The 109,853-nt window shown below is 43.9% G+C and overlaps 1 protein-coding gene across 4 annotated transcripts; it reads left to right on the forward strand.

Annotated features, from left to right (window-relative positions):
- Window positions 1-1,725: 1,725 nt before the first annotated feature.
- CFAP74 (cilia and flagella associated protein 74) lies at window positions 1,726-82,370 on the forward strand. 4 transcript variants are annotated; one of them, XM_082229737.1, is made up of 39 exons: window positions 1,726-1,873; window positions 4,913-5,076; window positions 7,620-7,728; window positions 8,680-8,835; window positions 10,984-11,082; window positions 17,688-17,792; window positions 19,995-20,168; window positions 21,517-21,627; window positions 21,727-21,829; window positions 22,751-22,908; window positions 24,744-24,951; window positions 26,602-26,793; window positions 28,851-29,024; window positions 30,668-30,786; window positions 33,428-33,494; window positions 35,438-35,527; window positions 41,072-41,263; window positions 43,476-43,620; window positions 47,148-47,269; window positions 48,055-48,177; window positions 50,169-50,290; window positions 52,854-52,982; window positions 59,419-59,506; window positions 60,709-60,882; window positions 61,719-61,852; window positions 63,424-63,700; window positions 64,733-64,867; window positions 66,204-66,331; window positions 67,196-67,330; window positions 70,317-70,426; window positions 72,005-72,060; window positions 74,131-74,250; window positions 75,591-75,746; window positions 76,686-76,812; window positions 77,936-78,090; window positions 78,953-79,088; window positions 79,490-79,617; window positions 80,387-80,521; window positions 81,398-82,370. In XM_082229737.1, exons 2-39 carry the CDS (start codon window positions 4,938-4,940, stop codon window positions 81,494-81,496), a joined length of 5,130 nt encoding a protein of 1,709 aa, XP_082085863.1. In that variant the 5' UTR covers window positions 1,726-1,873; window positions 4,913-4,937; the 3' UTR covers window positions 81,497-82,370. The 4 variants fall into 4 exon arrangements, with proteins under 4 accessions (XP_082085863.1, XP_082085862.1, XP_082085865.1 ...); XM_082229736.1 differs by lacking the exon at window positions 1,726-1,873 and adding an exon at window positions 1,898-2,019; XM_082229738.1 differs by lacking the exon at window positions 1,726-1,873 and adding an exon at window positions 2,851-2,868.
- Window positions 82,371-109,853: the final 27,483 nt, after the last annotated feature.

Raw genomic sequence — 109,853 nt, forward strand, 5'->3', positions numbered from 1 at the left:
TATTTTTGAAATCAATTGTTTTTCCTGTCAGTTGGCAGACAGTTTTTTATTCACAGCCAGTTGGCAAACTCAGTCACTGAGCAGTGTCAGTTTAGTTCAGGAAAACGTATCCGGAGATTAAGTGGTGATCTGGAAGGGACCTGCCACATTGAACATATTTTGCCAGGTTTAAAATATCTCCAGTGGCTTCCAGTTTGTCTTTGGGTGCAATTCAAAGTTATGGTTCTGATCTTGCAAGCAGCCTGGTATTGACTACTAGTGTAGGTGAATAGCTGTCATCTTGCAGGCCTAGGGTCCAAATGTGGCCCTTCAGATCTCACTAACTGGCCCTCAGGACTCTCTATAGGCTACACCCCTCACTGGCCCTGCTCTACAATCCCCTTGAGTGTCTTTGCTTGACTAGAATATTTCCTGGACCTCTGATCATGCTTCCTTGTACAGAAAGGTATGTGAGAGAGTGTGTAGAAACTACCCTACTACACATGAGGTGAAAAAATCATTGTTGTTGCTCTGCCCCCTGTCCACCGCAGAGGTGGCCCAGCAGAGAATGTGGTCCTTGGGCAAAAAATGGTTTGCATCACTAGTGTAGTGGTTAATTAACCAATTAATTAATCAATCTGGGAGAAACAGGTTCAAATCCTCATGAAGAATCTCAGTAGATGTCCTCAGGCCAGGCACACCCTCACAGCCTAACTCTGGACCAGCTTCCTGGTAAAAAAGAATTTCTCTTCACTGCCCAGTAAGGACACTAATGGAGCCCAGTTAGTTTTGCCACAGCCTGATGGTTTGTGGGAACACGTAGTGGAACTTTTCCCCCACGGGTGGCACCAGTGTTCATAGAATCATAGCATTAGAAGGGACTCTGAGAGTAACCTAGTGACTAGTCCAACCCTCCTGCAATGCAGGAATCTCAACAAGGTCCTACATGACAGATGGCCATCCAACCTATGCTTATAAACCTCCAAGGAAGTAGAGACTCTTGTGGGAGTCTGTTCTCCCTCTGAAAAATAAAGCATTCATACAATTCATAGAATTGTAGAGTTGCAGGGGACCCCCTAGGATCATCTAGTCCAACCCCTGGAAAGCTGGAATCTTTTTGCACAGCGGGGCTTGGACCCATGACCCTGAGATTACAAGTCTCATGCTCTACAACTGACTGAGCTGTTCCTTTGACCTGAACTTGTAATATTATTAACTATTATTATTATTATTATTATTATTATTATTATTATTATTATTATTATTAAAAAGATGTTTAACTTGTTAGGCTTGATTGTAATGCTATCAATGTTTTCACTGGGCGCTACATTTCGTTTCCCATTTTGCCAGTATTGAGGCAGCTGAGGTAATAAGTGTTTGTGCGCGCGCGCGTTTGGCTTCGGCGAGTATACGTTTGTAATTCGTGTTTTCCCAAGAAACATAATGTCTAGAAAGCGAAGTGGAAAGAATTAGGCTCCTGGGTTTTTAAGATTTAAAACAGAAGTATGGGGGGGCGGGGGGCACCATTAGGTCAGACGCCACTTCTCCTGCTGTCCCCTCAACAGCTTTTTTTAAAAAACTGCCCTTCTGCGCAAGCTTTAAAAGGTGACAGAGCTCACCTAGGCAGCCTAGGCGCTGTTGGGATGTACCATCCCCTCAACTTGAGGCAGGGGAACATCTACGCCCACCCGCCTTTGCCTCAGTTCTTTACCAATGGCCAAAAAAAAAGAAAAGTATTTTCCGTTAGAGAACGTGCGGGAAAGCGCCATATTTCTCCCCTTTTAATAATAATAAAAAAGCAAAACGATGATCTCCCACCCCCTTTTTTATAACTTGGTTCGCTCCGTTGCCTTAGAAGCCACCTCAAACTTGACGAGTGGTAAGCGCTCCGGAGGTAAGGCGGTCGTGTTCTCTTTTGCGTCCTTCCTTTGGGGCAAGTTCATTTAAAACTCGAGGCGGTTGGGCGATACCAATAGCGGGAAGGGGAGAGATTGAAGGGTGGGGGAAGTTTCCATGGCGGCGCTGTAAAAGACGTCCAAAGTTAGTAGAGATTGGTTTGCTACACTTATCTGTCAATCTTAAGTCACTTGCGCTGATAACAATTTTACTCAACAGCGATAAATCCAACAGGGGGTGAAGGAAAGTTGATATTCTGCAGTTGCTACAGGTGTACACAATTAAAACTGTTGGAAGGTTGTACCCAGTGCTCGTCCTGCTCAGAGTAGACCCCTTGAAATGAATGGTGACGACTAACTTAGAGACATGGGGGTTGTAGCGAACAAAAGGTCCTACTCAAGAGTAGACTCATTGCTCCTAGTGGACATAAATTGGCCATGCTCATTAATGTCACTGTGTCTACTCTGAGTAGGACTAGCGTTTGATACAGCCCACGTATTTCAGTGAGTCTACTCTGAATAAAACTTAGTTGGCTGCAACCTTGGGTTGTTTTTAAGCACCCCAGATTTATTTCAGCAGCTTTGAGCATTTTAATAGGAAGGCAGGCTATGCTAAAACGTTTTTTTAAGTATATACTCTTGCGTCAACCTCTAATATACAACTGTTATGTTTTTATTTATTACATGGCAGACCCCAAAGATTATGGATCTCCAGAAGAGTAGACAGCTTTTGTGCTAGGTTTCGCCTCTGGGTCTAGTTAAAACAGCTGGCCTTTGTTTCCAGATCAAGCCCACCAGTACTAGAATTTTTGTTTTCCTAGAGTTGGGCTGGAATAGGCTATAGGTTTACCTCATTATCTTTTTCTTTATGAAAAAAAGAAAAAGAAATTTACATTTCTAGGGTGAAGAGTACACACAATATGATGAGTGGGTCTTTCCCTTCATCTCCTGTACTTGTTTTTGTGGTGATCTTGCTCCAAATGCACATTTGAAGGTATCTTTAAGTACTCGTGTCTGAGTTGACTTTCCCCCATGCTCCCTTTTCCTTGTGTGTCCTGCCTTTTAGACTGTAAGCCATGAACCAGGGGCTGTCTTCCTACTGTTTTTTTGTAAATGGTTCTGGGAAGTTTTCTCAGCTGTGAAAAGCAGGGTATAAAATTGTTTAAATAAAGAAATGACAGATTTGAGGGGTGACATTTAGCAGGAAAATGGCCTGGATGGGATGGCCATTGTCCCAGTCTGGACTGAGCCTCCCTTCCCTCCCAGCCCTGGTCTTCAGTTTCTCTGCTTTTGAAATCAAGCCCAAGAAAGATTTGTTGTGCTAGGGTGGCAGGTCGCTATAATCCACTTGCACACCCTTATGTTTTTGGTATGAGTGTGAATCCCTCCTGCAAAATACAGTCCGAAAGTGACCTACATATACCTGTTTGCTGGAAAGAAGGGGAAGTTTATGCTTTGAGAGCAAGCACTCCATGTGAAGCTTCCAAGAATGTTTTTTCATGAGCTACTGACTCCAGGTTTAGATAATGATTTTTACATAATAAAAGCTTTGATTCAGATTAATTTCTTTTCTTCAGTCATAAGCCAATACAAAAAATAACGAGCATAAAAACGAAGAAGAAAGGACGAATGGTACAAAATGTTCAGCACATTGAAAAGCGACAGGTGTTCTCATGCTTGTCCAATAATAATAATAATAATAATAAAATATACAGAGTTTTTACTAGAATTTTTAAAAATTCTCCTAAATTTGTTAGGGAGTAGACTTCTTCTCAAGAATTGCCAGATAAGACCTGCATTGTTTCAGCTTACAGTCAAATAAAGGGCTAAGAACAAATTAATTTTGACTGGTTTGTTTTTTTAAAAAAACACACCACTTTTCATATAATTTCTAAGGAAAACATCAAGGGTTGTATCCAATGCTAATCCTACCATTGGATGAGTAGGTGAAGGGCCATAGCCCATTGGTAAGGCATCTGCTTTGCATTCAGAAGGACCTGGATTCAATCCTTTGCATCTACAGGTAGGTAGGTAAAGGTAAAGGACCCCTGGATGGTTAAGTCCAGTCAAAGGTGACTATGGGATGTTGCGCTCATCTCAATTTTCAGGCTGAGGGAGCCAGTGTTTGTCTGCAGACAGCTTTCCAGGTCATGTGGCCAGCAGGACTAAACTGCTACTGGTGCACAGAAGACCATGACAAGTGCTAGAGCGCACATAAATGCCATTTGCCTTCCGGCCACAGCAGTATCTATTTATCTACTTGCACCAGTTTGCTTTTGAACTGCTAGGTTGGCAGAAGCTGGGACAGAGCAATGAGAATTCACCCCGTTGCACGGATTCAAACTGCTGACCTTCCGATCAGCAAGCCATGTTCAAATATATAAAAGGATGTCATATAGAGGAGGGAGAAAGGTTGTTTTCTGCTGCTCCAGAGAAGCGGACACGGAGCAATGGATCCAAACTACAAGAAAGAAGATTCCACCTAAACATTAGGAAGAACTTCCTGACAGTAAGAGCTGTTCGACAGTGGGATTTGCTGCCAAGGAGTGTGGTGGAGTCTCCTTCTTTGGAGGTCTTTAAGCAGAGGCTTGACAACCATATGTCAGGAGTGCTCTGATGGTGTTTCCTGCTTGGCAGGGGGTTGGACTTGATGGCCCTTGTGGTCTATTTCAACTCTATGATTCTATTCTAAGCCAAGCAGCTCAGTGCTTTAGACCCATGTCCTTTTAGGCATCTCAAAATAGGGCTGGGGTAGAACTCTGTCAAAAGCTATAGAGAGTCACTGCCAATCAGAGCCAGGTAGACCAATGGTCTATCACAGTTTCCTATGTACTCAAAGTAGACACACAGAAGTTAAATAGTATGACCAGCTTAGGCCTAGAGTAACTTAGTTGGATATAATCTTTTAAAATATTGGACCTATAGTATTTTGGTCGCAGAACAGGAAGATATTTATTTAGTACTATTTGTTTTAAATTACATGCTTTGTTTTGGTTGAAAACAGTTTTTGTGCTAACATTTATTGTTTTCTTTGGCAGCTAAGCTCTGTTTGAAAGGAAAAAGATGGACCAAATAAATGACATGGAATCCACTGGCATTTCAGAAGAGAACCTCAGGCCTGAAGAGAATGAAGAGAACGAAGATAATGAAGAAGATGAGATGATATCTGACCAACTTGTGCAAGAGGAGGAAAGCTGGAAAGGTTCATATATAAAATGATGGTGTATATTTTATTGCACTTGTGAGGCTTCTGACACCAATTGGTCAAGCTGAGTGTGAGGACATGGAATATTTGTGAACATTCCAATTGCTCAGGGAAGGACACTGCAAGAATACTTGAAGTCCAGATTCAGTGGGGGAAGGGAGCCGCCAGTTTGGTCAGAAATTTAGAGTTGAGCTGGAAGTGGGAGGGTAGGAATTAGTTTCAGGAAAACATTGTGTCTCCTTAGAAGTACAATTTTCACCATGTCCGTGCATGTGCATTGCAGTGACCCAGAAATGGCTGGAAAAGGGGACAGAATGGAGTCAGAGCAGGCTTTTGCATGGTCTGCTGTTGCATGTGATGACCCGGAAAGCAACCCCCAAGCAAATCAGGGGGAGTCTGTACTCACTTTTCTGGAGAATAGGGACAAATTGTGTCTCTGGTGCTAAGAAACCCAGGATTGCACAGCTCAGTTGCCTTGGCAGTAAGGAAATTTCCTCACCCCTTGCTAATTTAAACCACGGGTGTGATGCTGTGGCATTGGCAGATTCCTTATATGATCCCTGAATGGTCAGGATCACTTGGGAAAGAAGAAGCCTAGGCAAAAAAAAAGGCAAATGCTAGAGAAAAGTGTGTTTTTCATGCTCTTCCCATAGCTCCCCTTTTTGTATTTAAATAAACAAAAGGAAACCTTTAGCACATTGCTAATTAAAAAATGCACACAGGTCATAGGGGCAGGATTAGCTTTGTGGCACAGAGTGGTGAGGAAGCCAAGTATCATGAAGCCCACAAGCAAAGCAGCTGAAGGAAGCACGAAACACATAGGCAATGAGCTGAGGAAGAGGAACATCAGGGAATGGTAGATATATAACAAAGCGGTGGTCTGCCCCTACCTTAGAGACGTCAGTGTCCTCATAAGAGCAAACCTTCTACTCTGTCTATGAGCTATACTCTGGGTCATCAGAGCTTTGCAACTACAGCAGCTCTGATTTGAAAGGAAGATAATTTTATTCAGGTTAATAACAGTACAGGCTCAACAGGAAGCATGGAGTTCTGAATGGTAGCATTGAAGTTGTCCCAACAGTTGCTGAATCTTAAAAACAAATTATCCTAGGTAAGGTCTGCCCATCAGAGAGGCAATGTTGCAGCTGTCTGAAAATAGAGATTATATGTGACTTTCCCCGTCAACACCCTGGGCTGCTGCATTCTGCACTAGGTGCGAATTCTGTATTTCCTTCAAGGTCAGCCCCACATAAAGTGTGTTACTGTAGTCTTTCCTGGTGGTTACTAAAGTGTGGATAACTGTAGCCAGCCAGTGGCGTAGCGTGGGGGGTGCCAGGGGTGCCGGCCGCACCGGGCGCAACATTTTGGGGGGCGCGTTTGGCCGGCCCTCCTCGAGGAAGCAGGAACCCCACTGTCCTCGGACCTCCTCCGAAGCCTGGCGGTGGGGCGGAGAGACCTTCTCCCCGCACCAGCCTTCGGATGGCTGTCCTGAAGACTTGTGGTGGGAGCAGTGGCATAGCGTGGGGGGTGCAGGGGGCGCAACATCTGGGGGCGCGCGGAAGAGACTCGAGTGCTAAAATCCACGGGTTAGGGGGCGCAAATTACTTGCCTTGCCCCGGGTGCTGAGAACCCACGCTACGCCACTGTAGCCAGCTATCCCTGTGCAGAAAAGGCTCTAGTTAATACATCACCTGACACTGGGCATAAACACCTGGGCTTCAAGTGACAGTGATAGTTCCAGGAGTACTCCCAAACTACCTACCAGGCAGCAATGCTTCTGAATACCAGTTGCTGGAAACTGCAAGAGGAGAGAGTCCTCTTGTGTTCTTGTGGTTTTCCTACAGGCATCTAGTTGGCCATTGTTTGAACAGGATGTTGGACTAGATGGGTTATTGGCCTAATCCAGCAATCTCTTATGTCCTCATGTCCTTCAAGGTGGGCTACCACCCTGTCCAGAACAGTCTGTCCCAGCCAATCTTGGACCTGGGAAGCACAGAAGCTTCACATTGTCTGGATTCAGCTTCAATTTATGGGTCCATATTTATAGGTTCAATTTATTTCCTGCCATTCCTCGTGAAAGGAGCCCAGGGTAGCAACCCCGTCCATTACCACCTCCAGGCACTGACTCAGGACCTTCACTGCTTCTCCTGATAGCAATGGAGCATAGATGTGGAGCTTATGGAAATGGTGGAGACGTATGAACAGAATGCTCAAACAAATGCGTCTTCCTCTGCTGTCTGCTACAGTCTGTCATTGAACTGTAAATTCCATTTTCCCATTTGGCTATTACAGAGTTCCTTTGTGCAGCACTTAGGAAAGATGGCTTGTGACAGCTCTGTCGCCAAGGTGGAGTGCATTTGCCTGCGTTAAGTCCCTGAGTGTAAAATTGTCTTTGTATATATTTTGTGACAAGATCCCCCCCATTATACACAGTAGTAAAGCTTTTAGCTTGTCATCTGTGCAGCCTCTTGTCTTGTGTCGACTTGTCAAGGAAGGGTATCGAAGTCGCAAAGAGCAAAAGTTTCCTTCCTTTCCATCAGGACCTGAACTTGAAGACGATTATAAGGAGGAGGCCCGCACAGACAGTAACGATGCTTTGGAAGGAGGTGAAGAGGAAGGAGAGAAAGGAGAGGATTTGGTTTCTATTGGGTGAGTGCTTTGGCATGAGAAGATACTCTTTTCACTTCAGAATTCAGATAGAGTACCCATAAGAACATAATGTTCTTGCTTGGGGAACGGCCATAGCTCAGTGGTGGAGCATCTGCTTTGCATGCAGAAGGTCCCTGGTTCAATCCTTGGTATCGCCAGGTAGAACAGAGGATGCTCCCTGCCTGAAACCATGGAAAGCCACTGCCAGTCGGGGTGGACAGTACACAGCTAGATGCACCATTGGTTTGACTTGATATAAGGCAGCATCTTGTGTCCCTTGGTTAGATGAAGGTCTCTTCTAGGAATGGGGAACCACTGACCCTCCAGATCTGGTTGAACTCCAACCCCCATGAGCACCAGCATGTTGGAAGTTCTAATCCAACAGCTCTACAGTGGGAGTTGGGGATTTTTTTCTCGCCAAAGGGCCACATTTCCTCATGGGCAACCTTCCATAGGCCACATGCCAGTGGTGGGTGTGAGAGATATGGGTACAGATAGACACACACCACTCTCCCATTCTCCAGTAAGTATTTTCACACTTATGTTCCAGCCAGGTAAATAAATCAGAGCCACTGAGGGGAGTGACTTGGGCAGAATGCTGAGGGCCAGATGGAGATACAGGGAGGGATGCCGTCAGCCCCCACCCTTGATCAAGGGAGGGGCACAGGAAATTTCATGAAGCATCCCTGTCTTCATTGCTGGGTGACACTATACCAGACAGAAAGCCCTCAAGAAAAGCAGAAACATGACAACTTTCTTCTTGTTGCTTGTCTCCATCTTTGACACCTTGTAGGGGCAAAGAGGTGGAACAGAAATAATTCTAAGATGTTAATTAAATATATAAGTAAACCAAGTAAATTTATAAGGCCTATAAGGCCTCTGTTGTTTTTTTTATGGCTTTTTGATCTTAAGATCTATGGAAATAGAAATCTGTTCTCTCCCCACGCCCAGCCAAGCAAGCAGGGAAGGCTCAGAACAACCGAAGACACAGAGAATTAAAAAAACAATGAACTATGCAGACAAAGTTCGTGTTCTCAACTTGCGCAGGAACCTGAACCAACTTGACAATCTAGCCAAGGAAAAGGAGATGATTATTAGGAAAACCAGGTCAGTTCTCCATCCACCCTCCCCACTACACACACATAAGCATTTTCCGCTGTTTCCACAATGTATGGAGTAAAAGTTGTTTTTAGGGTTTAGCCTGTGCTTAAAGACTTGATTTCTCATTATGCTGAAAGGGTCTGTCTGCTGCCATTATTTAAAAGAAAATGTTCTTGCTTAAAATACCCTTGGGTTCCTGGAAGTAGGAGTAAGCAGGCAGGGGAGGAAATGGAGGAACTGAGTAGCATAATATAGTGTCAAGCGACTGAGGGCTGAGCTAGGCAATGGTTAGCTATGTGTCAGTGCCCTTAAGTGCAGGGGTGTGCTTTATATGCAGATTGCTAGCATTCTGGGATCCTAGCATGGTGGGTAAGGGGTCTTTAATGCTTCTCCTATGGGCATAAAAAGGCAGTAATTTCTGCTCTGATCTGTATTCTCATAATCAGTGCTGTTTCTGTTTCACTGCAGTTCACTTTCTGCCAAATATTTCAAGACTTGTCTCACTGTTAACTGTTTAACATAGATTATGGAGCTATTTACGTAACTTACATTCATTTCAATGTAAAGGAAATGTCAAAACAACGTTTTAAAAAATAGTCATTGATTATGGATCATTTGAGGACTTAAAAAATCAAGAAGGGCGTGAACAAATATGTGAATCACATGACTGCAAACATGTGAATTGCAGCAATTTCCACCTCATTTTTTTTATTTTCACCAGAATTCTCTGACAATCCTATTGCCTGCCCCCTGCTATGGTCTTGATTGGGATCATGGACACAAACCTGCAATTTGCATGGAGGGCTGGGGGAAAGAGCTCCCCTTGAATTAGAGGTTGTTTTGCAGCACAAATTGCACACTGTCCAAAAGGGTTTACGCCTCCCTACCCCTCATGCTAGAGCCCTAACACAGATTGCTGCTGTCTCCCTCTTCAGAAATTTATGACATTTCATGTGGATAAGGGCACAGGTAAGCTCTTGGCTACAAATTCCGTTCAAATCTCTCGCTTCCCACGAACTCACTCAGCTGCTCTAAGCAAGCACCCACCTCCCCAACCCTCAACATCTGTATCATTGATTTTAAATAAATGCATATAAATTTCTCAACCATTGATGCTTGCTTTTGATGAACCTGCTTCTGTAATTGTGATGTTTTTACTGTTTCACTGTTGTTGTTTATTTGTTTGTTTTGTTTATTTATTTATTCAGTTCATATCCTGATCATCCTTTCAAAGAAGCCTATAAATATAAATTAATATTTTATTATTATTTTTGTCACTATATTATTTTTATATACTGCTTCAGGATTTATTTATAAATGAAAAGTGGTTTAGAAATTCTTTTCGTAAAAAATAAATACGAAGGATGGTATTAGCTAAATTTTACTCATAGCAGACCCATTAAAATTACTGGACCTAACTTAGGGCTTGTCCACACTTCTGCTAGTTCTGTGCCTAGAAAGCAAGTGTCCAAGTGGTTTTCCACTTCACCCACACTTTCTAGGCACTGGCCTGAGTGGTTTCCCCCCTGCCCTGTTCCTTTCCCAGGGAAAACTGCTTTTTAGTTTGTTTAGTGCTAAATCTTTAGTGCTAAATTGGAGCAAATCTCAGTTCGGAGAAAACATTAATGCCATTTGCTCTGGCTGAGTACTAAAGAGTGGTTTTCCCCAGGTGAAAGCAGCGGGACAAGAGGAAGTGCGGATAAGCCTTCAGTCATCTTCATTAATTCTTGAGGTTCTGCTCAGAATAAGTTGAACACTACTCTAAGTATTGCTATGGATTGTAGCCAACTAAGTCTTACTCAGAGTAGAGCCACTGGAATTGATGAACATCTGTTGTAAACAATTAAGTCCTATTTGAAGTGCACCTATTAAAATTAATAGATTGAAGCTAGTCAATTAATTTCAGTGGACCCACTTTGAGTAGGGCTAACATTGGATATAACTTGGCATTCTTGGGGGGGGTTAATTACAGTATTAAAATATACAGTATTTATAATCTTATAATCATTAATTTGTACACAGATGAATTTTTGACTGTTAATTCTGTGCTGAAATCTGCAGCTTAGTTGCCAGAAATGTCAAAGAAAGAGAAGGGTCTTGAGATTTAGGAAGACCCCCTCCCTTCCCCAGTGATTTGTGCCTGCTTTTTTTCAGGGAGGAACTGGATGCCTGTCATTCCCATATTGACAGCCTAACAAACCAACAAAGGGTTGTAGAGAGCGAAATTGAGAGAGAGAAGGAGGCTGGGAACAGGTACGTAGCTGTACCTGCATGTCATAGATTGCTACCCTTTTCAGTGTTCACATGGCTCATTCTGAACTTTGATTACTCTCTCTGGTCTCTTGCTGTTGCTGGAAGTGCTTGATAGTCCCCATCCACCACCTCTCCTGATTCTCTTTGTTGAATGGTTCTTAATGAGTCAGTGATTAAAATGTTTGATAAACACAAATGCAGTTATCTCTGAGGACCACAGTGTGCGGTAGGAAACATTAACCTTTTGTTGTGTGCTAGGAAGCAGATGGAGCACTTTGCCTCCTCCTTGCTGATGCCATCTCTCTGTATGTCACACACTGTTCATACCCAGTGGGTGCCTACTAGTCAGCAGAGTTAGGTGCATGTAGCAGCTTTGGAAATGCTTGATCTTTTTCTTCTCCACATTCAAGGAGGAGGTAAGATTACAGTCGGGCAATTGTTCACACATGCAAGGCGCCTAATAGCAGATTACTGAACTTTCTTTGTGGCTGAACCATGCAGTGAAGAAAGAAAACGATCAAAGATCATTTGATCTTAGCACACAAGACGAGGTGATTGTGGGAGGGGGGATGCACAGGGGAATCAGGCTCAAGTTAAGCCTTCTGTCTCCTCATAATGGAAATGCTTCGTTTCTCATGAATTGATATAGCATAGAGCAGGCTTCCTCAAACGGCCCTCCAGATGTTTTTGAGACTACAATTCCCATCATCCCTGACCACTGGTCCTGCTGGCTAGGGATCATGGGAATTGTAGGCCAAAAAAACATCTGGAGGGCTGAGTTTGAGGAAGCCTGGCATAGAGGGTAAGGCTGCACATACACATACATTTAAAGCACTTCGCTTCCACCAAAGAATCCTGGAAACTGTAGTTTGTTAAAGATGCTGGGAATTGTAGCTATGTGAGGGGTAAAACGACAGCTCGCACGATTCCTTGTGGTTGTTGTTGTAGACCTCTTTTCATCTGAAGATCACAGGGTGGTTCACAACATAAAAATACAAAATGAGAACCCAAAATGCATAATAGAAACAAACCAATAGCCCTTCCTTTTGTGTGTGTGTGTCTGTGGGCTGGGTTTTTAATGTGACTTAAATGTACGATGTGTATGACATTTCGGCAATAAATCAGGAGGTCTCCAGTTTTATTCTGGATCTGTAGAACTTTTTCTGCCCTGAACTTACTTGAGGGCTTTAAGCAAGGCTCCCTCAGCCCCCCCCATCTGCAAAATAGAACTGACTTAACCTTACAGCAGAGTTGGGGAGCATGTTAGACCCAAAGTCCCCTCAGCCCCAGCCTGTGTGGCCAGTGGTTAGGATGATGGGTATTGTAGTCCAACAGCATTTGGATGATCACAGGTTTCCCATCCCTGCCTTGCAGGGTTGCTGTCAGAACTGCCACTAGATAACGTATTTGAAGCTCTCAGAACACTAGAAGTGCTATGCAAATCTTAAGTATTATTGTTAGGGGCAAGCTAGGTGAAATACATAAAAGTTTGTAAGACCTTATTTTAGAGAGTTTTGGTTGTAGTTCCACTCAGAGTAGACCTATTGAAGTCAGTGGAACGAAGTTAGTCATGCTCAATAACTTCAGTTGGTCTACTGTGCATTAAAGACAACCACTAGGTACAAAGGTGAAATGAAATCAAGCAAAATGTTCCCTTTTCATGGTTTCATACCATCATTATATCAGATTGTTAAGGAGAATAGGGCAAGATGGCACTGTACTGCTACCAACCCTTTGCTCATGGGACTAATTTAAATTTGACAGTAATTTCTAATGGCTTTGTTCACTGAGGAGAAAGCAATAATAAGGCACACAAATGTGTTTAGCAGAAGGATGGGCTTCTGATTCATTAACCAAATGCAAAGTTATGATCATAATTTTGTTCTGAGATAGAATAGTATAATCCTGAAGGAATTCCAATTATTTCTTGAAACTTATGGCTCCCCCTCCTATTCTAAGCAGCACCGTGGTTATGTGAAGTCCTTGTTTGTTTTGTTCTCCTTAACCTTTTGATGACACTCTTCTTCTGTTAAAATTATGAACTGCACTTGACTTCATGTTCTGTCCATCTACTAAATTCTACAGTTAAGGATTCTAAGAAGTTGCTACAGAGCAGGGACTGGAGAAACCTGTGGCTCTCTAGATGTTGATGGATTCCAGCTCCCATCAGCCTCAGTCATCAGGGATAACAGGCTCCTATCTATGCTGTAGAGTTAGTACAGAAGCCCGATAACTGGAGTAGTCCACACATGATCTCTGCAAATGTTTTCAGATCAGAAAAAAATGCACATTTGGAGGATTCTTCATCATAAAAGCAGACATCAAATCAGAGTTTCCAAATGGTTATTTCAATGCTAGCCAAAGCACAAAAGGCTGACTTGCTTGTTGTTCGGCTCATACTTGTCAATTCTTTCTAGTTGGTCTCAGTCCTTCACACACTGATACTTTCTGATCTGTGGTACTTGTTTTAAGAAACTAGGTGTTCAAGAATGACCCAAGTGTACTCTCTCCACTTTCACTTTCCAGCAACAGGCATTCAAAGGCACACTACCTCCAATTGTGGAGACCAGGGGTCAGCAAACTTTTTCAGCAGGGGGTCTGTCCACTGTCCCTCAGACCTTGTGGGGGGCCAGACTATATTTTTTTTGGGGGGGGAAATGAAGGAATTCCTATGCCCCACAAATAACCCAGAGATGCATTTTAAATAAAAGCGCACATTCTACTCATGTAAAAACACCAGGCAGGCCCCACAAATAACCCAGAGGTGCATTTTAAATAAAAGGACACATTCTACTCATGTAAAAACACACTGATTCCAGGACCTTCCATGAGCCGGATTTAGAAGGTGATTGAGCCGGATCTGGCCCCTGGGCCTTAGTTTGCCGACCCTTGGTGGAGGCAGAACATAGCTATTATGGCTAAAAGCAATTGGTAGTCTTGACCTCCATGAATTTGTTTATTCCTCTTTTGAAGCCATTCACAACTAGACTGTAAACTAGAAGTTTGCAGGTACATGGGGAGGAGTATGTGACTCATCACCAGTGATGAGTCGGCTAGCTGGAGTGAAGTCAGGAGATGTATGTGCTTAAATTTCTCTGCCATGCCCAATTGGTCCTTCAGCATCGTCTGACATCCCACATGAGGGGGAATCATGGGCTGCAATGGCAAACACCCAGCTGGGATGGCCTGTAAATGACTCCTCCAACCAACAGCTCAAGTCTCCTTGTAGACCTGGTTGGCACCATTTTTCAGAGGACGAGGCAGGCAGATGTAACCATTCTCCCTTGCTCCTCTTTCTGCCAGCTTACTCAGAGAGGGCAGATGAAAGGCAGAAGTAGCAAGAAGGAAGAACACCAGGAGCAGGGGAAAATAGCGGGGAAACAGGGGCCTCTTCAGGTACCCAGTGATGTCTGCTACTGGTGCGAGTCCTGGACAGTTAATGTGGCCTTGCACCATGGTGCAAAGATCTCTTTGTTTTTTTAAAAAAATGATATTTATTAAGCATTTTAAAATTAAACAAAAAACAAAGAGACAAAGAAGGAAAAAAAACAAGGGAAAAACAAACAGCAAACAATACAAATCGATAAAAATCAAAAGCAAAAAGCAAAAGCAAAACACATAACACATCAAAATCAAAAAAACAAAAATAAACCACAAAAATTTAAAAACAGATCCAATATTCTCAAATTCTTAACTGTCATTACCTTATTTCATCGACCTCCTCACACCTCCCTTTTTTGTATTCTAGTTATTAATTATCACAGCAAATCCTTCCCATTTTTCATAATATTCTGTCATTAAATTACCTTAATCTATTTTAACCTTATCTTACAATAAAAAACCCTAAAACTTAAAACTTAAATCTTATTTATATCAATTTCTCATAACCATAACATATTCTTGCATAGTTCTTTTTTAGATTTCTGCTAAAGCCAAATAATTTCGTTCCAACATTTTTCTAATACTCATTTATTTTACAAAACAATCCTAAGTAAAAAAATTTTAAAACTTTCTTCCAATCTTCATCCAACATCTCTTCCTCCTGGTCCCGGGTTTTGTCAGTCCTTTCTATCCCATCCATCTAGTTCATTAACCTGGTAATCTTATGTCCGAGGCCCTTAAGTCTCTTCCATGTCCCTTCCGCAGATCCTCTTTATATTTATACCTGTACTTTACTTTGTCTCCTGGTCCTTTCACTCGTGGAAACTCCAACTTACCAGTATTTTTGTCCCTTCTCGACAGATTCAGCCCCTTTTCCATAGTCCACACTGAACTCCATGTGGTATTTAAAAGCGTGTTTCAAGGTCCTTCCAGAGTTGAGGACCCCCACAACCCCAAACTCCTCACGGCCCATTGCCAGACCTGAAAAGTCAAGACATCCCTGCATAGGGGAGTCTATCCAGCCCCCCATCTCCAAGCCAAACAAAACTCTATCTCTCCAAATCTGGCTTTTTCCAAGTTCATTTGTCAGATCCAACAACTCATGTTCCTGCTGGGCCACAGCTCCCTCCATCTCTGCCACCCGAGGTCCAGCAACAACCTCCTCCCTCATCTGATCTGTCAGAGCACACTCCTGAGTTGATTCCTGGGTGGGCTCTATATAGATACCCACTACCTGTCCAAAATTTCTAATTGCAACAGTCATCAAATCCGTCTTCTCATGTAACTGTTCCAATAAAGCACTTGTCTTGCAGAAAGCATGCACCAGAGCCTCTGAATACATTGTTATGCAAGGTCAGAAGTCTGTTCCCATGATCTTAATCTGTTTGCAGCTGCGAAGCTCCCCAGTTCAAATTTAATAACAGTTTCACAAGCTCCCTCTAGGGGAAGAACTTCTATTTGTATCAATCTTTTTTCTTTTTTTTTTAACAGCAGATCTAACATCAAAGTTTCCCTTTTCAGATATTTTGTCAATATTTTTTCCTTTAAAATGCGAAAGAGAACAGTGGAATCACTATGTTTCTCTTCTTTTAACTGTCTGTCAAAAACATTTGTCTATAGTCAATGAACTTCCCAAAAACATCTGTCCTGATACCCCGCTCCCAGGTTCAAGACGGTGGAAAATTTCTTTTCTTTACACTCTCTTCTGCAGGTTTAAACAATCCAGAAAAAATCCCCCCTCTTCTCCTGCTTCTGAAGGGGGTTCAGTAGTTTTAGATGATGAAAGTTGATCCTTTACAAACGATTTTCTAAACTCTAGTTTGCCATGTTTTTGCTTTAATCTATCTACAAGAAACGGAAGGCTGACTTCCTGTTTAGACCTTCCCGCTTCAGTGCCAAATTAAGAGGAATTTCTTAATCCAATTTTCCGTTCTACTCACAGATCGTTGTTTAAAGTCCAGTTGTCCAAATTTGATCTGCTCACGGGTAGTTGTTTTTGTAGCCAAATTGTCCCAGGAAAAAGGTAGTGCTCTCCGGCAACAGCTGTGCGACTTCGCTCCATGGAAGAAGCAATTGACTCTCAGCACTGCGCCACTAGCCCCTCTTTGTCCAGAGCCCGTAATTGGGTTCCTTTACGAATTGGGGGGGTGGCGTGAAAGGTGCCCGCCGAGTCCCATGGTCACAGGCTTCATCCGCCTGTGATTTTTTTAAGGGTCCCCGCTTCGCCGTAGCGGAACAGACCCGTTTTCTGTGGAGCCAGTCCCTCCGGATCAGAGGGAATCCGCCATTACCGATGGCGCCACCCCGGAAGTCCATGGTTCAAATATCTCTTTGGCACCCCCAGTTTCTCAGAGTTGTCGACCTTTTTTAAGGGGGGGTCTGATTGCAGCCCAGATGGCCTCCCACGCCCTCCTGCGAAGCCTCTAAGCGCCCTGGGCCCCTTACCTGCCCCCGTCTGGGGAAGTCCATGCAACAGGAGGGCCAGCAAGCAGATCAGGTGACTCGCCGGCTGTCCCATCCTTGCTCGGCGCTGGGATTGCACAGGGTGCTTCCCTGCTCCTCCAGCGATGTGGCCAGAGAGGGGCGGGAGAGACACCCCCCTGCCCCCCCCCTCTGATTGCACCCACCAGGCGCCCCGGCAGGAGGGGACAAAAAGGTGCTTCCCTGAGCTGAACGCAGTATGCTCCAATGGGCGGCTGAGAGGAGACGAGCGGGCTGCCCCAGAGCGGGGAAGGGAGCGTGCCCTGACACTCCTTCCCGGACACTCAGCCTGTGGCGCCCTCCAAAATCTGGCGCCCCGGCACCCCACACCACTAACGTCTATGGGTAAGATGCCCCTGGCCTTGTTCACACCTGATAAACCAATCTCCTGTGTTTTAAAATATATTAGTTACAAAATGTTGTAATATGTTTTCTGTTCCTTTTTCTTTTTTTACTCGCAAACCAGTTTAAAATGGACTGTAAGGTCTGCAAAAATGCTGTCCATGGTTATTGTCATTCAAATTGTGTAGATGTTTTTAAGGAGATTGCACGGGGAATGGACACTTTAGGGACGTAATTGAAAGACATTCTGTTAATATAAACTGGCAGAATTCTGAAAACATAAGCCTTTACCCCTCAAGGCACCATAATTGTTTCTCTTTTTTATGTACCAGGTTTTAACATTCATTATTTCCATTTTTCTTCTTTTCTCTTTCTCTCTCTTTTCCCCTTTAATGTAATAGTGCCGCCGTGTTCCGCCTACAGGCAATGCATCGACGTGTGTGTGTTGAACTGGGAAATGAAAAGGACCTTGAGTCAAAAATTACTGCAATACTGAACGAAAGCCTGTAAGTTTAAAGAGCACAAAAGAGACAGAGGCAGGATTGATCATTATGGTTTTCTATTAATGCAACCTAGCAATTTAGCCCTGAGTCCAGAAAAACCTACTTAATGTTTTTTGGGTTTTTTTAAAGTGGAGGAATTAATCAATAAGTATGCAAATGTGTTAAGGCCTAACGCTTGGATGGAAGAAAAATGTGAAAAGACAACCACCCTCTTAAAGAAAGTTTGAATTGCATTGTGGAAACAGTTTTATTTGTTTGTTTGTTTGTTTATTTGTTTGGTCTTGTGGCATCATGGGTAAAACTGAGATGCCTAGAAATATATCATGTTGATTCTTTCCAACTGTCAGGCACTGGGTAAATCTTCTGGTCCTTCCTTCCTGCCCCCCTCTGCAGCAAGAATGTGAGGGGGGGTGGAAGCAGAGAGTGCCCCGTCTCCTGAACCTTACGTTGTCGTTTGTGTCCTCAATGCAATCCAGAATAAACTTGCAAAAAGAAATCATGTATTTTTAAAATGCAGCTTTGATATAGGTTGCTAAATGATTCTTTGGATAATTTAAGTGTTCAACTAGTTATTTTCTCTTGCACCCATACAATTAACTGCTTTGTAAATGAAACTGTGATATACAAGCTGAACCAAATGAAAGCAACTGCTAGTATTAAAGACATTTGGAGCAGGAAGGGAGCTTAATGGGGTCATCCCATGCCCCGAAAGAGGACCATTTCTATCTAAACGATTCCCAACAGATGTTTGTCTAACCTACTTCTTCCTCAAACTTTCTATGATGTTTTGATGGAGCTCTGCCAGGCTGCACTGGTTTGGCCTGCTTCTCCTTTTGCAACAGAGGGAGGAAAGTCAATCCTTCCTTTTCACACTTGAGATAGAAATTGCCTGAAAGGGGAGAAGAGGCAGTGTGGTATTCTGGTTAAGAGTGTTGGACTAGGATGAGAGAGGAGTGTTTGGGGGGCTGAATTGTCAAAATAATGGCTAGTTCAGCAATTTATGTTTGAGCTGGCATAACAGTCAACACTGTATGCTCTTAACTGATGCCTTGCATGTTCGAAATCATGCTTTACAGAAATACAAGGTATTTGTCTTTTGAGGGGAGAAAAACCCAATCCTTTTTATTTTTGTCTCGGAGGTCACACCACTGCTGCAGCCACATCAAAGCGAGTCCAGAATGAAGGGCTTATGGCAGAGCTTGAGCAGCTGATTAACCAGAGAGCAGCCTGACTCCTGCAGCTGAATTATATAAAAAGCTTAAGAAATGGGGGGGGGGGGGAAACCTTCCTTGGCACTTTTTTTAGTAGTGTGATGAGTGGCATTTGCATTTTTTAAAAATATTTTTTTAAAAACGGCTGTCAAAAGTGGCCTCAGCTGGCCTAAGCTAATTCAAAGGAGTGGATGAAATTGAGGGTTTTAGTATTTGGTATGCAAAGGACCACATGTGATCATTTTTTAGGTGTTGCCTTTCAGTTATATTTAGCCAATGGTAGTCCTACTTAGAGTAGACCTAATGACGCTAGGAAACATAACCAACTGCAATCTATTAGTTTCAGTAGGTCTACTCATAATAGGACTTGGTTAGATAGAACCCACTAAGTCTCTAGAGACTTACTCTTGGGTAAGTGTGTATAGAATTGTAGCATAAAACATTTCTCACATGATGAAACCAAAATAACCTAAGTTTTGTAATGATGAGAAACAAGGGGTAACTATGAAAAAATGTTGCTGTATCAAGTGCTCCTATTCAGGGTTCAAAGTAGTTAGTCATGCCTGGTCTACGGATACTCCATTCCGTACTCCTGCCCACTTGATGTTTGGTTTTTAAGCCCTGAATAGCTAGTAAACATTCTGTTCTCATTGAGCATGATGCATCCTTATTGGGTTCTTGTGTGTGTGTTTGGGAGGGAAAATTCTGGCTAATGAGTTTCTCTGTTCAGTAGCTGAAAAGTGAGTTTTACTTTCATGGTGTTTCTATAGTGTAATGTTCCATTTTATTTTCCACCGTCAAATATTTTTAATCTGTGACTTGGCAAGCTTTCACTTGATTTGGTGTGTTACTGTAAGCTGTGGTCAGTTTGGGGGGGAAATGCAGCATGGTTCCCATCCACAAAGTAATGTTAACGTGCTAGCAAATTGCTCAGCAATCAAGTCAGCAGAAGTCCTTAATTATTGCTTGTTCTTCCTTTGTCTGTTTTTATAAGACTCGAGATGTGGAAGATTGAAATTGAGCAGGGCAATTTTTCCGAGCTCCGTAACCAGATCAAACAGGACGAGGAATATTTGGACCAGCAGAACCAAATGCAAGCAGCAGAACGCCTCCAGAACCAGAAGAGCCGAACTTTGCAGCTAAACCAGAGGTGGCTGGCCATGGAGAGGTAAGTGAGATGTGTGCTGCAGTCTTCCTCAACTTAAGGCCAGCCCCTCCAGATGCTGCTAGACTAAACTTGGAGTGGGAACCTCGGACCTAGGGGGCAAATATGTCCCTACTTGTTCTTTATCAAACTCAGCAACTCTCCCCAAAGCCATATCCCTTCTTCTCAGACCACACCCCACAGTGGCCATGCTTTATATCCCCCTTGAGTGCTTTTGCCTGGCTGGAATGTGCCCTTAAACTCTGATAGCACCGCTTGCTTGCTTGCTTGCTTGGAAGGAGGATAGAGAGAGGTGTGTATAGAAACATGCCTACTGTATAGAGGTAAATTTTACAGTCATTGCTCCACTGGCATGTGGTCCTCGGAAGGTTGCCCAGAAGGAAATGTGGCCTTCAACCTGAAAAGGTTCCCTACCCCAGGACTAAACCCTTAACCGTTGGTCATGCTGGTTGGAACTGATGGAGGTTTTATTCCCAACAATATCTGGAAGGTACCAGTGCAGGGGCCACTCTGGGGTTGTTTCCCGAAGTCTCCCCATCCGTATTTCTCCCTGGATTTTGGAGTTCTAAATTACCAGTCCTAGTTCTCAAGTTGCAACCAATGCAATAGGAACCTTCTGTTGGTTTTTCTTTCCTAGTGTTCTTGCCTCAGTATACTGCAATGTAGCTGTCCATTTCTCCAGCTCCTTCATATCTCTTCCCCTTAATGATGCATACCTGTGTACTGATAAATCATTATAAAATATGAGATCATCCTTGAAATATGTGATGATGGAGCAAAGTTTGTTTCTTGTTGTTCCAGAAGGCAGGACCCAAACTAATGCCTGCCCCTTCTTCACTTTCACATACCCGCTTTATGCAGCCCACCTTTTTCCTGCTTGGACTGCCCACCTGAATGGGACCTGCTTGCTTCCAGATCACCAGCCTGACAGCAAACTCAGTTAACTTCTGAAGTTCCTGTCACTGCTGGATCCAGCTTTTTTGTGTGGTGGTTCTTGGGTAACATGTTTTTAGTGGGCGCCAGCTCCTTACTGCTGTTGATGCTGCTGCCATCCATTAACATGCCTCTTCCTCTGAGTTTCAGTAGCAGCAGCATCCAGGGAGGGAAGGCAAAGGTTAGTGCTCCTACTTGCTCCTCTCTCTGCTTGTAGAGGGCAAGTAAACAGACAGCAGCAGCAATCAAGAGGAGTAGCAGGGCTAGGATTAGTAAAAGGCCCCTTCTGGATTGTGGACCTTGGCAGGTGCCCACATAAACCAACCCCTAACACCAGCCGTGGTCCTACTAACTCAAGAATATAAGCCAGGCATACAATGTTATTTTGTTTTTAAATCTGTGTTTTGCTTCTCTGTAGAAAAATACAGAAAGCCAGGGATGATTATGAGCACCGTCTTTCCAAAGCATTGGAAGATGCTCAGAGGAACCATGAAAAAGCAGTCAAGTTTCTGAAGAAAAGTTTGGGAAGGTTTGCCATTTGTGCTTCATTAAAATTTTAACTTTTCAATAACAACACTGGGAATGATAGATGCAGCCATGAACTTGACTGGATTTGCTCCTCCAATAGGATCCGTGACAAAGAAGCAAGCGAGGAACAGAAAAACCAGGAATATATGCAAAAGAGGATGGAAACTGTGTTGTCCCTGAAGAACAACATCTCTTCCAATCGGGTATTAGCTTTATTTTGAAGTTCTTTGATTTTTCTAAGCATGCCTTGGAGTCCTTGGGTAGACCAGCTTTCCCAACTGAGGAGTCTCTTTTAGCACCCTCTTGACAGGACTACACAGTGGTTAAAGTGTTGGGCTAGGATTCAGATCAACCATGAAGCTCAGTTGATGACTTGGGGCCAGCTGCTGTGTCTTAGCCTAACCTACCTTACACGTGTGTGCAGATTATGTGTATTGCTTCAATTGTGAAGGAAAGGAAGGATATATATGTAATAAGAGTTTGGATTTGATATCCCACTTATTACTACCTAAGGAGTCTCAAAGCGGCTAACAATCTCCTTTCCCTTCCTCCCCCACAACAAACACTCTGTGAGGTGAGTGGGGCTGAGAGACTTCAAAGAAGTGTGACTGGCCCAAGGTCACCCAGCAGCTGCATGTGGAGGAGCGGAGACGCGAACCCGGTTCCCCAGATTACGTGACTACCGCTCTTAACCACTACACCACACTGGCTCTAATTACAATCTCCCTTCTAACGACCACCAGTGTTGCTATTATATGGAAGGTGGAGAGCATTTGAAAAGCTGGAATGCTTGCAACCTGTTTCAAGTCCAGTGGAAGCTCACTGGCATCTTGGTTAGGTTGGAAATGGATTGCCCTTTTTGAAACCAGTTTTAACTCTGTGTTGAAATCAATGTGTCTTCAGTTGGTTTCGACAGGCAGGGTGCCTCCTTGATAACAGGGGCCAGCAGGGCAAACTTCAACCCTATGGCAAAGGCCCTCTTGTCCCAAGGGTCTTCAGTTGTAGGTTGATGTCCCTCTGTCTGGCATGTTTAAATATGTAGTGCTCTGCAAATTTATCTTAAGTTTCTTTCTTGTGGAACTGTGAACAAATTAATCTAACCCCTCCCCTGCACCAATATGTAGGAAAAGCTCCGAACTCACCAGGCTCAGAACAAAGCCAACTTTCTTGATGGTCAAGAGCAAGAGCAGAAGATGAAGGAAACCATCGAGGCCCAAGGACACAATGTCACCCGGGAGGCTTTTCTCTATAAAAGACAGGTGGAGTTTGAGAAGCGGAAGAAGTGAGCTGCCACTTTTTTTTGCGGGGGTGGGGTGGGGGGATGGTAGTACTTTTAAAAAAGGAACAGGAAACTGTGTCTCTTGCAATGAAGATATGAAGTCTCAAACTTAGAGGAAACTACCAAGTGAACACTGGTTTATATAATATCTAACTCTGGAAAGGTGTGGGAGGCATTGCATCACTAAAGACAAAGATTAGATGAAGGTTTTTATGCTTTGCTTGCTGGGTCTATCGAAAAAAAGAAAGGAAGGCATTGGCATTGTGCATTAAGTCATTTATATTATTAGGTGCTGACTTTCTAGGGATTCTCTGAGAGTCATCTTAGGCTGCATAAAGCTACCTGTAAAAACACATAAGATTGTCACCCCAAAATTTGTTTAGCCTGACTCTCCTCTAATGAGTCCAACGTGACATACAGTATGTGATTCTTGTCCCTACTCTCATAACTTGGCTACACATGCTAGACCACAGCCTAACCCCAGCTGCTGATAGTAAAGGAGTTCCAGGGATTGCTTACGCACAACCAGACGCCATACTCATGAGGTGTGTGATGACTTTGGGTCTGTAGACACATGTTTCGTTGTTACTCTGCAGCCTGGGCTCAAGGACAGAGCGGTGGCTTCATGGGTCCTTCAGCACATGTCAACCCACAGGGCTCCTCAACAGGATCCTTGGCACTGACTGAAGGAGACCTGGCTTGACCCTCAAGGTCCTCAACTGTTTCGTCCTCTGAGGACTCAGTGTCTGGTACCAGGGAAGAGCAAGTCACAACAGTGGAGTTTATCAAGCTGAAGTTAAATAGGCATCTGTTGGAGCTGATCTAACTATGGGCTTGATGTATTGGGCAGGGAGTTGGACTAGATGCTCTACAGCATGGGTAGGCAAACTCAGGACCGGGGGCTGGATCCGGCCCAGTCGCCTTCTAAGTCCAGCCCACGGACGGTCTGGGAATCAGTGTGTTCTTACATGAGTAGAATGTGCCCTTTTATTTAAAATGCATCTCTGGGTTATTTGTGGGGCATAGGAATTCATTCATCCCCCCAAAAAAATCCTGCTTGCAGGTTACCCAACGTCATCGGTTGGCCGCTGTGGCAACAGGATGTTGGATCAGATGGGCCTTTGGTCTGATCCAGCAGGCTTTTCTTATCATAGAAACAGAAAATTGTTGATTTGAAAGGGACCCTGAGGTTCATCTAGTCCAACCCCCACAATGCAGGAATCTCAGCTAAAGCATCCATGACAGATGGCCATCCGTTATGTTTTTAACCTTCTCCTGGATTATGTCTAATATATCTTCTAAATTAGAAATGCTTATTTTTATGGGGAAACTTTCTCTGTGTATTTTTTTAACATCATAACTAAGTAGAGGCATATAATCAATGCTCCTACAGCAGCATAGAGACTCTAAAGTGGGAGCAGGCAGGTAGCCAGATGTAAAGCTACTGCGTCTTCCACCCACAAGCCACCCCAGTAGCAAATCCTTGAAGACTTCCCTGACACCTTCTTGCTAACCATCTGGAGCTTCTGTCTCTTTCACTGGCTAGATGCAAACTGCAGAATAGTTTTTGAGCAGGTGGGGCAATGACACAAATTCTAGTAGCTAACAGGTACTAGATAACACAGGTTTACTTAGCTGGCACAAACTATACAAAAGCCTTGAAAGGGAATACCTTGCCTATGCAAAGAGAATGCTTGCAGCACTGTATGCCCATTCTTTTTTTCTATTCTATATTCTTTTTTTCAAATTATAATAACATTCCAGCTGTTTAGGTGAAGATGAAGCTATCTGACGGTTCATTAGGTCTCTTAGTTTGCTCATCTTTGCTTTCAATACAGGGAATTTGTGGAACAGCAGAAAGCAAGGAAAATTGAGATTGTCAGTCAGATTTTGAAAGAAGATGCTCAGATGGAGAAAGTGAAGAAGCAGTCGTGCCCACAGACCCTGAAGGGCCAGGATAAGCTTTCTGACGCTGTAAAATGGCGCATGAAAACATGGCAGTACATCAAGAAAGCATGTGATGATGCAGTGCCCACTATTCCACAGGTAAACAGAAGTGCAGCTAGCCTTTGAAACTAAGGTGGGGAAGTTTTTTCAATGCAAGGGCCACATTCACTTTCTGAGGGCCAGATGCCAGTGGTGGGCAAGGTTAGAGGTAAAGGGGGGTGGAGCAACAAATGCATTTTTTTACCTTTATACATTAATCCAGTTTCTACAGAAAAAATCACTTCTTTATCCTCCTTTCAGCCAGGCAAACATTTGAGGTGCTCAACAAGGGCCAATGAGGGCTGTGGTCTGTGGAGAGTTCTGAGGGTCAGACAGACAAACCTGGAGGGCGGCATTCACTCCCCACACCAGGCCTAAGGTTTCCCACTTCTGTCTTTAAGGGCTGATAAATCAGTGGTATGGCTGTCCTAGCTTGAAATGCCTGGAGTTCCTTCCTTTGTCAGGATAGGCGTAGGTAAATAGTACCAGACCTGTAGGGCTCCTGGTTCAGTGTTATTGCCACCTTGGACTCCTTTGGGAGGAAGAGCTCAATAGAAAGTTAGTTAATAAATAAGAATCCATGTAGGAATTCACTGACGTAAGGTGTGTTGCTGATGGCCACTAGTTTAGCTCCAGATTATAAAGAATGCAGGATCTGTTTTAATTCTAGAAACAGCAGCTATGTCTTGGTAGGGAAGAACAGACCTTATAGATTGGGACTGTGACCTCCACTGTTTCCACCCTAAAAATCAACTCTTCAGAACTACCGTTTGCCCCTTAAATTTCTATTTGTTGCAATGACACCTTTGGAGATAAATGATAGGAGGAGGGGGAAGGATCATCCTCCTTCTTATACACCACAATCCCAATCCAAGATCCCTCCCATCACTCACTATTTCTAGAAGAAAAACAAACCCTAGGGAATGCATAATCTAGCCTGGGTCTTGGCACCTAACTACATGTGATGTTAACAGTGTGATTAGGAACATCAGATGCTGCTTTATCAAGTCAGACTCATTGGTCTGCCTAGCTCAGTATTGTCTACACTGACTGGAAGCAGCACTCCAGGATTTCAAGCAGAATCTCTCCCTGCCCAAAGTTGTTGGTTGAGCTTTATTTGCAAAATCTATTTTAAAAAATGAAGTTTTTGAGCTATTTTTAATAAAACACGCCAAAATCAAGACTACCGGCATTGGTTGCAATACGTCTGGATTTTCCTGGACATTTCAGCGATTTCCTCCTGGACACTGCTTCTGACTGCATTATTCTGGCTATGTCCAAGAAATTCTGAACGCATGGCAACCATAGTCAAATTAGACAAGTTAATAAAAGGTGTATAAATGGCTGGCTATTGGAATTAATAGCTAAGGAGAACGTCCTGGTTTGGTGATACTATTTCACCAAATGCAATTTGATGCAGGGGTGCTATTGCCTTAGTGCCCATAGTCTGAGTTTCCTGGAAGCTTCTAATTGGTCACTGTGGAAAGCTAGACTCCTGGACTAGTTTGGGCTGCTCTTGCTTAGAAATGCATGATATGTTGTTTTGTAATATTGTCAAGACTTCTAGATCATTTGTCAACGTAAAAAATAAAATATATCTCCAGCATTTTCCCCCTATGTAATTTTAGTCAGTAAAAGTTTCAAGGTGGTTTAGTCTGTTTCACCAGGGTAGCCAGTCAGTCACTCACTCGTGTTTTTGTATTGCAATAGAAACATTGGCGTTCTCCTTCACCTTGCACCTCACTTGATGACAGAAACCTCCTTATGGGAACATCTCAAGAGATGATTGCAGAAACCAAATACCGAGAGGAGGAGGAGGAAGAAGATGGGAACACCCGGGATGAGACACTAGCAAAGCCAGAGTTTACGGGAATTTGGGACCAAGAGTGCAGCGTGCCCCAGGTTCATCATGCTTTACTTACTTTTTTGTTTATTTATTTGGTAGGACCACACTAGATCTCCTTCAGCAGAAGAGGTTCTGCTAAGATAGGTTACTCCTTTGACCTGGGTGGGTGTGGGTGCCCTATCAGTCCTTGAGTCTTACCCTGTTGTGGTGAGAGACCCCACCCACTGCTAGAGATGGGACAATTTGTCAATTTTGGTTTCTCTCAGATTCGCATTTTTACTTTCAGTTCTCCACACTTCCATATCAGTTTGCATTTTTTAAAGTTTTCATAAGAATTTATCAGCATTTTTGTGTGCATTTCCCTAACTAAGTTCTACTCAGAGTAAACCCATTGAAATTAGCAAACTTTAATCAGTTGTGTCTATTAACTTTAATAGGTCTATTCTGAGCAGGACTGGCATTGGCTATAACCCACACCTCAATTTTGCCGAATGTACTGATTTTTGCAAAACAGTTTCCCCTAATATAATGCATTTTTGTATGCTATTTTGTATGCACAATATATCCTAGTATAAGCATTTTTCTGCTTATTGCTTTGCTGGAGAACTGCATTGCAAAATTCAGAGAACTGTGAATCTCAAAGAATGATTGTGTTTCAGTTTGCTTATTGCTTCAGGAAGTAGAGATTAGATAGCTTTTTTAAGCGTATGGTGCGGATATGACCCTAGTTTGCATGTTGCATTAAACCATAGTTTAATTGGATGGAACAGGACAGAAATGGTGTCTCTTTACATCTCTGTGAAACTGGCACTCCCAAAGGACCAGTATATCAATGGTTTTCAGCTTCCTGATATTATTGGATTGATGCTTCTCTCAAGCCATTTTCAAACTGGCTCCCCTTTGCCTCAGTTCTGCTTGGAGAAGCATTTGGGTTGCCGAAACTCTTGTTAGGAGGCTCTGTTTTAAAGGAGCTGAAGTCTGGGACTATTTTCAAAAGCGTTTCTTCTTCTAACTGGGGGGGGGGGGCGAGATATCTGGCTTAGTCTTGCCTCAGAGATTTGTGAAGACACATATCACTTCATGTTTGCTGGCTTGTTTGACTGTTGCGACTGAACATGACATTCTGTTGAGTTGGTGATGGAGATGATTTCATGTGGAAAAAAGAAATCCCTTTTCACCCTGCACTTGAAACAACAGAGCGACTCTTTAGAGCACTGCAGCAGTGTTAAAGGCATGGAAGACAAATGAATAATGTACATTCACAAAGTGGAAACCTCTGTTTTACTCTGTTGCCAAGAACCTTTGTGTTCTGTTCTCCAGTGGCTTTTGGGAGACAACTGTGGGCCAAACTCTGGCCCAGTTTGCATACTGTGGTAAACCATAGTTATAGTGGTTTACAATGATAGGGCCTTTTGAAAATGTGTCTTCTCAGTAGTGTATGGATGGAACATAGCACAATCCCTGACTTAGGACGGGATTTAGCTAATGAGTACTATCAGCAGAAGCTCATGCAACGGCTTTTGCTTGTGCAACAGGGATCCCCCCTGTGCCCCCCTCCATGATGGAGGGGTTGTAGTAACCCCAAAAAGGCTACAGGGGAGGAGGGGAATTGTTCCTCTTCATGGTTTCATTGATGGATCAATCAGAAGGGTACACTGTTGAATTCTGCCCCTAGTGGTATGTCTGAACCAGGGATTGTAGTTTTCTTTCTATGCTGTACTCTGGTGTGCAAACAAGGCCATTATGTGATCCAGAAGATCAGCCAGGAAGATTTATCACATTTAATTAAAAATAATAATAATGACAGAAATTCTTCTCACAATTTGAATTCCTAATGCTTTCCACATCATTTTCTCAGTTTACAGTCATGGTATTTGAAGCTGGAGTGGGTGAGAGGGTAGGCTCCTGTATGTTTCACCCAATGGGACAATTAGCAACTTTAGGGAATGAGTTTAACCTTCTCTTCTCAGTGCTGTGGGCCTCTCTGCAACTGTTAACTAAAGTCCTGCAAATAATGAATAGCCTTAGAAAAAAAGAAAAAAAACCATTCCCCATCTTTGAAATAACCTAATCATATATCTCCTCCTCCCCGCTATGATTTCACACTGCTCAGGTGCCAGATGTTGGTTTAGACTCCAAACCTGTTGGTGCATCTAAACTGGAAAAGGAGATATTTTCTCAAAACTTGGATAAGCTGCATAGTGGAATTATTCGCAAACATAAAGTCTGTGGACTTGAATTTAAGGGGTGTCCTTTCTATAGCAAGCCAAGCCTCATTCACTTTAAGGTTAGTATGGGGTTTCCGTGGGGGTGGGGGATAGATCAGGGCCTGGGAGTTTTTTTGGTTTTTTTTTTTTTAAAATAAACAACTTTGAGTTTACAGCTCTGGAAAGAATAGAAATGGCTCAATGACTTCTGGTGGCTTTAATTCATACTGTTACAATATGCACAAAACAGGATTTCCTACTCTGGCAAAGTTCAAGTTTCATAAAATGATGATGATTATGTTTCCATCCCACCATTCCTCCATTGATCTCAGAGCAGTGTACACGGTCCATTTTATCCCTGCAACAACCCTTTGAGGTAGGTGAGACTGAAGGCAGGGGGAGAGACAGTGAGACACTGACCCATGGTCAAACAAGAAGCATCATGGTTCAGTGGGTGATTTAGTCCAGCACTGCAACAACTAGACTGTACTTACTCTCCAATTCTTCATCTATTCATCTAAGAAATCATAGCTGATTAATCAATATCACATAGGAATTGCTTTCCATGCTGCATGCATATTTCTTTATTTGTGTGGAGGAATGTCTATATATATAGATATATATAGATGTTTGCTTTCGTAGATTTTCACGGGTACAGGAATGCAGGTTTTGGTGTCTTCGGGTGTCTTCCCGTGTACACACACACACACACACACACACACACACAGCATCGTACTTAAAGAAAGGGGAAACATAAGGCTCTGATATTTCAAAAGGTATGCAACAGATTGACTCAAAGATATTTAAGACACTTACAACATATTGAAACATATTGTGCATTCTTTTTTAGGTTCATTCCAGAGATAGGGAGCATATGCCTCGCCAGATGTTGCTGGACTACATATCCCATGATCCCTGCGTATTGGCCATGCTGGTGGGAATTGCAATCCAACAACACCTGGAAAGTCATAGGTTCCTCCACCCTGACCTATGGCTGTTCATGTATTTAAAAATAAATTTTAAATAGATCTTGAGCCTAACTGATCTTTTTTAGCCAATCAGGTTGCTTGTAATTGAGCTATTTCATGGATTAATCAATTGCAGAATGACCCTGTTTAATGGAACTATGAATTACGGCTGCAATTCCATACCTGGGAGTAAGCACCACTGATTACTATGGGACTTTATTTAAATAAATATTCACAGGTTTGCACTATAACACAAGGATGGTGAACCTGTGGCCTTCTAGGTATTGTTGAACCACCACTTCTATCATCCGTGACCATTGGCTATGCTGGCTAGAGCTGATGGCAGTTAGAGTCTAACAGCACCTGGAGGGCCACAAGTTAGCCACCATTGTAGGCAGTCTTAGAAGGGGTGTTCCCTTGTGTGTGAAAGAAGGGGAATGCTTCTTCTAAGATGGTGCATGCTACCTCCCGTTAGTTAGCTTTTGTATTACAGTTGTTTTTAAAAATAAAAGTACACTGCCAAAGTAATCCCTGTTGGAATCAAAAGAACAATTTATAATCAACAATACAATCCTTTACATGCCTACTCAGAAGTAAGTTCAATAGAACTCAACCAATGGCAACAAGAAAGCCTTTTGATTGCCCTGACTCTTGTGTGATATGAGGGCAGCTCAGCCAATCACAGTCAATGACATTTCTATCCACCACAAAATCTCTTAGTGTGTTAGAATACCACATGTTTTAATTCTTTCCAGGACTTTGACATTGGTAAAACCTATAAAAAGAAGATGATTTTGACCAATGCTTTCTATAGCATTAACTACTGCAAGCTGGTGGGAGTCAGTGAACACCTCAAGGATTTTTTCACAGTTCAGTAAGTACATTTGGTTGGATTTTTGCTTCTTCTGGGACTGGGGGTGCAGGGGAGGTGGAAAAGAAAATGAGCAGCGGCACTTGTTAGACCTTACAGCTTCCCAGTTGGATGCTTCAGCCACTGCTAACTTTTCTGAAGGCCAGCAATGCAGCAAATGACCATAGTAGTAAAGAAACAGGATTTTCCACTACTGCAGAAGTGGGGAACCTTTGGTCCTCCAAGTGTTGCTGAACTACATCTCTCATCAGCATGGCCAGTAGTCAAGGCTAATGGGATTCAGGAGTGGTAGGCCAACACCATATGGTTGGTCAACGGTTCTCACAGTCTGTGGGTTCCCTGGGTCCTAGCCAAGGTTCCCTGGGTCCTAGCTTCCCCTTGTCATCTCCTGTGACAGAGATGGAAGAAATTTTGGCCCTTCCTCCCCAAGATGTTATTGGACCCAACTCCCATCAGCCTTAGTAGTCCAGTGGCCAGATATGCTGGGAGCTAGAGTCCAGCAACACCTTTAGAACCACAAGTCCCTGATCATTGTATGTGAGGAACCTTCGGTCCCCAGATGTTGCTGAACTGCAATTTCAGCAGGCATGGCCAGTGGCCAGGGATGGTGAGTCCAGCCACACCTGGAGAGCCACAGGGCCCCCCTGCATTGTTCTATGGAAGAAGCCCAGAATTTACCTCTGAACAAACATGTTTAGGATTGTATTTTAATCAGGGATGCGGAACCCGCAACCCTCCAGAAGTGGTTGGATTATAACTACCATCAATTTCAGCCAGCATGGCCAATGAACAGGAATGATGGGCATTCTAGTGCAACTACAATGGAGTGCATGTTGCCAATCCCTGTTTTACAGGGTACCATTCATGAAGCTTGATTTATTTCCTTTGGTACCTGATACTTAAGAACATAATGTTGATTAGCAAATTCACATGGTGAAAGCACAACTTTATTCCTGTGTCGGCACATATTAAGCAAGCACGTGGGTAGCATTTTCGACTCTACATCCTCTTCTCGACAAAGATTACATGCTGCCGCAGATTTGCTGCTAGGGGTGGCTCTTGGAAAGAAAAGATCTGTGTGGATTGAACTCGGGCTCTCTAATACTCTCATCTCAAGTTGAAAGCTGTAAATTAGCAGCTTATTACAGTGACCGGTTTTAGCCAAGTATTCAGAAATTATGCTGTAAATCAAATGGCAACTTGACATCTTACTTTCATGTCATCCTTTTAAGAGTCCCAATCAGGGATTGGCTTGCCAGGCTGGATTATTCCCCCCCACCCTGGAAGCAGGAAACTCTACCTTTGCATGCTTAAAAATAGTTACAGTGGTTATGTGTCATGTGACAGAGCTCTCTCTTCTTATGTTAATGGTGCACAGCACTGTTACACTGGTGTGTCAATGATCAAATATCAAATTCAGGACAATAATAATGATAAATACTTGAAATGTATAGAAAACTTTCAAGAGACCAATGTATGTTGCATACCACCACTGCGTGTGACCCATAGTTAATGGTGTATAAGCTAGTTTTGCCCACTTTGTATCCCCGTCTCAAAAAATCCCAGGAAAAAGTAAAAAAAGAACCCTGGTTTAGCGTTATGCTTGAATCAGGGACTATGGTTTGTTTTGTTCCAAAGAAATCATAATTTGTAGCCATGGTTTGTACTTGGCTTACCGCTTTTGGTTTGCTTATTTGTTTATTTAAATTTAACAAGTAAAAAAGAAAAAAGATGAAATAAAATTAAAGAAGGAGAAGAGAAAAAAATCATAATAATGATACATAAAAATACTATCAAGAATACTACTAATAATGGACCACCATCAGTTCACATCATGAATAACAGCGATCATCTCATCTGTTCATGAATCTTAAATTAAGCATATAGATTCATATAAGACTTCCAGATGGCCAGATAGGCATCTATATGAGATTGATACTGATAAGAAAAATATCGGAATGTAGCCAGGATTTTATTGAGAACAACCACCCATGATGTGAAGTAAAACACGTACATCTTTTGAAAATTGCAGAGCAGTTCTTCAGCCCAGTGATGTTTGTAGAAAGGCACATACCAGGGTAAAGTGTGCATAAAATGTATATATTAGGGAAAATAACATGCAAAATGCATTCTATTAGGAAAAGTTGTTTTGAAAAAATGTTTTTATTAGGAGAAATTTACTGATAATTTTAATGAGAATTTTAAAAATAAATGCAAACAGGTGTTGAAATATGGGGAACTGAATTTGAGATTGGAAAAATGAGAAACTGAAATGGACAGATTCACCTGTCCCTAGCTTATTTTTAATACTATTTCTCTTTTATTTTAATAAGGATTGTAAAAAAAACAGCAACATTAAATCTGTTGTTCCCTTTGAACAGTGAATAATACTCTCTCAAAGAGCAAATGTATTAAAGTAGGTCTCGGAAAGGCCTCTGTACTGAAGTTTCAGTAATTTTCAAAATATATGCGAATTTTAAAGACCTGTCAGTTAATTTGGAAAATGACAGCTGATTCATTTCAAAAAAAACCTTGATTGATTAAAATGATTTTAGTCACATATTTTGCTTGCTGCTGTTACAAGAACAGCACAAATAAGTCATTCAAATGGTCATCTAATTCTGTCTTTCATTTCCCACTGCAGCTTTGATCCTCCGGGCCCAATGTCTTCTGGAATGTCTTGCAAAGTAGGGGTGACCTTTAAACCTATGGTAGGCGTGCCATGCAGTCATCCTGATTAAATGGCATTTGCAAATTTCATGATAGCAAAAGGATTAAGTGAAGAGTCACACAAGGTTGATCTGCTTTTTGCTAACCGTGAAATTCCATCATTCTGTTTTATAACTGTACAAGTCATAGAGAGCTGACATTTTGAAATGCTTCCTTCTTGAACTGAGGAAAAATTAGGAGTGTAGAAAGCTGTTTTCCCCCCAGGGCAGAGTATTTTTCTGCCCCAGTGTTGGCCACTCTGAATGACTGTAGCCCTTCAGGATTCCAGGTACTGCAAGGTCAATCAATGGAATGTTGCTTTATCATTGGTGTGCAGCATTTCTTTAGGTTTAAAATGGAGATTGAGGCAACAAAAGTTTATGTTTGGGGCATACTGGACTCCACAGCACCTCCACAGGAAGGAATTCAGATAGTTGAGACAGGTGTTGCTGATGGAGCACTGAAATTGCTGCAGAGTTTTATTTCTGATCAGAAATTACTGCTCACATCAATGTTGTCTTGGATAAATCCTTGACATTTGTGAATGTTCACAAGCTCTTAAATGATATTCTTGTGGAGTGGGGACTAACAGATGGACAACAGTTCTGAGAATCCTGTAAGGTTGGAAGGAGAAACACCCACCAGTGATTTGAAGATCTCACTGACCATTCTACATTTGATTGTGTGGTTCGTAATCATCTGTTTCATTCAGATACTTTTAAGGGCAACCTATATTCATTTATTTAGATCAGGATTGATGGAATATTGTTACTAATGTCAGCTGGCAATGGAGTTTATGATATTTTTAAAAAGGGGGGGGGGCAAAAGACTGAACCTGAAACTTACTGCATGCAAAGCAGCCCCTGTACCACTGAAGTGCAGTCCCTCCCATAAATGCATCTAAAGAGGGACCATGGACTTGCTGAAATGCTTTCTGGCTGGTGACAGTCTACAAGAGCAAATGCTTCCCTCCTGTTCGCTTTAATAGACACCTAAGGCAGGGGTGGCTAGACTTTCAGCCATAGCCAACCAGCAGTGGCAGTGTCCTTTCACAATGTTACATGCCCTATTTTCCCATGCACGCCTATTGGATGTAACCACAATACTACACAGATTAGCAGATGTAGGAGTCTTGTTTGGGATTAGAACCCTCACATAGAAGTTGGGGGGCTTTAACCCTTTTGTTTTATGCAGATGTTCCAACGTGGGTGGGACAGGGGAGGCATGCCTACAATTTGCATTAGAAGAAAAAATTCCATTGGCTGGAAAAGGTTCCATTGGTGTAATGCGAACAGCAAGGATTCACTCAGGGCTACTGTGGGGTGATAAGAGTTTAAATGTGAGTCTAGTTTGACCTTCAGTGTTTTTATTTAAAACGAAGCAAGGAGCAAAGACATGTACCAGCCAGGCATAAACACTAGGGGGCATGAAGCAGGGCCAGAGAGGGGGTGTTGCCCGGGGAAAGGGTGTGTGGCTAGGTGAGACTTTTGAGGGCCAGTTAGGGAGGCTTGAAGGACCACATTCTGCCTCCAGGCCTGAAGTTCTTCACCGTGGCTGTATACCCCTAATTCAGCTTTCAGGTTGACTTGCATAATAGATATAAAACAGTATGAAGTAATAGCAATTTTAAAAAACAGCCCAATTAAACAGTGTGTAAGTAAACAATAGCACAGTTGCCAATAAGAAGTGCTGGTGGACAGTTGAGACTAATTATGGTTAAAAGCTTATGCAAATAGGACTGATTTAAAAAAAAATATCACAGTAATAGTGCTGGGTGAATCTGCCTTAATTCCAGAGCTAGGTCTATATATGGAAAGACTGTAATACTTGCTGTAATCCTGCAAAATGTACACTTTTTATTAACCCCTTAAATAGTCTAAAGCAATGCTTAATTTACTGACAGGTATAACTAGATTCTGAAGAGCAATTTTTGTTTCCTTTTTAGATAAACCAAGATCTTGAAGGAGAAGTCACATTTTTATCTAAGATTGGCTCCTTCTCAATCCCACTCAAGTGTTCAACCAAGAAATGTGTGGTGAGTCCAATACCTATCCTTGAATCTTTGGATGAGACAGCCCTGTTTCAGTAAATAGGAATGAAAGTAAAGATATTAGCAAGCAGAGGGAGGGAAACTGGTTGCATTCTCTCTCCTTTTTAATCCAGCAAATCCAGACACCATTTATTCTGGAGTAAACACAATTTCTGCATATGTTTTGGTGACTTGTCTGTGGCACTGCAACCGAAGTCACTTGTGACTTGCCTGTTGTGCACAGTTATAAAATGCTGAAGTAGTAAAAGCAATGCTTAACATGTTGTATAGCACTTTACAGGTGTTCCAAGTACCTTAAATTCATTATCCAGTTGCAGCAAAGGTTGGTAGCTACTGGTACTGTTATTGCAGAAGACAGCCAACAGTAGGCAGAGCCAGAGTGAAGACTGGCAGAGCCACTTCATTCATTGGCAGCTTCCTCCGAGGAGCTGAATGTCCCCTCACAGGACCCCGTCCTGAGGTGCAGGAAGCACAACAAGCAAGAGGCTTTGGGACAGAGGAGGGGTGCCCATCTTCCAACCAGAGGGCTGGCCCACTAAGAACCTCAAGTTATCCACAAAGTGGGGGGCAGAGCCCAGGAAAGGTAGTGTGGGGGCATCATCTTAAAAAGGTTCAATCTGCTGTTAAGCTTTATCGGAGCAAGTTGTTTCCTTGGTGCAAGATTTCATCTAACTTAAGTAGGGAGGAGATATATCTGGCCTTAAGAAGAGTTAGACCAGTCCCAAGCCCTGGCTGTGGCTGAGCTGGTGGTGACCACAGGGTTGTAGAGCACCACCGTCGCTCAGCTTCAGGAGGGGATGAAGTGGCCACTGGAACACTTGGGCTGCTCTGTCCGGGGGGTGCTCTGCCCACCAGTTGCCCACCGTCTCCTGGTGTGATTTCTTGAAGTCTGAGGCATACGTTCCAGTATGCTTGGCTCCACCCCCCACCCCTTATTAGCTTCCTTTAAGTAAGCTGCTGCCTTGTAACTCTAATCAGGTCAGCATAGCAGCACTCCAAAGCGGGAACAGCTGTTGTCTCCATAGCTACAATGAGAGGAGCCTTGGCACTCCTACACACACCAGTCTGTTGGTATGGAGAGTGTTCCAAGTGGGAGACCATGGAGTAACAGAGAAGTGCCCATTTTCAGCTGATAGGTTTGGCTCTTTAAGAGTCTCTTGTTCTCCAACAAAGAGGGTGGCGCATAGGAGAGGTGGACAGGAGACAGAAGCTCAGAAGGCCTCAGTTCACCACCGCCTCTGTTGAAGCAAGTGTTGGTGGCAAGGGGAAAAAAAGCATAAAAGGAGAATTTCCTCGATGCCAGGATCCAGGTTTGGGGCAAGTACTCACACACACATAAATTTTATTGCATTAGCCTTGTGGCCATAGCATGATATACATTAAAATAACAACATAAAATGGGGGTGGGGAGGTAAAGGTAGATATCGTCCTGGGCAAATACTTAAAGAGAAAAAAAAACACACAAAAAAACCTGCTGAGGCTGGAGGAGGACCGTTAAAGGGTCCTTCAGCTCCTCAGATTTGTCCTAACTCCATTGTCCTTGTACAATAAGGCTACTTGGAACTTCGTTCGATTGTGCGGCGTATCGACTGCAGCTGTGGTGTTAAGGAAGAAGTTAGTGCCGCTTTCCTCTTCATCACACTAAGCAGGAAATTAGCTGTCATCTTGGTAATCCAACAATCAGAATCCTGCAAAAAAAAGGGACACTATCCAAGGCTGGATTGGGAGATGAAGTTTGTTCACGAGAGGGGTCAAAAACCGAGATCTTTCATCTGTCCAATTAGGACAGAAGAGCATTACATGTTCCATAGTCTCCAGGGCCATGTCATTACAGGTGCATGTTCTATTTGCGATGGGAACTCTGGAATAACGACCCGACAGAACTGCTGTAGGAAAACAGTTGAGACGGGCACAAGTAAAGGCCCTTCGCTTAGCCTCCGAAGAAATTGTGAAGCAATATAGAGGGATCCCTTCAGGGGGTGGAATAGCTAGGGCTAGGCCTGAACACGGCCCTCTTGCATAGGAAGCTGTATTAGAGAAGTCAAGTTGCTGTAGTTTCTTTTTAATTGGAGGTAGGGGGGGCAAGTACTCTTTGGTGATAAAACCCCAGCAGATATTTAAAATCACAAAATATGAAACATAGGAAAGCATGGAAATGTAGGCTGTTAGACCTTTAAAATATGCTCTTCTCAGTTCCTACCAAAGTTCCCCTCTTCCACTAGCATAGGAAAAGGTCACACGCTTTAAAAATGTTCTACTTATGAACTCTTCAAAGGTCAGATTCATGTGCTTTTTCCATACAGCAATCAGAAAAAGTTGCACAGGCATTAAAACCTAGCTTAGTTACAGTGGTGAAAGTTCTTAAATTATTGGTATAGGAACTCAAGAAAGGCTTGTTAGAGCCATATTGTCAGAGCTTGGAGCAACCAGCTCATACCTCTACGAGCTTCTCACGTAGACAGAGGCCTGGCAGGACAGCTTACTCTATGGCATTAACCCCTCACTAATCAGACTTAACTGCTCAAGAACCTTGCCCAAGAAGGGGAGACTGGCAACTGGCTGGTAATTACCGTATTTTCCCGTCTATAAGATGCCCCATGTATAAGATGCCCCCTGTTTTGGGGACCCAGATTTAAGAAAATGAGGGGAGATGGCCCCGTGTATAAGACGCTCCCTAATTTTTGACATTTTAAAGGGGAAAAACCTAGTCTTATACACAGAAAAATATGGTACTTAGGTTTTCTGAATCCAGGGAGGGTTTCCTGAGGAGCGCTTTTACCACTGCCTCCTTCAAGCAGACAGGTATCACCCGCTCTTGCTAGAAGGCATTAATCACCTCCCTCATCCATCTGGCTGTCCCTTCCCTGCTAGTTTTATCAACCAAGAGGGGCAATGGTCCAGAGCGCAAGTGGTTGCTCTGACCAATCCAAGCACCTTGTCCGCATCCTCAAGCCATATTGTTTAACTTCATCCAACATGACTAGACTATCTGCTTTAAGAGTGGAGTCAAGGTCCAAGCAGATGCAATTGATTTTATCCTCAAAATGCTTAGCAAACAAGTCACAGCAAACTACTGTTGGTTTTGTCACCTCCTTTGGGCCAGACTTTAAAAGGACCCGCACTACCTGGAAAAGCTGAACAGCACAGTGAGGATGCAATGGAGGCAGCAGAGTATGCCTTCTTTTCTGCCTTCACTGCCACTAGGTTGGCTCGATGATGAGTTCTCACCAGTGTTTGACTTCATTCGACTGGAGTTTTCCTCTACTCACATTCAAGCCGTCTCCCTTGAAAAGGGCCTGAAAAGAATTGACTTTAAAGCCTTCAGAGCAGGGGAAACCACTCTTGACCTGGCAGTGAAAGGAGTATGTTGTAAAACCTGACATTCCACACAATTGGTGCTATTACTGAAAGGGACCTGCTTTGCATAGCACCACTTGGAGGAAAGCCTCAGAAAAACTGCAGAGAACAGGGTGGTCCCAAACACACAGAAGTTCTCTGTTTTAAATTTTAAATAATATGTATTGCTATAGTGTTTTTTTCTTTTTAAGACTACAGGTGCTAGTGCTGCAAAAACACATGTAGGTGGTTCCATTTAAAAGTGCACTTGAGTATAATGCTCAAAGACAACAACTTCAGAGAATTTGTTCCTAAAATTAGCTGTGCAGTGGAAAACAACAGCATCTTGAAATCTAACCAACAGCTTGCAATAAAAGTTTATGAACCTTTTGTTTGTTTATTTATTTATTGCTGATACATTGTTGGGAGCCTTTCGAGAATTTTATCAAGCAGCTATTCGAGGGGAAAAGACGTCAACGCATTATTTTTAGGCATCGGACGCACAGTTCCATCAAGGACAGTTGCTCTTATTAAACATAGATGCTTAAACAAGCTCCTTGTACAACCAAGGACATGATTAGTTCCACAACATGTGCTTGCTATCAAGGCATTGCAAGGTAGCAGCATTTTAATTCTTCAAAGGCAAATTATGGGAAACCAGCAAAGGGGCAAGGAGCTCAAAGTGGTGCACATGTTTCTACTCCACCCCATTTTAATCTTTGTAACAATGCTGTGAGGTAGGTTAGGCTGAGTCTATGTAGTGCATTGCTGCTTGTTCCTTCCGCAGACACGCCTCAATTCTGAGCCTTCCTACTAGTTTTGCTGGGTGGACCTCTGTCCCAAAGACAAGCCTGTTAGTGCATCACTGCACCCAAGGCCTCAAGTTGATAGGATCAGTCTGATGTGTATTCCAGTGTAAATGTGTTCTGTGCTACTTTCTGACCACAGAAGGAGCTCAGGACTATTCAATAGTTTGCAGTTAGACAGCCATCTCGGAGGACAATGTTAGCAAATGGCCACTGTGAGAAAAGGGTTGTCCTAATCCAGCAGGGCTCTCCTTATGCATTTAGGATTTTGTGGTGTGTGTGTGTGTGTGTGTTTCCCTTATCAGGGATGTTTCATAAATAATTTCTTTCCCATCAAATAAACCATGACAAGTATTCAACGCTTGGGCGAGAATCACTTCTTGCTGGCTCTCCATGGCAATCCGCATTGCCAAGTTTAGAAATGTGCCCCCTGACTTAGCAGCAAATTGGCAGGAAATGAATTGCTTAATAAATCAGTTAGCTGGATCTCTTATTTGTCACTAAATGTCAAAACTGAGCAGCACAACAAACATGCCTAAATACTAAAATAGCTGAATTATGAATATAGTTAATGCCCCATCCCAGAAGGCGTATCACTGAGGCAGCAGCTTGGAATATGAAGTATTGGGGACAAGTAGCAGACCTGATATCCAAATACAAAGTTGATAAAAAAAGCATTATATTTACTGTACCATGGAAGGTGCTGTAATATTCTGTCCTATGCTCACCAAATGGATAGAAACGTTTGTATGAATGTACAGTTGTGGAATGTAGACGTAATTAGTGCAGGATGGGTTCATCATACTAGAGGGGTCCTGTAACCTCAGTGGGTGACAGAGTGTTAATATTCGATAAATGATTCAGTGAGTTGTTCATTTACATAAAAAAGGTTCCTCTAACTTGATGTACCTAGTAGAAGCATTGTTTTAATTTAGAGATTAAACTTGGACCTGTGCTTTTATCAAGATTTAGTATTAACCCAATTGTATATGAGAGATGTTGGGTTGTATCCTAGTACCGGTAAGTCCTTCTCAGAGTAGACTCACTGAATTTAATGGGCCTTAATCCTGGCTCTGAGTAGGATGAAAACTTAGTGCAATCTGTAGTATTTAGATAGGTGTTTTTTTTTAATGGTTTACATTCTTTATAATTTGATTTCATTTTTCTTTTTGTAAAAAAATAATATAAAAATCATTGCTTTATAAATCTGCTGCAGCTTCCATGCAACAGTCAAGGGGAAAAGATCCCACTGTGACATTGCCTTTTGAAGCGGCAATAAGGATTTTAAGGTCTTGTGCTTGAAATGGTAGCCGTTCATTTAACTGACATTACTGCCTATCTAGGACAGTAGTAATTATGTTTCCTCCCTCTCTCCCTCTCTTTTCAGCTGGCACTAGATAAAGAGCTCATTGACTTTGGCACTCATGTGGTGGGAGAGACAATTTCACGGACCATCACCTTGACGAACTGTGGCGCCTTGGGAACAAGATTCCAGCTCCGCAAAGCAGCTGACACTACACACACTGCAATGGTGCAACATACTGTGACTGCACCACCTTCCATCGACAAAGCAGTCTTTGTAAGCCTTCCTCAGCTGAGAGCTCTAAGCGACATAGATCGGCATATCTCAAACTAGTCATTGATAGGTGCTCCTTTCCCAGAGAGATCTGATTGTCATTTCCCTTAAGCCTACTTGGAAGCAGGAATCCTTTCCTGATGAGTTTGCAATTCAGAGTTTCTTCTCTATTCCTTTTGCTCTGGATTGGCTTCCAAATAGGATCCAAGAGTCTAGCCCAGTGATGTTATTTCTCCCCAGCCTAAAGTTGCTACTAGAAAGATGAAAACTTAAAGCAAAATTAATGATTGCTTTTCAGGCAAGACTATTAAGGAAAGAAAGAAAGCATTCTGATAAGATTTCTTGTGGGATGGGGTGGGGTACAGACTAAATATAGGGATAGAGGAGAAACATATTTTGTTTTCATTTTAATAGAAACATACCAAACTTCCTGTACCATTCATCAAAGTGAAATGCAGTTATCGCTTGAAAATTTGCACTGCTTTCAATTTTTGGTGCATCTGCCCAACCAAAAAATGTTTACAAAAAAGCACAAAAATGCTCAGATTATGGGAAATGATGTACAAAACCACATTATATTGAGGGAATTGGTCTGCAAAAATTGCTTGTATGTAGCAAATGCATACAAACTTTGTGCGAACTTTAATTTTTTTTAGCAAACTCGGGAAATGGGGGCAGCTGAACTGAATTGCAAAAATGAGAAACTGAAATGAACAAATTTCTCTGTCCCAAACTGCACATGCCTTGTTTGTTACTGTTTTATCGAATCAAGGTGTGTGTTTGTCCCAGGAACCTATTTTGGGATAAGCCAGTGAACACTTTGATGACTAACTTAAATGGAGCAGAGAGCAGGCAGTTACCACAACCATAAACATCAAGCCCCTTGATCATTATGAGCACTATGAGCCCTCTTTCATTTTGGAACAAATGAAAAATTTCTCTAAACTGAGACTCCTACGTTCCCCATTTGTGCCATTCAGAGATTAGGGCAGTTTACTTTACTCTAGTATGGCAGCAACACTGAGGTCAGTGGCTGCTTCTGCTCGTTGACCATATATTCCTCCTGAGTTTCCTGGCTATTATGTTGTTCAAGAGTATTTGTTTCCCCCCTCCCCTCCAAAAAATACCCTGGTATTATGCAATATATGGTGCAGTGTTTGAGGGGAAATGGCCCTGGAACTGATGATACAGAAGGCAAGGTTTTATATAGCACTGACATTTCCTTTCATATTCTCTGTGGAGGCTGCCCTACCAAGCTCAGTCTCCGTCAGCCAGTCCCCACCTGCCTGCCTCTTTACATACCTTCCTCTTATCTCTTATATCTCTTATCTTCTATCATAAATAGCTTACATACCTCTTATCTCTCATCTCTCTTATATATTCTTATCTCTTATCTTTTATATTATCATTTTCCTTGCTTATCTGTTATCTATCTCTTGTCTATATTATCTCTTAACTTATCTCTTATCTATTTTTCTATCTCTTATCATGATGACTATGTTTCACCCCCCTCTGTTATAGAGGCAGCCTGTCTCTGGGAATCGCAAGTGAGGAAAGTGCTGCTGTGCTCAAGTCCTGCTTGCATATTTTCCGTAAGACAGGCACGTCCAACAGGTAACATCATTGGAAGTCAGTGGTAGATCAAAAAGGGGGTAGATCACTGCCAGTCTTCAACTGTGAGTAGATTGCAGTCTCTTGGGAGTTGGCCACTCCTGCCATAAGACGTCTGCTTGGCCAGTGTGAGAACAGGATGTTGGACTAGATGAGTCACTGGCCACTGGCCTGATCAAGCAGGTTTTTTTGGTGTTCTTATGTGGATGGTCCTGTTCTGTGGCTACTGATAGTTTTTTCCCTTCAGAATCAAAAGGCTGAATAGCTGTCCAGGAAATAGCCCTATATGGAGGCCAGACTGATCAGATACTTTGTTGGGAGTCAGTGTGGTGTAATGGTTAGAGAATCAGACTAGAAGCTGGTGCGACCAGGGTTCAAATCCCTACTCAACCATAAAGCTTACTGATCATTTCGTCATTATTTTTATTTGATTTATGCTGTATTTGTGATGTTCTATTATGTTACTGTTATTTATTGTTTGTAAGCGGCTTTGAGATTCATCTGAATGAAAAGCAGGATAGAAATATGATAAATCAAATCTTAGTCCATCTGAAAATAATTGGAATTCGTAAACCTGAGAACTTTTTGTATATCTCCCAATTAGGTTTGTGCCCCTGTGGTCGAAACAACAACTGGGAATAAGAAAGACAGCAACTTTAGTATGGGGCGCTTCACTGGCGACAAGGAAACGGTTTCTCTTAACCGCTCTGAAGAGGTTATTCACCACACCCCTCTGCCTGACAATTTTGGTAAGGTTTCTGGTTTAAGGGATTTAAGGTAAATTCCAAGAGCATAAGTAAAAGTAGAAGTAGAAAAAAATCTCTTGCAGATACTATTTGTGCTTGATTTGTTTTTGTTTTAAAAAAGCTTCCTTCAAAACTTGGCTTGTTCAAGAGTTCTGAAGAAATCAAAATCATGCTCGCCATTTTGTGACATTTGGGTTAGCTGCCTAATAACATTATTACCCTACTATGGATTTTGAATTCCCCCCCTCCCCCCGTCTGCATGGACTTGCAAGGAGAGAGAATGATAGCTTGGAAAAGGTGCTAAAACAGTAGTGGGGAATCCTTTTCACCCCAAGGACAGCATTCCCAACCTTCTGGGGTCACCTGGTCCTCTAATGACAAAGAATTATCCAGGAGCACCTCAGGGTGCGTATTCCTGCAACCCTGTCCTGAGCAGGCAATGGCAGTTTCCCCTCAAGTATAAAACCTCCAAGGATTTCTTCCCACGGATACAGAATCCTTATCATTGTTCTCCTTGAAATTATCTGAAACACCCACCTCTCAAAAAGCGAGAACCATGTGACAAGTTTATTTTTACAACCTGCAATTTTATGAACAAAGTGACACAACGATAAATTGCGTAAGTTTCTCTCCCCAGCTTTTAAATGTTTCAAAAGCGTCATCAAGTTTATTTATTTTGGAGAAAATAAAGCCATTCAGTTTGGAAATATTTGCTCCCCCATTTTTTGTCCTTATCAAATGCTGCCTGTGCCACAATTGCCCTGCTGTGCTGCTTTTCAACAAAACTCTAGCCTGTGGGCTTTGAACTGTACAGCTAAAACAAGTTGCCAGTGCAATACAGCAGTGGCGGCTGGTGCCTGTTGGGACTCGTTAGGGCAGAAGGCAGGGAGACCCAACAGTAGGCAGAGCCCAATCCATTCACAGACACAGCAAAAACCAATGACAGGCAGAGCCAAGTAATAATTCCAATTGTGTCCTTGGCTTCCTCCCAGCTGAATTCCCTAGGGGAAAACTGTGAGACTAAGAGGAAGGAAGGTGATGGACAATGCCACTCCCATGGACTGGCTTTAAGAAGGCAGGCACGTGGGGCCTGGCTGAGGACAGACTGCGATTGGCAGGGCAGTGCCCCATTCACCCTAATGACTCAGTCTCCAGCAACCATCAGGGTCCTGGACTCAGCTGTATTAGAATGCCCAATTCTGACTAGAATCATCTTGTTATGTACTGAGTTGAATAGGATCCAAAAGGCAGCAGACTGATTGGTCCTGGAACAATAGGATTCAGAATGTAGCAGTCTGATTGGTCCACAGGAGCCACCCAATGCAGCTCCAGGTGGAAGTGAATCCGCAACCTGATTGGCCTACAGGTGAATCCCAGAATTAGCCAATCACGTGGGGCTCATTGTGTAAATAATGTATATAAAGCAGACATTCTGGGGGAACTTCCATTCCTCCTCCTCACTACTATGAGCTGAATAAAGAGCATGAAATCCACTCTCGACTCCGAATATACTTCACATCTGCTGCTACAGTTTCTTGCCACCCTTACCTCCCCTGCTTTCACCCTTTGGGCCCAATCCATTTGCAGGCCTGGAGAGGACAAGCAGTACTTTCACACCTTTATAATATATTTTTCATTTGCTCACTATCTCTCATAACTCTTGCGTTGGTGAAAGCAATGTGGGGGGCAACAGTAACTGCCACCTATCCCAATAGCTCACTCTTATTTATTGTTCATGAATGCTAGAATGTTAACTGAGACATTCTGCAAACACCATGTAACACCTCTACTGAGAGGGCTTCACTGGTGGCCAATATGCTACCAAAGACAGCGCAGCGTTTTGATGTCAGCCCTACATGACTTGGGACAGGTTGCCAAAGGGACCTCCTTGCCCCATAGATTGCTGCAACTATGCTTTTTGTACACACTAGGAACTGGGCTTTTGGTGTTACAGCACCAGCCCTTTGGAAGCAGTCTCTAGAAATCAGAAAGGAACAGCTGGAGTTTTCTATGATTGCCAAGAGAAATCACTCATCCCATCAACTTCCTCTACAAAACACCAAGAAGGAGCAAACATGCTTTAGATAATTTTGCAGAGCTCAGGAGGCTGTTGGTTTAGTATCATTGTCTGAAGAGTCATGTTTCGTTTTATAGCAGTGGTGAGGAACCTGTGGCCCACCAGATGTTCGACTCCAGCTCCCACCAGCTCCTGCCACAAATGACTAATAGGGATGGTGGGAGTTTTAGTCTAGCAGTATCTGGGGGACCACACATGCTATATAAGAGGCATGCAGAACCCCAACCCCGACCAGGAACATAGGGATGATGGGAGTTGTAGTCCAACAGCATCAAGAAAACCACAGGTTCTCCAACTCTGAACCAACCCTGACACTGCTTTTGTCATCTAAGGCCATTCTCGTTTACCCCTTTTCAGTGGTTGCTCCTGTTAGTGGAATTTTCCCTCTAGGGAGGCACAGCTGGCACCATCTGTTTTAGGCAGCAGGCAAAAGCACTCTTTTTCTCCCAGGCATTTGGATCTTCACTTTCTGCTATTCTTTTAGTGAGTTGGGGTTGAGTTGGATCTGCATATTATATAATGTTATTGGTGAACAGTTCAGGGTTTTTGTTTCCCCCCTTGTTTTTCCAATTGTTTTCAATGTCTGATTTTAACAAGCCACTTTGAGTTCGATTTTAGAGGCAGGAGGTGGAGACAAATAAATAAATATGGTTAATAATATTACAGGGTGTCAGGGTTACTTCCAGATCCTGGCTCACAGAGGATCACGCTAGCCAGCGGTTGTTGATTAAAAGTCTTTATTGAGTTACAGTCTCCATTCTTGAGCTGCTGCGTGCAACCCTACGCCTTATGCTTAGGTCGGCGAAGCTCCTTCTGAGTCTCCGCCCCTTGCGCACCAACTTAATATCCTAGCCCTGCTCCACCTTTTCCGCCTGACAGTTCTCCTCTGGGTCCCTCTGCCCCCCTGGGTCTCTCCCTTCCGGGATTCTTCTGACGCTGACCCCCCTGACTCCCCTGTCTCCTTGCGCCGGGCTTTAGGACCTGGCTCTCTTTCCGGGCTGCCTACTGCGCCACCTTCCTGTGCATTTGAACTTGGCGCGCGCGCCCAACCTCCCACTTTCCGTCTAACCGTCACTTCGCTCCCCGATGAAGGTGTGGCCACTCCTGACTCGTGCCCTCCCTCCTGTTGTGAGCTGCCAGCGCTAGTTCCCAGGCGCTCTTCCTCTTCCCTACTCTCTGGCGGTGACGTAGGTCCCGATCTCCAACTGCTCCCCTCTGAGTCCCCTCTGGCTCTTTCTTCCTGGGGTGTCCCCCTAGTCTCCCCCCTTGCCCTTGCCACTGGTGCTCCTCTTTGTGAATCTTCTGATTCACTGGACAGACTCGGAGATCTCGGGTCGTCGTCGTCACTCATCCTTTCTTCTGCCTCCTCCCCCTCGCTCTCTGTTTCCTCCCTTGCCCTCGCCTCTGCTCCTGAACCCCTGACACAGGGTTTCCTTATTTGTCTACCTTTTAGGGCAAGTTGATAATCTGGCTTCCGACACGGACATCATTGGGGAAAGCCCACAAGTCCCTTCAGCTGAGAGAGCTCTGGGACAGCAGTCTAGGAAAGAAGTACTTGAGATCACAGTGGGCAAGGTAATGCATTGAAAGAGAAACTGTAGTTGTAGCTTAACAAAGTCCTACCCAGAGTAGACCATTTTGAATTAATGGACCTAATTAATCACACCTGTTAACTTCAGTGAGTCTACTCTAAGTTGGACTAACATGGGATATAACCCTGTGAGCTTATTGGTGAATGTAAAGGCTCTCCAATATCTTAGGTGAGATATCTTCATGTAGTTTATTTTATTTCAGTGGCACTTTCCCATAGTGGACTGTGCCAATAAGCAGCTCACAATAAGAAAGGTTATCTCAACAACTTGACCAAGGAAAAACATTTTAAAAGCAGTTACAGTCAAAATACATTCTTATATCCAGTGATCTTGGGGATGCCAGAAACTGTGTCCTTCAGCCAAATTCCTCCTGAAGCTTGATAATGATGGAGACAAACACATTTGACTAGGGAGAGTATTTACTCCCCCACACAAGAACCCTGGAAATGGTAGCTTGTAAAGGGTACTGGGAATTGTTGCTCTGTGGGGGTAAACCAGCGTTCCTAGGATTCTTTGGGAAGGTGGGAAATATGCTTTAAAGGTATGGTGTGTATGCAACTTAAACATGGATGAGAAAAGATACTTTTTTTTTGGTCTGTGTTTTGTTTGTTTTTTGTATATAATTTCTGAAATTTTAATAAATATCTATTAAAAAAGAAAAGAAAAGATGCAGAGTGAAGATAAAAAGGAAGTGAAAGTAAGCAATAACCACAAACCATTTTTAGAAAGTTGAGCTGTCGTTACTCTTCATTTTTGCTTATTATCCAGGTTTCTGAAGGTGATATTGGACCCTTCAGCTCTGTCAAACTTCAGATTATGTTCACCCCAGCAGTTCCTGGGGCTGTGCAGGCTGATTTCAAGATTACCTTTGACAACCCAGACTGCAAACCAGTGAGTAGTTATTGCTCTGAGTCTTATGTTTGCTTTTTGTGCTGCTCCTAAGATGTGCTGTGGAATGGATGGAGGCCTTTTCAGCACAAGGGCCACATTTTCTCATGGGGAACTTTGCTGAGCCCACATTCCCAGAGTGGGTTTGGCCAGACACACACTAGGCAAACAAAAAGTATTATCACACTTCAAAGAAACATTCCTGCCACGGAATGCCAATCACTAGGGGAGGGTGCAGAGCAAGGCTGGTGAGAGATGTGGCCAGGGTAGGCATGGCTCTAGAAGCATTTGCTCAGGACAAAATGGGTTTGAAACCCTCTTCTGGAAGGTCCAGAAGTATACACCTGACAGGCCCACATATGCACCTAGCAGGTCTGGGAAGCTGGGTTGCTGCCAAACAGCAGTAAAACGTGGTTAGCAGTAGGGAAGTGGGAGGTGAAAAAGAGCAGTATAGGAAGCTGTCTTACATCAAGCCAGGGCATATAGTGTCACATTGTCAACACTGACTGGCAGGAGCTCACCATGGAGGATTCTTTCCCAGCCCTCCCTGGAGATGCCCAGGAATCAAAATGGGACCTTCTGCCACAAAAGGTGCTTAACTTGTCCCCCACTGCCCACCATTCCCCCCACCCCACCCTTGCAACATCGTCTTCTAGTCCCCACAGCTGTTCTTTCCCCCTGATGTGGCAAAGGCACATTCAGAATCCTGAGCAAGGAAAGGGGTTTTCAAGGAGTAAGCGTTAAGCATCCAGCCACCTCTTCTCCAGGGCAAACAGCTACAGTATTGTAGCTGTTTGGCAGAGGCCTGGGGCCTCAGATTAGGGCACTTTCAGACTGTTACTATTTTCAAGTGGGGTTCAACCTCGTACTAGTAAATCACATTGTGCAATTACAGTTTGCTGGGAGGTCTTGCACAACAAACAAAGTTTCCCCACAAAGATCAGACTTTTGTGACAGATTTTGATGGGGAAATGCACTGAAAAGTGTAGGGCAACACTTGCTTTGATACAACATCATCTAAGCTCCCTGCATACAAATAGGAATGAATGTGCAATAAACAGGCAATTTGGAAGTGCCCTTGGTCACCTGAGTTGCCTCCAAACATCATCCTAAGATCTGCAGGCAATTCTGAGTAGTGCCCCTTCTTAGGATGATGGCGCTTTTTCGGAGAGTTTAGCGTAAAAACATAAAAAGAGCCTGCTGGATCAGAACAACAGCCTGTCTAGTCCAGCATTCTGTACTCACAGTGCCCAGCCAGATGCCTTTGGTAAATTCGCAAGCAAGATTCAAGCACAATAGTGCTCTGCTCTCCCACAGTTTTCAGCAACTGGTATTCAGAAGCATTACTGCTTCTAACCATAGAGGCAGTGGCTAATAGCTGCTGATAGCCTTGTCCTCCATCCTCTTTTCAAGCCATCCAAGTTGGTGGCCATCACTGTCTCCTGTGAGAGCAAAGTGATACAATATTCATTCATTCCTTCATTTATCACACGCACACACCCCACACACTTTTCAGATAAATGAGAGAGCTGGCATCAACAGCAAAACTGGAAAGAAATGGCCACTCCCTTGGGCTTAGGAGCTAAAAAGACACACAAGAGAAGGAGAGTGAAGAGAAAAGGTAGAAGAGGGCAGCCCTATCCAGGTTCCTATTGAAGTGAGTGCTTTTTGAAACAAGGTGGTTCCTCCCTAAGCTGATAAGAGTTTCAAAGCACTCTACCGGCTGCTTGGGAAACTGTGGCTTTCCAAATGTTGTTGCACTCTAGCTCCCATCAGCCCCAGCCAGTGTTGCCAAAGGTCAGATAAGGAAGATATCTGGAGGGCCACAAACATTCTCCATCCCTAGACTAAGCAAACATCTGCCACTCTCGTATGTAATTTGGGCTTCCAAGAGTTTGGGGAAAGAGTTTGAACCTGAGCACTTGGGGCAGCAATTGTTTTTTCAGCATACAAGACCGCGTTGCCCCTGAAACTTTACATCTGTCTGTGTTCAGTTGTCCTTCAATGTCACTGCTGTTTCTGTGGCTGTGCCGGTGTGGGTGCCCAATCCAAACGTTGACCTCAAAATCTGCATGTATGACAGGCTGTATCAGGACTGCATCATCATCCAAAGCAGGTGTGTGGCCCAGGAATTCATCTACTTCCAGGTTCTTCTGCAGGTTGACTGATTCTTAAATTTGCCCTCATTTATTAGCATTTGCTGCAATCATATTCACATTTACTTGGGAGGAAGTCTAAATTAACTCAGTGGAACTTTGTTTGAGCAGACATGAGTAGGATTGCACTGATGGTTTTGTTAATCTGCCATTGTTTATTTAAAGCCGGAAACTCGATTGTGTTCCCAAGTACACTTTTATTCTGCTGGGATGAAGGTCCATCACAATGGGTATTGGCGCCACCTGTCATCCGATGCACACAAAGCTGTAGTAAGTAGGCAGGGCTTAGTCCTCCTCAACCGCAGTCTGTTTCCTGCCTTCCTCAGAGGTGGTCACCTTGGGTGGCCAGGCTTGCCTTTGGGTGGCCAGCCTTCAACCCCACAGTCTCCCAGCCCTACCCCATGATTACAGGCCTTTTCTGCACACCTTATCATTATTTGCTCTCTCCTCAAATGCAGGCAAAGGCCTGCTGACCCTTTCCTTCCCAATGTAAACAGCAGCAGAGCTTTGGGCAGGCAGCTCGTTTACATTAGCCTTTGTTGGGTCGTTCACATGTGTCAGAAGCAACTCCCCGGTCCTTATTAAAGGAAGTGATGGGGAAGTTGTGCTGGTTGCTGATCATCATTAACTTCAATGGAACTATTCTGAATAGGGTTGCATCCATTGCTAATCCTATTCAGAGTAGATCCATTGAAGTTAATGATGATGACTAATTTAGGTACATTACTTTCAGTGGGTCTACTCTGAGTAGGATTTGGCTACAACCAAGTTCTTTAATTTTGTAGAAATTAAGCAGGGTTTGTTGTTGTTGTTGTTAAGGGATGGAGCTTCTTATCCCTCTCTCTTTTTAATTTTTCTGTATATATTAAAACTATTAAAAGTAAATTATTATTTTTTAAAAAAGCAGGGCAGGTAGTCCAGAATTAGACTGGCTCTGGATATTTGTATTCTATTTAGCTGTTCTATGAATACTGGTTATCGATGGTAACAAAGTAATTAATAGATTATCTGATATATGCCCTTGGCCCAATTGTAGTATTATAGGGATATAAGATTCCCATTTATCTCCACAGGAGTTTTACACATGGAGATTTTAAAAGAAAAAAGTTTAGGTTTTTGTTTCTTGGCAGACAAGCACCATCCCACTTGAAGGCCATGGAAGCTCAATTTTTGCTTTTTAGAAATGGTTCTGTCATCTCTCCTGACCAGCCATTGCTGACACCCCCCCCTTTTTTTGAATCCATGGATTTTGCTAGCTAGATGTTGAGTCTTGCTATTTTAAACTTGCTCCTCTTTATCACTATTTCACATTCTAGTTAAATTCAAGCGAATACAATTGAATGGTATTTATTTTTCTCTTTTTTCTTTTCTTTTCCTTTTTTCTATTTTTGTTGGAAAGGGATACATCCTAAACTCCTTACTAGAATTAGACCCCACTGAGATTCTTCACAGTTGGAAGGAAATGAATAAAGCTGCTATCTCAGAAATTCAGCTTACAAGTGTGACAAACGTCAAGTTATGTAAGAGACTTTCCTGGGTCTAGATAACACTCACTACCAGGAAAGGGATTATAAGTATAGTGGCAGAGTATCTTTGCTATCAGATCCATTTGCTTCATCCTCACAATGCAAATCCAAGGTTTTGAGGTGTTCCCGATAGAAAACTGTCAAGTTGCTTAGCCCCAAACCTGAGCTGCTTTTCATATTTTTTTAAAAACCAAATATCAATCATTTTTTGTTTTCTTTGTATGGTGTTCAGGATCCTGCACAGGACAAAACCTCTCCTGCTAATTGCTCCTTAAATGAGATGTTTTTGCTGTCATAAAATATAGGCTATTTTATTTCTGAGCTCATCCCCTTTCCATCATTAAAACACTCTGGAAATTGTAGCTCTATGAGGAGAAGCCGGGTCTCCTAATGACTCTCAGAACCAATAATAATAATAATAATAATAATAATAATAATAATAATAATAATAATAATATATTATTATTTATACCCTGCCCATCTGGCCGAGTTTCCCTGGCCACTCTGGGTGGCTCCCAATTGAGTGTTAAAAACAATACAGCATTAAATATTAAAAACTTCTCTAAACAGGGCTGCCTTCAGATGTCTTTTAAAGATAAGATAGCTGCTTATTTCCTTCACATCTGATGGAAGGGCGTTCCACAGGGCAGGCGCCACTACCGAGAAGGCCCTCTGTCTGGTTCCCTGTAACCTTACTTCTCGCAATGAGGGAACCGCCAGAATGCCCTCGGCGCTGGATCTCAGTGTCCGGACTGAACTACAGCTCCCAGAATTCTTTGGGGGAAGAAACCATGACTGTTGAAAGTAGTATCATAGTAGTGCTTTAAATGCAGCGTGTGAATGTGGCCTGAGAGAAGCCAAAATTAACATATTCAGCTATCATTGTGTATTTGTGCAATGCGAGAAGAAATGGTAGCTGATACAGTCAGATCTGTCAGTAGAGGTGGCCAGAGCATCCATTGTCATGCCAACTCAGATGTTCCTCTTCTCTTTGCAGAGCAAAAAGTGCCTTGCGGTTGAAGTTTGAAGTTTGCAAGGAACTTGCCAACCACATGGAGCTGCTTCCAAAGACGGGCTACATTCAAGCTCATTCATCCTTTAGTGTGCAGCTGAAGTTTCTGCCAAGGTAGACCTCAGCCATCCATGGCCAAGTGTCTCAATTCTGTTTAAATGCTAATCTTTATTATTTTTATATTTATTAACTTTACATACCACCCTTTGTCCATACATAGCATACTATCTATACAACATAAAATTCTGAATGGTTATAGAAATACAACTATGACAATAAGAAATACATTATGAAATGCACATTCTTATAACAGCAGCAAGATAAAAAATAAAGAAGAAAATCCACAGCAGGGTATCTAAAATACAAAGCAGTACACAAATGCAATTCTTATCCTGCCCCCACCTTCCCCACAAATCACCCTGGGAGCTTTCATTTCCTCCTCTAGTCTCCCATCCTGGGAGATCTTTATTTCTCTGCTCTGCCTGGGATCCTTCCATCATCTATTTGCCTTTTTCATGTGGGTGCAGTCATTGGCCCCTAATGGCATCCCACTTCTACAGCTCCCAAAGCAGCCTACAAAAAATTCAGAACAATGCAGACCATGGAAATGGGAACAGAAGGTAGCAGCAAGACAATTTCATATTGGATCACCCAGGGTATGAGAGAATAAAACCATCCTGAGATGTTATTGAAAGGAGAAGAGAGATGGCATCAAGTGGAAATCTCTTGGGATGGCATTACCTAGCCATGACATCACTATGGGGCCTCTGAAGATATCTCTGGGCACTGGTAGGTCCATACCAGAGATGGTGGCCCTTCAGATATCCTGGTCCCAAACTGTTGTTCTAGATCAGTGGTCCTAGATCAGAGGTAGAGCATCTGTTTGCTTACAGAAGATCCTGTGTTCAAACCTCAACATCTCCAGGGAGGGCTGGGAATATTCCTAGTCTGAAACCCTGGAGAGCTACTGCTGCTCAGTGTAGACAATACAGTGGTACCTCTGGTTGCGAATTGGATCCATTCCGGAGGCCTGTTCGCAACATGAAAAGAGTGCAACCCCCAGCGGCGCATCTGCGCACGAGCGGGTTGCCATTCGCCGCTTCTGTGCATGCACGTGACGTCATTTTATGCTTCTGCACATGCGCGAGCGGAGAAACTCGGAAGTAACCCTTTCCGGTACTTCCGGGTCGCCACAGGATGTAACCTGAAAGAACATAACATGAAGAAAATGTAACATGAGGTATGACTATACTAAGCTAGATAGGCCAAGTATAAGACAGCTTCCAGTGTCTTAAGGTTGTTGTTACTATATTTCATTTCTATCTTACCTTTCCTCCAAGGAGCTCAATGTAACATATATTATACTTTCTCCACTTTTAGCCTCACAACAACTTGGTGAGGCAGGTTAGGCTGAGTGGCAGTGAGAGGACCAAGATTACACAGTGGTAGGGAAATGCTTTGATGAGTATGGGGTGAATGACTGACTAATGGGAAGATGTGTAACCACCCTGTAAGCAAATCAGAATGAATGCAGGACATATACTCAGTGATGTAGAACCACCTGACAAGAATATCAGAAAGAATGCTCACTATAAGCCCAGACATAGTGTAATCTCTGTGGAAGCCTTTGTGGAAGCATATCACGATGAATAGTCAATAAATAGGTAGTCTGTGCCCCCCATCAAGGACTCATAGGATTGTACTGTTGGTGTATAATTGTGTGACCTTAACTAAGAGTTTACAACAACAACTTATTTATACCCCGCCCATCTGGCTGTGTTTCCCCAGTCACTCTGGGCGGCTTCCAACAAAATATTAAAATACAATAGTGCGTCAAATATTAAAAGCTTCCCTAAACAGGGCTGCCTTCAGGTGTCTTTTAAAAGTCTGGTAGTTGTTGTCCTCTTTGACATCTGGTAGGAGGGCGTTCCAAAGGGCAAGTGCCACTACCAAGAAGGCCCTCTGCCTGGTTCCCTGTAACTTTGCAGTGAGGGAACTGCCAGAAGGCCCTCAGCACTGGACCTCAGTGTCCGGGCAGAACAATGGGAGTGGAGACACTCCTTCAGGTATACTGGGGAAAGGGAAGATGTGATTAATTTTCCTGTGCTCAGCTTAATCGTAAGAAAAGATTAATCACCAGTTCATCCAACAATAGCATTTAAACAGCACAGATGTGAACTTTGCAGCATGCTATTTAAATATTGTGAGTGGTTTGCCCTACGTTAAGGAATACACTTCTGACTACCATGTAGTTTAAAAGGTTTATTGGCTCTTTCCCACCATGCCTCACTTCCTCCCCCCCCAACATATTTAGGAGTGTCCAGAAAGGAAACTGACTTGGATTACATTCCTACTATTCAGTGATGGCTGCCAACTTGAATGGCTTTAAAAAGAGCATTAGACAAATGCATAGAGGATAAGGCTGTCAGTGTCTACTCACCCTGATGACTATGCTCTGCTGCCACTGTTGGAGGCATTAATGCCTTTGAATACCAGTTGTCTGTGAATACCACCAACTTTGACATTGTGTCCTAAAGGACCGTGGAGTAAGTTCAAGGGGAGGAGAAGCAGATGGCTACTAGCCATGATGGCTTTGTTCTCCCTCCTCTGTCAGAGGAAGTAATACCTCTAAATACAATTTGCTGGGAATTACAAGATGGGAGAGGGCTCTTCCACTCAGTTCCTGCTTGCAGACTTCCCACTGAGACATCTGGTTGACCACTGTGAGAACAGGATGTGGGATTTGATGGACCTTCGGCCTGATTCAGCAGGGCTCTACTTCTGTTCTTACAACATACAGATTTAGTGTAAGGCCTCTTTTTCAGACTATGCATGGAAAAGGTCTTTCTATCTGCAGTTTTCCAGTCCCTGGGCTAGAGACCATCAGGTCACAGGGTTGGGAAGGATTCTGCCTGAGACTTTAGAGAACCACAGAACTACCTAGACCAAGATGAAAGCAGCATCAGCATCTGTTATTTGCATTCTGGTGGAATAAATTACCAGAGCACTTTTTTTGCAGTAGAGCCTTAAGAAATGCAAACACTGCATGTCTCTGTGCAGAATTAAATTCCTATCCCATTATAGAAAGAGAGTTACCATTATTATGACAGTTTCCAGTCCCTAAACTTCAAATGTTGTGAAACACTGCTATAGTTTTGTCAAGTGGATAGAGGCGACACAGCTTGGATTTAAAATGTTAATCTGCATTTCAGGAGGGGGGGGGACTGGGGGAAAGCTTCAAAGGAGATTTGATGAGATTAAGGAGGTTCTGACTCATGAAATAAGCCCCTGACTGGTTCACCAAGCAGAGATCGGATAAAAGGGGATGGGGTGCATGGAAGGCAGAGCAGGGTGGGTTTACTAAAGTTTGGTGTTGAAAATGTTAAGCCAAGGCCATTTTAATGGAAATGCTAGACTGGCTCTCATGGCTCATACTTTGCATGAAAAAGGTCTCAGGTTCAGATGAACTACAACACCCATAATCCCCAACCACTTCCCAACCACTGGCCATGCTTGCTAGACCTGATAGGCATTGTGATTCAGCAACATTAAGAGGGTCAAAGTTCCCCCACACCTGCTGTATGAGATGGTTTTCCATGTCCCTGTGTCCATCACACCACACCACCTAAGAGTCATCCATTTGAAGATACTTTTTATCACTGCCCTGCCTCGCTGAATTTCTGATTGGGTGTTAATGTGTGCAGTTGTAAACACCTGCTTCCCTTTGCATTTATGTGTCTATAAGTATCAATGTGCAATTTGTATATGGTCTTTGTATCCATCCATTTTCTGAGCAGATGCCAAACCTGTGGTTGCAACTGACCACCTGTTGGCTCTGCCATCACTCCATGTCAACTAAACGTGTGATCTAGAAACATGCCTGGCACTCCCCACATGGCTGCCCATTGCAATAGGGCTTGGAGAAACTTATCTGCCATCAATAATTTTCTCATAAAGGAAACCCTGAGAAGCTTCTGAGGGGTTCTAAAAGAGGGGCTTTTGTTCACGGGGGTTGTCTGGGAGGACAAATTCTAGCAGAAGCCTGAGTTTCATGAATGGATCCTTGCTCTCTTCTGAAAACAAAACATACAATGGCTTTTGTGACAATTACAGATAGGTAGCCGTGTTGGTCTGCCATAGTCAAAATAAAAAATTACTTCCAGTAGCACCTTAAAGACCAACTAAGTTAGTTCTTGGTATGAGCTTTCGTGTGCATGCACACGAAAGCTCATACCAAGAACTAACTTAGTTGGTCTTTAAGGTGCTACTGGAAGTAATTTTTTTATTTTGTGACAATGCTTGACTACAAAAGAGGACAACTTGATATAATTGTTGCAGGTTTCTAATCTAAAAGATGCCCTTTTGATTTGCAAAATTTGTCTTTTTTCTCAAGAATATTGCATAATTCGCTACCTGAAGGTGTTCGTTTAATGGCTGGCTTGAAAATAGGTTGTCATAAACTATTATATTCTAAGCGTTGTCTCCAACTAAGTGTTGCTCAGAGCAAGTTAGTCATGGCTATGAATTTCAGTGGGTCTGCTCTGAGTAGGAGAAAATCATAAACCTGTTGCCAATCATTTCTTCAAAAAAGGATTTCAAATGTATTCGCATGACTCAGTATGGTAATTTTGTACTGTATACTGATTGTTTACTCAGTTTCTCTCCCTCTCTTTTATAAATATTGTTTTATCATCTTACAGAATATTGTTTTCCCTGATTTGATTTTGATAGTCTAACAATATTACAGTTGCTCCAGACAAAGATTTTGTCAACATATACTGGGCAACTCATTAAATAATTTTTCCCTTTGGAATCTATTTTGAGGTTACCTCCTCCTTTTTAAATTTGAAAACCATACATCTACAACATTTTCACAGCATTGCCTCCACTTTTTATGATATTATAAAAGGAGGGAAACCAAATCTATATGACCTTGTACCGTCTCACTAGCGACCCATTTTTTCAAAGCAAAGACTCCAAGACAGAACACTGTCTCCCTGGAGACAAAATGGGAAAAATCACTCTGTGTTATAGGACCCAGAGATTATAAATAGGATGGGGGTTCTAAAAATGATACATTGTTTGTACTAATTTGGCTCAAAATTGCAAACAAGGCTTGCACTAGGCAAGAAGCTCTGGCAAGCGAAACCCTACACATCCCCTCTCCGTGGTGGGTAATCAGACAGACAGAGATGGTCTTTAAGACTCTCCTTGCAGCCTGCTCTTATTTCAGTATCTGTGTGGTATTGCCTTCCTATTGATACTGACTCAGAAGAGCTGGTAATTAATTAACGTCAATGTCAAAAGGAACAGATTGCCCAAGATGGGTGTCTCATCTGTGCTCCTGACTACAGCTGGGGCCGAGGAAGCTTGCATACTGATTACCGAGCAAGTTTCTAAAGCCCTATTTATAGTCGTCAATATTTTGCTAGGAAAAGAGCAATATATCGGTTAATACTTTCTTAAAACGCTGGTAAATACAACATGGCCCCATAATCAGCTCCCTTTAGTAATGCAAGCCGAAAACACTTATGAGAGCATTAATGGGAATTACACGCAAAGAAACAGTTCCCACATGGAATTGGTACTTAAAAATACACTGTCGCACGAAACAAGCCTGGATTTTACACTATCTACATTGCAGGAATCAGTTGTTATTCAGTGATTCGATGCAGTATTGGGTGGGGGAAGTTGTTTAAGGTTTTGAAAGAGCTAGGCAATTATTAACGTCATTTGCATGATCTAAACACTTAATGTGAAACTTTTCTATGAGCATTTGTATCTGGGTGAAATACGTTTCAAGCCTGTACTGTAGGGCTAGGGAACCTTTGACCATCCAGATGTAGTTGGACTCCAATTCCAATCAGCCCCAGCCAGCACACCTAATGGTTGGGAATGATGAGAGTTGTAGTCTAGCATCTGGAGGACCAAAGTTTCCCCTGGAAGCATATTTCCAGATAGCATTACTTGCAGAGGTTCAGCAGACATTCTCCAAGCACAATGTACCTCATTTTGTTTGAGCTGAAAAAGCCCCAAACAGCTTCTCAAGGACTGTCCCCATCTTCTTGTAAGATTTGGCTACATGCTAACAGGACAAAAGCCATGTTAAAAGGCTTTAATAATGATTTGCACCAGAACAAGAGCACTACATTGTACAAGAAATCAGCAGGTGGAAGCTGCCGTAAGGAAGCCCTTATCGCTCATGTTTTCATTCATCACTGAATACTTAGGTTATAATTGGATACCTTGAATAGTTTTCAATCTGGATTTCCCCCCAAATGCCTAAAAACCATTAGACAATATTAGACACCTCTCTTTAGGGCTCCATACTCAGATACTTCAAGAAGAAAATCTATGTTGTGGAAATGAAGGACATCTTCAATCCCTCAAAGCAAATATTCCTCTGCTTTTCCTTCCTCTTGTTCACACCATCAAAGTCTGTCCAAGGTTTCTCATTGGCTCTCTCAGCAACGAAGAGTTTAACCCATCCTTAGTGTCGGATTCCTTCTGCTTGGCTCTTTAAAGAGTATGTGATACTTTGCTGTTTCAGGCGCTCTCTTCGTGAAGATGCAAGGAAGTACTTTGATGTAAAAACAGGAGTTCTGGAAGTCCCAATGATGGTCATGGTTTCAGATCAGGTTGGTGCAAGATTCAGCTGCTTGTTGTTAGACAACAAGGGAAGATTGTGTCCTGCTCAGGCAGGATGAGAGCCTGCTGGGTGTGGTCCAGGTCTGAGGGAAATGGTTTGAGTAGCATAATATCCATCAGTGGTAGGAAACAGAGAACCAAGTACAGCTGAGGTGGGGAGCCTCAGGTCTGGAAACCAAATGTGCCCACCCTATGATGGGGGCTTCTCTATCTGACCCTCAAGACTTTAGGCTAAACTCACTGTCCCCAGAGCATCCCTCTTTGCTGACCTAGCTCTGTACCCTTCTTCAAGGGCATGGCTGGAAGGTGTCCTTTAGATATAATAATGTTTCTTGCTTGACTGGATGTTGCATGGAAAAATGTGTATGCAGGAACTTCTGAGTTTGGCATGACTCGAATGTAGCCTACTGTAGGAAGGTGAGAAGCACATCAGTTTGCCCTACCTCCAGCCCCACCCATTTTGGTACTGACCCCCGCCCACCCCTTGAAGGTTACTCATAAATGAATGTAGCTCCTCAGCTAAAAAATGTTCCTCACCCGTGAAGTACAGGGATTGGGTCAGAATGGTTTTCTTCAGAACCTAGGAGAGCTCCCCAGGCCAGCAGGAGTTGTCTTGAAGGGATACAAAGTCTAGGACTGTAACCTAAAGCATAGTGTTCAGTTTTATTTTTTTATATATTTATTAAACTTTCCATTTTAACAATCCAATCAAACCACATCATATATTCCGAATTATACATATTATTCAATAATCAAACAGTCCAAATATTATGCCAAATTATAATTTTTTTGGGGGGGGGACTTCACCATGCTCTGAGGTCAGGGGAGATCTGATGATCTCATACTTCTACTGCTTTTCATGATCATTCCCGATAGTTCCCATAAGTCATTCTGATGTTTTCAGTTTTAATTTTTTAATGTATATGTTTCTCTTGATGCATCTCTCTTAGAGCATATCTACAAGGTGGATACATTGTTTTAATGGTAATTCTTTCTGTCTAGGGATCTCTAGGAATTGCACTTAAGATAGCAAGGATGGGAAGAGATCTCTTAACAAAATTATTGGAATAATAAATTTGAGTTGACTCAATGTCACCCAGTGCGCTCCATATTTGAATTGAGATTTGGAGCTGAATCTCTTCTGCCCCAATTCAATCATTACACCACAACACAACTTGTGTTCTTGTTTCAGAGTAAACCAGTTGAATTTACAGTCCATGCAATCGTTACAACCTCAGATTTGGAGATCAGACCAACTGAAGTGGATTTTGGATTTTGCTCTATCTATGAAGCTGTCAAAACAACAATCACACTAACAAACAAAGCCATCCTTCCCCAGGAATTTGGATTTGTGGGACTCCCAGAGGTAAATACCTTCTTCTCAGTTTCCAACACAATAAATATTCCATGAAGTTTTGTATGAAGAAGAGAATTGTACCCAAATGATTACTATCAGAGCTGTGTATATCTCATTTTGAATAAAATCTGTCCCATGAACAGCTCAGTTCTGTAACGTGCATAAATTATCAAACTAAGCAAATGTATATCATTTAGTGTGTGTCGCATAATATATTCTAACATGTTAATTCATTCTGGGTTTGCACATTATGGAAAAGTGGCGAGGAGCTATGTTCGTTTCAGCCACGCTTTCAAATTATACCATTTTATAGCCATGAAGGCTAGGAACTTTTTTTAAATGGAGATTTTCAGCATACGGTAATTGTGTTCCCAATACTGCACTCTAGGGTATTCTGCACTCCACTCAGAATATATGCAAACACACCCCTGATCATCACAATATGCATGGGCTAGGACCAAATGAATATCTGTTCCTGATAAGTGCATTATTAGGCAACACATTTCCCCTGTTTCCATTTGAACTATAGTGCATCTTTTTCCTTTTTCTTTTGGTATATTCTCAATACTGTACATTTATTTTTCTCTTTTACTCCCTTTCTTTAAAAAAAATGTTTTTATTGAAAGATTTTTCCATAGGTAACAAAAGTACATGCAGTGTCTTTGTTTTTATATTGTGAGAAGATGAATGAGTGTGATTTTTTTTCTACCACTTATGGAGTTGGGTTGGGGGCAGGATCCAAACTGGGAGGGTTTAGAATAGGTAGGTTATTTTCTGGAGGGTTAACATTTGGATTATGGCTAGTTTGTCTGAGAGAGTGATGCTTTTTTGCCTCCTTCTGAAAGTTTGTAGAAATTCAGCCCAATGATGGATTTGGAATGCTCCTGCCTCTTGAACAGTTGCAGCTGGACATAATCTTCAAAGCCCAGCGGGCAAAGGAATACAGTTTTGAGCTGACTTGCAAGACTGAAATCAACAGGTGCGCACAGAGTTTCATGCCATCAAGGGTTATTCCAATGAGGCAGGATAACCAGGTTTGATCCCCCGATCTGATTCAGGTTTGCCCCAAATGGCCAAAACACATTGCAGTTAGTGGGAAGGAGGTGATGGCCAACCTATACCTGTTTACTGCTTTGGGGACGGGGTGCTTGCATTCTGCATGCACATGCACGCAGAGGCCACTTTCCTTTGCTTAGCCAGGACCCTCAGAATGCTTCCAAATGACCTGTTCCTTGAGCATTCATCCTGATTTGTTTGCTGAGAGATCAGATGATATGGGCTATTTAATGAGCATGCAATATGATTTCCTCATAGGAAGATTAGATGATGTGGCATGAAAGTGCTACCCCACACTTTCAAACTGCATTTCCCTGCCACTTTTCAACCTTTGGGGGAAAGAAGGCTTGTTGCACAAGATCCGACCCCCCCCCCCCCGCATCAACTATAATTGTGCAGTCTGGAATTGCTGGTGTGTGATTGAATCCTACACGAAAACAATGACAGCCTGGAAATGCCACCAGTCTTGGAGCCCTGCTGAGGGGAAATCAGCCAGGGTGGAAGAACTGCATAGGAAAATTAGCAGCTGTGGGACTGGGTTAAACATGCATTGCTACCTGTCGCTTCTTTGCCCAGAGTGGCTGGGGAAATCCAGCCAGATGGGCGGGGTACAAATAATAAATTATTATTATTATTATTATTATTATTATTATTATTATTATTCGCAGCAAAGTTTCCCCCACTCCGGAGCTTTGCATGTTAGAACCAAACCCAAAACTTAAAAGTGAATATTTGCAGTTCCTCTACTTGTAATAAACCACCGGAGAACATTCCAACTTCTTTCAGCATTTCTGCAGTCATGTTTCAGCATCAGCAGCATCTTTTCAGTGAAAATTAAGTATTCCAAAAGTGGGACTTAGAGCAAAATGTTGCAGCATGACGTGCTCCTGTGCAGTGTGTTCATCCAGGATGCATGTTTTTGTAGGGCTGTTTGGGGAATGTTTCCCCTTTACGCTTTTTGTTAAGAAAGGTTTTGAGTTTTATACATCTTCAGGTCTATTCAGGGTGGACTCGTTGAAAATAAAAGACATAGCAAACTTAGGTCCATTAATTGCAATTGATTGTATTCATTTAAATTTTACTAAGAGTACATTAGCCATGCCCATTAATTTCAGTCGGTCTACTTTGCATAGGGCTAACATTGGAGACCAACCCAGTGGATCTACTCTAAGAATAACTTGGTTGGTGCAACCTTTTTTGTCCTCTGCTGAAAACTCTTTCTTCTGCATGGGTATGGAGCCATTTTGGCTACTTAAGCAACCACACTCAGACCTGAACATTGGGATTAGAGGGGCTGTTTCCATCTTGTGTCATCATGGTTTGATTTCCATATAGTCTTGAGCCATAGGGGTGCCACAGAACCTGGAATGGGCAGCGAAATATCTTTTTACTTGAAAGCAATGAGATACTTGTCATAGGGCTTATTTAAAGTCTTGGCAACGGGCTGCGTATTGTGCTGTGACCGGATTTTTTCAGCTGTGTTTCCATTTTTAGAGAATTCAAGCTGTCATGCAAGGCAGTCGGAGTCCACCCTCCTCTTGAGCTCTCTCATACCTTGGTCCAGTTTTCTGCCACTGCTCTCAACGACGTGTCAACAGCAAATATCTTCGTGATCAACAATCACGTCAGTGTCAATCAGTTCACTCACAGTGTCCCAAGAGTTGGCAAGGGAGAAGTGGTCCCCGTTGGGCCAACTTCCTTCCAGTTCCTTGTTCCAGAAGACTCTCCTATTACGATCATGCCATGTGTCGGAACTGTCCTGCCTGGAAAGGTAAACACACACTCTCAGCCTATTAAAGATCTGGATAAAAAAAGAACCTTCATGCTTATGGAGTACTACACTCTATGTATCTGGCCTGAAAGCAAAATAAAGTGTTGAGAGCACATGTAGTTTTAATTCACATTTTAAAAGAAGAAATGTAACCAGAGTCCTTTTTTTTTGTTCTTCACTAGATATAGTTCAGGCTTCTTAATAAGGAGAGCCTATGCTGCAAGCGTAAAACCCCAGATTTAGGAAGTAACATGGACATGAACTGGATTGTGTTCATTTGCTATACAATGTATATTTTGTGAGCCCAGAGGGAGGCATGGAATTGACAGGCCTTGTCGGGGGACCATACAGTGTAAGGGCAGAAAAGGGCAACCAGAATGATCAAGGGACTGGAGTAACTCCCCTTTGAGGAACGGTTACAATGCCTTGGAGAGTTTTCGTTTAGAAAGCAAGTTGAGTAATGGGGGACATGATAGAGGCGTATAAGATTATGCACAGTTTGGAGAAAGTGGATAGGCCTCTTTCACAATACTGTAACCTCATGGGGTCTTACAGTGCTGCTGAATGGTGGGAGATTCACAACAGGCAAAGGGAGATACATCTTCACACAGCTGCCACAAACTATAATTCTGGCTACCAATTTGGATGACTTTGAAGGGGGATTTGACAAATCCATGAAGGCTACCAGTCATAATATCTATATTACCTCCAGTATGTCTCTGAATAACAGTTGCTAGGTATCATGTGTGCTAGAGTGCTGTTCTACTCATTTCTTGCTATGGGATTTCCATTGGAGCTCAAAGGGGCATCTATGGTTTTCTTCTTCCACATTTTATCCTCACAGCATTGAGGTGGATAACAGTGAGAACAGGATGCTTTGGCCAGATCCAGCAGGCCTCCTGCTTTGTTCTCTATCATGGATTGGATTGTCTGTTAAATGGAGCATAAGTCTGAACTCCATTTAATTACCCAAGTTCATTCTGCATGTTCTCTTTCTTTCCGGCCTCCTCTCTCCCCCCCCCCCCATGCCAGAAATGCATGTTGGAAGTATCCTTCCGTCCAGTGTTGTGTGATAAGCTTATCAGGCTGGAGGCAGTCCGCCTGCTATGCCAGGCTGCTGAAGCAAAGGCTCAGCTGGAGAGGAAGGCTCGGGAGTTGGAACTGCAGGTAAGTGTGGGAGGGATCTATGACAGCTGCGTGTTGCTCATTGCAAATAACATCTGCCGTACTCATGTCACACTGTGTGGAGAGGCAGGTGCAGCTTTAGGAATTGCCAAGCCCCGCAGTGGTGGCTGATGCCCATTGCAACTGGTGGAGCGGAAGGCAAGGGAGACCAAGAAGTTGTTGTTGTTGTTTAGTCGTTTAGTCGTGTCCGACTCTTCGTGATCCCATGGACCAGAGCACGCCAGGCACTCCTGTCTTCCACTGCCTCCTGCAGTTTGGTCAGACTCATGTTTGTAGCTTCGAGAACACTTTCCAACCATCTCATCCTCGGTCGTCCCCTTCTCCTTGTGCCCTCAATCTTTCCCAATATCAGGGTCTTTTCCAGGGAGTCTTCTCATGAGGTGGCCAAAGTATTGGAGCCTCAGCTTCAAAGTATTGGAGCCTCAGCCCAAGAAGTAGGGAGGGTAAAAGCCATTGACAGTGAAAGCCAACCAATTCTAGTTTTGTCCCCATCCTTTAATGGTGACACTAAGGAGGAGGATGCTAGCAGGCAGTGGTTGTAAGGTAGAAGACGGGGGGACAGGACCTGTCTGCAGGCAGACTGAGGTTGGTGGGGCAGTGCCCCATTTGCCCTTATGAATCAGTCTCTACTACCCATTCTTCAGCAACTGATATTCAAAGGCACATTGCCTCTGGTATTGGAGATAGTGATGGTCTTTCCTCATCAACCTCCTGTTAACATTTTGCTCTCCAGACATGCCTATTTCTACCATATCCCTGCTCTTGCCCACAAATCAGCCCCTATTGACAAGCAGTCCATTACGAGAAGGGCTCACAGAGCCAGAAGCAACTTGTTGGGTGGGGAGGAGCCACTACAATCACTTCCCAGAATGTAGATTGCTGTTGCTTTCCAGGAGGGGTGAGGCAACGGGGAGGTCAGTGTGGGGCAAAGGCATCAGCAGAAGCACTGGATTGGCTCTGTGAGTGCATTTATACCATGCAGACCTTCCTGACACCTTGCCAATCCCCTCCGTAACCAAGCGTTCCACCTGCCAGAAAGCAAGCATAGTGACTCCTTCACACCTGGTGATCCACTTCTACACAAGGTCCTCATTGGAAGTGGAGTCCATGTCTTGCCCCCATAGCACAACAGATTCCTTCCCCATAATTCTTCTCTCTACTCAGCTCTGTTATCATCTTCCTTTCCCCTCCCATTAGGCACCTGCTTTCAGCAAGGGGAGGTTTGCTCTGACTCCCCCCATTCCAGCAGTAAACCAAAAAGCTTTGCTTCCCTGCTTCTCTCTCTCTCTCTCTCTCTCTCTCTCTCTCTCTATGGCAGAGAAGGAAAGAGGAAGCCCTTCTTACCCGGAAAGATGGAAAGAGGCCATCAAGCATATTATCCATCAGTCAAATCTCAAAGCACACCCGACCATTTCAGCCGCCCAACCCAGAGGACATCTCTCCAGAGTGCGTGAGAAAAGGCATTTTTCATTTCCCTCATCCACAGCTGACCAAGTGCACCTCTCCATGACTGCCAGGGTGCATGCCAGGGTGTGGACAGCTAATTCAGGCTCGCATCAGGCTTGGAAAATCTTTAGCACAATGCCCTCAGTGGGCCATCCTCCTACACTAGCACCCTTCCCCCCATTATGGATTTATCTAATGGTAAAAGTGAGTAGCCAAGAGCTGCTGTTTCCCACAAACCCCAGAGTGATGCTTTGTTAAACTTCAGCATTATGGGATTTTTTTTTAAAGTGGCTCATAGCCACCCAGCATGAGTAGGCAGGATAGGCTTCAGAGATGGTAGATTCTGCTAGAGCATTGGGACCCCAGAATAACTAAAGACTTAAGAACAAACAAGCAGGAAACAGGCAAGCAGAGCTGGTGCAACTCATTTGCAGAGCACCACAATGGCTGCTCCCACACCTAATCAATAATCTACAATTTAGGATAGATTCCTAATGGATTAGCCAGCAGTCTCCCTTACAAAAGATGTGGCCAGCAACCTTGCCATTTGATGGAACTCTCTCCAGCAGTCATCCTGGCTTCTTTTTACCCACTTCTAAGCAGGTAGGGCTGTAACTCAGTAGCAGAGCATCATTTATGGGGGTAGCAGAATTAACCTTTACTTGTGTAATTTGGTCAGCGGTTCGAATCCCTAAAACAGAGTGAGCTCCTGTTGCTCAGTCTCTGCTCCTGCAAACCTAGCAGTTCGAAAGCACGCCAGCACAAGCAGATAAATAGGTACCACTGCGGCAGGAAGGTAAACGGCTGATTTGTTTTGTTTTTCTTTTTTCCTTGCCATCAATGTTCTCTTTTCCTCCTCTCTAGTTCCGAAGAGTATATCGCAGCTCATTTATCTCTGATCCGGAGCTTCGCCAACCACTTCGACAAATATGTTATCCCTTGCCTGATAGCATGTGGAGATATAGACGAGAAGAAAGGAGCTGAAAACCTACACTACAAGTACAGTGATGAATGTGGAACTAAATATATACAGAGCCGCCTGCCAGGCCATTGATTCAGCTAGCCCAGTATTGTCTGCCATTGAGAGGGAGAGCCTTATTATTATTATTATTATTATTATTATTATTATTATTATTATTTGTACCCCACCCATCTGTCTGGGTTGCCCTAGCCATTCTGGGTGGCTAGTTTTGGTTGAACTCCAACTCCTATCATCCCAAAGGATTGGCCATGCTGGCTGGAGCTGTTGGGAGGCAGGGTCCAGCTACATCCAGAGGGCCACAGGTTTCCCATCTGCATTGTAATCAGCCTTGATAAAAGACAGTGCAGCTACTCCTACAGAGACACAGAAGGCAGCCTTCTTTTTGGGATGGTGCTCCCAGCTCCCAAGAGCCTTCTGTCCAGGTAAGGGAAACCTGTGGGCCTCTGAGATGATGTTGAGAGAAAGATATATACAGTTAGTCAGATCAAAATATCCATTCTTATGGAGTTGAATGGTGCTGCAGTCTTGTTAGGGTGGCTCTGAATTCTCTTGATCCGAATCAGGGGTGGGGAACCTCTGTGATGTTGTTGGACTACAGCCCCCATCATCCCTGACCGTTGGCCCTGCTGGCTAGGACTGATGGGAGCTGGAGTCCAACAACATCTAGAGGGCTGCAGGCTTCCCATTCTTGGTCTGTTAACTGAAAGTGGCTCTCCAGGGTCAATTGCAGAGAGGGAGAGATCTTTCCCATCTCCTTCCCCTTCTGACTGTGGAGATGCTGGGGATTAAAGCCAAGGCCTCCTGCATGCCGAGCCGGTGCGTTATCTGGGAGCTGCAATCTCCCATACAGTTCATGTGTGTGGGGGGGTGTTGTTGTGGTGGTTGCTTTGGCTACATCTGTAGCTGCTAAAATTAGCAAGTAGTCTGTGTGCCTGTTGCAACAGACACAGACTTCTTTGCGTCACAGGATAATTAAAGGCTAGACTTGCTCAAGCAGACTTTTGTCAGACTTGTACCCTGGCCATATAGTTTTAAATGCCTTGAGCATAGATGTAGATGGGAGTTGGGAGTGTGGGTGTGTGAGAGAGAGTGCACTGCTTCCCCCGCCACATGGCAGTGTATCAGGGGTCACTTTTAAAGTAGCAGCTATTTTGTTCTATTAAATATGAAAATGGGAAAGGAAAAGGAAAAAAACACTTGTTGTAATTTACCACTGCACTGATGGATTATTTGCAGTAGGGGTTGAGTGGATAGGTAAACCAGTTAAGAAGCTTACTACACAAAGCCAGCTGGAACAAGTGCTGCTGTGGTGTAGTTATTAGAGTGCTGGACTGGGACCCAAGAGGCCAGAGTTGAAATCCCCACTCGACTATGAAGCTTTCTCGGTGTGACCTTGGGCCAGTCGCAGTCTCTCAGCCTCGCCTACTTCACAGCGTTTTTGTGAGGATAGAATGGGGTGAGGCTGATCCGTGTCCATCACCCTTTGTTCCTTGGAGAACAGGCGAGATATAAATGTAATAATAATGATTAATAAAACAGTAATAAATAATAAATTGGTTAGTGTAGCACAGTGGGGAAAATGACTAAAATGTAACCCAGGCAGTTCTGGTTCAAATCTTGCTTCTCTCGTGAACTAACTGTCAGTATCTTGGCTCACAGGCAGAGGTACCTGGCCTCCCCCGAGGCAATTGAGCGAGATACTGTGTTTACCTTCCGTCTGCGACCCCGGCAGGCTAGGTAAACAAACCCGGCGATTCTTCTCATTAGACGTGAGATAGAACACACCCTCTGCTTTTCTCTTCTCTCTCCCTCCCTGCATTCTCCCAGGGAGGAGAAATGAGATAGACAGGAGTCCTTTTTACATGTTTATACCTGTCACTCATCAGTACATAGAAATGCGACCGTTCCCTTCAGACTCCATCAGAAGAGACTCTACTCCTCCCCTGTACTTCCAGCACAGGTCAGATGACACTCTGAGCTAACATCCGGTGCTCACTACAGAGAATAGGCTCCACCTTTTCTCCAACAGTACAGTGCAAAACAACAGCATCCTGTTTTGCATTCCAGCCATCTGGAGCTGGCTTTTGCCTTGGTGCATTTTCCCAACACTAACTTCATGGCTTTGGGCCAGGGCTGGAGAAGCTTTGGCCCTCCAGAGGTTATTGCACTCCAGTTCCCATCAGTCCCAGCCAGCACAGCCAGTGCTCAGGGATGGTGGGAGTTGTGGTCCAGCAACCTCTGGAGGGTCAAAAGTTCCCCAACCCACCCTTAGGCCAACCATTCTTTCTCATCCTCTGCCCCCTTGTGCAGCATAGGGAAAATGTATGTCTCTCCTACTTTTCAAGGAGTGCGGTTGTTGTTCATGAATTTATTTATAAAGTTCCTAGTTTCCTCAGCACCATACAAAGATTAAGAAAGGAATCTCAGTCCCCGGCCGCAGGCTAATAAATACGATGCAGAAAAAGAAAGAAAATAGGAAAGCACATAAATTTGGGCACCATGTTTTTGTTGTTGTCAGGATTAACTGAGGACCAAGTAGTCATGATTCTCAATCCATAATTAAGAACCAGTCAGAGTAGATCCATTGAAATTAATGGACCCTACTTAGCCATGAGGGAGGAGGAGAGGTTTAGCCCTTTCTCCCCTCCCACTATTGTCCCAGCAAAAATCCCCTCCCTTTACTCTATACTACCATTAGCCCAAAGGGAAAAGTTCTTTTTTCATACCATCTAGACTCTTAATTCTACTGCTGATTCAAAATCCATATTAGGGCAATATCGTTTTTAGCCCAACCCAAATATCAGATATTGGTGCACAAGCCTTCAAGTTCAAGAAAACTGTATTTCCAATGCCTCCCATTTTCAAGCCATGTTTGCACATACTGTACTTGAGACCTTGAATAAAACACTAGGGTGACTTGCAGCCCATATATTGGAACAACCAGATACCTTATATATTCTGAGAGCAATCATCATTTTTCTTTATTTTTGTGTGTGTTTGTAGCCCTTATTTTACCTTGTACCTAGAGCTGCATTGTCCTGCCGTAGCACCTGCTCTTATGGTGATTTCGAATAATGGGAGAACAGTCTTCAACTTTGGGGATGTTGCCGTAGGTATGGAACCAAGCCTCCTCACATCCTATTGCTAGAACGGTGTTAAAGCAGCAAAAATATGTCATGAGTCTTAAGATGGAGTGTAGAAGGGGGCAGTAGACCTTGGAAGATGCTGAACTCTTTCACTGGAGGTTTTTAAAGGGAGGTTGCATGGGCATCTATCAAGGAATCTTTAGCTCTGATTTCCGCATTGCAGGGGGTTGGACTAGATGACCCTTGGGAAACACATGGGGTGATCTCCAGGCTGTAAACATTTTGCAGGAGGGACTGGAACACTTAACTGGAACTGTAGGTTTGTGCAGTTAAAGTGAATTAAAGGACCTGGCACAACAATTCCACTTTAAAAAAACAAAAGTGGTTTGGAAAGTGACAGGGAAATGTATTGAGAATTGTGGAGTGAACAAATGATTAGTGGGCCGATGTGTAAGTACCCCGCAAAGCAAATCAGGATGAATATCAGACGAGCGGTCATTTTCATATAACTGCTCCTTAAACAAACCAGACCAAATCCTCAGTAAAGAGCTGAGTTGGTTTAATCGCTACACAAGCTGCTCCCCCACTTTTTAAAACATAAAATCCACCCATTAGCCAGATCTGTCTTGAGCCTTGTAGAGAGTTAGGAATGTGTAAAGTGACATGATAGTGCTATAAATGTATAGCACAAATGGGGCTGTAGTGCTGAAACAGGAGAGACTCCCTTGTTTGAGTCTTTGCCTTTACTGTGAACTCACTAGATAACTTTAGAACACACACAGTCTGATTCTTGACATGGCTCAAATCATATATTGTCCCTAAAAGGGCATTGGCAGCCACACTGTATTTATTTAACAAGGCTTATACCATTGCCTAATCACCAAAAGCCACTAAGACTTTCCCATAAAAAATGCAAATAATAATAATTTAAAATGCTAATACGTAGTTGGGGTTGTTATGGGGAGGGAGCAGGGGGAAACTAACTGATTGTATGTTTGTTCTTATATTCAAAATTAATAAACATTTTTGTAGGTGCCAATAAAATCATATGTTAAAAAACTCAGTTGACATAAACATTGATCAGTATCGATCAAACATTGATCAAAATATAAATTAAAGCAGTTTTGCAACAAATGCATGTCATGAACATTACATGCTAAAAATTGCATGTGTTGGTAGACTTGCCTAAACAAAAAAAGTTTTAGCAGGTGCTGAAAACTAAACAGTCAATGAACAAGGAGTTCCAAAGAGTAGGTGCTGCAACACTAAAGGGTCAGTTTCTTGCATGTAGCAAATAAACATTGTGTGGCACTTGTAAAAAGTGTCCCAGTTCTACACATGGAACAGCTGGACCTCTGTCTTCCCTACTGAAACATCTGAAAGCATCTTAAGAATTCTTCTTTGATTTTTTTATTTTATTTGGGGGGGGGTGTTTTTTTTTCTGGAATAATATGAGAATGGCTTCCGGGTGGATTTTTAAAACAGACTTCCACTGGCTTGATTTCCTGGTTTGTTTGTTTGTTTGTTTTTATTTGTATGGCCGTCCAATAAAGATGCTTTCTGGGTGGCTCACCTTTGTAAATGCGAGGTTCTCTTGTTTACTAGGGCACACAGTTAAGAAAGAAGTGAAGCTACATAACATCTCTCAAGAACAGCTGGTTGTATCCTTTGCTTTGAATCATCCCCTCTCTGTTCCCCAAAATCTGTGGCTGCTCAGTAGAAGACATCAACTGGACTCACCTTCTGCTGTTTGGGGTGAAGTATTCCAAATATTCCAAAATAAACACAATAGGATACCCACATATACTTCCATCTTCAAAGTCACAGGTTAGAATATTACCGTATTTTTCGCTCTATTGGACGCAGTTTTTCCCCTCCAAAAATTGAGGGGAAATGTGTGTGCGTCCTATGGAGCGAGTGCAGGCTTGTGCCATAGCCGCGCGCAACCCCTCTGGCAGGGAGAGGCTGCATGGGGCTATGGCTCGCTGCCTTGGCTTGTTCCATAGCTGCGCGCAACCCCTTTGGCAGGGAGAGGTTGTGTGCAGCCTGTACGCTGCTCTTTGGGGCTGGGGGGGGGGAAATATTTTTTCCCTTGATTCCCCCCCCTAAAAACTGGGTGCGCCCTATGGTCCGGTGCGCCCTGTGGTGCGAAAAATACGGTATATTATGGAGATACCTGTGCTACTAATTTAAGTTGGGTACCCATTGAATTGGCATGATTGCAACCAGAGGATCCTGAAAATTATGGTTTGGTGAGAGAGTTGAGAATCACTAGAGGTTTCCTCCACTGCTTTGGAGAACTACTGTTCCCAGGGGTTTCCTGAGGAGCAGGAACAGTTTGTATCTGTAGTGGAGACAATGGAATAGTAGGTGCATCTTATAAGAGCACATCCTGTGCTGAGTGGGCAAGGATTGAAAGGGGCTATATTATCTATTTGTTTGAAACCAACACAATCTGGAACCCTGAAAAGGCAGTGTTCCCTGTCATCTGGATATAGGAGGCCCCTTCAGACCTTCTGCACTCAGCAATGGAATGGGTTGGAAGCTGAGCAGGTGGGGTCCTGTGCCCACTACCTGAACAAGGCCTTTGTGTTGGGATATTGTGGGTAAATTAAAATGCCAGGGATCTCAGAGTCATCAGCTACAGATCACATTCTTGCTTGTCACTGCCAGCAGCATTAGTGGGTAAGCCCGCTTGAGGTAGGGAACATAAAGTAAGATGATATTTTATATATCCTGTACCATATTTTTCTATGTATCACACGCCCCCTAATTTTGGGGACGCAAAATTAAGAAAATGGGGGGAGATTGTCCCTGTGTATAAGACTACCCCCCCCTTTTAACAATATTTTTTAGTAAAAAAAACACCCTAGTCTTATACACGGAAAAGTATGGTATATACTTTTACCACGGAAAAGTATGGTATATTTTTACCATAGTTTCTTAACTTCCTGTTGCGAAGCGTTTTTATAAATCTGCAAATAAATGAAATAGATGAGGCACTTTGCTACAACCTGCATATCAGCTGTCCACCATCTGATATTGTTCTTGGCATGCAATCTGAGGTGTTAGGGTGTGGCCTGGTGGAGGGGCAGCCAGCCCCATGTCATTTATGCTTGTCTGTCGATCTCTTGCTCCTTCCACTTTTATTTTATTTTATTATTTTTAATGTATACATCATTTACATGCCAAAATGGCTTCTAAGAAGTTTACATGTGTAAAATCAATTATAAAATCTATACGTAATTAAAATACACAGTGAAACAATTTCATGAAAACGTACATCCATAGCTAATATCTGCAATGAAACAAGCCAGAACAAAAGCATAGCAATGAAAAAAACAGTTAAAACTATTAGATCATGAAGTTAATGTTCAGGAAAATGCTTGAACCCTAAACAGGTATCCAGCAAAGTGAAGCCTCTGGAGCACAGTGGGAGCGCTCCCGCTGCACTCTGGAGGCTTCGCGTTGCTTTCGCTGAAGCCATGGAGCCTGCACTCACTCCATAAGATGCACACACATTTCCCCTTAATTTTTGGAGGGGGAAAAGTGCGTCTTATAGAGCGAAAAATACGGTAATATCTGAAGGGAAGTCCCCATGCTTGCTAATTCTTGTAATAGTCCCTAGGTAACAGATTGCCATGGCTGTCTCCATTTCTTTTCTTTTTTGGGGGTGGAGTGGTTGCTTTGGTTACCACTAAACTTGTGTTTCCTTGAGCTGTCATTTTCAGCTGGGATATTCCTTCTTGAATCCCTTTGGATCCTTCACGGTGCTAAATCCTTTCTGGACACTGGAGGAAGGTGAATCCCGCGTTCTTCTCATCTCATTCTGCCCAGAGGAGAACACACCAGTGAGTCTCTAAACAAAGAATTGGTTTAGTTTATTTCATTGGTGTCCCACCTTTCCTCCAAGGGGATCGTACTGCAAGGGTGGAGAACCTCAAGGAATCAACTGCGGTCCTCCAGGCTTCATTATTTGACCCTCAGAACTCTCCACAGGCCACAACCCCTTCCACACCATTCCCTGGGCCTGCTGAAATTCTTTGAGGATGTGTCCTTGAACTAGGATAGCTTGGATAAATGTATGGGTTTTGAACTATGCTAATGCCTCTTCCTTACCTGGATGAAAGATGGAGGTAGGGTTGTGTGTGTGAGTGTAGAACATCTGACTTTTCAGTGGTTGAAATGTTGCCTATGTACAAAGGTAAGAGGCACATCCATTGCTCCCCCCCTTTTTTTTTACCTCTGGCTTTGCCCACCACTGGAATGTGGCCCCTGGAAAGTTCTCCACAAGGAAATGTGGCCCTCTGGCTGAAAAAGGTTCTGCAGCCCTGGCATACTCTCCTCCGTACCCATTTTATCTTAAGGTCCGGTTTATATGTGACGCAGACTTCATGACAGGTGGTTAATCGTGCATGAGTTCTGCATGCCCCCACCATGCTTAAATATACCTGTCACATGCGCTGTCCCACAATACATACTGTGTTAGCATGCTAGCAGAGTCTGCGCTCAGATCATGTATGCCTGGCTTGTTAACGCTGGGCAAACATGTTAAGTGCACAGGGAAGGGCCAAAAAATTTTGCCGCCTGAGGCAGTGCAACTGGCAGACACGGTTCCCCTCAAAGTCAGGCTACAAGGCCAGCTAGGTTATTTTGGCACCTGAGGGATGAAATCTCACAGGCACATCTTCCACCTCTCTGATGACAGTAATACAAAAAAAAATTCAGTTCAATTAACTATAAGTACAAACAGACAGACATATTAAAACAAAGAATGAATATGCATATATAAATAGAAATGTGTATGTACATTTAAGTATATCACACATTCAAATGAAAGCCAGGTGGAGCCAGAGCCAATAACAGGCAGAGCACTGGTGGGTCAGTGCCCCCATTTGCTCATTAGTCCAAGCGGACAGAAAACAAACATGGCTGTCCCTAGTGGTTTTCTTCTGTACAATTTGCCCTGAGAATGATGTAATGTTATCAAGTGCGAATGCTCCCACTGGGACTTAGTCCCTTCCCCTTTGAGACAAATGGGTCTAGCCATCCGTAGTGGACACTTTACTATCAGTAGCCCCTAAATATCAGGAAGGTGACACTGACACTCAGCTTTTATTGAGCTCCTTAGGTGGCTCATGCCACCTGAAATAATACTATCCTTACTGACCAATAATGTTTTATCCCACAGTACTTTGAAATGCTGGAGATCCGTAGTGGGAAATTCACTCTAACCCTTACCCTGACAGGCCAGGGTGTCATCCCTTCAATTTCTTGCTCAGTGGAAGGAGATGTATTCAACATGGGATATGTTCTTGCTAAGGAAACAGCCACTGCCACTTTCAAGGTAAATCGCAACTGCACTGTGAATAGGGATGTTGAAGGATTCCATCAGAAATGGAAATAGATGGTCCGTCTGAGGTCAGGAACAGAAATTACGCACGTGAATAAAAGCAGTACAGTTTTACCTTGGATCCCAAACACGGCAAACCCAGAAGTGGGTGTTCCGGTTTGCGAACATTCTTTGGAACTCAAACATCTGACTACAATTCCCATCATCCCTGACCACTGGTCCTGCTAGCTAGGGATCATGGAAGTTGTAGGCCAAAACATCTGGAGGGCCAAGGCTTGGAATAAACAGCTGTCTTTTCAATACTGTAAAAAGCCAGGAGAAAGTATGCTCCAAATCCCAAGTGATGACCAGAACAAGTGTATTTATATGTGTTTTTTTTACAGGGACAAAGCAAACAATGCCTTGAATTAGTGGCTAAGACACTAGGCTATGAATCAAGAAACCCCCAGTTTGAATCCCACTTCTGCTTCACAACTCACTAGCTGGCCTTAGGCAAACCACAGCCTCTGTCCCCTCATCTGCAGCCTGTGGGATAATAATACTTACTTACCTCACAGGAAGGGTGGGGAACTAGTGGACCTCCAGCTGTTGCTGGACTGCAGCTCCCATCATCCTTGGCCCAAGCTGCCTGGGGCTGATGGGAGCTGGAGTCTATCAACACTCAGAAAGTCACAGGTTCTCCATCACTTCTGTACAGAGTAAGGATTACAACTAGATCACACACGCAAAGCATTTAGAATACTTGAAGGTGGTATACTTGAAGGTGGTATAAGGCTGCTGTAGCTGATTGCTATTATTATTAATCAAGATTCCTTGTTAATATAAATGTGCCCATGCATTGATATAGCAGAAAGACAACCACAGAAAAAGGTTGAAGTCAGTTTGCAGGAACACAGCTTTTGACTCTGCCGTTGGTTGATTGGTCTCTTGCAGATAGAGAACACTTCGAATCTGACCCTGAAATACAATATCCTTCTTGACTCGCTCTCACCAAGCAGAGAGAGAGAACAGCCAAAGATTCCCCCTTTCCTCGCATCTCCAGGGAAAGCAGACGTAGTTGGTAAATAATTGCTCTTAATGCTTTTGAATATTAATTGATGGAAGTGATGGAGATAATTGTGGACTTACTCAAAGCAATCCTGTGTTGATCAGGATCTGTATATATTCTGTGAAAGTAATTCTAAGAGTAGGCGCAGTTGCTGTTTATAATTCCAGCCACACGGTGTAAGTAGGGATGTTGGATAATTCTTTCGGAACCAGGAGTGGAAATTGCCGCAATCTGCACATTTGTCTGAGTTCAGGAACAGAAATCACACAATCACCCGGCATCCTTTTTTTAGTTCATGAACATAACGTAAATAATTACATTATTTTTTGCATCATTTTTGACATTCCTTTTCCACTGAAATTAATTTAAGAAATAACTGTTTTCATTTTGGTCAGAGCAGATAGTGAGATGTATAGCATAAGTTTTAGCAAAAGCCAAACTGTAGCAGTTTGCAGCAGTTCCTGCCCTCAGATTTACAATCTGGAAGGTGCAGCGTGAAAGGGTAAAGGGCTGGCCCTGCTTCTCTTCTCCGCAGCAGATGAATGGAATAGCTGCTGCTGGACGGCAGATGAAGGAGGGGGGGAAACCTATGGAGTTGGAGTTAACAAAATGTAGGCAATGGTGTTTAAATGGCCCTGATCAACTAAGCAGCAGATTTTTAGATGGTTACTTTTAATACAACTATTTGCAAGCACCATCTTCAGAGGCATTCCTACCTGCATAGGAAAGAATGAGGATCTCTCCTCTAAGATGAAGACAGCTGTGACTGCTGAAATCTTAAGTAATCTTTTCTCACATGCATAGTTATGCGGCTTTACTTAATAAACTAAAAACAGATAGGGCTTCCTTGGCCAGGTGACAAGCCTTGTGTTCAATATTTGCTTTGAATTGTTCTAATCTGTGGTACTTTAGTTCCCTAAGCCGTGTGTATGTGTGTTGTGTGTTTCTTTCTTATACCTTTTTAAAAGCTTGACAGCAGGCTCCAGCTTAATACTTTTAATCATCCAGATTTTTCCAGCTTTGCTGCTGGGTTTTTTACCTCTCCTGTAGAACAGAGTGCTGAAAATATTGGCCAAGCAGATGGGGCTCTCCAGCTGCTTTTCTCCTACCAGTTTGTGTTTCCATCCTTTCCCAGGTACACAAAATTACAGTGGTTTGAGTGTGTTCAGCGTCTCTCCCGTGGAAGGCACCATCGCTTTCAAGAAGTGTCAGGAGTTCACCATCACCTTCAGCCCTGATCATGAGAGCCTATATTATTCCGATTGCCTCCACATTTTAATCTTTGGCAAGGTGAGATTGGCTCAGGTAGGGCTCTGAACTTCAGTTGCTGGAAACTGCAGGAGGGGAGAGTTCTGCTCAGGTCCTGCTAGTGTCCTGGAATCCCCAGCATCTCCAGGTAGGGCTAGGAGTGTCTGCAGTCTGAAACCCTGGAGAACTGCTGCCAGCCAGTATTGGCATCACTGAGCTAGGTGGACCCAATATGGTCTAGCTATATAAGGCAGCTTCCTTTGTTCCTGTATCTTAAAGACTGGGCTGAGTGGTGTGGCATTTGTTTTGCATGTAGAGGATTCCAGGTTCAACCCCCAGCATTTCCAGGTAGCAAGTGCCAGGGAAGACTCCTTGAAAGCCTGGAGACTCACCTCCAATCGGTGTTGAGAGTCCGATGCAGTGTAAAACAGCTTCCTATGTTCCTAAGGCTCTTGTAAATTTGGTTCTTGGTACACTATGTGTGGCACAATCCAAACAGAAGTGACTGGCTTCAAGGACTGAGTTGTGAAAGTGTCTTTCCTACTTTAAGATGAACCGGTGAATGAAGGAACATTGGTGATGAATGAGGAGTGCCATCTAGTGTTAACTAGGCCAAAGGGCAAAGCACTCTCAAATACCCTGGAAAAGCAACAAGAATAACTCTTCCTTTTGCAAAGCCACTAAAAAACCCCAGCAAACTTCATTTGGATTTCTACAAAGTTTCTGAACTTTGATGGAGAGCTTTGAATGGTTGCCCAAAAGCAACCACTTAATTTCCAGACCACTTAATTGTTTAAAGGAAAAAAAAACCCTCAAAGCTGTTTGCAAAGAGAGTTGCTGCCGAAACTACCAAGGGCTGTTGCAGTAAAGTGGAATAAACATTAGGCTGCGATAATCTTTTTAGGAAACCATCCGTGTGATCCAGCTGAAAGGGGCAGCACGGAACCACATAATGTATGTGGAAGGAGGTGACCCGCTGGATGTGCCCGTTGAGTCACTGGCCGTAACTACATCTATGGCTGAAGAAGCAGCCAAAGCAGGTAGCCCGCCTTAAACCCATCCATATTGATGGATGAATCTCTGTTTCATTTTTAGAAGCATGTTTAGATTAACTTACCGCACCATGTAGAATGCTGATGTATGTTTTAATCTGTTTTTGTTTATTGCTGATTTTTATATTTTTAATTAGTTGTTTTTACTGATAATTTCATTGTCTTTTTTGGTAAACCGCTTTGAGAATTTTTTTATTAAACCAAGCAGTGTATAAATTTTATGAAACAAACAAACCAACTGAAATTGGCAAATTTGTCTATCCCTACCAGTGGCAGTAGTTATGGTCCCTGTACAATCCCAATTAATACTGTTTGGGAGTGTATATGTATGTGTTTTTACCAACTTCTTGCCCCACCAACAATTACAACTGGATTTGTTTCTCCTGCAGAGAGCGGCAAGTCTACAAACTCCATTCTTCTGAACCTGGAATGTGTACAGTCAGAGACTTTTGTTATTCCAGCCACTCGGGAGCTGAGAGTTGGCGCGATACGAAGCACTCAGTTTGCATCAAAGAAGGTGCAGGAGCCATAGGGACCAGGCATATGTCAGTGGCTCCCAACACCCTCACCCTTAGAGGACCCAGCACAGTGGTTTTCTGGGAAACATGGGCCATATTCCAAGGAGTGTGTTAACACTGTTTGGAAGGGATGGGACTCAAGTTGTAGGAAAAAGCCAATCATCTCCCTCAGTCGTTTTCTACCCTTGGAAGTCTCTCTGCAATTTTTGGCCTTCCTTCTCATGAACCATTTTGCTAGCATAGGTAAAAGAGGCACATTGAGAAAGGGAGCGACAATACCCTGGTATGTGTCACCTGGGGAAAACTCCCACCACTGTTTCCCTGCAGGAGAATTGCGAAGAAGAAAAAGGGAAATAGAGGTATAGGTCAGGTCTGATGTCAGACGCAGTGGCAGAGACCCCATCGTTCTCTTACAGACCCTGGCAAACCAGCATGTAGAGTCCAGCTCTGCACATCTTTGTGTCTAGGGATGTCAGAGAATTCATGCACAAACAAAAATGGGAGCAGAAATTGCTGGTGTTCATTTTTTTTTTTACACCAGCACAAATCAGTGCTATAGATTCACCTTATTATGGGATACTTGGAAAAATTGAGATGGTCTCTTCCCTTCCTTTTTTTTTAAAAAAAAGAATCCCGGTTTGAATTAGTTCTACAAATGGGGAGCAGATCTTAGGGCATGTTCACTTATTCACCCAGGCATGTTTTGTGCCATGAGGTTTCATCAGCCATAGTGTCTGACAGCGTGTTGTGAACCTTTCGTTTCTGCAGAATGTAGAATTCAACTGGGAAAACATGCAACTTCTTCAGCTAAAAGGATTCACAGTCGATCCTGTGAAAGGAAGCGTTGAGCGTGGGCAAACCAAAACCATCAATGTTTCTTGGGTGCCCCCTGCTGGATCAAATGTATGTTGCAAGTTTTAAAATGTGCTATTTATTGCTATTGTATTATACTTCCCCAAGCAGTAGGATACGAGGAGGGAAGTTTTTTATAAGGTCAGTTTCCCTGTTAAGCAAAGGAGGCTTAGGTAAAACACCAGCATAGCTGACAGAATATTCCATGTTCAACATCTGGCATCTGCAGTTAAAAGGATCTTGCATAGCCAGGCTTGAAACATCTCTGCCTGACATCCTTCATAGCCACTGCCAGTTAGATGTCTGGCCTAGATGGGCCAATGGTCAGACTCTGTAAAATGCATCTTCATATGTCCACGTGAAGCATGAGAGTCATTTTATAGTAGACACTCAGGGCCAAACTGAACACGACAAGCAGCTTTGTATATAACATGCAATTTTTATTTTTAATGCAAGTAGCATCTGATGTGGAGGCTGATAATTCTCCAGACTGCAGCAGGTGGTATGGGGAGAATTTAACTCTTTCCTTCCCTCCTGATCCTATTGGTGCCAATGGGGAATTCCCCTACCCCTTGCCTTAAAAGAAGCAAAGGAGGAATCCTCCTCAAGACCAGTGCTGATGGATGGTTGAAGTTGTATTTCAGCAACATCTGGAGGGTCACAAGTCTCCCATTCCTGCTCTAGATGAATCTGTTTGGTTGTGGGGAGGGGGTGAGTGACATTTATGCACCCTTTATAACAGTACTGGAGCACCTGTGGCCCTCCAGGCAATCTATCAGCCCCAGCCAGCATGACCAGTGGTCAGGGTTGACGGGAGCTGTAGTTCAGAAAACATAAAGAAGTCAATGGGGAGGCAGGTCTAGCATTTCTGTCCACTGGGCTGCCTGCAATTTCTGCCTAGCGCTTCCCTCCATCTTGTCTCTGCAGCCCAACCAGCCTGTGAATGGATCAGCCATATTGAATGTGAAGGGAGACATCAAGGAGGTGTACAGTGTCTACTTCATGGGCAGGATCGTGACCAAGTGAACTGCCACTTAGCTGAGGCTCCAAACTGCCCTTTCTGAAGAAAGATGGAAAAACATCCCTGGGGGTGTTGGATCATTCATCCTCATGAATTTCCCAGAGCATCCAGAACTGAAGCAAAAGATAACAGATCAAAAAGAAGATGAGGAAAAGTCTGCAGTCTGAAATGGCATAATCCAGTTCCCTTAAAGTTGCTTAAATTGGGGGTCCTTTGTATCCTTTCATAACCAGCTCTACTGAAACTAGGAAGATTCCTTCAGAATATATGGGCCAAGGTGGGATCCTTATGGCAGTCTCAGCTTTCAGAGATGGAAGGCACAGGAAAGTCTTACTTTCCTTTTAAGCTCCACCCTTAGGCTCTTAGGTGGGGCAGCTGTGATTGTATCACCTGATTTCTTCCTTTTTCTGTTTTCTTTTTGCAGAATCCAAATTTTATGGGAGCTGTGACATTTCCTCCCCCCCACCCCCTGCCTTTTGGATCTAAATCCTTCCCCTTTGGAAGCTGTAAATTACTCTTAACAATCAGAATAATACAGCTAACCAAACACCAGTAAGGCTAATTGCAGTTTCAGAGCTATATAGATCTGGAAAACAGGATGGGGAAGGGGGTCAAACTCCTCCTTCCACAGAACCACTGCTCTGGTTTTTCTTTTACGTGACCCCTTATGGTTTTCTAGTAATGGTGAGCCCAACTTATCTTCTGAAACTAGAAGGAGGGATGTAGGTGCGGTGTTGAATTTGGCAAATAAGGTGGAGAATGAGACTCCACAGATGGATGGTTAGCAGCCAAACCTGCCATATTTCAAGGGACCCACTGATGACTTTAATTTGAGTCAATTCTGCACTGTTGTTTGGAATAAAGTTCTCTGAATACAAAGATGTTTTAAAGTAGCTTACGTTGTGTATTCAGTTGATTCAAACTTTTTTTAAAAAAAGAAAAAGAAAGGAGGTCTGGTATACTTTCTTCCTTATGTTTCAGCAAGGGCCAAAGCAGCAAAAAACTTATTATTTCCCCTTGGTGCCGGGACTGTCTCAATTTTGAACTCACACAGCCTCCAGTTGTTCAAGAAGCAATGTTGTAGCCTGAAATGATGGGAGTTTGTGGGGGGTTTGAGCCCCAGATCCACACCCATCCACCATCCATCTTCGTTTCTTCCTTAGAAGTTCGCTTGACTGAAGTTTTTCCAGGCCTTTTGCAAACATATGTCAATCACTGTGAAGGGCAGCTAATAGCTGTTTATCCTCACAGTCTGATCAGCTGGCAGAACATTCCATCCTGGCCTCTGAGCCAATGAGGTCTGTTCCAGGGTGATAATTGCACACTGCGGGTGGTGCTATAAATGACAATAATTATACTGTAGGAGCTTGCACTGCCCAGTATGTGGCCTCTGCATGCAAATGCTTGTTCCACAACCAGTTATTACAATAAATGTGTGCTACGTGGAATATTTGGTAATGTAAAGACTTGCAGACATCACATGCTGTTGCATGAGTGTCAAGGCCTACCCAATCATACAAATCTCTTTGATTGATTGGTTGTATGCCTGTGAAGATAGATGCAGCTTTAGATAACCTTTCGGAGCCAGGGGTTGTGAAACCTGTAGCCTTCTAGATGCCATTGGACTCCAACTCCCGTCAGCCAACTCAGCACTGTCAGGGATGATGGGAGTTGTAGTCCAGCAACATCTGGAGGGCTGTAGGTTCCCCATCCGTGTTTTAGATCGCCCTGATTGTTGTCAGAAATTGAGATACAGTATCCAATAAAGGTTTAGAGCGCAGAGATTTTGGAAGAAATCATGCTTTTGCTAGTTTATACCAAAATTGGGTAAACACCCACCCACAGAGCCTCAGGCAGTGGTGGCTGATGCCCATTGGGACTGGTGGAGCAGAAGGCAGCAAGACCAATAGTAGCTGGCACCAGAATCAACGAAAGGCAGAGCCAACCCCATGAGTGGTTGCAAGTAAGGGCGTGGGTAGGTGAGGCTGACTGCCAGGAGGTTGAGGATTGGTGGGGCTTTGCCCCACTGGACTGCACTTTTTAATGCATCTCTAGCCCCACCTTGAGTTGATTGAAATGAGTCCACTCTCAATCATTGGCTGAGTTACAGATGTGTTCATGATACATGTTTTGAAATACTTCAGCTGTCCAGATTACAGCCTTCCCATCCTGGTGCCCTCTAGATATTTTGGATTGCAAACTCCCACCAGCCCTGTGCCACTGGCCATGCTGGTTGGGGCTGATAGGAGAGAATCTCTTGGAGAGCACCAGGTTGGGGAACTTGGATTCAGAAGGTGAAACAAACTTCCTCAACGCAAGAGCTGAATGGGGAGAACAGGGGCTCAGGGGTGGAGGTGGGAAGGGATCCTTTGGAGAAGGGGGTAGGTAGCATTATCAAAGTGTTGCTCAACTGCCTGGTGGGGTAAGAGTAATACGTGAAAAGCATTTGGAAGAAGGGGTTCCACATCGGTTTTCCATGCCTTCCTAAGTCTGTTCCATCCAATTTTCACATTTATTATTATATTTATATTCTCTGAAGAGCTTGAAGTGGTGAACGTGGTTCTCCTTTTCCCCATTTTATCTTCACTACAACCCTGTGAGGTGGGGAAGGCTGAGAGACTAAGTGAGCAGCCCTAATCCTCACTGATCAATAGTCATTTCCTACCACTGAGCCCTCATCCTTCTAGTCTACCAAAAGCATTCCCAGCAGATGACTCTCCAACCAATGCTTGAAGACCTCCATTGAGGGCAGAGCCCACCACCCCTCTGAGGCATTGGCTCCACTGTCAAATTGCTCTTTAGAAGTACAGTTGATGAGTCTTCATTTTTAATGGAGTGGGAAAACATTAAGCATTTCAGCTGTCAGTAACCAGGTGCTTTTAGCCTTTCTTCTTAAGGAAAGGGCTCCAGACTATTAATAGTTCCAATGACCTTTTCCTGGCCCTCTCCCACCCCACCCCCTCTGTCTCATAGTTCCTACAGAAGGAGTGCAGTCTTGCACGTTTGCAGATAATAAAAGAATTTAGGGTGGTGTTTTTGTGTTTTTTAAAAGATTAAGTGAGCAGCATGGACTAGGATCCCAAGAACCTGAAGGTTGATCTAGTCTGGTTTCTTCAACTATAGCCCCCAGGCCCCACGGAAAATTTCTTTGGGATGTGGGGAGCTTTCAAAAGCAAATTGTGATGAGGGAATCCAAAATCCCCACAGGGCATGTTGCTTTAGAACCCATGTTAAGTACCTCTTGGGTTCATGGTCCTTGTTTTTTTCTGGATTCAATCCCTCAGAAGCAATGGTTCTAGAGGAAAACTATATTGACAAGTGTGGGATCATATAAAGTGTTCCTCCTTTAAGCATAAACCCTTACATAGCCAACACGGCAGTACCCATGCAGAATATGAAGGTATATTTAGGCTTTGGGGGGAACACCAGGATTTGTAGAAGTCATACATACATACATACATACATACATACATACATACAAGGGGGTAATTCCCCCCTCTCTCACCCCCACCCCAATGAACCATGATCTCCAGATCCACAGTGTTATTGCATTATTGCCATCTGGAGGGGCACTCTTGCAAGAAAAGCAGGACAAAAAAAAACCCAGAACACTTGTGGCAGGAAGTTTCAGCAGGAAGTCACGGGACCCACACTGATTGGAAATGAAGCTATAAAATGAAATGAATCTATAGATGCAAACAGGATTGTGTGTAAACTGCCCCAATACTGTCATGAGCACAAATAATTATGAATAAAAGTGAAGTCTGGAGGGCCCCGGAATGGTATATCCTGGAAGAAGGCATCACTAAGATACTGAACACTGTATCTTGCCACTGACAACATTTTGCTTCATTCCCCCTTCTCTAACATAATGTGGTGTCCTTAAGACTTGGTCCAACTGTTATTTATTGCATCAGAAGAGCAGCTACCGAAAAGGCCAAAAAGGAACAGGTGCAAGGGAGAAATTAATCTTGGGCAATAAGCCCTAGCCAGATAAATCACAATGTGTAAGTAATTTTCAGGTGAATGAAAAACCGTGTCCTTTGACGTAGGCAGTGTCCAGTCAGGTTTAAACTCATTCAAGTAGTCTGAGTGGGGAACAGGAGAGTTTTGTGTTTATATAAGAGCCCTTGGCTCTCCTCTATCTTAAGATCACAATGGAAAAACCCCTGCAGGGCTTGGCCAGCTCAGGATGAGAGGTCATTGTTCCTACAGCCTCTTTGCTGCCTCCAGATCCTGATGGTATCTCTTCTTGTTTACTCCAGATACACAGGATGGAGCTGTAACATGATTTGTAACCATAAAACTAAATAAACATTTGGGGTCAAGCAGAGGGTTCTCATGAAGTCCACCCAGACCATAATACTTGAATAATTCTGTATTGAAATTATCGATCAATCAATCTATGGGATGAGTGAATCTATCGATTTGGATTTCCCATGTTTTCAATCTTAAATTAATACACCTTGTCCACATCAGCTGACTGCAGAAGTCAAAACAGATCCCACAACACATCACTGGCTCTGGCGTTGGTTACTTCATCTGCAACTGCAGCAGCTTCAGAGTCAAGGTCACTCCAAAAGCAAGCAGTTTATCCTCAAAGCGTGTAGCCAGTTGGTCAGGGTAGGTCCCCTGTTGTTCCAGAGGGACCCCACCTGCCCGTTCCCCGAAGGAGTCAGTAACCTCCAGACCTACCAAAAATATTCTGCCAGCCATCTACTAGATGTAACACAAGTTGCAAAGTGAACCTTCTTCACAGCTCACATTGCCACATAGTGGACTCAGAGGTATTTGTTAACCAGTGTTCTGTTAGTTTTGGTGTGAGACCACTTCACACTCTAGACTCTGTCCAGCTTGCTTCATAGTTTGGCCAGTGCTGGAGAGGATGCTTGGGTCATGTCAACTGCCTGTTTTATCTTTCTATAGCAAGGCCAGGGGACTGTCAACAAGATTGTCAAATTTCTTCACTGGAAAATGCCCCAGAGCATTCAGGAACATGTCAGGTTCCACCAAGTGTCTGAGGACAGGCTGTCTGAATGGGCTCACCACCCTTATTTGAAGAAAATAAGAAAACCTGATGGATCAGAGCCAGAAGTCAGCAAACTTACCGCGCCTCGGGCTGGTGTCTCCAGTGCCGATTGCGCGGCGGGCCAGAGGGAGAGGGAGTGCGTGCCCATACGTGTGCGCACACACTATTTCTGGAGCACTTCCGGGTCGGAGGAGCACCGGAAATAGCTTGTGTGCATGTGCACAGGCATCCTCTGACCCGGATGTGCACCGGAAATAACGCGCATGCGCAAATAACACTTGTGCGTGTGCACAAGCTATTTCCGGAGCCCCTACGACCCAGAAGTGGGCTGCCGCGGAGCGCAGTGCCGGTAAGAGCGGGCGCCGGGGGTCGCCACGGGTCAGATAAACGAGTCCCTCTGGCCTTATCCAGCCAGCGGGCCTTAGTTTGGGGACCCCTGGATCAGACCAAAGGCCTATCTGGTCCAGCATTCTGTTCTCATAGTGGCCAACCAGGTGGTCATGAGAAGCTCACAGACAGGAAATGAGTGCAACAGCACTCATGCTTTCATAGTGCTTTGTATAGTACCAACTCATGTTGCTTACAGTGCCAACAAATGGTACTTTTGGTCTATTCATTTGACAAGTTTTGTGTACTAGTATGGGGAGTTATCTTAACAGTTTCAATAGTTCGCAAAGCCGCTTAACATGGAGGTTTGGGTAATATTGTCACGTGCATTCTGCATTTCCCCAAGCAGTGAGACATACCAGATGCAGAGCTACAGGGTTTTGTTTGCTCTAGATAAGACAGCCTGTGAGTGTCTCGGCAATATTTGCTTTGTATACAAACAGCAGATTGAAGGCAAATACCTTTCATTCTGAAAATAAATTTCTAGAAGCAGATAGCACATCTACAAGCCCTGCATCAGATCTCTCCTCCCCTGAAAGAGTAACTTTGTGCCTCTGGAATCATGTCCCAAAATGGCTTATAAAACTGGAAACTGGCTCCAAAGCCCCAAAGGGCAGAATCTACATCCAGAGGAATATGGTTTTCTATACGTGCAGAGGGACTTTACGTTTTAGACTTACCTTCCTTCCAGTCACAATATATATTGCACAATAGGGCTTCAGTTCACTTGTTTACCTGGTACACCACCCAGAATTAATCTCTTGCTATGCTCATGTAAGTGGGACGCGGGTGGCACTGTGGATTAAATCACCGAGCCTAGGGCTTGCCGATTAGAAGGTCGGCGGTACGAATCCCCGCAACAGGGTGAGCTCCCGTTGCTCAGTCCCAGCTCCTGCCAACCTAGCAGTTCGAAAGCACGTCAAAGTACAAGTAGATAAATAGGTACCGCTCCGGCGGGAAGGTAAATGGTGTTTCTATGTGCTGCTCTGGTTTCACCAGAAGCGGCTTAGGCATGCTGGCCACATGACCTGGAAAAACTGTCTGCGGACAAATGTCAGCTCCCTCGGCGAGTAAAGCGAGATGAGCACTGCAACCCCAGAGTCTTTCGCGACTGGACTTAACTGTCTGGGGTCCTTTACCTTTATGCTCATGTAAAGAGTGCCATATTTCTTGTTATTTCTACACTCTAATCAGGAACGTGTGTGTTTTCCATAAGGCGTGAGTCAGCTTTGGGTAACAGCTGTGTTTTGTGTTTTTAAAAACAGGGATCAGACACTACTTATCAGCCATTCTGGGATGCTGAGTGGAGCACCATTTTTCACTGGCTGCCAACCAGCTACTGGCCCATGATCTTGTTAACATCTAAAGCCCTGAACAACTTGGGACCAGGTTACTTGAGGGACCACCTGCCCCTGTAGAGACTGGTACAATAGTTTGTTATCATCTGGATAAATGCTACCCATGACACTGTGCCCTACAGAATACCACCATTACCTCTGAACTCCGGAATGTCCTTCTCTCTGCCATACATGAAGCACTATCCATCACTTCCCTCAGACATCTTGCAAAGACTGTATATCTTTTTGCTTAGTTCCGGGCTCCCCTCATCACCCCCAGCCCCAGACCTTTAAGATCAGACCCTGTCATTACTGAATTCCTGCTTTCAGTCTGTTTATATAATCTCATTTTACTTTTATTGTTGTTGCATTTCTGTTTTCGACCTTTTGCGTGGACAGGTAGAGTCCCCCAAACCCTGGGCGGCCCCCATGTGGAATAACGACTCAAAACAATGTGCTATGGGGTTAAAAATTGGCCACAACTTTATTATGTTTCAGATGTGGGTAGAACTTGGCTCAGGCATTGGGTGTTTATCCCTCCCAGTCCCCCGCCAGGGATCTGGGGAACATCAGGGTTATCCAGAGTGTGTGTGGGGATGGGCTGGTTCTGGATAACATATGTTCAAGCAGAGAGAGCCCGCCCCCGTTATACCGTCGTCACAGGGGAGACCAATGACAACCTCTAGGCGTACGGCCAAAGCATCCCCTCAAAACAACCCCTTTAACGGGGAACCCTGGGATCGCCGCCACAAAGAGAAGGGGGCGTGGGTCACTGCTACACGCCCCCACCCCCACCCCCATTCAGGGAAGATAGACTGAAGGACTCCACCCTAGGCCTGATACCGCCAAAGTTGTTGCGTTTTGCTACGGGAAAGGCAAACTTGCCAGTGCAGGAGAATTCCTTTCCGGCCCTTCAACAGTGACCTTGACGTAGCAGCACCCGCGTACCTGTGGAGAAAAGTTTAACCTGCAAAAGAAGTCTTAACTGAGGGTGGGTAGGGTGGGAGAAGCTCTGAAGCCAACTGATGATTCCCAGGTAAGATCCTCCCCCTATTGTGTGGGCAGGGTGGTCCCTCCCCCTACCTGGCCTGATCACCGTGGCAACGCCTCCCCAGGTGGGATTGGGCAACTGGCTGAGGTAGGCGAAGACCTCCAGGTATCCCACCTGGGGAAGGCGAAGCCAAGCCTGTGCTAATGGTGCCACATAGGGTCCAGGGGGTTGCGCGCGACCATGCAAAGGGCACCCCCCATTTAATGTGGGGAATGGTCATTATTGTATTTTCTTTTCTCAGTGCCCACCACATCTGGTTCATGTTACATCAAGCCTGGTTATGAGTTCTGGAGAATTCTAAAGTTCTGCTCACTGTTTTTGACAGTGTGGTTGAGTCGCCCACGTTTATCGCCCAATTATGGCTTTTTGCTCCGAACTATTTCTCTGCCTTCTCTCTAGGGAATGGGAGAGAAATTCAGTTCAGGTCATATTATTATTTATTTATTAGATACACACACACACACACCACACCTTTTGGTGGTTCTCTGTAGACTCCTGGTCTCCTTTGCATTTAAAAGCAAGCCTACCCAATTCACCCTTTTCAGAAGAACAGAAGAACAGAAGCACAGCTATTGCTCAAACTTCACACTGCTTCAAAATTTTGCAATACAATTCTCCAGCCAATAATTTTTTTACAAAAATGCTTACAAATGGGCAAAACGTGCATTAAAAGGCATATATCAATTTTAAAAACACACAAAATTACATTACAGTACAGGGGAAATTGCTTTGCAAAACTGTAAATCAGGCAAGGTTGGATTAAAAATGTGTATATTAGGATAAAATAGCACCAAAATGCTGGTGAATTTTCATGAGGACTTTTTAAAGTGGGGAGTGAATTACAATCTGATGTGGAATGTGGAGAACTAGGTTTAAGATTGGAGAAATAAGAAACCAGAAGAATTTGAATTTGGCAGATTCATAAACCCAACTTCTCCCACTAGTTGAAGGGGGTCATCTTTCCAAACTTTGATGGGTATTGCCTTCCAAGGCTGGCAATAGAGTCTCAGCTATGAAGGAACAGTGACATCTTTCTTTAATTCCCATGATGGTTGAGGCAAAACTGTAACAATAGACTTCGTTCACACTCCTAAAGATTTCCAAAACTCACCGCAGTTTGTAAATGCAATCAGTGAATTAACTAACAAGTTACTTCTCTTTTTGCCAGTCTATCCACAAACAACTATTGGAATTTGGGAATGAAGGTGGAATTAAATGCCCAATAAGTGTATAAAGGGACGTGGGTGGCGCTGTGGGTAAAACCTCAGTGCCTAGGACTTGCCGATCGTATGGTCGGCGGTTCGAATCCCCGCGGTGGGGTGAGCTCCCGCCGTTCGGTCCCAGCTCCTGCCCACCATAGCAGGAAGGTAAACGGCGTTTCCGTGTGCTGCGCTGGTGCAGGCTCACCAGAGCAGCTTCGTCACGCTGGCATTGTGACCCGGAAGTGTCTCCGGACAGCGCTGGGCCCCGGCCTCTTAAGCGAGATGGGCGCGCAACCCCAGAGTCGGACACGACTGGCCCATACGGGCAGGGGTACCTTTACCTTTTACTAAGTGTATAATTCAGTCTGTAAGCTGGAGCTCAGCCTCTGGCTGCACAAAGCAGCATTCACACCTAGATGCACGATGTTGGAGGTCAGGGATCAGCCAAGTTTGCAAAAGGAGAGCATTTCTCAAACATTAGACCTGTTCCTCCCTCTGCCCTGCCACACAGGAGAAGAGGGGGGAAATATTCTATTCAAAAGAGTTGCTGATAGGGATCTTTTTTCCGTTTACTCAGTAGGGCAGAGATCTCCTGCCTCGTGGAAATTTATGAAAGAAGAGAAAAATTGCACAGAAGAGGGTCAAAATATTTGAAACATTTAGGAAAAGGCCAGTCACCCTTCCCTTCCTTAAAGAACTGTAGCAAATAACAAGCAAATAGCAAAGTAACGTTACAGGCATTTCCCCATCTCCTCACAACAACACTCCTTCCCCAATCCAGTACAATTCCTCCAGAGATATTCCCAAGTATATCCACACATCTTCGTTGCTGCATGTCTTGAGGATATCCATCCAGAATCAATCAAAATGTTTCTTGAAAAGACAAGTACAGATCATTTTTAATTTAATTGCACATTTATTCCCATTTTCAAAGCAAGATGAAGAACTAGCAAGTAGTAGGTCCTCTTTGTGGAGAAGGGGAAATGCTAACAGGTGGCAGAAAGAAGGCAGGACTGCTCAACACCTACTTTGCCTCTGTCTTCACCCAAAAGGAAAGCAGTGTCCAACCTCCAAAAATAAATGATGTCAGGAGGGAGCTGCAGCCCATTATAGGAAAAGAGGTACGGTAGTAAGGGAACACCTAGCTACTATAAATGAATTCAAATCTCCAGGGCCTGATGAGCTGCACCCAAGGGTACCAAAGGAGCTTGTGGATGTAATCCCAGAGCCTCTCTCTATAATCTTTGAGAATTCTTGGACAACAAGTGAGGTCCCTGCAGACTGGAGGCGGGCAAATGTTGTCCTCGTCTTCAAAAAGAAAAAAAAAAGAAGATCTAGGTTAACTACCAACTAGTTAGCTTGAATGGAGAAGACTCTTTGGAAAAGACCCTGATGTTGGGAAAGATTGAGGGCATAAGGAGAAGGGGACGACAGAGGACGAGATGGTTGGACAGTGTTCTCGAAGCTACCAACATGAGTTTGACCAAACTGCGGGAGGCAGTGGAAGACAGGAGTGCCTGGCGTGCTCTGGTCCATGGGGTCACGAAGAGTCGGACACGACTAAAGAACAGTCAGCTTGACATCAATAACTTAGCCAAAGGCCTGGGAGAAGAAGACTTTTGCATTGCACCTAAAGATATATAGTGAAGGTGTCGAGTGAGCCTCCCTGGGGAGAGTATTGCAAAAGCAGGATAGACCAGGTTTCCAGGTTGCATGGAGCTTTGTACACCAGAACCAGTACCTTGTTGTTAGCCTGGTAGCTAATTGGTAGCCCGGTTTCAGCCATGGCATGCGGTGGCAGCGACAGTCTATCCCAGGGAGCAATGAAGCCAATGAACGCCTGTGCTTCCCTTCTTCATGAAGGGTAAAGCAGATGTTTCCAAGGGAAGGTCCCCTCTGGCTGCAGTTTTCCAGCAGGACTTGATGAACCCAGAATTGTCATACAGTTAATGAGTAAGGGGTCTACTTTTGAGTAGGCGTCCATCGAGGCTCCTTTGCTGTCAGCAGCTGTGGTCAGGGTGTGGTCTGGGAAGCCAGAATATACCGTATTTTTCGCACTATAGGACACACTTTTTCCCCTCCAAAAATGAAGGGGAAATGTGTGTGCGTCCTATGGGGCGAATGCAGGCTTTCGCTGAAGCCTGGAGAGCGAGAGGGGTCGGTGCGCACCGACCCCTCTTGCTCTCCAGGCTTCAGGAGAGCCCCACCGCCAGCCCCACAAGCTCGGGGGACAGCGGGAGAGGCGCAGCGCGCCCTTCCCGCTGTCCCCCGACTTGGTTAGAAGGCTGGCGGGGGGGCCTGCTCCTCCCCGTCGCCAGCCCCGCAAACTCGGGAGACAGCGGGAGAGGCGCAGCACGCCCTTCCCGCTGTCCCCCGACTTGGTTAGAAGGCTGGCGGGGGGAGAAGCCTGCTCCTCCCCGTCGCCAGCCCCGCAAACTCGGGAGACAGTGGCAGGGGCGCAGCGTGCCCTTCCCGCTGTCCCCCGACTTGGTTAGAAGGCTGGCCCAGCCCCGCAAACTCGGGGGACAGCGGGAGAGGCGCAGCGCGCCATCCCGCTGTCTCCCGACATGGTTTGGAGGCTGGCGGAGGGCTTCCTCCTCCCCTAGCCCCGCAAGCTCCCAGAGCGATGCCAAAGCTGCGCGCAGCTTCGGCATCGCTCTGGGTCCCGTTCTGGGGGAGGGGGAAGCTCGGGCTTCCCCCGCCCCAGCCCCGCGCCTGGCGGGGGGGGGATAAATTTTTTTGCCTTTATTTCCCCCCCCCCCCCAAATCTAGGTGCGTCCTATGGACCGGTGCGTCCAATAGTGCGAAAAATACGGTATAAGGTCTCAGTCTTGAGCCTTATGGCTCCTAGAAACAACAGTGGCCTGGAGTTTATTTTTTGCAGGTCTTGTGCCTTGCTGAGCACCCAGTGATATTGACAGCGGGCTGTTTCCTGACCTGACTTCTGGATTATGACTGGTTCTTACCTGAAAATCTGTGCTTGACCTTGGTTTGCTTAAGCTGTGCCAGCAATTCTCCGTGTGTTGGTGAGTGGCTTATAACAACGGGGACTCTAGCTCCTGAGGACACCTGGGGAAATGTGCTTCAGTAGGGTGGCCAGTCACTTAAACATTGCAGAGAAAAGGGAATGTATCCCTAAAAGGGATGTTTCTGATTTTGTTTTGCTTATGTATTTTTGTTGTTGTTGTGATTTTATTCTGTGAACCGTCCCTAGACCTGCGGGTACAGGGCAGTATGCAAATTCAATAACTAATAATAAATAATAATAAAAGGAGATCACAGAGTTGGAAGAGACCCCAAGAGTAATCTGGTCCAACCTCCTCCAGTGCAGGAATCTCAACTTGTGGTCCCCCACCCAATTTGAAACCATACCAGCCCCTTCTTAGTTTTGCAACTTTGCTAGCAGTTTTATTGCTGGAGGTCATTTGTACTTGGCAACAAGAGGCTGTTGATTTGTGTTAATTCTTCATGTGTTGGTTAATACGTATAGACGTGCGTTTACAGATAACAATTCTAATTTAAACATAAGAATTTGAAATTTAGCAACTGTGGGTAAGACTGTGATCAGGACCTGTGTGATAAATCTGCTGTGCAGGTGCTAATTGTTGGACAGTTTCAAGGCTCCTCCTCCTCTCTTTAAATGCCTCTAAATAGAGGACTGTCTGCTGTAAAGTAGGATACAGAAACCACTCTTCAATTATGTTGTGAAGAATAAACTAGTGGCTCTCCTTTTGAGTGGGAAGTAGAGACAATTTAGCTAATAGACGTGATCCTGGATGATGTGAGCACTCTGTTTCATAAGGCCTCACCCTAGGGTGTCTTAGTTAACTTTGGATAACTCCCAGAATTGACGTTGATGGCTGCTCTGCTATTTTGAAGCAAGATTGATTTCTGGTATCTTGGCATCTAGTACAAAACAAAACCCAGTTGCCATCTCTTGCACTTGGTTCTTTTGTGGGAACTGGTGTTATACATACTGATTATTCCGGCAATGTTTTTTGTTTTAAGCTTATTTTGTAATCTACTTCTGGTATGTGCATTTTAACTTCTGATCTTTCAGCCTTCTTCATCAGGTGCATGGTTAAACTATGGCATTTGCTCCTTTCCAAGGTCATGAGGACCAGGGTGGGCTTCAAAAGAAGAGCAGGCCAATTCATGGCAGGGAAGACTGCCAGTGGCTACTATCCATGATGGCTATGTTCTGCCTCCACAGCTGGAAGCATTGATGCTTCTGAATTCCAGGAGGAGAGGGGTGCTGTTGCACTCAGGTCCTGCTGGTGGGCTTCCCACAAGCATCTGGTCGGCCACTGTGAGAACAGGATGCTGGACTAGATGGGCCACTGGCCTGGTCCAGAAGGCTATTATACCTGCTGATTCATCATACTCATCTTGGATGGCTTTAAAGAGGAATTAGCCATCATGGCTCTACAGGGGTCAGCAGAGGGCTGGTTCACAGTCCCTCAGACCTTGTGGGGGGCCAGACTATATTTTTTTTGGGGGGGGATGAACGAATTCCTATGTCCCACAAATAACCCAGAGATGCATTTTAAATACAGTGGTACCTCGGGTTAAGTACTTAATTCGTTCCAGAGGTCCGTTCTTAACCTGAAACTGTTCTTAACCTGAAGCACCACTTTAGCTAATGGGGCCTCCTGCTGCTGCCGCACCGCCGAAGCCCGATTTCTGTTCTTATCCTGAAGCAAAGTTCTTAACCTGAAACACTATTTCTGGGTTAGCGGAGTCTGTAACCTGAAGCGTATGTAACCCGAGGTACCACTGTAAAAGCAAGCATTCTACTCATGTAAAAACACACTGATTTCCAGACCTTCTATGTGTCTAATCCTCTTTTCAAGCCATCCAACTTGTCCTGCACAGGGCAAGACCCAATGAAATTATCAGGAGCCATGCAAGAACATTAAATGTGCTCTTTGCTTCAATGGGACTCATGCAAAATGACTTTTTAGAGCTTGAGGGAGCACTGTAGCCCAGGGGTCAGCAAATTATTTCAGCAGGGGGCCGGTCCACTGTCCCTCAGACCTTGTGGGGGGCCGGACTATATTTTTTTGGGAGGGGGGGAATGAATGAATTCCTATGCCCCACAAATAACACAGAGATGCATTTTAAATAAAAGCACACATTCTACTCATGTAAAAACATACTGATTCCCAGACCGTCCGCGGGCCGGATTTAGAAGGCGATTGGGCCGGATCCGGCCCCCGGGCCTTAGTTTGCCTACCCATGCTCTAGCCTATGTTCTTCCTCTGCTGTTGGAGGCAGTACACCTCTGAATGCCAGCTGCTGGTGGGAATTGCAAGTAGGGAGAGTGCTGCTGATGCACTCGTGTCCTGCTTTGGGGTTTCGCAAGAAGCCTCTGGGTGGCCCCTCTGAGAACAGCAATTAGACGGACCTTTGGCCTGATCCAACCAGGCTCTTAGGTTTATAGTTGTTGGCTGTTGTGGGAGGTTTTTAAGCTCTTGCATTTTGATGCCCTTCTTGCATCCATCATACTGCTATGTTAGTTTGGTTTGTATTTCCATTCCCCACCCCCACCCCCACCCATAGCTGTCAACATTTCTCTTTTTTTTAAGGGAAATTCCCTTATTCTGAATAGGATTCCTCTCAAGAAAAGGGAAAAGCTGACAGCTATGCCCCCACCCCCGTGTTCAGCTCTCTCCCTGGAAAGCTAACAGACAATTCAGATGCCCTGTTGTTTTACAGTCTGCCTATAAAGAACAGGGTCTCTTTACCTTTTAAGGGATGCGGGTGGCGCTGTGGGGTAAACCACAGAGCCTAGGACCTGCCGATCAGAAGGTTGGTGGTTCGAATCCCCGCAACTGGGTGAGCTCCCATTGTTCAGTCCCTGCTCCTGCCAACCTAGCAGTTCGAAAGCACGTAGATAAATAGGTACCGCTCCGGCGGGAAGGTAAACGGCATTTCTGTGCGCTGCTCTGGTTCGCCAGAAGTGGCTTAGTCACACTGGCCACATGACCCAGAAGCTGTATGCTGGCTCCCTCAGCCAATAAAGCGAGATGAGCGCCGCAACCCCAGAGTCGGCCATGACTGGGCCTAATTGTCAAGGGTCCCTTTACCTTTATCTATAAAGAACAGGTGGGATGCTCACTTTCAGGGTGCAACAGAGGGAGAGCAGGTCAGGAGCAAATCCCACCCTCCTCTTACTTTCTCTTCCTGCATGTTGTCTGAAGGCGTCTATCCCCAGCTTGGCTCCGATACTAAAAGTGATCATGGTTTAGGAAGAGAGCCAGTGTGGTATAGTGGTTAAGAGCGGTAGTGTACCTTGGGCTAGTCACACTTCTCTTAGCCTCACTTACCTCACAGAGTGTTTGTTGTGGGGGAGGAAGGGAAAGGAGATTGTTAGCCGCTTTGAGACTCCTTTGGGTACTGATAAAGCGGGATATCAAATCCAAACTCCTCCTCCTCCTCCTCTTCTTCTTCTTCTTCTTCTTCTTCTTCTTCTTCTTCTTTTTGACAGCTGGGTTGGCTGCCTTGAAAGTGGGGGACCCTCAGTCGTGAGTGCTTTTCAAGCTGAGGCTTGAATCAGGGTGACGTAGCAGCAGTACCGGATTTACGTTTAAGCTAAACAAGCTATAGCTTAGGGCCCCACTCACTTGGGGCCCCCCCAAAAAAATATACTTCTTCTTAATTGTATTTCACTATTAATATACTTCTTCTTAATTGTATTTCAGTTCAACAATTACTTTGATAAAATCCATATTTTGTTATGTGCAAATGGCTTTAGATACCTATCAGGTCTATAAATTACCATATAGCATATATTCAACACAAAAAACAGCAACAATTTGTTGTTGACAAAGGACAGCTGGACATATAAAGGGCCCCTTTACCTTCAGTAGCTTAGGGCCTCATCAAATCTAAATCCAGCCCTGCAAAGCAGTGGCTTTTTTGTTTTGAGTTCCATTCCAATTATGATTTATGGGAAGAAATCATTTCAAACAGCAGTCTCTGGTGAAAGAATGGATTTTGCTCCTGTCCTCTCCCCATGCTGTTGTTAATATAAAGAATAAAATCAGTAATAACCGAGTCCAGTTGTCTGGGTCAGTGAAAGCCAAGCAAACAAATGTCATCACAATACATCTGAAGTGATAGTTGTGTGTTGCTCCCCGTATGGTAGAGGGAAGGGCATTCCAGAGTGCAGGGAGAATGTTTGGAAATGCCTGATTTGAGGCCACTGCCTGTGATATTCTCTAGGGTGCGGTGCCAGGAGCAAAATGTTCCCAGATGATCTTTCACATAAGCTAGTCCTGAGTTCTTCAGGGCTTTATGCATTCATATCCCAGACCTTTGATATGAAATGCATTGCAGCTGCTGAGCTTCGTTTGGCCCTCATAAACGGAATGTGGGACACTTGCAGTCCTTCACCAAGGAGTGAATGACCACTGCCTTTAAATCCGCAAAGGCCAGGCATGTAAGAAAGAACGAATGTTGTCTTCACAGAAATAATATTGGTGTTATCTGATTATCAAGCACAATTCTGTACTTACCAGGCTTGTGACGTGGGTTCTCTTTGAAATGGATAGGTTTTGAGTAAACAAATCCAAAGTATGGAGTTTGGACTGAGACAGATCCCCCCGTTAAATCTGACCTGACAGTTTGAAGCCCCCTATGAATGTTTCTGAGGTGCCAAGGAGATTCAACGTTCCCCGTGTCCACAACAATTGGCAAGGAAAGAAAGTTGGTGAAATTCAGTGTTTCTACATAACTCTTAAAGGGACAGGAATCCCTTCGGGCCTTGGTGCAGGTCAGTAGTAGAGGACACACTTTGTGTGCAGGTAGTCTTGGCATCTCCAGGTAGAGTGTCAGGTGCGAGCCGGCCGTAAATCACACTGTTCAAATTGAAATAAACTCAGTATTAGCAAGAACCTTTGAATTATGGAGCTGGAGGAGACTCTTGAGAGTCCCATGGACTGCAAGAAGATCAAACCTATCCATTCTTAAGGAAATCAGCCCTGAGTGCTCACTGGAAGGACAGATCCTGAAGCTGAGACTCCAATACTTTGGCCACCTCATGAGAAGAGAAGACTCCCTGGAAAAGACCCTGATGTTGGGAAAGATGGAGGGCACAAGGAGAAGGGGACGACAGAGGACGAGATGGTTGGACAGTGTTCTCGAAGCTACCAGCATGAGTTTGACCAAACTGAACTGGAATACAAAAAAGGGAGGCGTGAGGAGGTCCGGGAAACAAGCTAATGAAAAATAAGTAATGGAAAGATTGAGTTGTTTTTAATTATTTTTACTTTGTATTTTTCTTTTTTTCTTTTTATTTTATAATACCTTGAAAATCTTAATAAATATCTTATTAAAAAAAACAAACAGAAGTGCCTGGCGTGCTCTGGTCCATGGGGTCACGAAGAGTCGGACACAACTAAACGACTAAACAACAACAACAGTAGCAAGAACACATTCTGCACAGACTTGGTGGAGTGTTACGCCTAATGAGCAAAGCAGCTCATCCCCAGCAGGTCCATGGATCACTTGCTGAGACTGAAAGTCCCCCCGCCCTTCCCCACAGCTGTCTAAGTCCCCTCCTCTCCAGGGCTTTTCCAAGCAACCGGAGACTGCACCTGCCTGCAACCAACCTCTTCTCGGACCTAAGTAAGCCGTGGGCATTATCTATTCTGAGTGAAAATATCTCTCTTGTGGTGACCAAAAACAGTCCTCCACCACCCAACCCAATTGATATTTTCAACAGGTTTTTCCACATTTTCCTTCATCCTGGAAATCTTGAGGATCTATACTTTTTTTTTAATAAGCAAAAGCATAAATTCTCAGAACAAATGGATGGCTTTTGCCTTATCCTGGTTCCACTCCCTTGTGCAAATAAAGGTATAAACATAGAGTGCCATTAAATGCATTTATTTGCCAGTTTTACAGCAGAGATGTGTTGATGCAAGGAGCAAACATACAAGGCGATAGCAATACTACAGCCGAATTATGTTGTCACAGTGCTATGGTTGTGGTATATTGAAGAATGGCCTTGCCAATTATACAGCTGGCAACTATTCACCTTGGCACACCTTGGCTCTTTAGCTCTGAATTGCAGGCAATACGATTTAACAGCTTTGCACCTACCCATTTTATTCCTTATTGCATTATTTGCTTGGGACAAGAAAGCAATACACCTGAATTTCTGCCCCTTCATTCCCACCCACCCCCATCCCTGCATCCAAATCATGTCTGAAAACTAGTGCCAAATACCCTGGGAGGCAGGGGTACCCTGTTGCCTTTTGCTGCCTGTGGCAAAATGAAAAAGTGCTGCAATGTTCCCCTCCCTCCTGCTGCCCCTGCCAAAACCCTTGCTTACTGGGGTTGTGTGGCTGCAACTTCCAGTGAAATCTTGTGGGAGCCCCCAAGCAATTGCACAGAGGCCTCCAAATCTCACAGGGTTCTTGTGTGATCTCTCCAGGTTCCAGGAACCACCACTGCCACTTCTCCAGCAGTGGGGCTCACCCACGGAGGCACCCCTTTGATTACGTCACCTGAGGCGGTTCCCTCAGTCTGCCTCATGGATGAGCCGGCACAGCTGAGTGGTCAATCTGGGATGTAGGGGCTTTGCCCAAATCCAGCTAGTGAGATGCAGAAGATTAACCTGGGAATCTGCCCCAGTCGCAGGCAGGGAAGGGAAAGAAATGGGGTTCGCTTTGTATTTCAGTGCCAACATACCCGGTTCTCACTTTCATAAACAATATGCAGACTGAAACACTGTCATATTTCAAAAGCTGGACTTCTCTGAATTTGTGTTTTTATCTTGTATTTTGATGCAGCAAACCACCCTGAAATCTATGGATGAAGGACTGTGTACAATATTAATATTATTACGATGAAATGCAGTTCTGCAGCCAAGGAATTTTCACAAAAACGTGTGGGTGTGTTAGGGCAAAGTATGCATAAAAATGCTTATAACGGCACAAGTGACATACAATTGCATCGTATTAGGGGAAATTGTTCACAAATATATACATTAAGAGAAAAGGACCCCTGACCATTAGGTCCAGTCGTGACCGACTCTGGGGTTGCGGCGCTCATCTCGCTTTATTGGCCAAGGGAGCCGGTGTACAGCTTCCGGGTCATGTGGCCAGCATGACTGAGCCGCTTCTGGCAAATCAGAGCAGCGCAGGGAAACGCCGTTTACCTTCCCACCGGAGCGGTACCTATTTATCTACTTGCACTTTGATGTGCTTTCGAACTGCTAGGTTGGCAGGAGCTGGGACTGAGCAACGGGAGCTCACCCTGTCGCGGGGATTTGAACTGCCGACCTTCTGATCGGCAAGCCCTAGGCTCTGTGGTTTAACCCACAGCGCCACCCGCATCCCTTACATTAAGAGAAATGCCCACTAAAAAAGTTGGTGGTTTTTTGGGAGGCCTTATGAAGTACATCAAACTGACAAGGAAATGTGGCAAACTGAAATTTAGGGGAAATCGGAAACTGATGTGGATTGGCGGATTTGCTCATCCAAAGATCCAAAGATCTCTGACAAACAGCATCAGCTGGGGGCCCTGGCAGTTACCCAAGTATGGCAGGAGCTGGTGCCAACCCTGAGTGAGCCTCTCTGTGCAATCCAGAGTGGTACAGTCCAGACACACATCCACCATCTTCTCTGCTGCTTGTTTGAGCAGTAAACAAAGCAAATTGTGAGGTCTGGAGTATGTACAGCAGGGGCGTGGGAGCATTTTTTAGCCTGAGGGCCTCATTCCCTTCTGGGCAACCTTCTGAGGGCCAGAGGGGTCTTCCTTTTGTACAGCAGGCTAGCATCTACACCCAGAGAGACCTCTCTTTTCTCCCTCCAGGCAAGCAAGAGGCATTCTCAGAGTTCAAGGACATATTCCAGCCAGACTGAGGCACTCAAGGAGGGTGTGAAGGAGGACCAGTGAGACGTGTGACCTGGGGAGACTCAAGGAGGGTGTGAAGGAGGACCAGTGAGACGTGTGACCTGCGGAGACTCCTGAGGGCCGAGGAGAGGCTTGGAGGGCCACAATCTACTGAAGTTTCTCCATCCCTGATCTCCATTCCAAACGCCATCTCCTTCCTACTGCCATGCCTTGGTTGTAACCTGCCTCCTAATGGCGGCTTATAGTGTCCTTGTTTGCCCCCTGAGATTCCATAACCCGCCTTGTTTCATTGATGTGAACTTCCTCCAGATGAGATTCTAGCAATAAATTTCCTATGATGGTTATAACATTGCTCTGTTTTGTCCAGCCAGTTTGCACTGGCTGCCCTGTTAGGTTCATCTTGGCCTGGCCTTTTCTGCTCCCTGAATCCCCAACAATTTCCTAGTTGGCACAGCCGTGATATCAGCAGTGCCTAAAAAGCAGCTATAGGCACACAATGGATGCCGTTTGCCAAACCTGCATGTGGCTGCCAGCTGCCCCCTAACCAGTGTTCGAAACTCCCATTGTTCTAGGCGCATCTTGTGACAGGGAATTTCATTTGCGTGAGCAGTTTCCAAGCTCTGGGTGCAGTTCTGCGCCTAAGGTTTCAGATTAAAACTGCAGAGTGGAAGGAAAGGAGGAGCTTTTTCTGTCTCCCCACTTCCAGCCCCTCTCTGAAGACTGGAGAAGAGACCCTCTAAAGAATATTAGGGGAGTGGGCAGGGGAAGGACTAGACCTTGTGAAAAATGAACGTAATATTTTAGCTGCAGTTCATTCATTTTCAGCTCTGTATTCTTGTTATAAAAAAGCACACCTAGACATTCAGTTGTTGTGCCTGTAACCTAGGTTTAAAATGCTATTTAGCTCCTAGCTTTCATATCTCAGTTTCTAACACTGGCCCTAGCGCAGATGCATAGGTGTGCCATTCATAAGGTGATACCTGTTGGATCAGAGCAAAGCCCTGTCAAGCCCAGTAGTCTGCTCCCCACAGTACTATTTATATGAACATTTTATATACCACTTAACCACAATAGTCTCTAAGCGGTGCAATACAAAAAGGTAAAAATCAGTTAACACTTCCACAGCAGCAAGACTTCTAAATAATAATAATAATAATAATAATAATAATAATAATAATTTATTTGCACCCCGCCCATCTGGCTGGGTTTCCCCAGCCACTCTGGGCAGCTTCCACAGAGACCAAAAATACACTAAAATGTCACACATTAAAAACTTCCCTGAACAGGGCTGCCTTAAGATGTCTTCTGAATGTCAGGTAGTTGTATATGCACAAAGATAGAAAAATTTGTCATTACCTACAATGGTTGCTATATTTAAAGGACATAGCTGAGATGGCAAAGTTGATGTGTTTAATTAGAGAAGAATCATTATTGATATTTACTAAAGATTGAAAAGCCTTTATGGACTTTTTGCTTGAAAAAGAAAAAACTTGTGATATCTCTGTTTGAGGATTGAAGAAATTATAAGTTTATAGAAAGCAGAATAGCTGGGTGTTGCCTTGGTGTGTATGTTTTGGAAAAAAATCTATATATAGTTGACAGATGAAGAATAATATGTTTTACCTTTTTTTCTCTTTACCTTTGTGTTTTTATGAAGATTAGTTTTTCTCTTTGATATTTTAAAAAGAGATTGGGCATATGATATTAACTTTTGTGTATCTTTTTCAACCCCTTCATGGATCACTGCCTTGCCGTGGCGAAGGGGCTTGAATAACTCAGAGAAGCTATGAACTATGCCGAGCAAGCCACTCCAGTATTCCTGCCAAGAAAACTCCATGGACAAAGACTGGTTTTTACTTTTCTATTTTTCAAAACTTTTTTAAAAAAAATTACATTTGTATTCTACCTTTCCTCCAAGGAGCTCGAGGTGGCATACATGGTTCTCAACCCGTAATATCCTCACAGCAACCCTGCAAGGCAGGAAGAAGTTCAAGGTCATTCGGGGAGCTTCATGGCCAAGTGCAGGATCTGAACCCTGAAGCCTGGCCTCCCAGGTCCTGGTCCAACACTCGAAGCACTATATTGGTTCCAACTTATGTTAAAATGCCTACTGGAAGAAGTATTATTACTTTTATTATTATTAATTAAGTATTCAGTGGGTGTGCTGGAAGTTCAGCTGGGAGGGAACCTGTCTGATCTCAACAGGGACTTCCATAAAATTGGCCCACAGAAAGCAGCATCCCACCGATCTGCCAGTTAAACTGGAAATTAAGGCTGCATTAAACTACAGTGAACTCTGCAGGGCTTATCTCTGAGCTGGCCTTGCAATTTGGTCTGCAAGGTGCATTTTTTGCAGAACTGCCAATGATCTCAGTTCAGTTGTTTCCTAGCACAGGTCACGGGCAGAGATGTCTTGGAGGATTAACATATTTTGTTCCATCTCTCGGGGCTGTGCAAAGACAGCCTGGATTGGGCGACTTATTCCGCTGATAACAGGTGTGAAAAACAAGGCAGCTGTAGATCTCACAGGAGCAATAAAGCTTTTGGGTAACAATGGAGGATAGCCAGAACAGGGCCTCTGGAAATCACATTGGTGTACAATACATCAAGAGCAGTGGAGGCCAGGCTATTAGGGCAAACAGGCCAGTTACCCACCAACTTCAGTTTGCCCTCAGACAGCCCCCTACCTGCCTGCCTGAGGAATATTAAGCTATGTTCATATTCCCATTTACTGTGTGTCCATTGCATTTTCATTGCTGGGCTTTTAAGCTGTGTTCTTGTGAAGTTATCCAAAACACACATGCATCCTGTTCTATTTAAATAAAATACTGCTGTTGAATGCATTGTTTCTCAATCCAGTTTCCAACTGATAGGCGTCCTTAAGCTGTCGCTAATTTGCCAAGGTAGGAATACCTTTGCATAGGGTAAAGGCATCCCTGTCAGTGTTCCCTGGTGTTTATACAGTCAGAAATGAATCTGACACTAATAAAGCAGTGCTGATGTGAACAGCTGGGGGGTAGGAGAGCTGTGAAACACACTGGAAAACTCCTAGCTTTTAAGGTGGTAATGCTCAGGGGATGGCCCTGTCTGTCAGCTTCCTCCTCCTTCCAAGCCAGGAGGAAGATGGGACAAGGCTAGAATTAGTTGACTCCATCTGTCATTGGTTCTGGCTCCCTTGACTGTTGGGGTTCCTTCTCTTCTGCCCCATCAGTACCAACGGGCACCAGCCAACACTAGTCAATGGTAGTTCTTAACTACTAATTCTTCCACCCACAGGTTCTACAACAGTGGTGACTGGCACCCATTGGAACTGGCAGGGTGGAAGGCTGGGAGATGAACAGTAGGGAGAGCCAGAGCCAATGATGGGCATGACCAACCAATTCTAGCTTTGCAAAAGTGGGCAGAGCAATGGAGGTAGACATTATCTTTGTACAGTAGGTTTGTTTCTACACACTCGATCTCTCTATCCTCTATCCAGACAAGCAAGAGGCAGGATGAGAATTCAAGGTCCACATCCCAGCCAGATGAAAATGTGCAGGTGCAAAGCAAGACCAGAGGGATAGTGCCTGGGAAGAGGGAGTGTGACCTGGGGTGGTGGGGAGATCTGAGAGTCAACTATGTCCTGAATCTGACACTTTCCAGCCCTAATCTACCTACGTATCTAGCCTGACCTTGGTATAAGGCAGATTCCTAAGCAGCTGTTTTAGTCTGTTGTAGCTAAAACAACGAAAGAATTTGTTGATAACGGCTTTGAGAGAACTAGATGACATGTTGTGATCACATGTTCTCCTAAGTTGACATGTTATCCTCAGTTGACACACACACACACACAGACACAGACACACACAGACACACACACACACATACAGTGGTGCCTCGGGTTAAGTACTTAATTCATTCCAGAGGTCCGTTCTTAACCTGAAACTGTTCTTAACCTGAAGAACCACTTTAGTTAATTGGGCCTCCTACTATTCTCATCCTGAAGCAAAGTACTTAACCCGAGGTACTATTTCTGGGTTAGCGGAGTCTGTAACCTGAAGCATATGTAACCTGAGGTACCACTATATATATATATGCAGATTCGCATTTTCTATGCAAAGTTCAGGCTTGCACAAGGCACAACCAGTGCCCATTTGTTACCATTATGCTTGCTCTTATCTTGCAACTGTTTTAATACGCAATGACCCTTTCACCAGTTCCTGCTGTTGTAAATGGTCACCGCTCTTATCTTCTAGTTATTTGCACAGAAATGGGACAGACTGTACCTCTTGCATTTCATTGGTATGGTTTTTTGTTTTTGTTTTCAATCCTTGCAAGTTAATCTGATGCAAGTTAATCAGTTGGTTTGGTTTACCTATTATTTACTTGGAAAAAAAACTGCTCTAGGGTGTGCGGAGGATGCTTTGTGACGTCACGAGCACTGGCCAATTGGCGCTGTGCACAATCGGCTTCTGACGGAAACTAGCAGAGCCAGTTGTCCAAAGTGGGGTAGCTTTGGTTCCACAGTGGCTCGGCCAACATACGTATGTGTCTTAAGGCACCGTTCTCTAGCCTCTCAGTTTCCTAGCCCTCAAATAGGAGTTAGAGGAGCCCTTCATAACCAACTGTGATGGTATTGTAATGCTTTTAGTAAAGGAAGCTGATGGCTGAGTCTTGGGGAGCAGTGCATTTGAACACAGTTTGGTTTCAAACCATGAGGGTGAAAAGAGTCGCCTCACATCATTGTGATGTTGGGTGATGGACAGGCTGGTGACCCCACCCCCTAGCGAAACTTGGCCCATGGGCTGTGTGCGGGAAGATAATGATCTGGCCTACTGGAGTTCCTCATTCCTGAGTTGAAGCCTGAATGTGTTGCACCATGGAGCCTTCTATCTTATCATTTCTGGTTCACTAATGTTTAAAGGCCCAGGAGCCAGAATTGTGGGCTGAAGCATAAGCTAACTTTCCCACCACCACCCTGATTCCTTTTCCTAGTAGGGCGGTGGTAGACAATTTGGTTGCATACACTGAGCGTGGGACTTCCATGCAGCATCGGTTTCATAGGGTCGCGTGTAAAACATTAACTTACTTATTGTGAGGTTTAAATAACTGAGCCTAACCTGAGCTTGGCGGATTGTTCATTATGGGGCTGGATTGTGAATCAGCCCAGTTAAGTGACACAATCTAATAACATTTGCCTGTTTGTAGGTTTCTGATTGCTTTCTCTTAACTGAGTTTCTGTTTATTGAGAGTCTCATTCGTAGTGGAACTCCTCATGACTTTAATTCGGTATTTCCTCCAAACTCTCAAAAGGACACGTCCGTGTGAGGTTTTGTAACATTTAATCCCCACGAACTCATCAGTGAATGGGTTTCTGTGTGTGTGTGTGTGTGTGTGTGTGCGCACACACACACACACACACACACACACCCCGCACACAAAATATTAATACAATAATATTTGAACATTATTAGTTTAAGATATTAAGATAGAAACATTAGTTTTAAAAGTTTACATTAGGAAAAGTAAGTATAAGAGGGGAAATTAGTAAAGTTAAAACATTAGTAAAATTTTAAAAAGTCATTACCTCGGTAAGCTAGTTTAAGGCAATGTGAGGAAAAGCTAACAGGTGATCCTTTGTGGCAGAGTGGTTAGGGTATCAGACTAAGGTTAGCAAGACCCCGGTTCAAATACCTACTCGGTCATGAGGTTCAGGAATGCTGCATCGTTCAGGAGATAAATTACTACGCTCAGTCTCCCTTGTTCTGATGATGGACTGAAAGGACTTAGGTCTGCTGGAAAGTATCTATCTGCAGTATCTATCTATCTATCTGTCTATCTATCTATCTATTGAAAATGTGCAGTTATCTATCTATCTATCTATCTATCTATCTATCTATCTATCTATCTATCTGGGGAGGAAGGCCCCCAAGGAACTGTTCTACATTTTACATGCTTCATTTTAGACCCACAAACAATTCCTGTCTTCTCACCTCTGCCTGGATACACCTCATTAATATTTCCTGTGTACCTTTCCATAACCCATTAACTTTTGCACCAGCCTACAAAAGGAGCAAAATATACTCCCGGTATATCTTATGATCTAACGGCTGCCAGTTCTTCAAAGGAACCTCCCCAGGAGTATCTTGCCGCCACCTCCAGAACCAGAGAGAGGCAAGCCCAATATCTTAACCCAACCTTTCTCAACCTTGGGGACCCCAGATGTTGTTGGCCTATGACTCCTATCATCCTTGACCACTGGGTTCTGCTAGCTAGGGATGATGGGAGTTGTAGTCCCACATTTTGGGTGCACAAGGTTGAGAGAGGCTGTCATAACCATTAGGACAGATGCCATTGTTTGTTTGTTTGTTTATATTGCACTTACAGTGGTACCTTGGGTTAAGAACTTAATTCGTTCTGGAGGTCCGTTCTTAACCTGAAACTGTTCTTAACCTGAGGTACCAGTTTAGCTAATGGGGTCTCCCACTGTCGCCGCACAATTTCTGTTCTCATCCTGAAGCAAAGTTCTTAACCTGAGGTACTATTTCTGGGTTAGCAGAGTCTGTAACCTGAAGCGTCTGTAACCCGAGGTACCACTGTATATAGCTTGAGGTGGCATAGCTGGTTCTCTCCCTCCTCATTTAATTCCCACAACAACCCTTTGAAGTAGGTTAAGCTGAGAGGCAGTGACTGGCCCAAGGTCACCCAATGAGCTTCATGGCCAAGTGGGGGGATTTGTTAGCCCTGTGAGGAGTAAACTGCAGTCCGCAGGCACTTTAAATGCTCTTGAAAAGTATGGTACAGATGTGAGATGGGGGGAGATGGAAGTGGCCCCATACAAAGGAGCTAGATGGAAGAATGGTTTGGCTCCCTAAGGCAGTCTCCTAAAGTTCTCGGATGGGGTGGCAAGATTGTGAAGTAGGGAGCATGCTCCCAGTTCAGAGACCGTGAGTTGTGTTGAACCTGAGTCGTCGGTCACTACAAATCCAATCCATCTACTTTGGGTCTTAAAAACTAGTTTTCACCAGCCTTGGGGTTGTCGGTGTAGGTGTGGCAGCTTGGCAAAATGGTTAGCAGCTCATAAATTACATTGTAGGGGGCTTCTGAATTTTCTGGATTAATTTTAATTTTGTTGGCAGCTACGAACCTCCAGCCTGAGGATATTGTTGTTCTTAGTTCATCGCTTTTTACATGGCGTCTCATGGCGACTTACAAAATGTTAAAATATAGAACAACTTCTTGGGCTTTCAAAATCTAATAATGCAGAATAAAACAATATTAAAAATACGTTTTTGTGTAGCATGCATCCATGTTCCACACAACATCGCCATCATGTTGCATATGACGAATTTATTTATTTGTTTTTCCCCCTAAACACTTTGTGAATCTAAATTTGGCTTCATTGAGGGGCACTATTTCAATATGAGTAGGAAAATGAAAGTACTCCTAAACATTTTTTTTTAGGAAAAAAAGCACTGGTTTTATTGTTTTTAGAGTTTGCTGGGTGGATTTTCTTCAGACTTGTGTTTTTAGTCTGCTTTACCTTGTACACCGCTTCGATGGCTTGATGCTGTAGCCTATACATTTGTTTGAGGATGATGTTGATGATTATTACAATGGTGGAAGTGCTTTGGGGCTTATGTCCAATATTCCACTAGATGAAATATGTGATGGGGGACAGAAGGACGTTGTAACTGAGCTGGTGTCCTCTATTTTGAATAAGTGTGGTAATACCTGTTGCCATCTAAAGAGCTCCTTTAAGGCCGGAGTCTAAAATTACCCAACTGTTTCACAGTTTCCCTGTGGCAAGACAACTACTGAAAATAGTTGGGAGAAAGATGGGATCGGTGGTTCTGCCCAAATCCGGTACATGCCCAACACCCAGACCCCATCTCCAGTTCTTTACGCTTTCAAAAACAACACCTTTAGACAAATCGGCCAAGAGACAAGAATCCAAGTAGCAGAACAGGTTCGGGGGAAACTGAGCAAGGAAGACGTTTTATTGCGGGTATTTTCCACTAGCTTGCTCAGTTCCTGCCTCCCTTTGCCCTCCGGGCTGATGTTAACCCCTGTACAAAACCCAGGGTTGTAGCTAACTAAGTTCTCCTCAGAGTAGGCCCATTGAAATTAATGGACCTGAGTGAGTCATGCCCATTAATTTCAGTAGCTGTACTCTTAAGGAGAACTAGCAGTGAATATGAGCCAGGCCACATTCACACCATACATTTAAAGCACTGGGAGCTGTAGTTTAAGGGTGCTGAGAGTTGTTAGGAGACACACACCCCATCTCCTCCGAGAACTACAATTCCCAGAGTTCCCTGAAGATGTGGAATGGTTGTTACACTGCTATGGGAATTGTAGCTCTGGGAGGGGAATAAGGGTTTCCTTACAATTAGCAGTGTGTGCGCTAAAATGCCTAATGAATTTAAAAAAGGAGATCTGCAAATTATTCCAGCTCCCTCCCTCCCGTCTCCTCTCTCTCTCTCACACACACAGAGAGCTACACACCTA

Source organism: Podarcis vaucheri, assembly GCF_965113315.1.
Source record: "Podarcis vaucheri genome assembly, chromosome: 7".
Classification (NCBI taxonomy): Eukaryota; Metazoa; Chordata; class Lepidosauria; order Squamata; family Lacertidae; genus Podarcis; species Podarcis vaucheri.

Bases quoted from the DNA above. Each gene is read 5' to 3' on its own strand.
- CFAP74 (XM_082229737.1), top strand. From the start codon at position 4,938: ATGGACCAAATAAATGACATGGAATCCACTGGCATTTCAGAAGAGAAC. The intron at 67,331-70,316 runs GTACAGTGATGA...GTGTGTTTGTAG, and splicing joins GCTGAAAACCTACACTACAA to CCCTTATTTTACCTTGTACC. The intron at 78,091-78,952 runs GTGAGATTGGCT...TAATCTTTTTAG, and splicing joins ACATTTTAATCTTTGGCAAG to GAAACCATCCGTGTGATCCA.